Source organism: Diceros bicornis, chromosome 5 (assembly GCF_020826845.1).
Source record: "Diceros bicornis minor isolate mBicDic1 chromosome 5, mDicBic1.mat.cur, whole genome shotgun sequence".
In the NCBI taxonomy this organism is placed as follows: domain Eukaryota; kingdom Metazoa; phylum Chordata; class Mammalia; order Perissodactyla; family Rhinocerotidae; genus Diceros; species Diceros bicornis.
In genome coordinates, this window is record NC_080744.1 from 10988412 (window position 1) to 11132590 (window position 144179).

At 38.7% G+C, this 144179-nt stretch overlaps 2 protein-coding genes across 4 annotated transcripts; one reads left to right on the plus strand and one right to left on the minus strand.

The window, feature by feature from the left end:
• Positions 1 to 8758: 8758 nt before the first annotated feature.
• On the minus strand, positions 8759 to 28692 carry GEMIN2 (gem nuclear organelle associated protein 2). 2 transcript variants are annotated; one of them, XM_058540685.1, is made up of 10 exons: positions 28523 to 28692; positions 28040 to 28124; positions 26573 to 26662; positions 26233 to 26292; positions 22980 to 23093; positions 21254 to 21298; positions 20033 to 20101; positions 14921 to 15031; positions 13108 to 13166; positions 8759 to 9180 (listed from the first exon to the last, which is right to left on the minus strand). In XM_058540685.1, the coding sequence occupies exons 1-10, from the start codon at positions 28690 to 28692 to the stop codon at positions 9141 to 9143; spliced, it is 843 nt and encodes a 280-aa protein (XP_058396668.1). In that variant the 3' UTR covers positions 8759 to 9140. The 2 variants fall into 2 exon arrangements, with proteins under 2 accessions (XP_058396668.1, XP_058396670.1); XM_058540687.1 differs by lacking the exon at positions 14921 to 15031 and having other exon boundaries at positions 28523 to 28682.
• A 1206-nt stretch (positions 28693 to 29898) lies between these two features.
• SEC23A (SEC23 homolog A, COPII coat complex component) lies at positions 29899 to 97378 on the plus strand. Of its 2 annotated transcripts, none has more exons than XM_058540684.1 (20): positions 29899 to 29919; positions 45037 to 45278; positions 46733 to 46790; positions 47006 to 47092; positions 48026 to 48262; positions 50974 to 51053; positions 51840 to 51984; positions 58154 to 58312; positions 59436 to 59551; positions 63008 to 63131; positions 64670 to 64750; positions 65720 to 65809; positions 66941 to 67047; positions 72127 to 72280; positions 78487 to 78564; positions 80784 to 80945; positions 82880 to 82966; positions 84794 to 84949; positions 87455 to 87520; positions 95966 to 97378. In XM_058540684.1, the coding sequence occupies exons 2-20, from the start codon at positions 45058 to 45060 to the stop codon at positions 96053 to 96055; spliced, it is 2298 nt and encodes a 765-aa protein (XP_058396667.1). In that variant the 5' UTR covers positions 29899 to 29919; positions 45037 to 45057; the 3' UTR covers positions 96056 to 97378. The 2 variants fall into 2 exon arrangements, with proteins under 2 accessions (XP_058396667.1, XP_058396666.1); XM_058540683.1 differs by lacking the exon at positions 29899 to 29919 and adding an exon at positions 39517 to 39612.
• Positions 97379 to 144179: the final 46801 nt, after the last annotated feature.

Consider the following 144179-nt stretch of genomic DNA (forward strand, 5'->3'; position numbering starts at 1 on the left):
AAGTGTGCGCACTCCACTGCAGCGGCCCAGGGATCGCTGGTTCGGATCCTGGACACGCATGTGCGCACTGCTTATCGAGCCATGCTGTGGCGGCATCCCATATAAAGTAGAGGAAGACGGGCACGGGTGCTAGTGCAGGGCCAATCTTCCTCAGCAAAAAGAGGAGCATTGGCATCAGATGTTAGCTCAGGGCTGATCTTCCTCACACACACAAAAAAAAATGGGCAGAGGATGCGAACAGACATTTTTCCAAAGAAGATATACAGATGGCCAATAGGCACATGACAAGACTTTCAATCTCACTAATCATTAGGGAAATGCAAATCAAAACTACATTGAGATATCACCTTACACCTATTAGAATTGCTCTAATCACCAAGACAAAAAATAACAAAAGTTGGAGAGGATGTGAAGAAAAGTGAACCCTCAGACACTGCTGGTGGGAATGCAAACTGGTGCAGCCACTATGGAAAACAGTATGGAGATTTCTCAAAAAATTAAAAATAGAAATACCATATGATCCAGCTATCCCACTACTGGGTATTTATCCAAAGAACTTGAAACTAATAATTCAAAGAGACTTATGCGCCCCTATGTTCATTGCAGCATTATTCACAATAGCCAAGACCTGGAAGCAACCCAAGTGCCCATCAACTGATGAATGGCTAAAGAAGACGTGTTATGTATATACAATGGAATACTCCTCAACCGTTAAAAAAGGCAAAATCAGGCCATTGGCAACAACATGGGTGGACCTTGAGGGTATGATGTTAAGCAAAATTAGCCAGACAGAGAAAGATAAACACTGCATGATTTCACTCACATGTGGAAGATAAATAAACACATGGACAAAGAGAACAGATTAGTGGTTACCAGATGGGAAGAGGGTTGGAGGGTCAGCATAAGGGGTAAAGGGGCACATATATATGGGGACTGACAAATAATAATGTACAACTGAAATTTCACAATGTTATAAAATAGTGTGATTCAATAAAATAATTTTTTTTTATAAATTTATTTATTTATTTTTTCCCCCAAAGCCCCAGTAGATAGTTGGATGTCATAGCTGCACATCCTTCTAGTTGCTGTATGTGGGACGTGGCCTCAGCATGGCCAGAGAAGCAGTGCGTCAGTGCGCGCCCGGGATCCGAACCCAGGCGGCCAGCAGCGGAGCGCGCGCACTTAACCGCTAAGCCATGGGGCCGGCCCATCAATAAGATAATTTTTAAAAAATGGACAAAGGACTTGGATATTTCTCCAAAGAAGATATACAAATTTTCAACAGGTATATGAAAAGATGCTCAATATCACTAATCCTCAGGTAAATGCAAATCAAAACCACAATGAAATATAACCTCACACCTGTTAGGATAGCTATTACTAAAAAACACAAATAAAATAACAAATGGCAGGCATGTGGAGAAACTGGAACCCTTGTGCACTGTTAGTGGGAATGTAAAATGATACAGCTGCTATAGAAAGTAGTGTGGAGGTTCCGTAAAAACTAGAACTACCATGTGATCCAGCAATCCCACTTGTGAGTATTTATTCCAAAGAATTGAAATGAGGATCTTAAAGAGATATTTGCACTCCCATGGCATTATTCACAATAGCCAAGAGGTGGAAACCACCTAAATGTTCATTGACAGTTTCGAATAGATAAAGAAAATACGGAATGTACATTGACTGGAATATTATTCAGCCTTAAAAAAGAAGGAAGTCCTGTCATACGTGACAGCATGGATGACCCTTGAGGACATTATGCTAAGTGAAATAAGCCAGTCTCAGAAGGACAAACAGCATGATTTTACTTGTGTGAGGTATCTAAAGTAGTCAAATTCATAGAAGCAGCAAGCAGAATGTTGTTGCCAGGACCTGGGGAGAGAGAAATGGAGAGTTGTTCAATGAGTTTAGAGGCTCAGTTACACAAGATGAAAAAGTTCTTGTGATCTGCTGTGCAACATGGTTAACAATACTGTATGGTACACTTAAAAATTTGAGAGAGTAGATTTCATATTATGTGTTTTTTTGCCACACACACGAAAAAGCTAATGACAAAAATTTTAAAAACTGTTTGCATGGCAGAAAATACTATGAAAATGTTAAAATAGGGAAAAATATTTGTACTGTAAACCATGGAGATAAGTAAATATCTGTGCTTTAAAAAAAGCACTTATTAATTTAAAAAATACGCATTCTTCAACTCACCAATTCCATTTATGAATTTAACCTAAGAAAATAAATGGGGGGGAATGTGGTCAAAGGGTAAAAGCTTCTGGTTATAAGATGAATAAGTTCTAGGGATGTAATGTACAGCATGGCGACTATAGTCAATAATACTGTACTGTGTTTTTGAAAGTTGCTAAGAGAGTCGATCTTAAAAGTTCTCACCACACACATGAAATTGTAACTATGTGAGGTGGTGGTTATGTTCACTAATCTTATGGTGGTAATCATTTCACCATATATACATATATCAAATCATCACGTTGTACACCTTAAACTTACACAATGTTATATGTCAATTATATCTCAAGCTGGAAAGAAAATAAATGAGTATGCAAACTTGTATGCATAAGGATTTTCACTATTTGGTTAAGTGATCATTGATGGCACTTGATTCAATTATGGTACTGGCATACAAGGATATATTGTGCAGCTGGTGAAAGATGAAATAGATCTACAAGCATTTACTTACATGGAATGATATTAATTGGTATCAAGAGAAAAAAGTCTGTTACAGGATACCGCAAATGCAATACACAAATATACATTATGAAAGTAAAGATACATGATTATGAGTATCAAAAAGACTGGCAAGTTACAGGTAAATTGTACAGTAGATCTGAAAAATAATCATTCCCACAATAAAGATATATCTATTGGGGGTGACAACACCTGATAAACCAGAGATTTTCAAACTGTTTTTTTGAGTCCTAGGGCTCCACAGAGTGACCTCGGGCGGGAGTTGGGTGGGGCCAGGGCACAGCCCTGAAGGTAGGGGAAGTCAATAGGGCCACCCAGGAGAGGCCCTGGGGTAGGGAGAAAGGCACTAGGGGAGGCGCCACCTGGAAAGAGAGGATTGTACATCAAGAAGCCCAGTGCCACGCGGGAGGTTGTTTACTGCATGGAAGGCAAGCCAGTGATACAGTATCCCAAGCTGATTGTGCTGGATATATAATCCATGTAAGCCATTCTTTTCTCTTTCAAAAAGGGCATCTGTGGGTCATCAGCTATAGATCTCACAGCAGAGGGAATACTTCTCCACCCTCATCCAAAGTTGTATGGAGCCTCAGATCCAAACTGCCCCTTTTGGATGATAACTCCTTTTCTGAAGCAGGAGTTCTTGGGAGGAATGTTGAAGGAGAAAACTCTCAGGACCCATACTTGGGATGGGGCTAGGCAGTGGTCAAAACTCATTTCCTCATGGTGTTGGGTTTCTTAACCTTTCTGGGGCTATGGACTTCTATTTGGCAGTCTGTTGATATTTATGAACCCCTTCTCACAATAATGTTGTTAATGTGTAAATAAAATATGTAAAGCTAGAAAGGAAACAGTTGTACTAAGTTTATCAAAATATTTTTAAAACATATGAGATATATATATGCTTAATATATTAAACAAGGCAATATATTAAAATATAGGTAAGTTGGGGCCAGCCTGGTGGCAGGGTGATTAAGTTCGCGCACTTCACTTTGGCAGCCCAGGGTTTGAGGGTTTGGATCCTGGGCGCCGACTGACACGCTGGTCATCAAGCCATGATGTGGTGGCGTCCCACATACAAAATAGAGGAAGATTGGCACAGATGTTAGCTCAGGGCCAATCTTCCTCACCAAAAAAAAACCCCCCAAAAAAAGTAAGTTAAAATTTGTATTTTGTGAAACCGTTAGTATAACAGCTGTTGTTAAGCTGGCTTTGCTAAGAACGTTAAACTGTGGGTGGTCTTGTGACAAAGTTTCTTCCATGTATAGATCAATCACGTATAGGGAATGCCAGAAAGTAACGCAGGTGGCTGCCAGAGTCACTAGTGTGAGAACACACAACTACAATGTTTGGAGTTGGCTTCCAGGCCTAGTTAGTTGGCCACCTACATCACACCAGCAGCTATAAACAGGAAGTCTGCAATCACACATGATCTACAGGTAGGTTTAATTTAATAACTACTATATTTTGAAGTACAGTGTGAATATTTTGAAATATCTGCCACTACAATTTGATATGAAGACTTTGTGACTTCTGATGCTAAGTCACAGGTATCGATGAATACTATGGTTTGTTGCCTTTGTTCATAATTGAAGGAAACGATAAGTAACAGGACAGTAAATAGACAGATGTAATTTTTTTCCCATTCAATTTCATGGACTCCGGGTTAAAAACTCCTGTGAAAAGGGATAATCACAAGATTGGCATAAACATAGAGATAATCTATAGAAATATCACAGCGTGTGTTGTGTGTACACATGAAAAGAAAGAATAAAATATTCTAGTTTATAACTGTATTGCAGTGAGAAAGTATCCTAGATTTCAGCATCTTTTGCATGACTTCATCTTAATTATAGTCATCAAGGGCCCTAAATGAATAGCAAACTTGTTTTCAAGAGCAGAGGGTATGTTTCAAAAGTAGAAAACTGCACCGTATTGTTGACCAGCTATGAGGACAGCTTACTTACACTGGTTAGTCGGTGGTTTAATTAATTAATTTATTTAGGTGAGGAAGATTGGCCCTGAGCTAACATCTGTGCCAGTCTTCCTCTATTTTGTATGTGGGACACTGCCACATCGTGGCTTGATGAGCAGTGTGTAGGTCCACACCCATGATCCAAACCCGTGAACCCCGGGCCTCGAAAGCAGAGCACGCAATCTTAAGCACTACTCCACCGGGCCGGCCCCCTAGTCAGTCTTTATGCTAACCATAATGACACAGCTCAATCCCTCGTGTCTAGCAGTCAAACCTCATTAAGGGGATTTAGGACTAGAGATGTCATCAGAACCTGTCTTAGTCCCTTTGGGCTGCTATCACAGAATACCATAGACTGGGTGGCTTATAAAAAACACGATATTTATTTCTCACAGTTCTAGAGGCTGGAAGTCTAAGAACAAGGCACCAGTAGATTTGGTATCTGGTTGAGGGCCTGCTTCCTGGTTCATAGACGGATGGCTGTTTTTTGATTATGTCCTCATTTGGTGGAAGGGGACTAGCTAAGTCTCTGAGGTGTCTTCTATAAGGGCACCAATCCCACCCACGAGGGCTCTGCCCTCACGCCCTAATAATCACTTCCAAAGGCCCTGCCTCCTAATACTATCACCTTAAGAGGTCTGAACATATGCATTTTGGGGGGATGCAAATATTCAGTCCATAGCAGAGCCCAACATGCAGTGACTAAAGGGTTGCAAAATCCTAGAGCTAAGGTTACCTAGTGAATTGTTTCCAAGTCCCAGTAGAATACAGCTGTAGGATGGGAGCTCAACTCAGGCCTGGGAAAGCATCAAACAGATTAGCACAAATTTTGGAGTCATCAGAGTTAAGAAAGAAACTGGACAGAACCTACAAGTTTTTCAAAGTGCTCTTTGAAAAATGACTACAGTGATCTAATACATTTTAGAAATCCATTTTCTTTTGTAGATTTTTAATGCACATTAATGGCATGTTACAGGTTCTGAAAAATCGAACAATAATCAGCATTTTTATTTAACCTAATATTTGATCACAGTACCATTTTTTCAAGAAACACTAATAACTCACATAAATCAATATTCTAGGGCACATTACCAGGGAAACATTTTTTTTTTTTTAAGAATAATTTGGTGGGAATTTGGTAACATGAATAGCAAAATATAATCTTGGTATGGACACAGGTCAACTTGATCTTTCTCAATAATTTCTAAAACACTTTTCTATCTTTGTCCCCAGACGGTAGAACAGATAACCTGAACCACTTTTAACCTAATTCAGCCTCCAGTCGTCTTTCCTGCTGAGACACAGATAAAATAATCTTATTTTAAAAAATTAATAAAAATGAATACAATTTGAATAACAGCATTATCACAATTTAATAAATGTATAATGTTCTCCTGACCGAAAGATGTAACGAAACTTTTATGTGGAAAAAAGAAAAAGTAATCTAATTTACTTTGTCATTGCTCCCACAGACCTGATTAAACTACCATTTGGTAGCTATTATTTTCAAAATAACTACCCCTAAATTCTATATTTAAAATGTGTAATTTCTCAACGAACTTAAGGCTTTCTACCTGTGTTAAGAGTTGGGGAAATTCTTCGCTTCAATCTCTCATTAAAATCAGAAAATACTTTTAATTGTGAGAAGCTTGATAAACCCTAAGGCTATATTGGTAGTCTGACTACTTTATTTTTTTTAAAGCTAATTTTTTTTTTTTTAAAGATTTTATTTATTTTCCCCCCAAAGCCCCAGTAGGTAATTGTATGTCATAGCTGCACATCCTTCTAGTTGCTGTATGTGGGACGTGGCCTCAGCATGGCCAGAGAAGCAGTGCGTCGGTGCAAGCCCGGGCCCGGGATCTGAACCCAGGCCGCCAGCATCGGAGCACGTGCAGTTAACCGCTAAGCCACGGGGCCGGCCCTGACTACTTTATTTTTATTACATTAGTGGTTTAAAATGTCTTTTACTTTTATTTGTCTTTACATTCCTGAAAAATATCCTTATGCCAAGTTGTCATTATAAAAATGAGTTCTTAGTTAACTATTAGAGATCCTATGGCTTGCTGGAAAATAGAGGTGTAACTGCATTAAAATAATTTTTTTTATTTTTTATTTTTTCCCCCAAAGCCCCAGTAGATAGTTGTACGTCATAGCTGCACATCCTTCTAGTTGCTGTATGTGGGACGCGGCCTCAGCATGGCTGGAGAAGCAGTGCGTCGGTGGGCGCCCAGGATCCGAACCCGGGCCGCCAGCAGCTGAGCGCGCACACTTAACCGCTAAGCCACGGGGCCGGCCCTAAAATAATTTCTTATACCACTTGTCTTCTGCACATGCAAAATTGCCTTCTTTTATGTCACCTAGTCCTCAGGAATTTAATTCTTCCCTGTGAGTCGTGTGCATAACTACATGTTCAGCCACTAGCTATGGAGGAAGTGTAAATTAAAACAGGAATTGACACTTTACCTTTATTAAATCAGCCCCTACACCTGCCCCCTCCCACCCTCCCCCCCGCCAAGCATCAAATCAACAAAACAATGTGAGGCTATAACACAGCTAGTTGTGGTGTAGGTTGGAAATCTAAACTCTTTATGGTAGACACTGCTGGCTGCCTCCCCAATGCGCACTCTCTTTTCTAACAGAACCCCATTTTTGGTTGAGTGGCAATGTGCTCAGCTAAAAAATTACATTTTCCAGCTTTCTTTATAATTAGAAAATGTCTTAACTCTGTTAAATGATATGTAAGTTGAGGGTTTCACGTAACACTTTGCTCCCCTGATATAGGGGAGTCTTCAACAAGAAGGGGTAGTGCTTTCTAATCCTTCCTGGAATTTCGACATGAAGCAAGAGATAAAGCAACCATATCATGACTAAAAAAGATGAAAGCTACACAATGAAACCGATGAAAGAGAAATCTGGATGCAGCCCAGGACATTTAAGATATTGTAGAGCTGCTGCACCAGCCCTACCTTCTTACAGCAGAATTATTACATGAGAAACAAAAATCAATCCCTAATTTTTAAAACCTCAGTTAAGCCAAGTTTTCAAATGCAATATTAACTGAGAGACTCTTGTGAATTGCAGCCCTACTCTTGGGAACTTTTGGTCAAAGAAAGGAAAGCCATGAACTCGAAGGTATTCACGGCAGCGTTTCCTATGCTGGATCAACGCTGAAAACAGATTAGATATCCAATAGTGGGAGAATGTTTAAATTATGGTAAAATACAGCTTGAACTATTAAGCTTCCATTTAAAAATTAGCTTTATGATGACATAACAGAAAAGATTCAAATATGAAATTACATCTGCTCCATTTATAACCAGCGGCAAAACTACTGGCTGCCTGATCCACAGTTATTCCCAACCCCTTTTTCCTTTTCCACCTTCCATTAGAAAGACTGGAAAGGCTTACAATTGCATTTCCCCACCTTTCTTGGAGCTAGAGGTGACCATCTTACATGCTTGTGGCCAACAGATGAACACACATCTGCTGCGGATATCTGCGGAATGTTTTGCTTTTAACAGAAAAGGATCAGATGTGGAATGCTCTGCCTCCTTCTCCGCTTTTCCTGTCTTGAATACAGACACGTTGCCTTGAACTGCAGTGGCCAGCTTGTTACCAGGAGGGAAGGGCCAAGAGGCCAAGGGCTCTCAGAGGTCTTGGCATCATGGAGTCACTGAACCAGTGCCAGCAGCCAGCTCCTCTAGACCTCTTGTTACGTGAGAAAAAAAAAATCCCTGTTTGAAAAACCACTGCTACTTGGATCTTCTGTTAAAGTAGAAAACATTCCTACCTGATATAGAAATAGATAAACTATAAGTGATAGAACAAAAGATCTGACAGAAAAATTAAAACAGTTGACTTATTAAGGTATTAAAAATTATTTGTAAAGAAAAAGTTTTGTTTGCACAATAAAGTATTTAAAAATAAAAGTATTGAGCTTAAAGGGAAAATGTTTGATTAATTTTGTTGCTGACTACGAACACAGTTGCCATTTAATCTACATTACCTTGATTCTAACACTAAGGACATTTATCCATTGTCTTTTGTTCAAGCGTCAAAACAAAATTTTAGTAACGAAAACACATTTTCAATAAAATTTTATATGTATATATGTAAATAACAATGAAACAGCACCAAGGGCCTCTGTAAAATGTCATCATACAGTTTCTGTGCAGGATGCTTCACCAATAAATGACACTCAATTTGTTTTAAAAGCATGTGATTACAGAAAACTGTCTAAATTGTTCATCAACATCTGGGTGGGATTTTCCAAAGATACTTCAGACACTCAAAACGATACAGTCTGTCTTCTGGATAGCAAGTGGAGGTGCACAGGTGAAGATGAGGCCCTTCACACGGTGTTGCAGCTGTGATGCAATCTGCACTTGAATTGGCGCTGCGCCTCCTCAGACGCAGGCTGCCTTCATCACCAGTATCTTCTATCCCCGAGAGACCAGCTACATCAAGACGGCTCATCAGCTAAATCGCGCTGGTCAAAATACCTAGTGAGAAAAGAATTTAAGTATGCTTAAAAATACTAATTGCAGCACTACTTGTAATAGCAAACGACCACAAACAACTCAAATGTCCACCAATAACGGGGCTGGCTGAACAAACTACAGGCCATCTACACAGTGGAAGACTACGAGGCTGTCGCAAAAAACGAGCGAGGAAAATATCGACACTGCTACAGCGTGATTTCCAGGATTTATGAAGTGAATGAAACAAGGTACACAACAGTATTTTAGTATGCTGCCTTTTGTGAGCATGTGTAGGAATGCAGATATATTTATATATATTTACTTATACTTTTAAAAAGAAACAATGACTTTAAGGATAAACCAAAAATTAATAATAAAATAGATAACTACAGAAGGGAGAAAAGAGGCTAGAGAGGATAAAGGTAGATTCTAAAATATTCCAAATGTACCTTGAATTATAATTTTAACTTTGGAACAATGTAAATATTTTATGTAATTGTGAAACAAGCAAAAAAAGAAATCACTAATCAAACTCCACCAAATGAATCTTATCTATCAACTTGGTGGCATAACCACACAGAGGAAAATAATTTCAAGCGACCTTAAATATGATGTTCTGATACATGTCGCTAGTGAGATACAACAGAGACAAAAAGAACTACCAAGAATTCTTAAAGTGATTTCAATGGTTTTACTATCAGTAACATTATTAGTATTGCTTTTCTGAAACTATGATGTGCATATTGCAGGATAAAGCCAACAATTATGTTAATGTCATCAGAAACCCAAATTTTCAGCATACGAGAAAAGAAATATAACATTAAAGAAAACTCATGTAAACTTAAATTACAACTTAAACATCAATTTGAACACAATTTTATATTTCTCTTTCTAAAAAATACATACTTCCTAGCTCTGTTCACTGAAAAGGCCTAAATGCAATGACCAACCTAATAACAACTAGCTTCCCTAATGTCCAAATTGTGGACTCTAAATACCATTTTCTACTTTAAGAGGAACGAGCACTCCTGGGAGAAAAGACTGATTCCAGAGCTGGAGCCAGGAATATCCAAAACACCTTTGGATCATCTTGGTAGCCCAGAAAGCAGGAAAGCTACAGAAGACCACTAGGGTTATGTAACAGAAAGCACAGGACTCGACCTGCAGGGCTCCCTCTGGCCAGAGATGGGACAATGTGAGCATCAAAAAGAATAACGACTATAATATCCCTTTACCTGAATGCAGTGACCAACTTTGTCACCACTAACAGAGGGTCAACTCGACACTGTGTGCCTCCTGACGTGACACCACAGCACCATGGAGTCTTGTCAAACAAACAAGAAACACTCTCTAACCAACCCTCTAGACCTACCTTCCGGTTTACAGAAAACAACACGTTAAACACCACTATGAAGATATAGTCGTCAAAACCAAAATGTGGGAAATTTTACAAGTCAAAGGACCCAGTTTCTTCAACAAATAAATGGCAGAGAAAAAAAGCCAGGGGGTTAATGGAGAGGCGTAAGAGACTTCAAACAAATGCAACGAGCCCACCTTACTTGGAGCCCGATTTGAGCAATTCAAGTGTGAAGAGACATTTGTGGGCCAATTACGGAATATGAAACATGGACTGGACATCAGATGATACTGTGGAGTTGTTATTAAATTTACTAGGGGTGATACCAGTATTGCAGTCATGTTTTTTTAACAAGTCCTTATCAGCTAGATACATTAAAACAGAAGCAATGACACGTCTGAGATTCGTTTAAAATACACTGACAAAAAAGATGGGATAAATGAAACATCCTGGTGAAGAGTTAACAATTGCTGAGCCTGGTGATGCATTGGTCTGGGGGGTTTATTCTACTACATTCGTATGTGTTTGAAAATCTCCATAATAAGAAGCTTAAAAAAATTATCCTTGGTAAAATAATGAAGGTGGCTAACATACAGCTATTGGATCCTGTCTGAATGGGATTCCACTCATTTGAGTAGGTATTTCTATGAATTAGCAGTTACGTCTTAAAGCTACCACCAACCAAAACCAACAATAGAAAACATGAGACTTATAACAATATCCGGCACTTGTATTGAAGCTGCTACTGCAAAGAGAGTCAAGGCCTACGTTACTTTTTTCAAATTTACTATAATCATCTATAAGTATTCCTAACTGAAGCCTGTAGTCTCAGAAACTTTTCTTTTTTTTTTAAAGATTTTATTTATTTATTTATTTTTCCCCCCAAAGCCCCAGTAGATAGTTTTATGTCATAGCTGCACATCCCTCTAGTTGTTGTATGTGGGACACGGCCTCAGCATGGCCAGAGAAGCGGTGCATCGATGCGCGCCCGGGACCGGGCCACCAGCAGCAGAGCACGCGCACTTAACCGCTAAGCCATGGGGCCGGCCCTCAGAAACTTTTCTACTCTAGAATTTTTTTCCATTTTTACCTAACTTTTTCAGGGAAAAAAAATGACCAATACACTTGGATATTTCTTCTCTCATAATTGCATAATATTATAAAATATCAGTGGACTAACAGTCAGATGATATGTTTAAGTCTCTGGTTCCATTAAGTACTAGCTTACTGAACCTTAATTACTTAATCTTTCCGAAACTGTGTCCTCATCTGCAAAGGAAATAAGAACCCCTTGAGTTGTGGGAAGGATTAGAGATACTGTATACACAGTGCTCAGGGCAATGCTGTATCCTCTCATTTAATCCTACCACCTGCAGATGAGGTAGGTACTGACTTGGTGATCAGCATAGAAAGAGCTTAGTCTGCAGTAAAGCTGCCTGGGTTTGGACCGTACCTCTGCCATTTACTAGCTTTGTGATGGCAGGAAAGTTCTTTAACCTCTCTCTGCCCAGTGTTAACTATCAGCAGCAGCATAACTATTGTAGATCAAGAAACTACATGTTGAATGTGTGTGTATTCTGAAAAAGTGTCCTATTTGGGGGAGGGAAAAACAGACAGAGGATTACTTACCTTCTCAATATTTAAATATAAATAAAGCCTTAAAAAGGTATTGGCACTGGAGTAAAAACACTGACCAATGAACAAAAATATCAAGTCCAAAAAGAGACCTAAAAGCAATAGTTGTGTGTATACATATAAGTACATATACACACGTACTAACATGCAAGAATTGAGAATATGAAAAAGTTTTCAATTAAATCCAGGTGAATTTCAAGAAACGAAATCAAACACATACTGAATAAAAATATGTCCCAACTGAAAATGAACACAGCACACAGGCAATTAAACAAAAATACAACCTCAATAAAATGAAACATGTTCTCCCCTCACTGGTAATCAAACAAATGCAAATAAAAATAATTTGTATCTTTTTATTATTAGAATGGAAATATTTATATCAACTGAAAATGCCCAGTGTTGAATAGAAGATGGGAACTCTCACTGACACGTTAGTGGGAACACAGAATGGTATGAGCTTTCTGGAAGGCAAACTGGCAAGAAATACCTCAGTTTTAAAGTGCATGCATGGGGCCAGCCCCGTGGCTTAACGGTTAAGTGCGCGCGCTCCACTGCTGGCGGCCCGGGTTCAGATCCTGGGCGCGCACCGACGCACCGCTTCTCCGGCCATGCTGAGGCCGCGTCCCACATACAGCAACTAGAAGGATGTGCAACTGTGACATACAACTATCTACTGGTGCTTTGGGGGGAAAATAAATAAATAAATAAAATCTTAAAGTGCATGCATGCCCTTAACTTGTTTCTAGGAATTGACCCTTAGGAAGTAATAGAGCTGTAGGTATAAGGATGTTCAGTGCAGCACTACTTATAGAAAAAAGCTAGAAACAAAGGGAACTGTGACACATATAATACTGTTTCCTCACCCCTCAATTTCCTCCACTGTAAAATGGAAACAGTACTCTCTACCACCATTAATAATCCTATTATAAAGCAAGAAGCCAACGATTACTTACCTGCTCACCAAGCAAATTAATAAATTCAAAGCAGGAACCCTCTCATCATCTTTGCTGTCCTGAAAAAAAAAAAACAAAGTAAGTTTAAAGTGTAGTCTCTTCTCTCCTAATATTTTTGAAATAAATTTCCTTTTAAGATGCAAAACATGAAAATTTTATTAGAGGATAGTAATAATCACAGGGAAATCTTAGAAAACCTCACAGAAAAAGGAGAAAACTGTAGAATTAATGATCCTTTGAGAAACATCTAAGATCATCTTTTAAAGAAAGGTCCTAAACAGGGAAAAGAAGCAAGAGCTGACGGCTCTGAGGACGATGACTTGGGGGAGAGATACTTCCTGGTTCCAAGTTCCAAGTAGAGCAGAAAAAGCCTATGTCCTAACTGGACAGTAATGAAAAAAAAATATACAAATATTTTTTAAAGAACTTAAAATTGACAAGAGGTGAAATCGTGGCTTCCAGTGTAAGACATACCAGAAAATATTCTAGATCAGGGTTCTCAATTACTATGGACGTTGTTCCTGAACTATATATTTTACAAAGGTCACTTTAAATATTTCTTAAAATAACAGCTCAAAGACACATGGGAAGTAGTCTTACAGAGTACGAAATTTATTTTTATACATTCTAAAGAATAGAATAATAAACCTATTGAGGAATGTTATAACAGATATTAATTCAAACTCAGGACACACTTTCATATTAGTGTATTCAATTCTTCTATGTGCCAAGCACTATATGGAACCAAGCTGAATAAAACATATTACCTGCTAATAGTACAGAAGATAAAATATCCATATTAGGTTTAATGAAAGGAAAAATGTGTCAAGTGCCACAGAAAAGATACAAAGTATACTGGGAAAACAGAGGATGGAGAGGTTCTTTTTAGTTGTTAGGATGAGGGAAAGTATCATAGAAAGTGGTGACATAAGAGCTGGATTGTGAAAAGTAAATGGTACTCAGATGCAGATCGGAAGAGAGTGAAAAGGCACTTCTGGAGAGGGAATAAGGTCTAGGAACAAAGCTGGGGGAGTACTTAGTGGGTAGCAAGTACACTTGCTTGGAATACAGGCCAGGTAAGTTAGTTTGGGCCATATCATGGATGTTTAATGAAAATATTTTGGAGCAGTCAATGGAGAACAAGTATACATTTTATGGAGGAGAAAGAAGGGCTGAAAGAAAAAAAATCAGAAGTGGCTTAATCAGGCATCAAATTAATTTATATTGTAATGCTGTAGGCATGAGTTAGAGGAAGGGTCTGATGGAGAAATTCAAAACAATTGAGCCAGACTGTTAGCTGACCACTCGAGCTTCTTGTCTCCCCTTACTATTTAGCAAGTGAGGCTCATTTTTAGCTAGGCACACTGCCACCCAGCTAAAAGTAAACATCTCCTATAGTTCCTTATGGCCACCTGACTAAATTCTGGCCAACGAGCCACGTAGATGTGCTTGTGGAACCTCTGGGAAGTCTCTTTAGAGGGGATGACTTTCCTCTCTTCTTCTTTCCAGCTTCCTGTAGTGAAATATAACGGCCGAGCTCCAGCAGCCACCTGGCATTATGAGGTGAGCTTGAGGATGGAAGCCACATGTGGCCGAGCTCAAAGGCCTGGGTACTGCCTACCTTCAGACCTCCTTTATCTGAGAAAAACACTGCCATTTTATTTAAGCTACTGTTATTTTGGGCCTTTCTATTATGTGGACAAATCGAATCCCAGCTAATAAAATATTACACATTTTCCTATTTCATTGGAATCCTTCTTTATCACCACATAAACTAGTGAGTGCTTTCAACTTGTAGTAAGCTGTAACTTACCACTAAGAGCCTCACTTCAGAGCACCTTCTTGCAAGTTGACGAATCAGCGAATGAGCCTCAGGTAATAAAGGTTTTTCAAGACAAGCCAATAAAGCATAAAGCCATCTTCCCTAAATAGAATTTAAAAAAGTAGTAAGGAGGCAAATACTGCATCATAAGTTTAACTTATTTTAAAAAATGTCCAATGTTGTGTCTGGTAATTTGCTATGAATAAACTCATAGAACATTTAACTGTATTGTGTTTAGATACAGACAACAAAGGGTCATCCAGAGAGCCAGGTGATTGCTTTTGTATCTCTGAACTATAGACACAGAACATTAGATGCTTCAAAATATCCTAACCCCCAAAGAGTTTGTTTCAGAGATTCTTACTACAGTTGAAATCCTAATTCAAAGGTAGAAAACTACATTAAGATGTGTATTAATCTTTGCAAAAATTAAGACACATTTTTTTTTCTTTGTCCTCTATAGACAGATATACAAACCACTTTACAACTTAATCCGCTGGGTCTACACATAGGAACTATACTCTAGATGAAATAATGTTGTGATACTTCTATAAATACCATGGCAAGCTACATTTATCCCATCCCCCCCTTTTTTTTTTAAATTATTTTATTTATTTATTTTTCCCCCAAAGCACCACTAGATAGTTGTATGTCATAGTTTCACATCCTTCTAGTTGCTGTATGTGGGACACGGCCCCAGCATGGCCAGAAAAGCGGTGCGTCGGTGCACGCCCGGGATCTGAACCCGGGCCACCAGCAGCAAAGTGCTCGCACCTAACTGCTAAGCCACGGGGCCAGCCCTCCCATCCCCTTTTAAAATGAGTTTTTCTTTTCAATTACAAAAGGAATATATACTCAATGCAGAAAAACTGAAGAATACAAAAAGCACAAAGGAAACAACAAACCTACAATCTCATCATCCAGATAAAATTTCTGCTAATTTTTTTTTTTTTATTTATTTATTGTTTTTGTGAGGAAGATCAGCCCTGAGCTAACATCCATGCTAATCCTCCCTTTTTTGCTGAGGAAGACCGGCTCTGAGCTAACATCTATTGCCAATCCTTTTTTTTTTTTTTTCCTCCCCAAAGCCCTAGTAGATAGGTGTATGCCATAGTTGCACATCCTTCCAGTTGCTGTATGTGGGACGCGGCCTCAGCATGGCCGGAGAAGTGGTGCGTTGGTGCGCACCCAGGATCTGAACCCGGGCTGCCGGTAGTGGAGCACGCGCACTTAACCGCTAAGCCACGGGGCCGGCTCTCTGCTAATTTTTAAAATGTTCATCTTTTTCCTATGTATATGTAGGAACTTTAAAAAAACACAGTTCCATCATTGTAATAACACTAATAATGCAGCCATCTTTTTCACTTGCAATACATAATAAACATTTCCCGAGTGGTTAAATGGGATTAACAAGAGAATATTATTAGTCTCAACATGGCACTAATATACTCTTTAACCAAGCACTTATCATACTTTCCTGTCACTGCTAATTTATTCTTTCTTTCCCCAAACTGGGTGAGACTGTAATGATAGATATTATACCCTTAGAACTTAGTCTAGAGTTGGAACATAATAGGAGCTTAATTAAAATATTTGTGAAATGAGTATTCCATGGATGCACCATAATTTACTTAACCGATTTCCTATTGGTTAAGCACTTCGGATGTTTGTTACTGTTATACAAAAAAATACTGTGATAAATATCTTTGAACGTAAGTTTTAGAGCATCTCTGATTGATTTCTTGGGCTAAACTCCTAGAAATGAAATGGTGGTGTCAAAAGGTACATATGTTCATAAAAGTTTCTGATACACAATCACTAAATTGCACCCTGGAAAGGTTATAACAAATTATATTTCCACCAGCAGCGTATATGACTGAGTTTATGCTGAGCAACACATCACTGTGGGGAAACCTGAAAAATATCAGAACAAAGTTTAAATAGCAATTTATGCAACACTAAGCTAGCTCCTCACGCAACCCCAAATCAATATGACTTCTTCTTAAAAAGATTCACACCCAGGTTTCTTTTACAAACAGTGAGCGGAATTCTCTTCTACATTAAAAAAGCTATTATACATTTCAGCTTGACTCAAATTTTCAGGGACACATTCACTACAGAAAACTGGCTTTCAGGTATTCAAATGGCCTCTACACTTAGAAGGAGCTGATTGTCTAAGATGTATCTATACTGAAAGGGTCCTGTTCTCAAAGTCAGCGAGCAACTGTGACAACATGCCAAAAACTAAAAGCAAAACACAAAACTGAACAGCTGAAAACCTTCCTTAATAGCTTCACACTTGGATGATAAAATAAGGCTGTATTTCTCAAAAGAATATTAGACAAGTAATCCTAAGTAAACAAATAAAAAAAAAGGTTCCTTTTTCCTTCTGCTGGTTTATGATAAGCAAACTTCCTGTGACACAGGTTTTACTCTAAACACTGATATTCTCAATATTAGAATTCTGATGGTATGGTTATTTGGATACAGGAATTAAACACTGTTGATTTAAGATACAGAATACTCAAAATAAGACTCAAAGGATTAATCAGGTTAAAATTGAGCACATCAGTTGTCAGTGGTTCAGAAACACTTTAATGATTCCTCTAGCAAATACCGCTACTGTCTGGTAATATGTTTCCACTAATTAGCAGGAAAAGTCAAACTTATCACCTTGTTGAGCAGGTAATCTTTAGAAGTTAAAAAAAATAATCCAAAGAAAAAATGAAGATTAACAAAAGAGAAGGAAAACAGGTCAGCTAAATAATACTGATAAAAGGTCACTATCAAACAGAAAGAACCGACATAGAATTTAAAGTTCAATATCTAGATTCCAATGAATAAACAGCCTAAGAATATAAACAAAGTTATCTACTGAAGGTGTAGCTAATACATGGGAATATAATACCAATGCATGGGAAAAATACTGTTTCACTGACACCAAAAGAAATGTAAATTACATTTACTTTGAAGTACTACTATAAATTCATTAAATGTGAAAAACAAACACAAATTATAAAATGTTAGATTGAACCATATGGAATTGCTGATAATCAAATGTTTTTAACCTACAAAAAAGGCAATTTCACATGGTTCAACTTATAGGGTTGCAGGGAAGAGAAATATTAAGAATCCCTTGCTGATGGCATTATAAACTGGTTTATGTCTTCTGGAAAGCAATCTGGCAGAATGTAACAAAGGCTTATAGAACCTTGATCCAATAATTCTATTCTAGAAATATCCTGAGAAATGAATAAAAAAAGAAATTAGCATAAATGTTTATAATTTAGTCATGATTGTAAAATATAAGGAAGAACTCAAATGGTCAATAATGAGAGAATCAAAGTAAAATGTGAGACATTAAGACAATGGCAATTCTGTAAATTACATTGATATAGAAATATACATATGAAACATGAGCTAAAAAAGCCAGAATATATACATTAATTACAACTATGTAAAAGACACGCATGACCACTGAATCAGAAACAGTGATCTTAAACATAAATTTTTTCCCCTTAAAAAGTACGTTATAGGGGCCGGCCGCGTGGCGCAAGCGGTCAAGCGCACGCTCTGCTGCGGCGGCCCAGGGTTCGCTGGTTCGGATCCAGGCGTGTACTGACGCACCGCTTAGCAAGCCATGCTGTGGCAGCGTCCCATATAAAGTGGAGGAAGATGGGCACGGAGGTTAGCTCAGGGCCAGTCTTCCTCAGCAAAAAGAGGAGGATTGGCAGATGTTAGCTCAGGGCTGGTCTTCCTCACACACACACAAAAAAAGTACGTTATATAGCAGAGATTTAAAAGAATGAAAATATAAAAATCAAAAATGAAAATCTAGTGATATAGAATAGGGTCATTATACATATGGAAGAAACTTAGCCACTTGGCTGCATGGCAGGCTGGGAAACTTACACACTATACTGCAGTGTGGGTGTGTCTGTCTCTCCCAGCACATGTAAGCTTCTGAGGGCAAAGGTCATATTGTATGTTTTGACAGGGAGCACTGGAGCCTCAGATACACTCTCACTAATATCCTCAATTGTGAAAAATATTTGTCTCTAAAAATTAAATCTAACTTCATGGGGCTGGCCCCAAGGCCGAGTGGTTAAAGTTCCACGTGCTCTGCTTCAGTGGCCTGTGTTTGTGGTTCAGATCCCGGGTGTGGACCTACTCTGCTCATCAGCCATGCTGTGGAGGCATCCCACATACAAAATACAGGAAGATGGGCACAGATGTTAGCTCAGGGCTAATCTTCCTTAAGAAAAAAAAAAAAAAGAGGAAGACTGCTAATGGATGTTAGCTCAGGGTAAATCTTCCTCACCAAACGAAAAAAAGAAATCTAACTTCAAAGGATGATAAAACCTCTTCTTATAGAATTAGGCAGATAATTCATTTATATAACACCCAACAAATTTACCCAATTTTGGAGATGAAAATGAGCTATGAATATACAGCAATAAAATAGACAGGCAGTACAGCACAGCTGTTAAGAGTAGAGCCAGACTGCCCGGGCCTGAGTCTCAGTTCTGCCCGTTATGACCTGTGTGACCCTCAGCAAGTCCCTGATCCCTGTTTGCTCCAGTCTCCTTATTCGTAAAGAGGAAATAACAGCTCACAGCTTATTGGAGGATTCGAGGAGTTATTACGTACAAAGTCCTCAGAACAATGCCTGGTACACAGTGCATACCATTATTGTTGGTATTTCTGATATTCTTTCGTGGACTGGATTTCAAGGCCATTTTAGAAAATGCATTTCAAACTTCTTTAAGCCAGTGCTACAAAATGGGGTCTGCAGACTGGTTGCCAGTCTGTGACCTGTTTATTACTGGTCTGCCACGATAAGCAGCTTCTCCCAGGATATAAATCAACTCTTTAGTTGAGTTTTTTTTCCACAGCAAGACTTTCTCAATGAAGCTAGTATGTTGATTTACATTCTAGTGTAAGCTCCTTATTTCACAACAAGCACTGTTTGCATTATATATAGTTATACATGTATGTATAATACACACACACATATAGAAATACTGTAGAGTCATAGCTCACACATAAGATAAGCATATATAATTTTGTTTGCATTATGAAAACAAAAAGATGCAATACTACCAATTCTGGAGTAAAGTCTCTTTCTCCAAACCAATTACTCAGATACTCCAAGACACTAGTTACTGTTGCCTAAAAAAAAGCAGGAAGGAGATGGAAGAATTGTATTAGTAATAAAAAATTGACAAGTTCAACATGAGTTTCATTAAGTTTAGTTAGAAAGCAACTCTGATATTTAAAATGGCCCCATTCTTTAGACTTCCAGAGAAAACTGTGACTCTAGTAATTTGATTAGATGGCTCACTCAGTGAGAAGAGGCTTTTTAGACAAATATTCTTATACATTTTCAAGTATAATACCTTGGTTTCAACTCCAGGATTTAGTTTGTAACCACAAAATTAGTTTGTAACTATTTGAAAAATTTCATGTGCTCTTAAAAAAAATCGTTGCATAAATATCTTCAGATAATTTTCATTTAATCAAAGGACAAATCTAAAAAGCTAGAGAAAGATCTGTTGTAAAAATATTACAGATAGAATTTATCAAACTGTTGAAAATATTCTCTGGCTCATTAAACAGAGTTAGACACTTACAAAAATCACTCTCATCGAATTTAGTATGACTACTACAGTATCTTCACACAAATGATCCAGTAAGCGACACTGTCAGCCAGTATATGATATATAACAGCGTATACCCTTAAATAAACTGATCTTCCAAGGGTCCCCAATGCTATGTGAAGGCGAAACAATCAAAGTTTTCATTTGCTCTTTAAATGGGTCACAGAGTTCCTAGTCTTAAAGACTGAAGAATCAAAGTCCGTATTTCTCCCCTTTTGACCCAAGAAATTAGGTATTTCATTCTTAATGGAATGTGTAGGACATCTGGAACTAGAGATAGCAATCTAATCTTAGTATTTACCTCAAACCCCAGAACCTAAGACTTATAACTGAAATGTACACAACTGAATAGTTCAGCACCACGACTAAGAGCATGAGTTCTGGAATTAGATCACCCTGGACTGAATCCCCTTGCTGCCATTAAAACTTGCAGGAAAACCACCTACAAGTTACTTAACTTCCAATTTTGTTTCCTCATCTATAAAAAACGGATATTAATAACTCCCCATATAAAGTTGTAGTAAGGATTGAATAAGAACTGTTAAAGGGTTTAGGACAGGGTCTTGCATACTGTAGTATTCAGTAAATGTTTCAAATACTTTCTCACACACTGCAACCAAAAGAATGCATACATATATATATATCCTTATTAGATGGATTTTACCTGATTCATTCTGCTTACAATACTAAGCAAAGGAGGAAAACCAATCTGAAAGAAAAATGAGACTGAAATTTACTAAATGATATTATAAGGGGGGCTTCGTTATTTTTTCAAACTGGTGAATTTCTCACCACACTGTTATTTAAAAACAAAGAATGGATAAAAGAAAATTCCTTCATTGCTCATTACCTTAAAATATTCCATAAACTATTATGCTGGTAATGCCCAAGAAAATAATGTCTTGAAATCTGAATATGTAAATTTAAAAATAAAGAATAATTTTAGTAACGAAAGTGTTAAAGTATGACATTTAAAAAAATGATACTATACTATTGATACTGACATTCACATGTCAACTTTTTCAAAATCTTCAGCTAAAGCCAACATTTTCAGGAATTAAGGGCCCTTGAATTAGAATGATTTTTTTCAAACCTAATCTGATACAATTAAAAAAACTACTTGGAGTTTAATGCTGAGAGCCTTGATTATGAAAACAACACCAACTTGAGAGAAACTTAAGAGGATATGCATTAAACTCTTGCATCCTTAAATGATTCTTTCACACGGTGTATTTTACTTGTATATATTTTGTAAAAACAATCTAAATAAATAAATTTTAATTCTTTGTCAAGTTGAAACACATTTTGAAATGTAATATACATTAGGGATATTATCCAAAAGAACAACAGGTTGCATACGAAACTGCTGAATTAGCTCCTTAGAGATCTGAATCTGTTTACACTCTCACCACCATGTGCAAGAGGGCCTGTTTTCCCAGCTCTGTCAACACAGTTTATCAAAGTTTCTCAGCCAACGTTACCTGAAAGATTGCAGCTCAGTGGAGTTATGAGTTACATTTCTATTACAAGAGAGTTTGGGCATCTTCTCACATAAGAACAATCCACATTTTCTTTCTGTGAGATGTCTTTTTATATCCTTTGCCTGTTGTTTCTATTGGGTTCTTGGTCTTTTTAGTGATTTTCAGAGCTTTTATATTTTTGGGATAACTTCATTTTAAATGGGAAAACCACATAGCAAACAATACATGTCTACTGAAGAGAACAGATAACACGGCGCAGGGAGGCAGCAGTAACGCAGACGTATGCAGTGGGGCCACAGGAACATCTGCAAAGTTGATGGCAGGTGAATCCTCAAGGACAAGCAGCAGCTGGCCAGATAATTTATGATGAAAATAAAGCCATGTGAAATTGAAAGATACCCTCAACATTCCATCTCCAGAATAGGCAGTTTGCTAAGCATTTTAAGCACTTAACTGTATCAGATACTTTCCTTTCTTTCCTTAATTACTCATAACTCACTGTTAGACCCATGCCTAATCATTAAAAAAAAAAACCTGAATCCTATCTAACTCACAAAATTATCACACAGCTATAACATAAGAGATACGAAGCCAACTTAAAAAAAAGTCACAGTACATTATTTTAGAAACTGGGCTGCCAATTTTTAAAGAGCCAAGAAACGAAGTCAGGGGTTGGCAAACATTTTCTGTAAAAAGTCTGACAGTAAATATTTTAGGCTTTTTTCTAATATTTAGTCTCAGTCATATAGTATTTGTTTGTTTTTTTTTACAACCCTTTAAAAACACAAAAACGTACAAAAATAGACTGCAGACTGGATTTGGCCAAGACTGTAGTTTGCTGAGTTTTTATACTAAATGATGCACCAAAATTAGAATCCTTTCTGATCTGTGTATCCACATGTCACCTACTTGTACATAATCGATTCCAGGACTTTCACTTGTAGCTGGTCCAACAGCCCCTTCAGCACATAACCTCTCACCCAGACAAAATTTTTTCCAGCCTTCTTCATCTTCAGATTTTGGCTAAAAGAAAAAAATGAATTTACTTATTTCTATGTATTTTTTTAGTACTGAACAGTGAAAAAAGAAGCGAGGATTTCTCCATATTCACACTACCTCAACACAAACATATGGTGCCTGTTATGGGCTGAACTGTGTCCCCCAAAATTCATGTGTCAAAGCCCTAACCTCTAGTAACTTAGAATGTGACCGTATTTGGAGAAAGGGCCTTTTTAGAGGAGATTAAGTTAAAATGATGCTCTTAGGATGGGCCCTAATCCAATCTGACAGGTGTCCTTATAGGAAGAGGAAATTTGGACACACAGAGAGACACCAGGGATGCATGTGCACATATGAAAGACCACGTGAGGACACAGTGAGAAGACGGCCATCTGGAAGCCAGAGAGAGAGGCCTCGAAAGAAACCAAGCCTACTGACACCCTGATCTGAGGCTTCTAGCCTACGGAACTGTGAGAAAATAAATTAGCTTGTTAGGCCACCCCATCTGTGGTGTTTTGTTAGGATAGCCCTAGCAAACTAACACAGTGCCCAAGGGTCACACCATACGTGGGATGTAGACAGTCTGGATCACACTTTAATGGACACTGACAAGCAAGGGTGTGTTCAAAAGAGGGTGATGCAGATGGAAGCGGGTATGGGACAAAAATGCACTAAGAATGCCTACAATGAAGGACCTCTATCCCAGGGAAGCAGACGTGGTTACATACGTCACTCACTTGAACGGCTGGATAAAGAAGATGTGGTGTATATACACAACGGAATACCACTCAGCCATAAGAAACGATGAAATCCAGCCATTTGTGACAACATGGATGGACATTGAGGGTATTATGCGAAGTGAAATAAGTCAGAGGGAGAAGGTCAAATACCTACGATCTTACTCATTAAGTAGTCAGTGAGATCAACAAACAACAACAAACACACACAGAGACAGAGATTGGATTTGTGGTCACCAGAGGGGAAGGGGAGAGGAGGAGGGCAAAAGGGTTGATTAGGCACCTGTGTGTGGTGATGGATTATAATTAGTATTTGGGTGGTGAACATGATGTAATCCATGCAGAAATAGAAGTATAATGATGTACACCTGAAATTTACACAATGTTATAAACCAATGTTACTGCAATAAACAAACAAAAAAATAAATAAATGAAGGGCTGTCCAGACAAAGAAGGAATAGATTTATTCTACATTGCCAGGTGGAAAAAGCAGGACCAGAGGGGAGAAGCATTCAGCTTAATATAACTACCTTAACCAAACAATTTTTACCTGTACACAACACTTTGCACTTTACTTTGCACAGGTGCAGTTTTTCCCCCTGATGATTAATAGCTTTCCTTAGATCCTCAGGACAAATAGGAGACCCCCAAAAAGTTAACACCTATTGCCCTGGAACAATGTATCCACCTTTCCCCATTATTCCCTTACGTCACAGACTGTTTCTGCTTCAGGTGGCAATGAATACCGTGATTATTAAATATAGCAAGTGCTTGATAAATGACTGAATAAATCACTAAATGAACGTTTATGTTCACATAGTTGCCATCAAAGCATGCTTTAAAAATTTTTCATTTTATTATTTACATAATGTTTAGATTCGCCATGTGAACATATAATATTGCTACATAATTTCCAGTTTTGAAGGACCACAATTTATTGAATCATGTTAGATTATTTCCATTTTTTATAAAATTATATTGTCATAACGTTATCGATACGGCTTCTTCTTAAATTAGTAAGCATGTACCCAAAAATCCTTACGCTGAGCAATAAAAAAAGATATCTACCTACCTACCCGGCCCTGCCGAAAGGCTTTTGCTCTTAGTGCCGTCAAGCGGATTCTGACTCCTAGTGACCCTGTGGACAGTGGAGTGGATCCCTGCCCGGTCTTTGCGTGCCATCGTCTCACCTTCTGGCGCTCTATGAGACAATGCTGCGCTGCTACTTAGGGTTTTCATGGCCAATCTTTTGGAAGTGAGTTGCCAGGTCCTTCCTCCTAGTCTGTCTTAGTCTGGAAGCTCCACTGAAACCTGTCCACTGTGAGTGACCCTGCTGGTATTTGAAATCCCAGTGGCACAGCTTTCAGCATCATAGCAACACACAGCCACCACAGTATGACAACTGACAGATGGGTGGTGTGGGTCCCTCAATGCGAAACAAACCTGGGCTGAGGTGGTGGGAGCGAATCTTAACCACTGACCTCCAGGGCTGGCTGTGAAAGGCTTGAGTCAGACAAACTTCGGTTTGAATCTCAGCTACACCTTTTATGAGTTAAATGATCTTGGGCAAGTGCTGTTAGTTTCTTTCATACTTTTCCTAGAGCAGAGCTTCCATCTGGTATGAAGAAGCATAGAGAGGCCATATACTGAATCTCGCAGCTTTCAGCTGGTGGGCTTAGACTATATGAACAGCCTCCTCCATTATCCCAACGTGCTACCATGTATAAGATGTTAGGAAGCACTGCCTAGAGGATGCTTCTAAAATCTGAAATCTATGAACCACCTGAAACTATGAGCAAAACTGTGTGCATAGATGCATTTTTTTCCTCTGAAGATAAATAGCTTTCATTTGATTCTCAGGATGAATATGAGACTCCCTAAAACGTTAAAAGTATTGTCCCGGAACAATGTATTTATCTCTTCCCCAACTCTCTTTTTTTATTCAGTAGTCCAGACAGAAAATATCTACTGAAGAGCTTAAAATTATATCCAACGTGATAAAACATGGGAAATACTACTTTCCGGCGTGTGTGACAGGCACTGTTACTGGTATTGGCGTCACTTCCTCATCAGGAAAATCCAATAAGCCTTTATTCAGTCTTTTTGTAAATATGAAAATGTATTTATTTCCTAAAAAGCAAATGTCTAGAAGAACCCTTAGAAACTTGTAGAGGCCTAACAATTACCCATCCAAAGTCTCTCAAGATGCTGTGGATTAAAACTGTCATGAAAATAACTTGCATTGTTGTATACTGACTCTATACTTTTCAGGCTACTAATATAATGGAATTGCTACCGTTAATGGTAGATGGAACAGAATGAAAATAACATGGACTAAGAAAGTGAATCTTTAAAAGACTGGAAGTACATATGGCCTATTTCAAATAGGTACACACTGGACAACTTAAACAGAGAAACTTACATACCATGGTCACGTTACTATCCAACTGTTGCGATTTCCAGTGACTTCTATGTCTGTTCACACTCTAGAGGAAGAAAAGTTAGACAAGTGATCTTCAGAGAAGGGATAACTGAAAAGAAATCAATTTCTATACAACATTCTAACAACCCTAAAACTTGGAAAATAACGTTTCAAACTGTGTTATGTCTAATATTACGATAATAATTTGGTAATTCATCCATAAATATTATCTTTATACTTCAGAATCAGGAATCTTATTTTTCCAACTACAGTCTAAGAACAGAAATAAATCTGAAGGAGGGAGGGAGGAGTTTAATTTAATTAAATGATTAAAGTACACTTACCTGTCGAACAGTTGAAAACTGTGCCACTTGTTGCTGTTGCCACTGAAGTGTGGGGGAATATCCTTCAGGAGCAGGCTGGCATCCTGACAGCTAGAGATCAGTTCACAAACATTAGAATCAATGTTAGTGGTATAACTAGAATCTCATGCCTCTACAGAGTAAAAGTAGAACCAAGAAGGAGAGTCAATAATAAGGGAAATGATTAAAATTATATAAGAAAGATTGTGTACTTTTTGCAGATGCAAAAAAGTAGGCATTTCACTTTACTATTTATGTCTGAGTTTAAAACATTAGGAAAAGATCCTTATATAGTCACTTTAACAAGAGCAATCTCAAATGGTTTATAGTTGGAGTTCCTAAGAAACCTAAATGATCTGAGCCCTGAAGATACAATCTAGGACTATCCTTCTATAATAGCAAAACAGTTTGAAACAAAAAGAGAAATAAAGAATTTTGGTATGGGCAGAATGTAGATAAATAATTTAAGACACTTGACTTTACAAGGGCTACTTATGTTTCCTAAAACAGCACACAGTTCACAACTGATCACATTTTGCCTTGAAATAAAACTTACTGTGGTCACTTTTTAAAAGCTAGGTATATAAGACATCATCTTCCACCATCTAAAAACTTCCGAAAGGAATTATATGACATATTATGGTGACTGAATTAAAATTTCGCGATTATAAACATCAGATTTCGAACATAAAAGGAAAAGGACTTATCACAATTTAAAAACCGCAGCTCTCCTCTGACCTTAGGTTACATAGCACCTTCTCAGAGACCTTCTGTGATTGCTCTATGTAAAGTAGTTCTCCCTGTTATTTATTAGTCATTATATATGTTAATCTTCTTCATAGTAATAGTCACAAACGTGTAATTAGTTAGTTTGTTTATTTGTTTACTCTGTCTTCCTCAGGAGAATGTAAACTCTACAAGAGTAAGGACTTTTCCTGTCTCATCCTCTGTTGTATTCCCAGTGCCTGGCACAACCTAGATGCTTAATAAAAATGTGCTGGATAAATAAAAGAATGAAAACGTTCACAGTGTGCAAGTAGCTGGAAAAGTGTAAAATATTTGGGTTTCCAAAAAGAAAACCTAGTCAAATTTAGAACATGCAAACTACACTAAATAAAACACCAGTCCAATAATTATGAAGAACTGGAAAAAGGTTCCTTAAAAACAAAACATAGCATAAATAACCTATTTAAAGACTCCTTTAGGATTGGATCATGTCCCTCAAGAATGAGCAAATCTCCAAGAACGCCAGGGTTACTGAAAGCCTCTTCGGAGGCAGTAAATGCCAACCATCCTTCTGAGGGAAAAAGTACAAGCAAACGTCTAACCTTGCAGGGTGCAGTCAAATCTTATCTACTTCATAATTGATACTGTCAGATATTATAGAAAGAGCCTTGGTCTTTTAATTTGTGGGGGTAAAAATATCCCCTGACAGGTAATAAAACTCACAGAAACATTCACACTTTGCTTCCTCTTCAACTTCTTTGGGTCAATTTGAGCTACCACAACATCTGGACACTGCGCTGCTTCGATCCTACAAATAAATGATAAATGCAAGAAATGTGATTACTATCGTGCTTTGTTCATGTGCAGTAAAACGAGTGATGCATTTCTACAGTTCATTACGAAATCAGAAGAAAAGTTCAGAACCGCAGTTGAGGTACTAAACAACACATTTCTGAAATTATCTGGGTTGAAACCAAGGAAATCTAAGAGCACACATCTTGACACAGGTAATCAGGTTTTACAGAATTAAGTTCATAGAAACGCGCCCACGTCAAGATGCAATCAGGGGATCTTGATCAGACCCCAACAGGCGGGAGACGAGGGCCGGCAAAAGAGGCGGGGCTTTATCACGTGAACACTGGGGTCGAGCGGGGCCCCGCGGGCAGGGGGACGACCAGCCCACCCGCTCCGGGCCGAATCACTCACTGGACCCGCCTCAAGTACTCCTGAGGCGTCCTCGGGGGTACGGAGGGATCGAAGCCTTCTGTCAGGTCACAGGGCTCCACTGGCAGCAGCCGGGGCATCAACTCTTCTACTGCCGACTCCACTGGTACCCACGCCATGGCTTTCAATCCAGCCAGTCCCACCCAGCGCATGCGCCAAGTCTAGGTTACAGCGCAGGCGCACAAGTAGGCACCTTTGGCGCGGAGTTGAGCGAGAGGCCGGGCGTAGGGGGCGTAATTGCGCATAAGCAAACATGCTGATTGTCTCAAGGTTAAGGCTCCGGTGGTGTAATGGAGACCGCGAATTTAGGTCCTGGCAGAAGGGGTTCTGAAGTACGCCTGCGTGGTATCCTCCGTTCTCTCTGCTAAGGTTCGGGTGAAGACTGCGGATTACCAACCTTTATGGGTCCGTAGTAGTGAGGGATCCTTAAATGTTTTTTGAATTAATGAGCGATATTACTGTAATGATCATTTATTGAGCTCTCAAGTTTTAAGCCCCCGGTAGACAGGTCACATACATTTCGTAGTGTAATGTTACTGCCACCTTTTGAAGTAGGTGGTATTACCCCGGTTTTGTAGGGGAAGAAAGCGACCGAAAGGGGGTAAGTCCTACAACTGTGCCTTTCTCCCAAAGGGGCGGAGCCACTTCCACCGGATTCATCTGACGCCAAATGAATGAAAAATTAATTTTCCAGAGGAATTTCTTGTACTTGGTTATTTCAAAGATCGCTTTATCTTTATCATTTCAGGTTTATCTGAAATGAATGTTACTCCTAGAGTAGCCGTCACTTTTTTCTTTTTTCAGAAAGGTCTCTTTGCTTAAATATAAATAGTGCAAAGGATAAAGCTAATGCCAACACCCGGGAGTTAGCATTATTAACCTTAGGGCGAATCTTGTGAGGTGGGTACTATTATCTCCGCTTGACAGGTGAGGAAACAGGGCAGAAATGGAGTAAGTAGCTTGTGCTGGGTCATAAATTGCAAGAAACAATGCAAGTGTTATGTCTCATTCTAAACAAACTCTGAGTGAATGCAATTGACTTATTTTCTAAGGTTTATGTTTATTTTTAAGGTCTTTTCTTTTTTTGAAGCACTGCCTTCAGCTTGCAAGCAATTGATTTCGAAACCAGAATGTCACTTTCTTGGTTGAAGATAAAGGGAGGACAGTCCTTAGGTTAAGAGCTGAAGAATTAGTGCTCATGAACGGTAACTAAGCAACTGGGAGACTTGGAGAGACACTGCCTGGCTGCAGTCAAACTGGGAAGTTACTTGGTTATAAATTTTACTGATTTTGGAAGAAACAGACTTAAAGAGAAGAAATATGGGAAGATACTCTCGTCCCCAAACTTTTTGGTTATAATCAAGAACAAATTAGAAAAGGTAAGCAGAGACTTCAGTTCTGGATTTCCTTACAAATATATATATATATATATTTTCCCTTATTAGCAATTTCTCCCCATTTTTCTGGAGAAAAGAACAGGTGATTACCTAGTAGACCAACCACCAATGGAACAATGCTTAACACCGGACTTTATGTATAAGTATGTGGCAGAACTACGCATGGATGAAGGAAGAAAGGAGAGGACTAGCAGAATGGAACAAAGGTTGTCCAGGAAAGAATAATAGATTATTCTCCAAAAGAAGAGGTGAGTAATAAAGTACACGAATGATTCTGAAATGGTTCTAAAATTTTAGATACACAAGAATGAATTCATTCAGGGGAGAGGAAGGTAAATTAAAAATTTATAAAGGTTGTTTTCTGCTACTTCAAACTAATCAGACAAAAGAATTAGTAGTGAGTTTTGGAGCAGATTTTTAATATGGTTATAAATTGGAAATTGCACTAAGTTTTTTTTAATGTTTCAGTGAGATATGGGACAGCTGAGAATAAGTTTATTTTGTTGATGAAGTTATTCTGAAAAAAAAAAGCTTAATTTTTGGAAAGCTGAACTTCTAAAACTATAAATACCATTTCATCTAACCTCCTCCCAGGAAGACTATTCCTAAGGTACTCAACTCCCTCTGGTGCCCCATTTTCAAGGATTTGCAGTCACTTCTCAGCTTATAAGGGAGAGATTTTTGTATTTCAGTATTTCTTACATTGGTGGTTGGCTGTTGGAGTTATATGAGCGTTGTGAGAACAGAACACTCAACAGCTGTTTATTGATGATGGTGGCTTCTGTTGTCAACCTTACAGAGCTAAATGCAAAAGTTGTCCCTGTGATTTATATCCCCTTAAGCAGCTCAGTTATTCTCAAATGTTAGTGTGTATAAGAATTATCTGGAGGAAATTATTTAAAATAGAGACTCTGGGGTCCTGTAACTCTCTCCTCCAGAGTTTCTGATTCTGTTGATTGGTTGTGGGGCCCTGAAGTGGACATTTTAAGAAGCATTTCAAGTGAGAAACAAAGCTTAGCCTATCCATTTTATCCTTTCCCTCCCTATTCTTTAAGATCTACTACACTAGAATTTCTTCTGTCTTATCCTACTTTCTCAGTTCTTTTTTCCTTGGCCACAATCTAAAATTTCACTTGCCTCTTTATGCCGTTAAACTTTAATGAATTTAGTCATCCAGTTGTTATTTATCGGTTTTCTGTTACGTGCCAGGCACTGTGGTGGGCAGGCATTGGGAGTGACAGTGGTGAGCTGCTTTTCTTGTGGTGCTTACAGTCCAGTGGACAGAGAGATGTTAACCAAACGGTGACACAGATGAATTTTAAAGGTTAACTGTGATAAGTTCTATTAAGGAACATTTCAAGGGAGGGGAAGAGCCTTGCAGTGTGGAGATAAATGAAGACTGACCAAATGAGAACAAGCAAATACTATTTATTCAGAGTTGGCTATAAGAAGGGAGTCAGCCTCCACTACTTGCATTTTGGCAAAGACTCAAAGGCAGGCAGAGAAGTAGGAAAGCTTATACTGGAAAAAAGGGGAGGCTGTTAGCATGAGAAAGCTGTAGGTGGCCTACTGTAGGGGAGGTAAAATTTCTCCTCTACTCTCTTAGGGTCTCTGGTTGGGCCTAAGAATTAAACTGACCTAAGACCGATTAACAGGAGAAAAGGATACAAATTTTATTTAGTATTTTTTACATGTACATGGGAACCTTGACAAGAAAAATCAAGACCCAAAGAGATTGGCGCCCAAAGTTTACATACTAGGTTGGACAAAAAATAGTAAATTGTGAAAATAGTAAATTGTGACAAGACGAAGGAATTTGGGCTAGGGCAGATAATTGTGGAAAAGTAAATGGGAAGATAAAGGTTACTTTAACAAGGTTTGTTTGTACAGATGTATCTTGGCCTTAACTCCCCATGTCAGGTGATAAGAAGGTCTTCCTTTCTCCTGGTTTAGAGAGGGCGCCTTTCACATGAGAGTTTTATCTCTTCTTTTCAAGAAGAAAAAAGATCAGAGCAGCTTTCTTGCATCTGCTGTTTTTCAAGTGCCTTTAACTCAAAATAATTAGTGTTCCAAAGTGGCATATTTTGGGGTGGTATGCCCTGAAACCCTATTCTGCCTAGAAGTGGGACATCCTATGAAATTGGTTAGGGGGTGCATGTTTTGCTTTCTCTGGTTGGTTCTAAATTGGAAGCAGGGGAAAAAAATTAGGAAAGCTGTCAATTATTAATGAAGTTCTGGCTATTTTGGGACAGTCATTACAGGGGTTATTGTTTGGCTTCTTGGATTGTTGCCAGCCTGGTTACTGTAGAATAATAGGTTGGTTTCCTGGGGTGATTGCTGCAGATTGTGGGTCAGAGTCCTTTTTTTATGTGTATGGTCTGGCCATTGTCTGTTTGTATATTCAGTCTCAGCAGGTAAAGGGAAGAGTTTGTTCAAGGCCTTATTGCTGGAGGAAGTAGGTCATGGTGGAAAAATTGGAAGGAGGTCAGTGTGGCTAATGCATAGAAGGTAGGGAGTGAATGGTGCTGGACAGGGTTGTGAGAAATGTAGCTGTATATAGTTAATATTTACGGAGTATCTTCCTACTGTGTGCTGGGGGCTGTCAATGCCCTTCAACCAGAGACCACCAGAATACTCCTGTAGTCACGTGGTTACTGAAACCAGGCAATGTCTCAGTAAGATGGGGTTAGAACTAACTTATATATTGTAGGATTTGGGCTTTGTTAGGTGATTTGGGGACAGTGGCGCTTTGCTGTCAGGAAACAGGGATAATTCTGAAGAGTCCAGCTCCTGGTTAAAAATCTATTTGTGGTTTTTCAGGCCCGACCAAAAGTAATTACAAAGACTTTACCCGGCAGGCTTCACAGGGGAAAACTGTCCTCCCCACGTTAGACTTGGTGCACCCAGCCAGTGCGTTGCAGTCTCTGAAGGAACTTGCAGTCAAGGACTCAGGCCCCCTGGCCGGCCATGCTGTTATGCACAGCTGCATTCCTAGCCCAGGGGTCTCCATTTGGAGGTCTCCTTTCCAGGAAACTTTCCCACTCTAACTCAGTACCCAGGACTTCTCCACTCCTAGTGCCGCTCTGCTCCCCCCCCACCCCCCACGCACCTGGTTTGATAAATCTGCAGGAGCCTCTTGTTCGGGGCTCCCTCAACAGTGAGATGACCCCCACATTTGTCCTGCTCCACCTGACCCTCAACCAGCACGCCCTTCCATGAGGGTAATGGAGCAGGGGGAGGCACTGATCACCAGGTTTAAACTCTTGCTTATACAATCACAGTAAGTGATGAGAGGCTTCACTGGACAATCTTCTTGATTTTTTTTTTTGAGGTAACACTGATGTATAACATTGTATAAATTTCAGGTGTACATCATATTTCGTCTTCTGTGTAGACTACATCTTATTCCCCACTAAAAGTCTAGTTGCTGTCTATCACCGTACATCCGTACATCCATCACCTTGTTACCACTTTTGCCCTCCCCTCACAACTGTCTTGATTTTGTCTGACTTCAGACACGATTACAGAGTGGTCTTAATTTTGTCTTGATCCTTCAGGGTGAAGAGGCTGCTTTTCTCTTTCTTAGGGCTGTTTTGTATCGATTATCTCATTTAATCATCACAATATATTGTTATCTTAAGTGGTAGGTATTATTGTTATTTTTGTTTTCAGATGAAATTGTGGCTCAGAAAAAGTTACGTAACACGCCTAGTTCACATAACTAGGAAGTGGATGGAGTCGAGATTCTTTCCTGGGTTGTCAGACTTACGAGCCATTGCTCTGCATCACTGTGATCCACCAGATGCAGCTCAGTTAAGATAAGTAGCTAAATAAGAGCCTTTGTGAGCTGCTGGTCATGGATTAGAGAGAGGAAGTGAGGACAGATGCAAGGAGATCCGTGTCTTAGTACACGCCCTCTGGGCACGAGCCGTCTTCACCTCTCTAAGAATGCTGTCCTCAAGTTCTGGGTCCAGATCCACAGAGGACTAGAGAGCTGGCTTGATGTCAGAGAGTCCAGGCAAGGTCTAGTTTCATCATAGAACACAACCCCAACCAAAACTTTACACCTCTGTTAAAGTAAATATACAAATCTAGCTCCTTCCTTTTAAAGTAGGAGTTCTCTTCTTCACCATATAGGTTTTAATAATTCTTATGTTCTTTACAAATCAAATAAACATTAGATAAAAAGAAAAAAAAACCTGTCAGTAGATCACCGTGTTTTGTTTCTTTGGGCCACTATAAATGGTTTAAGAGCAGCTCAAAGGATTTCATTTGTTGGGTTGGATTGCATGAACTCTTAGTAATGATTCTGGAGTTGGTCGGAGTGACAGAATGAAGTGGTATTGGAGTATACTCCTGAGGGGTTACTCTGTGGAATACAAACACTTGCTATTTGAACAAGGGCTAGAAATTATAATGCCAAGTCATGTCAGCATTTAAAGGGGAAAAGACAGGTATGAAATGAAAACTCAGTGTTGTCAGCACCCTTACCTTGGATATGCTACTTAACCTCTCTTATCCTCATAGTCATTTGTTATGTACAGGAATTGGACTAAATGATCACTAAGGTCTATTTGAATTTAGAATTCCATAACTCTCATGTGTGGTTTATTAATTAGCCTTATTTATTATTATTATATCTAATATGAATGTAGTCATTTGTGTGCAGACTAGAACACCAGACATATTTTCCTGTATATATGGACTTGACACACTATTGATGCTGAAAATGCAAAGTTAGAAGAATCTGAGTATTGCTTTTTTCTAGTGAGTACTGCAAAAATAGTTGGCCACTGCCTTATAATATCACCATCTGAACAAATGGAAGAGAATCCATGTTAGAAAAAATTGCACGTGCTTCATTTATCCTAGAGAAAGAATTAAACCAACAAGAAAAAGCAGAGGTGGAAGCCATCTGGTGGTGACCATATAAAATTCCAGGAAATTTGCATTATCATACCTCACCAACTGTGTAGTACTGGAATCTCCAGTGTAGAAACATCTGTGGGTTCAGAAGTAGGAAGGAAAGTACTGGCTCTTACACATTAACTAATATTCAAGGTAATTAATGACTGAAGACAAGGTCATCGGTGTTTAGAATACCTGCCTGCAGATAGTCCTTGGAAAAAAAGCTCCAAGGTCAATATCTTTGGGAAATATACTTAGATCCCACTCTTAAAGATTCATAATGAATATTAGCATATTAAAACCCCTGACAAGTCAAGAGACCTATTTCACATAATTTAACTGTTGTTTCCTGACTTTATTTGACCATAAATATAACCTCTCTGTCTCTCTCTCTGTCTTTTTAATATTCTCTGGCATTTTGAAAAATGCCAGTTTGAGGAAGTAATGATCTTAGGAGTATTTGCTTTTAAAAAAGACTTTTGGGGGGGGCTTATGTCAGATTTTATATTTTTACAGTTTAAAGATGATGATGATGATGATGATGATATTTTATAATTGTTTAGGTTTTCATGCTCATTCACGAATATTTAGGGGACAGTCATTTTGTGCCAGGACCTGCACAAGGTGGGTTTGTAGCAAACCCAAATCTTTATTCCATATTTTCCTGGTTTTGAAGATATATCCAAAACGGGCACTGTCCTCTGAATGCACTTACCTGCTCATTACCTGTCATGCGTGAGTCTGGAACATTCCCATCTTGTAAACAGCGATTGCAGATTTCAAATACATCACTACTGCACCCTAGCTCATTGTTCCTTCTGGATCTTCTTGCACTTGCATCATCAAAATACAAGACTTGATGAATTTTTTGAAACCTTTAAAGGGTCATAGTTTTGTTGAAGAGAGGATAGCCATCTTCTTGCTGCCTGATTGCAAAACATTTGTATTTTTAGTTTTATAAATGATCAACCCAAAGAAATTTTAATTTCTAGATTATCTGTTTCTTTCCTATCATCTTGGTATACACAACTGCCATTAGTATTTGTGCACTTAAGAATCATATCAAGTACATTTATCCATATAAAACATCATAAAAGATGAAATACTGTAATATGTGCTCTTAGCAAAATGAGATCGCCCAGATTCTTGTTGCAAAATATTGTGTTGAAGTTATTCCTTTTGAATGAATAACTAGATGAGAATACCATATTTCCTTTTTGTCCTTAGAAATATATTGTTAAGTCATTGATTCTTGAGTTTGAGAAATTCATCTAGGAGATGGTCCACTAAAGATTCATAGTGTTGGGCCGGCCCCATGGCTTAGCGGTTAAGTGCGCACGCTCTGCTGCTGGCGCCCGGGTTCGGATCCTGGGCGCGCAGCGATGCATCACTTGTCCGGCCATGCTGAGGCCATGTCCCACATACAGCAACTAGAAGGATGTGAAACTATGATGTACAACTATCTACTGGGGCTTTGGGGGAAAAAATAAATAAATAAAATTAAAAAAAAAAAAGATTCATAGTGTAAGATTTCACCAGCATTCTTAGGGTCTGGCATGTCGTTCTCTGTCTTGCTGCATTCATCTTCTGATTTCTGAATTCTCAACCATATTCAATGAAAACTAAAAGCATAGTACAAAGATCTTGAAAGATGCTGTAGTACTTGGGCACTGCAAAAATAAAACTGAAGAATGATGCAGTAGTGATGACATTTCACTATTGTATGATCTTAGGTAATTCCATCATTCTTCCATTTTCTTAAGACTAAAATAGTCTTTTTTTTTTGGTGAGGAAGATTAGCCCTGAGCTAACATCTGTTGCCAATCCTCCTCTTTTTGCTGAGGAAGATTGGACCCGAGCTAACATCCTTCCTCTACTTTATATGTGGGACACCTGCCACAGCATGGCTTGATAAGCGGTGTGTAGGTCTGCACCTGGGATCTGAACCTGTGAACCCCAGGCTGCTGAAGCAGAGAGTCCAAACTTGACCACTACGCCACTGGGCCGGCCCCTTTTGTAGTCTTTTTTTAAGCATAGTTTGGAATAATTGATGAGTGATGAAATAATTCCATGGATGATGAAGCAGCAGAATCTGTCAAGATATAGGAAAAATAAGATCACTAGGATCCCATGATGTATCCTAGATTTACAAGAGTCCAATGGACCCATATGGCAATTACAAATAGAAAAAGTTTTATTCTTTTTTAAAAAAATAAATTTTCTCTTTGTTCTTTGGAAGACAAAAGAATAAAAGACATGAGATATCAAGCCTTACAAATAGAACTCCAAAAAAAGAAAACCCCAGAGAACTAAAGTTGGGTCCAGTAGATCCTGATGATATATCTGAGGGTTAAATTCTTAAAGTCATTCACCTTGAAGTACATAAAGACAGATATAAATGAATTACCCATCCTAACATTTATTTCATTGTAATAGGGAATAAAAGTGTTTGTTCAGCCAAAAAGAAAGAAATTATGACGACTTACACTTCACTGAGCTGAATGGCAAAGATACCTTTCTGGGGACCATGAAATTACGAAAGGTGCTATACTTTGGTTTATTCCTCACTGAATTCTAGCATACCCACGGATCCTCTCATGTGTGTCTATTTGAGATTGGTAGCTAGGTAGACATGAGTGGGGGATCATAGCTGGAGACCTTGCTGCATCAATGGAGCATCTTACTGGCATCCAGGCGTGAGGGGGGCGGGAATCACAGCTGGAGAACTTACTACATCAAAGAAGCATCTTGCAGGCATCCTACAAGATATAAAGGGGAACTAAGACCCACCTGGCGCCGGCCACCGCCACCGGAGTCTGAGACCTTCAACCGCGAAGATAAAGATAACAAGTGCACAAACAATGCATACAAAGCCTTCTGCTATATACCTCTAGAGGACATTGACCTTCCTTTAATTTACACATGAATTCTGTATGCATTAGCTCACCTTCCTCTGGGGATGACTGCCATGACAGTTCTGGAGATTCCCTTAAAAAGTCAAGAACTCCCCCTTCTGACCTGTGGTGGAGGAAAAACCATTGTTGGCAGATAACCAAATAATGCTAATTCCCTTCTAAACAGCCCGGACAAAAAGAAAGCTAACCCAAGACACAGGGCAGATGCGTTCTCTGGCCTGCCCTCTCCTCGCTTGGGAGTGTATCAGACCTTTCCTCTAATACATCTTTGCTTGCTTGCTGTTGCCGTTGTGTCAGTGTCTGAATTCCTCTCTTACACTGACCAGGAACCTGGGCGATCAATCTCTTCAGTCTGTTTACATCTTTACCCTACTCATTCTTGGATCTTGTTTCTTTTTTGTGAATGTTCTAATTCCACCTTTATACCATTGTCCATGCTCTTTATTTGCTGTGCTTTCAGTCTGGGATCCTCATTAAGATGGCACCCTGACCCACTTTATTTGCAGGCCTGCATTGAATTTTGGCTTTTAATTCTCATTTCTTCTTCAGGATTGTATTAAAATTTGACAAGCAAACTCATCCTCTTCTATCTTACCAAACAACCTTAGCATACACATTATAGAAAGAAAAATATATGTTTGGCGCGCATGTTATTTCGCATGAACATAAGCTTTGAAGAACAAGGATTTGATCTTTTTTCCAATTCTGTAAGCCTATAGGACTAAGCTTTGCAGGATTTTAGGTGTTGTCATAACTAATTAATTCCGTGAGCAAGCCCACTGAAGGATGGGGTTGCCTGAGACCGCCAAGCTCGACTGTCTTGACATCTTGTTTCTGTCTCATTTTGCTCAGCTCTTTTCTTGAAAGAGAAGCAGAAAACGCATCAGTCAGCCAAGATTGGAGGGCGGTTAGGAGGGGTGGCGGAGGCAGTGCAGGAGGAAAGACGTAGACTATGACTGCATAAATCATATCTAAATTCTTCCAGGCCAGGGGGTTTGGCTTGCTTTGCCTTCGTTATAACACCAGCATCGCTACTGTGCCTGGCACATGGTAGATGTTTAGCAAGTACTTGTTGCACTAAGTGAAAGAACGGCCTTCTCACTTTGATTTTTCAGGGGAGATTTGGTTTGTGGTTCTAGGAACGGAGACCATGTCCTCGAGGACGCCTCCATTCCTCTCTGAGCGGAGCCGCAGAAGCAGCTCCCACCCTCCCCGTCGCCCGCAGCGAGGATCCGCCGCGGCTCGGGGAGAGGGGGCGACGCTGCGCCCCGCTGCCCCCACGTCGCGCTCCAGCGCCGCCCGGGCCCCTGGCCCCTCCCCCGTCCTTCTGCGGGGTTAGTCTCGGGCGCCCCGCCCCCGCCCCGGCCCCTCCTTCCCCGCCTCTCCCCTCGCCCCCTGACCCGGGGGCCGCTCCGCCAGGGTCCCACCCTCCCCTCAGTTCGCGGGCCGGGGCGCCCGGCTCCCGGCTCTGGCCCCTCCTTGCCCGTCTCTGGCCCCTCCTTCTCCGCCTCTCTCCCCTCGCCCCCTGCCCCGGGCCGCTCCGCCAGGGTCCCACCCCCGCCTCAGTTCGCAGGCCAGGTCGCCCCGCCCCGCCCCGCCCTGCCCCTGCCCTAACCCTAACCCTAACCCTAACCCTAACCCTAACCCTAACCCTCGCCCCGGCCCCGCCCCTCACCCCGCCCCCTGACGTGGCAGGGGCGGCTCGGCCATGTTGGCCGGGCGGCGTCCTGCGCGGCGGCCGGGGGTGGGGCGCGGCTTGACTGCGGTGCCACGGCTGCTCCGGCTCGGCGGGGAGGGCTGCTCTTGCAGGGCGGAGGCAGCCACAGGAGCGGATCTCGTAGCGGGCACTGTGGTGAGGACGACCTCGGCCGCCTCCTCTCGGCTCCCGGGAGCCGCGGGCGCGCGACGGGCAGGGTAGGGGCGGCGGGCGGGCCGGGGTCTCCGGGTGGTGCCGGCGGGCGGCGTGGCGCGCCGGGGCGGCGGCTGGGCCCGGCGGGGCAGCGGTGAGCCCTGAGCCCGTCAGGCTCAGCCACCGCGCTCTGCCCCGCCCGGCCCCTGACCCCGCTCCCCGGATCGGGCGCTGGGAGTCGGTGAAAAGCGGCGGTTGGAGCGTCTCGCCGCCCCCGGCGCCGCTTCTGGGGCGCCCTGCCTCCCCCGCGCGGCCCTCGTCGCCCGGGCTCTCGGGCTCCTGGGTTCATGCCTTGCCTGTGAGGTGCCCTAGACTTTGAACCGAGGCGACGCCGTCACCTGTAGTTCGGCCTTGGGAGCTAAGGGGATGGGGGAAGAGTGCCGGGTAAAGCGAGCGCCGTGGGCCCCGACTCCCGGAGCGATTAGTGTTCAGGCCCGGCCAGTCCTACCTGCTCCCGTTCGGCCCTGGGTTTTCCCGTTTTGATGGGAAAGGTCATAGTAAATCGACGTGTAATTCACTGGAGTATGTTGAGTGCACGTTTTCACGTGAACTTCAACCTCCACCCCTCAAAGCCGTGGATAACTAGCCAAATTAACTCGGTTAAAAAATGTCTTAGATTTAAATATAAATGCATGTTAAGTCTTCCTTCTCTCCCTTCTCCGGTAGTCTAATTAACATCATTTTGGAAGTTCAACCATTTTTAATTGTCTTGTAGAATTTTAGTTAGAAGGAACCTTGTAGTTTTCTAGCCCAAACCCCTCGTTTTACTGATGAGAAATTGAGGATCAGAGAGGTTAAGCTGTTTGTCCAAGATCATAAACCGAGGCATGGGGAGTAGTGGAAGACGCTTTATTGAGGATCCTGGGACTGAAAATTAGGAGAGGCACATTTAACTGTCTGTTAACAAATAGGTCTGATTGGAAGGAACTCAGATTTTCCTTGCAATTTAGAATGTTTTTCCCTTAGGTGTCTATAAAAGGGCTAAAGTGGGAATATTGAAAAACCATATCATAGGTAAAGCCTTTTAAAATGCTGTGGGCACGTATTTGATATGCTTGGTTAAAGTGACATAATGCTTTGCTTCTTATACCGTAAGAAATTATTTAACTAAAGTAACTCCCACTGATTATAACTTGTGCTGAAAAATAAGACATTTCTTTAGAATGGTCTTTTGTGGGTTTTTTTTTTTTGTGAGGAAGATCAGCCCTGAGCTAACACCCATGCCAATCCTCTTTTTGCTGAGGAAGACTGGCTCTGAGCTAACATCTATTGCCAATCCTCCTCCTCCTTTTTTTCCCCAAAGCCCCAGTAGATAGTTGTATGTCGTAGTTGCACATTCTTCTAGTTGCCGTATGTGGGATGCTGCCTCAGCATGGCTGGAGAAGTGGTGCGTCGGTGCCCTGGTGCGCGCCCGGGATCCAAACCCGGGCCACCAGTAGCGGACCGCAGACTTAACCGCTAAGCCACGTGGCTGGCCCCTCTTTTGTGTTTTGTACTGCTTTCTTTTTTCTGTAATGACTAGTATGTTAAGTCTGCATCCTAATACTTTGTCTGAATCATATTTATTTGGTTTTATGGTTTTATGCAAACATAATGTTAGGGGAGAGTGCTTATCAAATAATGTCATTTTGTAAAAAGCTAGCTTGTAAAAGAACTTTGTTTCAGATATGCCATTGTTGGATGTGGGACCAAGCGTGGCAAATTTTGTACTAGAAGTAGTGATGTTAAGATTGAGCAATTCCTACTTTGGAAAGGCGAGGGAAGTTGGACAGGTGTTGTGCATAGCCATGTAATTGGACCAGTTAAGAAGAAACAAGTGGGACATTTTTGAAATAAAATAGATGTGATTTAGTGAGCAAATCCCATCTTAGAGCAGAGAGATTGAGAGGAAACAGTGAGGAAGGGGAGGGGAATTGTGCTCAAGTATCACTCAGGTGATATTTAGTATGTCTTAATAAAAAGTAAGTTCGTGGAGGGGCTGGCCCAGTGGCCTAGTGGTTAAGTTCTGCATGCTCTGCTTCAGCAGCCCTGGTTCGTGGGTTTAGATCCCAGGCATAGACCTACACCACTTGTCAGCCATGCTGTGGCAGTGACCAACATACAAAATAGAGGAGGATTGGCACAGGTGTTAGTTCAGGGCTAATCTTTGTCAGCAAAAAAAAAAAAAGCGCAAGGATATGGAGTTACTGGTGGCCTTGTTACCTATTGTAGAAACTTAAACCTGGCCATTGCCTGTGTGGAAATGTCTTCATGCTTAGTCTCACAGAGCCTTTCTCTACTAGGTTCCCTGATTGAATTAAGCCCTAATGTCCTAAGGCTGTGGTTCTCAGGACCCGTTTATGCTCTTCTTTTTTTGTGAGGAAGATTAGCCCTGAGCTAACGTCTGTTGCCAGTCTTGCTCTTTTTTGCTGAGGAAGATTGGCCCTGGGCTAGCGTCCGTGCCCATCTTCCTCTACTTTATATGGGACACTGCCACAGCATGGCCTGACGAGAGGTGCGTTGGTCTGTGCCCGGGATCTGAACCTGTGAACCCTAGGCGACCGAAGCGGAGCACTCTAACTTAACCGCTATGCCACTGGGCCAGCCCCCCTTTATACTCTTAAACATTATTGAGCATACAAAAAAAAAAAAACTGGCTTAATAGAAGACAGGTCGATTTTCATATCTACTTCTGCATTCAGACTATTGTGATACATTGTTTTGGTTGAAATGTGTGAGGAAATCTGACCTCACAGAGATATGCAGTTGGAAAAAGGAGGGATATTTTAATAAGTTTTTCAGGTAATTGTGTATATTCTTTGATACTACACCCAAACTCAGCGGTTTTAATTAAGAAATCAAGGGTTAATTGCAGTGTGGAGTCTGAAACTTTAGAAGTGAACTTTTTGTACTCTGTTGCCTTAAAACCTATTGGTCTATTCTGCATTTTGAATGGATCATTTACCCATGCATGATTTTGTAGCATCATGAATTGATCATTTGGGAGATATTGCTTCACTAAATAATGTGTATCTTCTAAATGTTGACATATTTCATTATACCATATTTTAAAAAATCACATTAAAATCACCACTGATCTTTTCAGAAAAGCCTTTACATATTCGGAAGCTGTGAAGCTCGTGGTAGTGGATGTCAGTTTTCAGAAATTTTAATATTTGCTTGAAAGCTTAAATTTTATCATTGGCGACAAATACTGTCAGTTGTTTTCCAGGTGACAGGCTCACTTCATCCATTTTTGAGAAAATGTGTGGCAAATACCTAAGTACTAGTTATGTACCATTCTTGGAGAATTGAGAAAATAGTCACTAGAAACATTTTTTTGTGTTTTGTGGTTCAGATGAACAACACTCGTTGGTCTGGAATATTTTAGTTGGTATTTTAATGCTTTTTGGTGATGCATTTTAGATTATAGATGCAATAAAGTAATAAACAGAAAACCTCATTTGCTTTATTTTCTGTAGAAGTAATGGAAGGGATTGTATAGTCTTAGGATTTATATTCACATCTGTAGCATAGAAGCTCTTGCTAAAAACTGGATTTCTCTCCCAGAGGAGGTTGTTTCTCCTCTTACTGTCACCTGGGTTAAAACTGAGGCTGGTGTCTTCTGACTCCCCTCTGTTGTCTTTCAACAGCCGCTTTTTCTTGAAAGCTCTTACCATCCTTCTCAAAGCTGTCTCCTATATTTATCTTCAAGATAATCTTTTCTAAACAAATTTAGTTATCTTAGGATTCCTCTTTACCCTTTATCAATCTTTGAAAAAAATCCATATTGCTTTTGATTAGCATAAAATTCTCTAGTTGTCTCTGAGATTCTGATAGGAGGAGATGTAGTGTTTCATTTTTATTTTTTTATCTTTTATTTATTTTTTATAATTTTATTTATTTATTTAATTTCCCCCGCCAAAGCCCCAGTAGATAGTTGTATGCCCTAGCTGCACATCCTTCTAGTTGCTGTATGTGGAACGCGAGGCCTTAGCATGGCCAGAGAAGCGGTGCATCCGTGCGGTGCATCCGTGCGCTGCCGGGATCGGAACCTGGGCCGCCAGCAGCGGAGCGTGCGCACTTAACTGCCAAGCCACGGGGCCTACCCTATTTTTTTATTTTTTAAATTGAGATGTAATTGACATATAACATTCTTATTTCTTTTAAAGAAGAGAAAGTTCTTAGCTGCTTAAGATACTTAAATTTGTTAAGCTTCATTTTATGTAATTTATATGATCAAAATCTATTTGGAAGTTTTTCCAAAATTAAAATTATTGTTATATGTAATATGGTTTTTTCAAATAATACCTTCCCTTCCCTCGCTTACATTTTATCGTTTCCTCTTTCCATCGTCGTTCTTAGCAACTTCATCATCCATGTTGGCTCTTTTGGTACTCTCCCTTCATAATTCTGTAGTTCTTGATGTCCTTCATCTCTGCCACAAATCTTTTGGCCTGCCACATAGCACTTGAAACTCTTTGTCCTCTCAGACCTTTAAATTTTACAGTTTTCTTCCATCACTAACCACGGTTGCAGTTTGAGAGCAGGAGAGAGAACTGTTGGTAGGTAGGAAAGCTGGCATCTTAGATAGGCATTAGCGAGTAACAAGATGGAGCTGTCTCTTGAAACAGGGCCCTAACTAGAGCGGCGTCCTCCTCCTCCTGGTAGTAAATTTAAATGATTATGTTGAAATTATATATATCAAATTCGAGTTTAAAATACTCTCATGAATTAGAATGTTATCTGAATTAAATTTCTGCAAAAGAGGTTCAATGATGCATAAATCATAGGCAACACCACTTATCAAGCATTTTATTTATTGTGCCAAAATATCCTCTATATGCACAATAAAAAAATTAGCTGTCTAAAACAGAAGTAGCCAGTTTTAGAAAAATCTTTTTGTTATGCCCTGTTAAACATTCTCTTCTAGCAGTTTTAGTGAAAACTTGTCATTGTCTGGAATGAAAACTGTATGAGTTTTAGAATTTAATGCTTTTGATAATCTGTTTATTAGAATAATGTAACTTGCAAGGCTGATATGGAAAACATAAGATCTAGATTTTCCATTTTTGCCTTTCTTTCCTATAGACTTTTACATAAATAAGACACTTGTTTTATTATTTATCATTTTTGCTATAGTTTTTTCAAGAGTGAATAAAAAAGGATAAAATACCTCTTCTTGGGCCTAATAGGCATTGGGTTTCGTAGGGTCATTCATTATTTTGTTATAAATGAGGTTATTGTTGCTTGCTAATATTTTTTCTGAGATAAATATTTTCATTTGGTCACAATTTCTAATGGATTAATATTGTTGAAAGTGGGAAAAACATACTTATTTTGAATTTTCTTAAGAGAATTTGAAAATAGCTTTTAATTTTGTTACAGAAATAAATATCAAGCTGTACAATGACAACCTATTTGGAATTCATTCAACAAAATGAAGAACGAGATGGAGTCCGATTTAGTTGGAATGTTTGGCCATCAAGTCGACTAGAAGCTACAAGAATGGTGGTTCCGGTAGCAGCCTTGTTTACACCACTGAAGGAGAGGCCTGATTTACCACCTATTCAATATGAGCCCGTTCTGTGTAGTAGGACCACTTGCCGGGCAGTTTTGAATCCTTTATGGTAATTAAAATATATGGAAAAAACTAAGGTGGCAATATGATTAAAAAATGTAGTTATTTTCTTGTTTATATATAAATGTCTTTATTTTTGTTGTTACTTTTTCAAATTAGGGTCGTCAAACCCAAAGAGCTTTAAGATTTTAAGATCATTCTAGTTGTAGTGACTTGATAAGAGACCAAATGTAAAATTGTCCCTGAATAATCCATTAGATCCTATCAGTATTCTCTAGATACTGGTGCTAGCTGCGTATCAACCCATATTGTGTCATTAGAAGAGTCTAATTGTGTGGCATGCTGTTTGAAAAATGTGGTTTCTTGTTGCATAAGCCAGAATCTCAATCATCTTTTATTCCTCTTTCCAATCCCTCTCCCCACCCAATCCGCTAGCAAATCTGGTCAATTCTACTTGCAGAGCATTACTGCAGTCTGTTGTACTCAGTCTCTGCGAGTACACTCTACTTCAAGATATGCGGTCTTTTTCCTGGACAGTTTCATTCTCCTCCTAACTGGTCTCCCTGTTTCTGTTCTTAACTTTATCAGTCTATTCTCCACCCAGAAGCTAGATTTTATAAATGGATATCAGACAATTAAAGTTCTCCAATAGCTGCTTCTTATACTTGGAATGAAAAGTGTAAATCCCCTGTTAAGATCTGTGAAGCCCTATGTGAGCTAGCCTCTAATATCTCTGCCTTCATCTTGTATCATCCATTTTCCTTATTCTCATCTACATTATACCTTACCCTCTTTCTGATCTTTGAATATACCCAACTTATTCCTACCTTGGAACTTGTGCAGTAACTATATGTTCTGCCTCGATTGCTCTGTCCCCAGATTTTCTTGTGACTGGTTCCTTTTCATTTAGGTCATATTTCAGTTTATTTAAGGAGACCTTCCTTTAAAGTAGCCCTCCAAAACACATTCTCACATCCTGCTTTGTTTTCTTTAATCTTTGTTATCACTATGTGAAAGTATCTTCTGTGTTTATGCATCTACTTCTATGTTGTCTGTCTTTCCCTTCTAGAATATAAGCTCCATGAAAGCAGGAAACTTAGCTATCTTGTTTACTGATATATCACCAGCACATAGAATGATATCTGGTACATATTAAGCATTCAATAAATAGATTTTTGAATTGAATAAATGTTTTCTAGGTCTGAGTATAGAAGTATAGAAGTTATAGAAATGACAGAAGTCTGACATTTGAAGAGAAAAATAGAATAATCTTAATTTTATTGATATTTTCTATAAGAAGTTACAATATTTTCATTTAGGTGAACTTGTATATGTTAAACATATGGATTAGATATTGGCAGCGTCTCAAAATACATGGCTTTTAAAGATCACTTTGATTATCAATTTGAATGCATTCATGTTTTAGAAAGAAATTAGTTTTAATATTAAGATCATGGCAAAATTGAACTGAAACATGAGCTATTATTTCTTTTCTTAAAACAGTCAAGTGGATTATCGAGCAAAACTCTGGGCTTGCAACTTTTGTTATCAAAGGAATCAGGTAAGAAAAGCCTCATTGCAGGTGTTAATGCTACAATACTGGTCTAAATTTGCAGGAAAATGCATATTTAAAAAGAAAGATGGAATAGTTTTTCATATGATGAAAATATATTTGTTAGTAATTAAATGATCAGGAAATAATTATTTTCTGTTTAAAGTTTCATTATTCTTTCTGCAAATAATTTGTTAAAAATTTTTGTTTTTTTCTGTCTGTAGTTTCCGCCTACTTATGCTGGTATATCTGAGCTGAATCAACCTGCTGAACTTTTACCTCAGTTTTCTAGCATTGAATATGTGGTTCTGGTAAGAACATAAGAGTAAATCTTTAACAAAGTTTTAAATATCCAATAATTTACTTTATATCAAAATAATAGTTGAATGAAATGACTTAAAAGACCTCATTCTTGATTCTTACATTGAATTGATGGAGCATTTCAAAGGTAAGAACTACCAAGGTCAATTTGAGCAAGGTAATTTGTCTATTGTAGTTATTTGCTGGGTGGCCAGACTGTTGGGTGGGGTGGTGTGATTTGCTATACGGAGTAGATCAGTAAACAGTAAAGTATCAATCTTGCTTTGTGGTTGGAAGGTCAGTTCCCAGATACTTAGTCAATATGATGCTGGAGCCTGATGATATATCCCCAAGTCTAATTAATGAAATTATTCCTGCGTTGGTCACTGTTAGGAAGATCATTTTTCTTCCTTTTCTGAACAGCTTTACATAGTTGTTTCCATATTTAACTGTGAAAGTAATATCCTTTATGAATGTTGTAAAGAAAGCAGAACCAAAGTTCACGGGAGCCTGTCAGTAATTTGTCCAGCCTGGCTGGTTTGCATTTCTCTTACAGTCCAATTCAGGTTTAGATAATTATTTTATAAAAATCACCTCATTTTGTTTCTAAGCTGTATAGTTACTGTTTTCTTATTTTAAAAGAAATAAATACTTGTTATAAGAAATGAAAGCTCATGCAGTTAAGTAAAATTGAAAGTGAATGTCTCCTCTATGTAACTATAAATAATGTTTTTAAACTTGGTTTTTCACTTGATGACACGTCTTGGATGTCTTTCCATGCATGTATAGACCATTTCATTTCTGAAATGGCTTTATTAGGATTCTATTGTATGAATGTACTGTAAATTATTAAATCAGTGCTCTATTGATTATCCTTGTATATTGTGCTGAAGTGTTAATACTTTTAAACAATATTTTTTTCTTATTGCAACATTTTTTAAAAGCGTGGTCCTCAGATGCCCTTGATATTCCTCTATGTGGTTGATACTTGCATGGAAGATGAAGATTTACAAGCCCTGAAAGAATCTATGCAGATGTCATTAAGTCTTTTACCACCTACAGCTTTGGTTGGACTTATTACTTTTGGGAGAATGGTGCAGGTTCATGAGCTTGGATGTGAGGGCATTTCAAAGAGCTATGTCTTCAGAGGAACAAAAGATCTGTCTGCCAAACAACTGCAGGTAAACAAGAACAGTGGTGGTTTCAGTGATGCTCTGTGAGCATCACTCTAGATATGTCTATAAATACCTTCTGGATATAAGTGTCTAGAAAATATGTTTATTATGAATGACTAATATATTTATATTATAACAAAGTCTTTAAATTTAGTGTTGGCATCGGTTTTCTTTCATTTGCCTTAAATTGTTATCATACAGATTGAAGCCCCTTCACTTTTAATGCTATCTTTAAAATTTAGGGTAAAACTGAAGGTATTTTACTAGAGATTTGAAGGGCTTATAGAAGAGTCATGCTGAAAACTGAGAGAAAGCAACCAGAGAATATTAGCTTTTGTTTCTTGACATCTCATTTAGGAACTAAACACTTTCATTGTGTTTGGCAGAGAGTGATAGTTTAAGGCTTCAGAGTTCTTAATATATGAACTATGAATATATATTTTTATTGTACACTAGGACAACATTTTTTATCTTTGGGGCGAATGGAAGCTTTGTCTTCCAACGCAGGGGAGTTATGTGTAGCATGCTACGATCATCTGGGGATGGTTTTCAAAATCTTTTTCTGCCCAGAGAATTTGATAGACCATGAGAGAGTGAGTGAGTATGTGCTTATATTGGGAGGTGGTTGGGATGGTAGGATTGTGCATGTAAGTGTTTTGAAAAATTTTCTAAATGGTTCTGATACAACCCCCAGATTAGAACAGTTACCCTAGAAGGTGATAGATAAGCCTGGCATAGATAGACATGAAATGAGACTTGGGAGGTATCCAGATAGCCTAAAAATGAAAACGAAAAGAAGATTTTGCAGGTGGCTAATTTGAAGCTTGGCAGACTGGGATAGTGGTGCTACAGGTAACTGAGATAGGAAACACTGGAGGAATTTGCAGATTCGACTGGGGAGGACAATGAAAGTGAATGAGTAGTGAATAAGATATGAGGAAGTGGAGAAAGTCAGAGTCTGTGTTCTTTCCAGAAGTTTATTGTTACTTTTATTTATTTATTTTCCCCCCCAAAGCCCCAGTAGATAGTTGTATGTCATAGCTGCACATCCTTCTAGTTGCTGTATGTGGGACGCGGCCTCAGCATGGCCGGACAAGTGGTGCGTCGGTGCGCGCCCGGGATCCCAACCCGGGCCGCCAGCAGCAGAGCGGGCGCACTCAACCGCTAAGCCACGGGGCCGGCCCTCAAGAGGTTTATTGTTGAAAGGAAGGCGATAATGTGGGAGTTTGAGAGAGAGAGAGAGAGAGATCTGAGTTAAAGAGGTTTTCCTTAGGAGGGACACTTGAATGTGTTTATACACAGAAGGGAAAGAGACTATAGGGGGTGAGTGAAAAGCAAGGGTGAGCTGAGGAGAGGGAGGTTTCAGAAGATGTGGTGGGGTTCCTTCAGGAGTACAGGAAGCAGGTGCCGTGGAGAGGAGGGTCATCTGCTTCCATGAGACAGGAGAGAAAATGGGCAGCTTTCAACCTTTGTATGCCTTAGTTTTTTCATCTGTAGAAGGGAGGTAATAATAGTATTTACATTACAGGGTGGTCATGAGAATTAAATGGATTATGCCTTTAAGTATTTACTATTATTTTTATTTTTTATTTTTTTTGTGAGGGAGATCAGCCCTGAGCTAACATACATGCTAATCCTCCTCTTTTTGCTGAGGAAGACTAGCTCTGAGCTAACATCTATTGCCAATCCTCCTCCTTTTTTCTCCCCAAAGCCCCAGTAGATAGTTGTATGTCATAGCTGCACATCCTTCTAGTTGCTGTTTGTGGGACGCGGCCTCAGCATGGCCGGAGAAGCGGTGCATTGGTGCGTGCCCAGGATCCAAACCTAGGCCGCCAGCAGCGGAGCGCGCGCACTTAACCGCTAAACCACTAGACCAGCCCAGTATTTACTATTATTAATGTTGTTTTTAAATTACAAATTTATTTAAAGTGGTTTAATGTTGTGATTGTAGAGCACATTTTACCTAAATTATATAATACATACATAACACACAAAACGTCTGTCTTTTTGCAACAGGCAATGAATGCCTGCAGACTACAGTTTTTTTCTCCATTAAAATATTTTTATCTTCCTTCTCTATCCATCCGGTTGAAAAGGGCCTGGTCTTTGCTGCCCAAATAGCCCTGGATTCAAATCTTAAACTTTCTGGGGACGGCCTGGTGGTGTAGCGGCTAAGTGCCCATGCTCCGCTTAGGTGGCCCAGGGTTCACGGGTTCGGATCCCTGGCACGCACTGATGCACCGCTTGTCAAGCCATGCTGTGGCGGCGTCCCATATAAAGTAAGGAAGATGGGCACAGATGTTAGCTGAGGGTCAGTCTTCCTCAGCAAAAAAAAAGAGGAGGATTGGCATCAGATGTTAGCTCAGGGCTAATCTTCCTCACCAAACAAAAAAAAAAAGAAATATAGAGGTGTAAGTGACACAGTTAACTTAATTTGACTATTAATTGGGAATACAGTATTTCTGAGCTAGTGGTATTCCTCTTCTTTGCTCACATAGCACCTTGTATTTTGTTCTCTCACGGTGATTATTTCATTGTGTTGTTATTGTTTACCTGGCAGTTTCCCCAACTGGACCCTTTGCTTTCTGAGGAAAGAGCGTGTGTGTTCTTTATTTTTGTGTTCCTAATGCCTAGCACAGCTCCTTGCATCTGGTACATAGTTGTTGCATCTTTGTAGGAGTAAGTAAATGGATATCACAGAAATACTCTCTTTACAGGAAATGCTGGGGCTCTCTAAAGTACCTGTTACTCAAGCAACACGTGGACCACAGGTACAGCAGCCACCTCCTTCCAATAGGTAATAATTAAATACGGCAAAGAGGATTTTACAGTTCATGCAGCTATTTTAAGCATCCAATACCCTTAACTTGAACATAGACATTCAGTGATACTATATTATAAAATATTTTTAGGAATATAAATAGATTACATTAGTATACTTTTTAAAGAGTTAAGGCAGAATCACGTCACTGAAATGGCTAGTTTCTTATCACTACGATGTAAGGAGTTACTTTAGTTTTGATATATTCCTGATTTTCTATTTTTAGGTTCAAAATAACTTTTGTGGTTGAGGGCAGCCCACAAAAATAGAGCCTCAGAAGCTTTTCATTTTGCCTTCTTAGCCTTAGAGGTAGCTTTTCCCCCTTATCTTTCTAATCAGAGGTGGTATTGCTAAAATTGAGTTGATGTATCTTCTCATAATTATTTCAGTAACCTTAAAACTTACTAGATTGGCCAATGAAAGATGCGGTCCTGAAGAACTGCTTGGTTTGAGTGTTTCATTTACAGCAGTTGTACTCAGTGTGGTTCCTGGACCTATAGAGACAGCCACACCTGGGAACTTGTTTGAAATGCAAATTCTTGGGCCCCACCCCAGACCTACTGAAACAAAACTCTGGAACCAGCAGTCTGTCTTAAAACAAGCTCTTCCACTGATTCTGATGTACACAAAAGTTTGAGAACCGTTGGTCTATTGTGTATTCAAATTATTTTTCTCTATTTTTAAGAAAGTGGACAGTTTGTTCCTTAAACCCTCACCCACAAAACATTTGTAAATGGCTCTTTATTTTATTTTGTTTTGCAGATTCTTGCAGCCAGTACAGAAAATAGACATGAATCTCACAGATCTTCTGGGAGAGCTGCAGCGAGACCCTTGGCCTGTTCCACAGGGAAAAAGACCTTTGCGTTCCTCTGGGGTGGCCCTTTCCATAGCTGTAGGACTCCTTGAGGTAGTGACAACAGTTCTGTTTTGGAATGTCAATGTATATGTGTGTGTGGGATGATATGTATAAGATAATGTTGAGTGAAAAACTCAGGTCCTAGGAAGCAGGTAGATTTTATTTATTTAAAGTTTGATCTGCAGTATATCCTTTTGTGTATAGAGAAGCTTCTGGAAGGATATTCACCCAAATATTAACAATGGTAGCATAATGGGAATTTTACTTTTAAGTAGAATTTGAAAATTTTACACTATGCGTATCTTAGCTTTATGATTAGAAAAGAGACTTTTTTTAAAAAATGTTTTTTAAAAATTTGAAATTCTATCAAATTTACAGAAAAGTTGAAAAGAATTTTTTTTTTCCTGAGCTATTTGAGATTAAGTTGCTGACATGATGTTCCTGATCCCTTGAGTACTTTAGTTGTGTTTCCTCTAAACCAGGGTATTCTCCTGTGTAACCACAATACGACTAGTAAAATCAGAATATTAACACTGGTACGTTATTACCATGTAGTTGTCAGACTTCATTCAAGTTTGCTGATTATCGCAATAATTACTTTTACTAGAAGGATTTAGTTCAGAGGCATGCATTTAGTGGTTGTGTCTGTTTAGTCTCCTTCAGTCTGGAGCAGGTCCTCAGCCTTCCCTTTACTTTTATGACCTCCACACTTGGGAAGATTTAGGCCAGTTATTTTAGAGAATGTCTCTCAATTTAGGTTTGTCTTGATGTAGCCTCACAGTTAGATTCAGGTTTTGCTTCATTGGCAGGAATATCACAGAAGTGATGCTGTGTTCTTACATCCTGTCTAGTGGCACATGATTTTCATTTGCTCCATCGCTGATAATAATCACATGGCTCACTCATTAAGGTTGTGTCTGCTAGGTTTCTCCACTGTAAAATTATTCTTATTTCCCCCCGCTTTGTAGTTAATTAACATTAGGTGGTGAGGATCTTTGAGACCATGCAAATATCCCATTCCTTATCAAACTTTCAATTTATTCATTTATTAATATCATGATGGACTCATGGTTTCCTATTTTATACAGTGAATTATAATCTGTTATTATCATCATTCTTTTTAACTTTCTACTTTGACGTAATTCCAAACATACAGAAAAGTTACAAGAATGGTTCAAAAAGTTCCCTTGTCTGTTTCACCCAGATTCCTCAAATGTTAACATTTTATTCCATTTGCTTTATCCTCTCTCTCTCTATATGTATATTTATATATCACCACATATAAATTTTAAAAGACCATTTGAAAGTCAGTTATAAATATGATGTCCCTTTACTTCTAAATACTTCAGTGTGCATTTCTTAATTAAAAAAATATTCCCTTGCATAACTGCAGTTCAGTTAACAAAATCAGGTAATTAACATTGATATACCATTTTCTAGTCTGTGAACTTTATTCAGATTTCACCAGTTACCCCAATGATAGCCTTTATAGCAAAAGAAAATCCTGGATCATGCACTGTGTTCGGTTGTCATGTCTCTTCAGTGTCCTTTAGTCTGGAATAGTTCTTCAATTTTTCTTTGTGTTTCATGATAGTGATATTTTTTTCAGAGTATAGGCTAGTTATTTTGTAGAATGACTTCAAATTTGAGTTTATCTGATCTTTCCTCATGAGTAGATTTAGGTTATGCACTTCTGGCAGGAATATTACAGAACTGATATGTGTTCTGCTCAGTGCAGCATATCAGGAAGCCCATGATATCGATTTATTACTGCTGATGTTAGTTAGCTTTGATCACTTGGTTAAGGTGGTTTCTGCCAGATTTCTTCACTCTAAAGTTATGTTTTTCCTATTATAATTGTATCTTATGGGGCGATACACTGGGTACTTGTCAAACTTTTATCCACTAGTTATAGCATCCATTCATGATTCCTGCCTCATCAGTTATTATTATGATGGGTGCCAAATAGTGACTTTCCAATTCCATTATTTCTTCTGCATTTATTAGTTGGCTTTCTACTTAAGGAAGAGCTTTCCCTTCTCCCCCATTTATATGTTTATATCAGTGTGGATTCTTGGATTCTTATTTTATGCAGTGGGTTATACAGTCATGGTCGCTTAACGATGGGGATACGTTTTGAGAAGTGTATTGTTAGATGATTTCATTGTCATGCGAACGTAATAGAGTCTACTTAAACAAGCTTGGATGGTATAGCCAACTGCCCACCTCGGCTATATGGTACTAATCTTATGGCATCACCGTTGTATTTGTGGTCTGTTGTTGACGGAAATGTTGTTATGCGGCACATGACTGTATTCCTTTACTATCATTATTTCGATACTCAGATTGTCCCACATTTGGCCAGTGGGAGCCCCTTCAGGCTGGCTGCTGGTTCCTTACTATATATCCCCATCATTGTTTGAACATTTCCTTGCTTTCTAGTACAATAAGATGTTCAAGGCTCGTCTTATACATTCCCTGCTCTGGACCTGAAATCAGCCATTTAGAAGCCGTGGTTCCTTTTAGCTTTGATTCCAAGCAGATCTAGATGCTTTGTGTGCTCATTGTTACTAGAATGACATTGCTTCTAGGTCCTAGTGGATGAAGCTAAGAAATAGATGTATGTGCGTATGTATATGTATGTACATTTCTATTAGTGTATATATACACACATAAATATATGTGTGTGCATACATACATATATATCTACACACTCTGACATACATCTGTGTATGTATGTCTATCTCTATTAAAACCACAGAACATTATATATGTTAAAAACCAAGAGTTCTTTCAGATACATCCACTTCCAACTCAATACCACAGAATTTATTCTGCCCTTCCCACTTTCCTTATTTGTAACTCCCTCTATGACCGTGAGAAAGTGGCTCCCATTATTCAACATATATTTACTTAATTTGCTCAGTCCTAGCATACATGTAGAAATAGTTTCAGAATTTCTAGTTCATACCTCTGTGAAAAAGAAACCTAAGAGTTAGAGCTCCGTATTTATTTAATGTTCTGAAGATATATAGGACAAAATATTCTGTATTCAAAAGTGAACTGGATTAGTTATCCACACCTTCCTCCCCTTAGTGTGGTTATGTTATTCATTTGCTGTATGTTCTGTTCATTTCTTTTTTTAAAAGTCCCCTTCTTGTTTTGCGTGCCTGTGGATGTGTAGTGAAATATTAAAATGATTCCAAATCAGAGTTGTACAAAAAAGATACACTCAGCAGTGTCATTCCCACCCCATCCCTTGGTTGGATGAAATTCATCTTCTAGTAAAATTCTTAAGACTCAAGAGTATAGAATTTCCTAAGCTGTTGAATGTTTATACTGTTTTTCTATGGCCTTGATTCTTGAAGGACAACTTGATTGGATCTTAATAGCCTTGGTTCTCACTTTCTTTCCTGGAGTTTTTTGAAAATGCTGTTCTGTTGTTTTTTTTGCTTTGACGTTGTTTTTGAGAAGGCAGATACCAGTCTGATTCTCTTGCTCTTGTAAATTATTTGATCATTTTGCTTAGAGGTCTTGAGGAATTTTTCTTTATCTTTATAATCTAATAGTATTAGTGGGAAATGTCTTGTGGGTTGATTTTCTCTAGTGCATGGTGATCCCTGCTTATATGTCTATTCAGGTTTTTATTTTCATAAAGTTTTCTTGGATTATAGTTTTAAGTATTAATTTTGTTTCGTTGTTTTGTTTATCTTCTTTAAGAATTCCAGTTTATATACAAATTGGATCTTTGCTTGTTTTCCATTCAACTCCTTGATCGCTGACCCTTTTCACTTCTTTATTCCATTTTCATTCTCTTGGTTACTTTCTGGCTTTTCCTCAGTGTCCCTTATTAAGTTTTCGTTTGAATCTGGCAGTTGTTCTATGCTGGCTGCTAGCTTCCCTCTTCTTTCTTCCGTGTACTTCCCCCCACATTCTCCTTGCTCTGTGTGAAGGCTTGCATGGGGGATAGCTCACTAGGATTTAGTGTTTGTTGTTTTACTTAAAGTTATTTGAAGTTTGGATATTCTTTGTGTTCTAGTTATGAAGGTGTGTGTTTTGTATACTTTTATTTGTTCTTGTTCTTCATTGATGTTTCAGTTTTACATGACTGCTGTTATCTTAGATACCCAGAATGAAAAGACTATTTTTATTTGTTTATTAAACTAGTTTAAGAAAGTTATAGAAGTAATAAGTATACCTCATAAAAACATTCAAATGATGCAAGGGTATATAAAAATAAAGTAAAAGGCAGCCTTCCTTGTTTTCTCCCAGATTTGTTAATCATGTGATTTCTGAAATTATTATCCAAGTTTATATCATTTACATTCTTTTCTGAAGCTGTAATGTAGCTTGAAAAATGCACTCCGCATTTTTATCCAATCACTGCCTGTAGAAATTGCAAATAAGAGCACTTCTCTTATGATTAAATAAATATTCTTAGTTGTGGGACAAAGTAGAGTGATTACACAGAGAACAGGAGCTGTCATTGTTTGTTGTTGCAGTTCTGCTGCTTGATGGAGAAACTTTCACGTGGCAGTCTTAGGATACCTTTTCAAGTTTTTTTAGATTCCCTTATTTTGTTTGGATTGTACTCAGTAGCTCTTTTGTTTCTTATAAATTTTCAGAGTTCTTGCATATCTAAGAATGTTTTTTTATTTTGTCCTCTCATTTCATTTGTACTTTGAGTGGCTATAGAATTGTAGGTTCAAAATAATCTTCAGTAGGATCTTGGAGACATTCCTGTCTAGTACTCCAACATACAGTACATTGATGATAATTTGAGGGAGTCTCCATCTTGTTCCTGTTTAGGAGACTTATTTTTCCCACTAAACATTTTTAGAATGTTCTCTTTAATTTTATAGTTCTGAAATTTCATTAGACTGTGTTTAGGTCTGATTCTTTTTTCATTAATTATGTTTGGTTCTTGTTGGCCCTTTCCTTCTGAAGACTGTCATCAGCTTGCTTTTTTTCTTTTATTCTAAACTCATTAGATTGATGGTAGACCTCTGTATTTCTTTATATCTCTATTCTTTTTTTTCCTCGTGTTTTCCTTCTTTGCTCTTATTTTTGGGAGATTTCCTCAGCTTTATTTTCTATATCTCTGACTTAGTCTTCAGACATGCTTTTCAGCCCATCCACTGAGGTATTTTTATTTTTGCAATAATTTGAATTTCAGAATCTCTTAAGAGTTGTCTTCTTTGTCGTGATATCCATTGTAACATGTGCTTTGTTCTGTGTCTCTTAACCCTCCATTTCCATGCTAAGAACTTTCTTTGGGCGGATTGCCTGCTTTCCTACTTTTCTCAGGAACTGCTGATGGCAAAATCTGTTGTCATTAGCTGCTGTTTCTGGAGCTGACTGTCCTTCTTTGGTCCATTGCTGCTTTTGTTTTTTTCAACTGTAAATGTAGAGCTTTTAAGGCATTGCGTTGGGAAGATCTGGCTTCCTTTGATATCTGGGGTGTGTTTTTTTTTTTTCCCCCCTTGATCTCAGGGAACTTTTATTCCAGGCTAACGATAGTAATAAAAGCTCCCTACACTGAATGCTTACTCTACACCAAGGTGTTTTCACACATTTTCTCTTACTCTTTTTTTTTTTTTTTTTAATTGTGGTAACATTGGTTAATAACATTGTATAAATTTCAGGTGTATGTGTTTTTTTGATTCTTTTGTCAATCTAATCTGTTGTTTGACTTCCTCAAAATTTCTGGGCAACTGATAGTACTCTTTCTTATTTTTTATTTATTTATTTTTTAAACAATACCTTTTCTCTCATTTCCCTGGCATCTTAGGAGGAAAGGGAGATAGATTGGAGTACTCAGTCCATTAACTTGAAGTAGAAATATAAGTCTTGCTTATGTTTTAAACACAGGAAACGAAAATACAACAACAACGACAACAAAGCAAAAGAAGATGCCCTCCTTTCTTCTTTCTCTACTCTTCCCAGTGTAGGACTAGTTAAGCAGGAAGAACATTCTTGTTTATAGATTATTTTAAAATTAGGTAGGCACTATTGTTTGGAATAGGATTTCAAAAGAAAGGTATTCAAATACCTTGTTTTTGAATTTTGTTTTAAACGTTTGATTCTTTTATTTCTTGGAAAATGTATGCTTTTCTGTTTTCTAGAAAGAGTGTATCAGAATTCATTATCAGAATTGTCCATATGTTTTCTTTTAAAATCTTTTGATGAGTTCCTTTTGACGAGTTCCTTTCTCCGATAGTGTACTTTTCCCAACACTGGTGCTCGTATCATGATGTTCATTGGCGGTCCAGCCACTCAGGGACCTGGGATGGTGGTTGGAGATGAATTGAAGACACCTATCAGATCATGGCACGACATTGAAAAGGATAATGCCAAATATGTTAAAAAGGGAACTAAGGTAATTTTGGTTTTAAGTCTTTTTGCCTTATTAGAAAAATTCATTTGATGAAAGAGGAAGAATATAAATATTTTATGATAAATCTGATATTGTGGAGTCTGATACTATTACTGCTGTTTAGAATTGGAGAAATATTCTCTTTTTTTCCTTGATAATTTAAGTTACAATTTTTCTGGTTTTAAATATTTAAAAGCTTAAATAGTAATATTTAAAAATTTAAATACCAATAGGTATCTCTTTAAAGCTTGCTCCTGAAAGAAACCCTGTGTGCCTTTTTTAATATTTGTGTTAGAGAATGTCTTTCCCATCAGGAAAAATTTCTTGCGTTTTCCAATTTTTCATTTCCAAGAGGCTGTCCTAGTTATTGTTCCTAGCTACAGTAGTCTGTCACTTTCTCGTGGGTTGTTTTCTGTTCATGTAACTTCACTTTTACTTGGGTTTGTGATAGTACATTTTCACTAATATTGATTCTTGACCCTTTGTATTGGTTCTGCTTGTTAATGTCCCTGTTTGTTTTTTTAAAATTCTCTAGAGTTCACAGTTTTAGTTTAGTTGTGCTCTATCAACTCATATTTCTTTTTGGTAGTCATTATTTATTATATTTTTTAAAGTAATTAGTAACAGATAATTTTGTCACTATTAGTGAATATTTTTTTCCTGCCACCTAATTTTCCTTTTGAGCTTGGAATTTTTCTTAGCTAGAGCTTCAAAAAATGTTTTAGATTTATCTTACTGCTTTTGTGATTGTCTCTATTTTTGATGTTTTTGTTATATGGGTGTGGATTTAAGCAGGGAAAAGAGTTCTGTGTTGTTCTTCTACTGTGTTTATGTACAAAGAGCAAGATATTCAGTATGCCTTTCTTTAAGTTTAGCTTAATTTAGGAGTTCATCTGGAAAGAATGGCTTTTAAAGAAAAGAATGTGAAAGTGTCAGACTTATAGAAGTTAATGTATCATTTTATGAGACTTTATAGAAAATTAAATTAGAACAAATCACATTTAAATTATTATGATTGTTCTTTTAGTATTTCTTAGATCATTTTGATCTATTAATGGGAAAAAAGATTTATAGGATGATTAAGTTTGTACATTGATTTGATTTGATTTAAAAAAATCTTTTGTAGCATTTTGAAGCATTGGCTAATCGCGCTGCCACAACTGGTCATGTCATTGATATCTATGCATGTGCGTTAGATCAGACAGGTCTCCTGGAGATGAAATGCTGTCCCAACCTTACTGGGTATGTATTTAAATTTTTACACATTTTGTAATTATAAACTGATTATGACAGTTTACAAATATGAACCAATAATGACATTTTAGAAAAGTAAACCAGTCATCATCCTACTACTTCAGGGCAACAGCTGTTAACAGTGTTTTGTTTGTTTGTTTGTTTGTTTTTCTTTTTGAGGAAGTTTGGCCCTGAGCTAACACCTATTGCCAATCCTCCTCTTTTTTGCTGAAGAAGATTGTTCCTGGGCTAACATCTGTGCCCATCTTCCTCTACTTTGTGTGGGACGCCTGCCAGAGCATGGCTTGATGAGCGGTGCGTAGGTCTGCACCAGGGATCCGAACCCACAAACCCCAGGCCACCAGAAGAGGAGCGTGTGAACCTAACCACTACGCCACCTGGCTAGCCCCTAGTTGTTAACAGTTTTTGATACTCCTTTCAGTAAAGCTCACTTTAGATTTTTTTCTAATATATAGTTATAAAGGCATCTGTTTGAAAATCTCATCTTGATGTCTTGCAGTCATTTTATTATTTTAGCAGCTTTTTTGAGATATAATTCACATACCATAAAATTTACCTGTTTAAAATGTACAATTTAATGGTTTTTGGGGTATATTCACAGGTTGAGCAACTATCATCATAATTTAATTTTAGAATATTTACATCACCCCAGAAAGAAACTCTGTACCCATTAGCACTCACTCCCCGTTTCTCCTTCTTTCCCTTCCTCAGCCTAGACAACCAGTAATCTACTTTCTGTCTCTATAGATTTGCCTATTCTTGATCTTAGGGGGAAACCATTTCATCTTTCACCATTAAGTGTGATAGTAGCTGTGTGTTTTTGTAGGTGCCTTTATCACATTGAAGAAGTTCTTATCCATTCCTAGTTGTTGGGTTTTTTTTGTTCATGAAAGGGTGTTGGATTTTGTTAAATGCTTTGTCTACATCTGTTGAGATGATCAAATGAATTTTGTCTTTTATTCTATTATATATGATATATTACATTGATTTTTGTATGTTATACCAACCTTGCATTCCTGGGATGAATCTTACTTGTGAACAGTCCTTTTTATGTATTGCTGAGTTTGATTTGCTAGTGTTTTGTTGAGGATTTTTGCATGTGTCTTCGTAAGGCATCTTGATCTGTAGTTTCGTTCTCCTGTGTTGTGTTTGTTGTTGGTATCAGGGTAGTGCTAACCTCATAGAATGGGTTGGGAAGTGTTCCTCTTCCATTGGCAGTCATTATTTTTGGGATAATTTAATTAGGCTTTAAAAAACTCAGGTATGCCAACTTATTTCTCAGGTTTTTTAATTTAATGTATTCGTCTAATATTAATGAGTGCCTCCTGTGTGTCCAACTGTTCAAGGTACTGGAGATACAACAGTGAAACAAAACATAGAAATCTGCCCTCATGGAGCTAAATCTTCTAGTGCAGGACTGTTCTGTGTAATTTTCTATTGGGCATATTCTCTATGTTATCCCATGGAAATGTGGCAAGTGTGACTGAGGAACTGAAGTTTTAATTTTATTTAATGTTAATTGATTTACATTTAAATTTAAATAGCCACATGTTGGATGCACAGTTCTAGTGAGAGGAGATGAGACAAGTAAATTAGATAGTATGTCAGATGGTGATAAATGTAGTATGTCAGATGGTGATAAATGTTAGGGAGAAAAATAAGTCAAGAAATGAGGATAGGTGTTTGTAGTTCTAAATAGGATAAAATGGTAAGGCCTCATTGAAGGTCACATTTTTAGTGACTTAAGGAAGTAAGAGAGTGCGTATATGAAGGAAGAGTGTGCCAAGCAGAGGGAACAGCAGGTGGGAAGTTGAGAACATACCTGGGGTGTTAGAGAAATAGTAAGGATGCCATAGTAGCTGGACTGGGATAAGGAAGGGGGATGGATTGTGAGGGTCTTTTGACTTTTGGAAGGGCTTTGGATTTTACTTTGAGTGAGGTGGGAAGTCTTTGGAGAGTTTTGAGCAGAGGAGGGATATGATCTGATTTAATGTTTTCAATTTTAGTGTCTATAGCAGTATATTATTCCATTGTGTAGATGTGCCATATTTTAATCCACTAGTGTCTAATGTATGGTCATTTGGATTGTTTCCAATCTTTTATTATTATAAATAGTGCTTCAGTGAATAGGCTTGTCGCATATATTTGTTTTTGTATTGCCAGAATATCTTTGGAATAGATTACTAATGGTAGGGTGGCTGGCTTAAAGAAAAAATACATATGTAATTTTGTTAGATGTTGTCAAGTCCTCCTGCATTGGGGTTACACCATTTTGTATTATCATCAGCAATGTATGAGAGTGCCTGTCTTTCCACAGTCTCATCAATGGAATATGTTGTCAAACTGTGATTTTTGTTGATCAATTAGAGAAGAAATGGTATCTCAGAATAGTTTTTATTTGATGGTTAATGTTTTTTGAAACTTTTAAAAAATTAAAATAGGGGGCCAGCCTGATGGCATGTAGTGGTTGGGTTTACGCGCTTTACTTCCGCAGGGCGGGATTTGGTTCCTGGGTGCGCCCCTATACACTGCTTGTCCGACCGTGCTGTGGTGGCGTCCCATATACAAAGTAGAGAAAGATTGGCACCGATGTTAGCTCAGGGACAGTCTTCTTCAAGCAAAAAGAGGAAGATTGGCAACAGATGTTAGCTCAGGGCCACTCTTCCTCACCAAAAAAAAAAAAAAAAAAGATATATGCTTACTGAAAAAAAAATTAAACAGTACATAAGTGCATAAAGTGAATATACTCCCTCAATATCCCTGTATTCTCATTCACTGGGTGTAACACTGGTGAGTTTGATGTGATGCTCACAGAGAAAATATAGTCACATGCTGTATAATGATGTTTTGGTCGATAACAGGCCACGTATATAACGGTGGTCCTGTAAGATTAGTCCAAATAGCCTCGGTTTCTAGTAGGCTGTGCCATCTAGGTTTGTGTAAGTACACTCTATGATGTTCGCACAATGACGAAATCTGTCTAATGCCACGTTTCTCAGAACGTATGCCCGTCGTTAAGCAACACATGACTGTATATGCATATGTACACATATCACACGTATGTATTTGTTTTTAAGGTTTAGAATGCATGCCGTCAACTGTCAGGGATCTTCACCAGTGTGGAGAACTGGGTGGCTGGGATGGGAGAGACACATTTGTTATCATGTACCCTTTTGTACCTTTTGAATTTTTAGCATGTGGTTGTAAATTACTGAGGACAAATGTAAGTGTTAGGGGCACTCAGGTACCCTCAGGATTGGGATTATTTGTGGGGTGAGAATATTCTCCTGTGTTTGAGTTTTTAAAATTAGTGGTTATACAGCATATTTTGGGACATACCTTTAAAATTTGTTTGTAGTATTGAGAGGTAATTTACTTTTCTGGTTTTAGCACATGGATCCAGTACTCGTGTCACATACATTGTTTTTTGTTCTTTCCATGCAGAGGATACATGGTAATGGGCGACTCTTTCAACACTTCCTTATTCAAGCAAACTTTTCAAAGAGTCTTTACCAAAGATATGCATGGACAGTTTAAAATGGGCTTTGGTGGTACATTAGAAATCAAGGTAAGAACCAAGATGTGTGGTGTATTATCAACAGAGAAATTTGTAGGCTTGACCATCGTTTTAAAATATCATTAATAAAATTCAATATATGCTTTAAAAATAGTGGTTATTTTATATCGAAACCCAGAATTAGAGATTTTGTTCACTAGACAAATGTGTCATCGTTAAATGTACAATAAAATTTTACTTGAGCTTTTCTAAATAATTGTTAGAAAAGAAGATATTACATAGCTAAAATTTCCTTTAACTCTTTATCTTTTCTTTATGTAGGGTTTAACTTTTTAAGTATGTTTTATCTTTTTTAGTACTAAATTTGCTTATATTAGTGCTAGATTTTTATAATTGCAGGAATTGGTATCTAAAAGAGAAACTTTTTCTATTCTATGTGGATAATCAGTAGTTGTTTTATTGTTGGTAGGTTGTTGATATTATTTAATTCTATCATTCATTTCAAATTTGAATTTAAAAAATCCAAAGGCTTATTATTAGTTACAGCTATATTACAAGCACATTGATTTTGAATTTTTATTAAATATTTCTTGTTAGTCTTGCTTTTTTATTGAATGCTTCCTATATGTCTAGCATTAAGCTGGGGAATCATAGAGATCTCAAGGGATATCTAGGGCAGAGGTCTTCTTATAAAGAAATTTAGTCCTGATAGAATGACAGGATTAACACATGATAGGATGAAATAACAGTAGAAAAAGTGGTATAAAGGTTTAGAGAAGAAAAATGAATATATGCAGGACACAATTTATCTTAGAAGATAAATGGTTTTATAGTGACTTACATTGGTTTTTGAAAGATGGCAGAATTTAAGCTGGTTGAGGAGAATACACTTTAGTCAGGGGCCCAGCGTGAGGGGAGACCCAGAGGTGATGTCAGCATGGTACGTTTGGGAAAACTGCCCAGTGAGGGTGGATGGGTCATTTTGGAATGTGACGGAAATAGTTGTAATTATGTGGGTGGTAGTTTGGAGATGCATGTGTAGGCAGAAGAAACCATTATAGGTTAGTGAAGAACAGTGTTTTGGGTAAAATTTGTCTGATAGTCATATTTAGGATTTGTCAGGAGAAAGAATCTCAAGTAGGAAAACTGAGTTAGGCTTTCTAATTTTTTTAGATAGAAGGTAATGGTAGCTTATATTTTAGTGTCACTGGAAATTGGAAAGAAACCAATCTTGGTGACAGATTTTCTATGGGAGGAAAAATAATAGATTGTGACTAAGGTTTCAGATTAGGATGCATGAATTTTGGGTATGGTCTAATTTTGAATTGAAGCTGAGGTTTCCAAATGGAGACCCCCTGTGGGCAGCTGGTAATAGAGGATTAGGATTCAGGTTAGGTCAGGGCTAGATTTTAAATTTGGGAATTATCAACACAGAAGTGCTCACTGATTGATTATTTTTAACATTAGTAAATTTTCATTGACTTTTGAACTTTAAATATGGAAGAATATTTTTATTCTTATATACTTATAGTTGAATGTTTGAGCTTATCTTTGAGCACACCAAAGTGTACTGTGTTTTTGTTTTGCAGACCTCAAGAGAAATAAAGATTTCAGGAGCTATTGGACCCTGTGTGTCTCTCAATTCTAAAGGACCCTGTGTGTCTGAAAACGTTAAGTCACCTTTATTCTAAAAAGAAAATATAGTTAATTCTCAGGATAGAATTCACCACAGAGATCTGGGGTGGCAGTCTATAGCATTCCTTTCAAAATTATTGCGTGGGCTGAGTTGTCCAGTAGATGCGGGTCACCTTCCACCAGGATAGCTCTATGTGTGGTTGCTCCTTCCGCATACTCCTTTTCCCATCCACCCCTAAGTTACAACTTCTGTACTGTCACCAGTCTTCTGTTTTTTAAGCCTAAGTGATTCCTTGCCCCAGTGTGTGTAAAAAAGCAACTGATTTGGAAATTTGGAGACTTCTGAAAGTCAAAATTCATTCTGAAATTTATTTTTTTAGTAGAATTTCCAAGAAAGTAACCAAATTAGCCAGACTTAAATGTCAGTTCCCTTCTTTTTCATTATCCCATCTAGTGGACGTATAACATGCTTTAAAATGGTAGAAGCATGTAGCTGTAGAGAGGATGATGGGACAAATAACACAAAGTGGGTAATTATCTTTAAAATGAGAGTTTAAAAATTAATTTTTAGCAGTTTGCATGGTAAAGATTTATATCTAAGAAATTTTCTTGGTAATCAGACTGCTTAAATTATGCAGTTCTGATCCAGAGAACATGTCTTCATATGTGCATATATTATGTGTTAAATCAGTATCTCTTTACACTGATCAAATAGTTGGATAGAAGGATAATGTTAGTTTTAATTACTTCATTACATGGTGTATACTTTTAAAGTCTGCAATATGAAGAACTTGTATCAATACTTTTGTAATTTACTTAGCAAGAATTTGAATTATTTTATAATTTTATTGTGTAAAGATTGCTTAATTTTGTTTCATGATAGATTTATGTGATCTTAAAAAATCTTAAGCTTTTAACATTCATTGAATTAGAAACCTGAAATAGATTTTTCCTCATGAATTATATTCTCTAGCTTTCAGACATACTGTGTTTCATTTTTACAGGAGATAGGAACAGGTGGCACTTGTCAATGGAAGATATGTGGACTCAGTCCCACTACAACCTTAGCTATATATTTTGAGGTTGTCAATCAGGTATGACTTTTTATATTTGAACGTTGAAACGTATATTTGAAGAAGTACTTAATTTAGGTTATGAATGTTTCGTATTTTTTTCCCAATAGTAAATCTGACCCAAAGCTTATTCTGTTTTGGAGTTTTTGTTTGTCATTTTCTATTTCTCAGGGCTAAACTCCTTGGTGAGAGGACATACTGTAATAGAAAGAGATGTCAGGGAAACCTGCAAATGCCCAACCTTGGGCAACCCAACTTTCAGTCTCAGTTTTCTCTTTTTTTTAAATATAAAATTGAAGCTTAAACAAAATCGTAAATCCCATTCTAGCTATACATTTTTGTAATTAAGTATTTTGCTTTTCCTAGTTGTCACAAGATATATAATGATATTTGAGTCTTCCTACAAAGAAGTTTAGTATGTCAAAATCCATAGAAAAAGGTTGAAAGGTAAAGATTCCAGTGTTTGGAAAGATCTTTTTGTCTGCTACAGAAGGAAGTTATCATATTAAAGAATGATATAATGTATAAATTACTGATTTAAATGCCAGTATTTATTAGGCATAAAATGAATCACAGGGTTTTAATAGCCTTCATAAGACAGGTGCAGGAATTTTTTTTTTTAACCCTTAAAATTTGTGATAAAGTTAGTGGTTCTTATTGACGGAAAAAAACAAAGCAAGAATGTCTGTTGTCAAAGGGCATGAAGAAAGTTTCCCTATGACCACTTGCTATTTCTTTCTGAGGGTCATTATTTTATATTACTATTGGTCTCTTCTCGTTAATGGTCATCTATTGGTCATCTATTCATCATGTGATTATCTTCCTAAAAGTTATCCAAGTACCATTAGGTAAAATTGTCTCGGCCTTTCCTTATCTGTTAATTTCTTTACACTTCTCTGTTCATTTTCTTCTTTCATGTCCCTCTGAATTATATATTACGTGAAATTGATTTACTCCTCTTATTTTTACCCCTTTCCCAAATCCACTTCTCTTTTATGTGGCAAATCACAACTGCTTTGTATACACTGGAATCAAGCATCCTTCTGATCACTTTTAGAATAAATTTTTTTAGTGCTAAGAGAGCCAGTCAATGTCTACATGACAACAATGTGATAAATTTTGCTTAGTTTTTACTCTTTTATTTTTACACAGCATAATGCTCCAATTCCTCAAGGAGGGCGTGGTGCAATCCAGTTTGTGACTCAGTATCAGCATTCAAGTGGACAGAGACGTATCCGAGTGACCACCATCGCCAGGAAGTAAGTTGTATTTGTTAGAGAGTTAATTTACGTGTCAGACTCTTCTGGGTCGTGCTCCCACACTGGGTTCCTATTTTGAGTGACATTCATGACTAGAAAATGAACATGTATGACTAATATCATTTTATTTATTTCTAACACAGCTTATTTTCTAAAATATTCATTGTTAAAAATGGTAAAGCAATTAAAAAAAAACTACTCCTAAAACACATTCTTCAAAATATTTTTTTATTTACCTTATTCCCCTGAGAAGAAAAACTAGTAAACGTTACCTGTAATAGGCAATAATAATATATATATGATCCATTATATATACATATATAATAATAATAGAGCACAACAATTAATAGCAATACTTTTCAATTGATGATAAAGATCTTAGCTACTTTTATCATTATGTATTTTTTCAAGTGTTACTAGTTATTTAGTTCATTTACCAAACTGTTATTCAGTATCTGCTTTGTGGACTAGATACTTTTAGGGGGAGGATGTGGAATGCAAAAGACTTGAATATACTTGGTCTGCTGCGTGTGAGAAGACCAGTCCTCAGACTATCTGTGTTGAAGGGCCATTTGTTTCCCCCTCCCCCAAATCCTTTGGAGACTAATACTTTTATTTTTTTTATAATTTTATTTATTTATTTATTTCCCCCCAAAGCCCCAGTAGATAGTTGTATGTCATAGCTGCATGTCCTTCTAGTTGCTGTACGTGGGACGCAGCCTCAGCATGGCTGGAGAAGCGGTGTATCGGTGCACACCTGGGATCTGAACCCGGGCCGCCAGCAGCAGAGCACGCGCACTAGCCACGAGGCCGGCCCAGAGACTAATACTTTTATTAAATATAATAAGAATGAATTACTAGGAAAATGAAATTTTAAAAAACCATTCAAAATACAAGTTCCTATTTTTATTGTTAGATTCGTCAGACATAAAATTATTTTGTTAAATCCCTCAGAAGTTTCTGAGCATTTCTTCTCAGTTTCTGTACTTAGCTCACGGTGAACTGGCACTGGGTTCGCATACCACACTTTGACTAGCACCGGTTGAGACCGCAAAAGGTCAAGTGTCTTAACAGAGACTTAGTGTTATAGGGTATTATTTTGTGTAACATAGTCATGTCCTGCATTTGTTGATGTAGTTACAGTTTCCAAAAGGGAATACTTAGGCAGAACAGAAGTCTTTTCTTGTTCCTGTCTATATGATGGAGTCTCTGAATAAGGCATGTGTGTGGTCGTGTGTTTTTGCACAGCATTTGTGGAGAGGGCAAGTTGAACTGAACTTAGCACCTCTGTTTTAGTAAGAATAAATTATTTCTCGGCTACTTTGATACCCTTCTGTATGTAAGTATTTGGGGTGCATAATGCAAAGGGCAGGTAATGTTGGGTTGAAGTTAGGAAAGGATTCTTAAATGAGGTGAGTCTAGAAGTGAACAGGCTCTTTGTCCATTTCTGTTTGTCATGGACTTGACTGTCTGGGTAGGGAAAGTGTTGATTAGTATAAACTTACCTGATTTAGGCATGGCCTAGAAAATGGCCACTGCAGACATCTGTAGCTCTCTCTCTCTTTTTAGTGAACTGTATTTAAGCTCTAGCTTCACTCCTGAAAACCATGAGACTGTTTTGGTGAGTGATAGGCAGGAGCCTGACGTTTGAACTGAATGTTGTGTTGGATGGTCTATCACTTAGCAGAGGGTTGTATGTAGAGAGATGTGTTGTTCTGCTCTGTTAGCTTGCTTTGACTTCAAATCCTGGACCAATGTCAAGGGAATACATTATTCATTTAAAAAAATATACCAACTGAGCATTCACTTAGATTTGTTCAGATTTCAGATCGGGAACTTGGAAGCAATTGATTCTTGGCAAACATCAATTGATTTATGCTCCCTCAACACACACAGACACACACAGGCACGCTACTTAAAGTGGACATTCAGAACGTTCACTTAAGGAAACAGCGGGACATTCCAGATTGGGGATATTTTACAAAGCCACTGGCTTAGACTCTTCAAAAATGTCTTGCAAGGCAAAGAAAGCTAGTAATCAGTCCAGATTAAAGGAGACCTCAGAGACATTACAACTAAAGCCAATATGTGATCCTGGATAAAATGCTATGTCAGGAAAAATTTTGCTATAGAGGACATTGTTAAGACAATTGGGGGAATTTGAATATGGTCTATATATAGGATAATATTATGTCAGTGTTTAATTTCATGAATTTGATAATTACTTGGGGCTGTGTAAGAATATGAGAGAATTTTCTTGATCTTCGGAGATATACACTGAAGTATTTACGGGAGAGAGTCGTAATATCTGTAACTTACTCTTGAAAAGTTTGGCAAAAGAAAAAGTGTGTATGAAGGAAAAGAGAATGATAAAACAAGTATGTTAAAATGCTAACAGTCAATAAATCTAGGTGATGGGTATATAGAAATTTATTCTACTCATAGCTTTTATGTTTAAATATTCTTAAAGTGGAAAGTTTAAAAAGTTAATCTTTCAAGAGAAAGGGAGCTTTCTTGTGAGAAATTTTTTGGGTTTATATATTTTCAATCTGTTTGCACAGAATTTATGAGACTATTTGTAGAGGTATATTATGTGTATTATGGTGCCATTTTATATCATTGTGTCTCACCAAAGCACCCGTCTTTTTAATTAACATATCCTGACCATTTTCGGTAGTCAGGGCTTATTTCTTTCTTTATTTATGAAGAATATGATTTTAGGGGCCTAGGCAAGTGTATATGTTAAGCCAATAAGCCATGTGAAAATAAAGGACTCAGGGTCCTGAGAGGCAAGTCAGAATTACCCTATTTTTCATATGGAAAATAACTTTGATCCGGAAAGTTTGGTTCGAGACTAGTTGTAAGAACCACAGTGAGGGAGAGGTTATTGGAAATGCAGAAGGCAGGTTTTGCAATGTGAGCAAGCCCTTTAAACTTGACTTTAAGAGCATAATTTTTAATTTATGGCTAAGTTTTAATTAATAAATTTGCACATGCTTACTTGCTAATGTATGTTCACTACTGAACCATCGTATTTTCAGAAGAAAAATGTCACTTTATGTTTCAGTTTGAAACAGGTGGGTATCGTGGTCATCCAAGTTGGGAAAATACTGATTTAAACTATTTTGTTTTTAGTTATTTGATTTTTTTAATTAAAAAATTAGAAAATAACTATTAGTATAATTCCTGTTTAAATTGCATTAAAAAATAACTTTCAAAATTACCAGTCCTTATTCTTTTACCCATTCTCATTCTTTTCTGCCTCTTGCTGTTTCACTAGACTAAGATGATTCACAGTTGTCAGTCATCTGGAAAATATTAAAAATTTTTTTGTCTATTTGGAAAAAATTAAAAATAGAGGAAGAAGGGAGAAGAATTTTGCACATTACTGCCTGAGTTCCCTGGGAATCACTTCCTACATCTTTTTTTTTTTTTCTTTTTTTTAATTGATGTCGTGATAGTTTATAACATTGTGAGATTCCAGTTGTACATTATTATTGTCAGTCACCATATAAATGTGCCCCTTCACCCCTTGTGCCCACCCCGCACCTCCCTTCCCCCTGGTGACCACTGAACTGTTCTCTCTGTCTGTGTGTTAGTTTATCTTCCACATATGAGAGAGGTCATACAGTTTATCTTTCTCTGTCTGGACTATTTCACTTAACATAATACCCTCCAGGACCATCCATGTTGTTGCAAATGGGAAGATTTTGTCTTTTTTTATGGCTGAGTCACTTGTTACATCTTTGAGTCATGTAAAAGTGGTCTAGCTTTTCCAGAAGTCTACAACTATTGCGAGACTTGCTTAAAGTGAGGTACTTTAGAACGAGGATCAGCTGGAGTATTACAAAACTCTGGCTATGAAATATTAAACAAATAAGTAAAAACTGTTGCTGAGTCTACCTGGGATCAGTTTGAGTGGATTGGATTTATAGAACATGTGGATTTAATGAGTTACTGCTATTTTATACGTAATATCAAATTAAATCCTTAGACTAAAATTTTCACTTATTAACTTTTGATTGGTTTTAGTCAGTGCATTGACATGGAGAGAAAAAATACATAATAATTTTAATTATCACTGATAATTGAATTAAAGACCAATTAGAAAAAAAAGTCTGATATTTATTTTCCAGTTTAGTAAATGAGAATTACTTGGGCTGGGAGAAAATCTTTATTTTTGTATTTCCATATTTCTGCTTTTACAAAATTAAAGAAATAAGTTTTTAAAGTCTGATACAGAAACTTGTGTATCTGTGTGCACATGCACACACACATGTATGCTATTCTTTTTACTTGTAGAAGTCTTAATGTTTTGAGGAATGCGTTTGGAGATCTACCTTTATAGTTACTTTAGAGGATTTTATTAGGTTTGGATATTATTTTTCTGAGAAGTAACGAATGCTATACTGAAACGGCTATTAATGATTTTTTTTTTTTAATTAATTATTTTTTTCCCCCAAAGCCCCAGTAGATAGTTGTATGTCATAGCTGCACATCCTTCTAGTTGCTGTATGTGGGACGCGGTTTCAGCATGGCCAGAGAAGCGGTGCATTGGTGCGCGCCCAGAGTCCAAACCCGGGCCGCCAGCAGCGGAGCGCGTGCACTTAACCGCTAAGCCACGGGGCCGGCCCATGATCTTTTTTTAAAAAGTGCTCATTTTTCTAGGTAATAGTAGAATTTTTAAATATTGAAGTAATTTTCTGTATCTTTTTAATTAATTAATTAATTATTTTTGAGAAAGATTGGCCCTGAGCTAACATCTGTTGCCAATCTTCTGCTTTTTTTTTCCTTTTTTCTCCCCCAAAGCCCAGTACATAGTTGTATAGCCTAGTTGTAGGTCCTTCTCATTCTTTATGTGGGACGCCGCCTCCTCATGGCTTGATGAGTGGTGTGTAGGTCTGTGCCCAGGATCTGAACCAACGAACCCCGGGCCACTGAAGCGGAGTGTGCAAACTTAACCGCTATGCCACCGGGCCGGCCCTTGTATCTTTTTCATGTAAATCTGTGCGATAGCCAGCTGTGATACTGTGACTGTTATAATTCAGTAGCGTTTCTGTGCTTCCTTCTTGTCTTTAGCTGGGCAGATGCTCAAACTCAAATCCAGAACATTGCTGCATCTTTTGACCAGGAGGCAGCTGCCATTCTTATGGCCCGGCTGGCGATCTACAGAGCCGAAACAGAGGAAGGGCCAGATGTGCTTAGATGGCTAGACAGACAGCTCATCCGACTGGTAAGAAGTAAACATCGTGGTTTTCTAAATCCCTATGCTTTTATTTCTAGTAAATATTTGTTGCTGATAACCTCTTTCACAGTACCTAGCAGTGTAGTACTTAGCAGTACTTTAACAGCGTGACTGAAAGACTATATGAGGGACTCCTATGCAAGTTGCTGAGAAAGGCGTAGTAATGAACAGTAGAATTCATTTATCTTTTCCAGTAAACTAAAATGCTTTTTTTCCTTAAAATGAAAGAGTGACAATTATTGTAACCTATTATTTTTCTTTTTTTTGGGGGGGCTAGTATCAAATTAGTTCTAAATTTAATCCTAAATTACTGTAACCGTTTTTACTGCTTTTTTGCGTATTTTTCTTCATTGCTATGGTTTTAGTTTTCTATTTTCATTTTAATGGAAATTTTTAAGACAAATTAATTGGGATATTAAAATTATACATACTAACATACAAAAATATAGACGAGTCTTGATTATCTGGATCTGGATTACCAAAGTTTGTGTTGGTAAAGTTATTGATAATGATGATTTACTTGGGTTTTTAACATGTCAGGAACCCATTACTTACTTAAATTGTAGCTTAGAGTGCTTAATTAAGTTCTGCTCTTAATGCTTTGTTTTTACTTGGTCAACTAGTGTGTTATTACCTTGAAAGTACGTCTTCAGTTCACCCTTCAGCTCAGATGCCCTGTTGAGAACTCTCTTTGCTAAGCTAGTGGATTTCTCTTTGTAACAGGAGGTTTTTGTGCTCTTTGTCTAGACTTTTGTGTAGTTTTTAAAATATTCTTGAGTGAACTAGTCTCTGTTTAATAAAGTTAGCCATTTTTCTAGCATCATCCAGAACATTTTTTCATTTCATCTCCAAGAGTGTTTTTTCACTAGTGCCTTTCTGTGAAGAAAGCAGTGTTATGACAACATCAGCATGTCTGCTTTTAACAAGAGACATAAAACCTCTCATAGAGTCTGCCATTGGTTGGACCCCATCAGTAGAAGTGCCAGCATAGTTGCTCCAAGATGGGCCTTTTGTTTCCAGATAGAAGTGAAAACATTAAATATATTTTGACCTTTGCTTGTTTAGGGCAGCAGAAAAGTCTTCTTGACTTTCATTATCATTTAGCAGTTTGACACAACATTGGTGAAATCTGCTGACTCATCAACCTGAATAGAGAAGCTGTTATTTTCAGCTAATTACACAAACCTCTTCAGCATCATGTGACACGTCATCAGTGCAGTCCTTATTATATTGTTGTTAAATGGAACCTTTTTAGTTACTCAGACTACATCATCTTGTCCTAGCATTTTACTTATTGTAATTTTACATGTTGGTATTATTAGGTTCTCACCAACTGTAATTATCCTTTTCTGGGTAATAAGTTGGGCTCTGAAATAGCTTGCTTCCTGAGCCTTTCACTGAATGTGACTTTGTTTTGACAAATGCTTTGTTTTGAGATTCTAAAAGCTGTTTGAAGTAATCAGCATTTATTTGTCAGATGGCTGTGATTTGTAGTGAAGTGCTTTTTTCATTTTGCTGGAGCTGTTACTGCATTTCTAGGTTATCACATGTGACACAAAATTGAATAGTACTGCTTGGGTTATCAGCCCATGTAAAATACACTGATAAGTAGCTTTCGTAAAGATGGACTTTTTCTGTGTCCTTAGGTGCATGAGTGTAGTGAAATGACTCTGAAGATTGTAATTCTTCAGAATTCGCTGTAGGTTTATGTCTAGAATCTTTCTCTCCTATCTCACACCTCACCTTCAAAAATTGCCATATCACTTGACATGCTTGTGAAACACAAACACTAATAAAATATGATGCAGAATGGCCTTGTAGATAACTAAATGAGACAGTTGCAAAAAAAGTACAAAATTACAAAACCTTGCAATATAATTCAAGTCTTGTCTACACATTCTGCGGTTTGCAGCATGTACAGCAGCAGCATGCTGTTGAGGCTGGAGGACGGCCAGGTCACGGCACCACGGGCACTGTACTCTGATCTTCTCTCACGGCCGCATAGCTTGTCTGTTCCCATAAGTCAGCTGGCCACTGTGTGTCAGAGGGGCTTGGTGGAGGTACTTTGGGAAGGAGAAGCTGATGTCAGATGATTTTCTGTGCACAACAGTTTTCCCTGGTTATCCGTGGTCTTCCTTGTTCTATGTTGAAAACTGAGAATGGAGTTATCCAAATGAACGTAGTCCGACTGCAGACTGCCACATGGGACTGAGGAAATTGCAAACAGGATAACTTGGAAACTGTCCATCCCTGTGGCTGGCGTTGTATGGTGTGCAAAGGTCAAAAAACAATTTTTTAAAAATCACAGTCTCTTATAGAACCCCTAGTGACTGAGAACCCTTCATGTATAGTAAAAGTGGTGAGGTTGTGATCTGTTACATTCTGTTCTTTAATTGGTTGAATCAAATTAGTGTACAATTGAAGTGAAGCTTTAGGTGATGACAAATGAACCTTAGTTACAGAAGCTATTCTGAGTAGCTAATATAGTGTAGCCTCATTTTTGGTACTGATTCTGCACTGCTGAATTTTCAGCTGTAACAATGATAGCAACACAAATAGAGAACGGGTCAATACCTTTTAGGTATTACACTTTTCTAAGTTTTGTCCTAATGAAAAACCTATAAAATTATATTAACAAACTTTTTTGCCTCAATTTGGCATAGTGAATATAATTGTTTTCTCTTTTTTTGATGACTCAGAGTAATTTTAATTAAAAATAAACATCTTTTTAAAAATGTTTTTTATTTTTTTGTGAGGAAGATCAGCCCTGAGCTAACATCCGATGCCAATCCTCCTCCTTTTGCTGAGGAAGATTGGCTCTGGGCTAACATCCGTGCCCATCTTCCTCTACTTTATATGGGACGCCGCCACAGCATGGCTTGACAAACGGTGCGTCGGTGCGCGCCCAGGATCCGAACCTGTGAACCCCGGGCCGCTGCAGTGGAGCGCACGCACTTCACCACCTCGCCACCGGGCCGGCCCAAGAAAATAAACATCTTTTTAAAAACTGTTGTGTAGATAATAGGCATTGTGTGGTTAAATTGGTGCTGGTACCACGTTTGCCTTTGATACCTTTAATATAAGCCCTTGCTCCGCTTGGGGAGAATCACTTAAGATACTGGTATCCACCCACAATTGGCTGCCTCCATTCTCAGTCTCTTGTTTGGGTCCATCTTGTGTGCAGCTTCATGGATCTGTTCCTTACTTTTTTGACTCCTGATCTTTTCTCTTGAATGACATCCTCTTACAACTTAAAGGTGATATTTGATTTTTTTTTCATCTTTGACCTTTGATTTACTCACTAACTGCTAATTGTATCCTCCCTTTAGCTGTGCTGCTAGCCACGATGGATAAACACTTCATCTGATTAGGCTCGGCCCGGGAAATCTCTCTTGTTTAAGACTCTTGGGGCTTTCCTTGCAAATTTGACCCTAGCCAGGTTTTTTCTTTCTACACCAAGTGGGACCAAGCTCTTTAGTTGTGCTGTTTTTAAAGATGACTGCTTTTGTCATGACCATTTTCTTATAGAGGTTAGGCTTTGACCCTTAGGGCCCTTTTCGATGGCTGCCATGATGCATAAATAGTGACTGAATTAAAGACTGGACTAGGCCTCTTGCAAGTGTTGTTATTTTCCTCAAGAAAACTGTATTACTGTTGCTTTATCTGCCCAATTGTACTACTTCTGAAGAACTCAAACAGTGGATCTTTGATATACCTCCTTTGTGCTTCAGTCTTTTTTCTCATTTGCATTAGTGTTTTCGTTGGGTTGTAAATAAAGACTACTCCTCTTCATGATTAATTAATTAATACTAGGTCATTTGATAAGTGTTCAAAGATTTTTTTTAAGAAGTAACCCAAAGGTTAGAAATTTATGTATATACATTATGAAAATTTTATATTATTATCTATGGTATAGACTATATAAAAAATAGGTTAATATATATTTAACCTTTAGATGCAGAAGGATTTTTTAACATGAAAGCAAAAGCAGAAGCCATTAAAGAAAAATATTAAAATTTGATTTTATTACATTAAAATGAAGCAAAAAATCTTTGTGGTAAAAATACTGTTAGAATTTAATGCCAACGTTTGTTATGTGTATGACAGAATGTGAACATTTTCATATATAAGAGCTCTTACAAATCAGTAAGATTTGGGCAAAAAAATGAGCAAAGATCATGAACAAGGAATTAGCAAAAGAAGGAATGCAAGTGACCAGTAAACCTATGAAAAAGTTGTCAATCTTACAAAGTTGCAAAATAGAACAGGACAACAATTTTTATCTGTCAAACTAGTAAGAATTAGAAAACAGATAATACTTAGAGTTGGTTAGTATTCAGGGAAATGGACAGCTTCAGAGCTGGTAGGTTTGGTGCATGAATCTGTACAACCTTTATAAACATCTGTGTAACCTTATAGATAGAAGGCAGTTGGTGACATATATCAAAAGCTTAAAAACTACCTTTTACTCAAAAATTCTACCTCTAAGAATTTATCCTAAAGATCTAACAGGACAAATGTAAATGCTAATAATGAGGGGTTGGTTAAGACAGTTATGGTGTATATATGTCAGTATAGTGGAGTGCTAGTCAGCCATCAAAAATGAAGTAATAGGGTATTTAATGATGTGGAAACAAAGTTCACAGTAAAAGCAAAAATTGAGGACGTAAGTATCAGATATGTCCCACTCTGGAAATTAGGCTTTTGGACATCTCCAGTTACCCAAGCATAAAAGTCAGCAATCTTCTTGTTACCTTCATTAACCATAATATCAGATTTGCCTAACGCTTTATTTTTAACAGATTTCTGGGCACAATTTAAAATGTGTATATTTAGTATAATGTGATTGATAGTTCTGAATAATGTGTGACACACTGGCTTTTTCACAAAACGTTTTCAGTGTATTTGATATTCTAGATCAGCACTGTCCAGGAGAAATTTCTGCAGTGGTGGAAATGTCTGGAAATGTCCTATAATCTGCACTGTCCATTATGGAACTGCTACGCACATGTGGCTGTTGAGCACTTGAAATATGGCTAGTGCAACTGAGGAACTGGATTTTTATTTACTTTTAATTAATTTAAATTGCCACGTGTAGTTAGTGCTATCATACAGGACAGTGAGGTATTATCTTAACCTGTAAATTTGATCAGCGAGGTATTATTAGGGGGCATTGAAGATGGCCAGACTCTTATTCCCAGATTACCAAGATCTGTTTTCTGAGGATTAGCTCTGCAACTATAGTGTTTCTATTCTTTGGATAACTGTGATTCTGAAGTTATTTTTACTGGAAGCAACACATATGATCAAACCAATTATACCTTTTTATGTTCCCTATAAGGCACAGATAAATACATAAATGATACAGTTGAACATTCCAGGCAGCAAGAGTCCTGCACTACTTGTAGCAGTGAACCCTTTGTTATTTTTTGCTTGTTGTTTTTGCCCTTGATAACATACAACTACTATGATAAACATTGCCAGGAAATAGAGTAGTTGCATAAGTACTGTGAAAACTTTTCAGGGCAGAGACGTTGCTCAAGAACCAGGAGAAGCAGCTACCATTTCCTGAGTGCTTAGTGTCAGTCACTGTGCTAAGCACTTTCTCATGCGACCATCTCAGTTGTTTAGATGCCTTTGGTCACATTATCATGGAGGGCTGACTTCCTTGCCTTTCCTTCTTGCCTTCTAATTTCTGCCTTTGTGTTTCTTTGTTCACCAGTCTGCCTGTTGGTCTCTGATTTTCTTTTCCTCAGTTCTTCCTTTTTCGTATTGTTTCTAGCGTGCCACATTTTATACTAGCAACTTGCTTTTGTAGCTACTGTGATATTTGGATGGTGCATCTTTCTGTCAGTTGGCTGTTGTCTTTTCTTAGGTAGGGTCTTAGAAGACGTGTTGAGCTCTTTTGGTCTTTATTGAAGAGCTATCAGAGACACTCAGTTTAAAAAAAATCCAGACATTTTAAGATGAGTTGTTATTGTATTGGAGCAATGTATTATTAGTTTCTGAAATTCAGTTGTATTTCTTTGGTTCTAATCAGTTTCTTGGTAAGTCTATAAGTAATATTCTAATTTTATCCTATATCAAGTATTTGTCTCCTAAAGATAATAACTTTTTAAAAATAGAATATGTATAGGCAACAGTTTTAGCTCCATGATAGGAAATATATTGCTAACACGTTGTATTTTATTTAGTGTCAGAAATTTGGAGAGTATCACAAAGATGATCCAAGTTCCTTCAGATTTTCGGAAACTTTCTCCCTTTATCCACAGGTGAGTAGATAAAAGGTCTCTGTTCTTTGTGTTGATAATACCATCGGGTCTCACTTTTCCTGTTAGTTATCTTTTATTACTCATCTTAGAGAGCCTATTGTATTGAGTTATTCCTTTGGGTAGGTAAGTTTTGGAATAGCTAAGAAATTAATATTGTGCTGTGAGTAATTGGTGAAAAGTATATAGTATTTTTATGTTGGCCTTGCAAATAGTCATTTCTTTGTGATGAATAGAAATTTACACTGGAACCCTACTGTGGTGGAGTAGATTTAGGTGTAGGGTGGGTTGGCTTTCCATCTGATTTAAGGGATCTAATTGCAGTGCTACCAGAAGAACTTCATCTGAAGTAATTTCGCCAATCAGCTAGTCTTACAGCATGAGAACAGTTTTATGGGGACATGCTAGATAAATAGAAAAGAAGCTAATTTGATTTATCTTGCAGAACCTTTTTCACTTGGGCAGTGAAATCTATCCCTCTATGTGTTATTTTGATAGATGTTTTAAGAAGTCTAGGATGTTTATATAATGAATAACAAAGATAACATTTATTCAGCTAAGTACTATGTGCAAGGAACTTTAGGGGCATAAGGATGACTGACATGGATCCCAGTTTCAAGGAGCTTTCAGTTTTAAGGGTGAGATCTGACATAGACATAAACAAGAGAGAGCAGAAGGTAAGAAATGCTATGAGAGATGGACAATATTTGAAGGAAACTTAAAGGAATCCTTCCAAATGGATGGTTTGATACGTCTTTATAGAAGAGATAGCATTTTAGCTCAGACTGGAAGAATGATTAATATTGAGACGTGGAAATTCTGATTTTTGCCCACGAAAACTTTAAGGCTTCAACTTTCTTTTCACAGCTACTCTTTTTTTTTTTTTTTTGTAAAATCTTTTATGGCTCTGTAATCTAGAAACTCCATGTTTATAGAAGGAGAGTTCGTAAACTTACTCTGGTGAGGATTTGGAGAACTAGGCAAAGGTGGAGTCTCCTTGTCGTAAGGCAGGCAAAACCCTTTCTGTTTTGGGAATTCTCAGGCCTCATCTGCATAGGAGAAACTAATGGGAAAGGGAATGAAGGCGCTAGCCTATTTGACTACATTCTCCACACTTCTTTCTTTCTCTTCTCTCCCTACTCCAAACCTTCTTTAGGCTTTTAGATTCTGAGAGATCTAGGCATCCCATCTTTTCTCCTCTACTGGAAATAAAGAGCAGAGGACCCAGAAATGCTGTTTTCTTTGGGTTTTCGAAGTCTAGTAATCTAAAGGATGACATAGACTAAATTTAAGGGAGGTCTTCATCTCCAAAATATTTACCCCAAAATTTACCAATTGCACCTTCCCGTGAATAAACAGGAGAGGCTGAAGTAGTATATTATGAATCACTGAAAAAAGTAAAGGAATGAGAGTTGGAGTGAGTGGTGTGTGTTGGGTGAGAGCTGTGGAGCGAGTCCCAGGCAGGAGCAACATGTAGGCTTGTAGGCACGTGACACCGAGGGCTGAGGGAAGTTGAGAGAAGTGACTGAAAGGCAAACGGGAGTCCTTGGAGCTGATCCTGTTGACTGTAGTCGTCAAAGGACAGGAGAGCTGTCTTCCCTTCAGGCCTAACTCTCCCCCTTTTTGATCTTTCGGATGAGGAGTGGGTGGAAGAGGAGAAAGTGACAGGAGAAAGAAGTAATGAAACAAAGTCTAGAGAATGTTTCTTAGAGATAGGGAAGACCTTAAATATTAAGAAACAAGGGGGTATAAGTCCTTTTTAAAAAAACCAATGCAGACCCTTCCCAGTGCAATTTTTGGGAGCTATACAAAAAGTAGAAAATCTGTTAACCTATTTTTATGTTCTCTAAACAATCTTTTGGTGGTGGTAATGAGTAGTAATAAAGCCTAGAAATGTGGCCAGGGAGATGAGGAATAAAAACAGAGAATGCTGATGATGTGCTACCTGGATCAGCCTCTGAATAACTTAGATCTGAGCCATTCTTGTGTTCCTTTTGAGTCACCTCTTTTACTTTAATTTTTTTATTGTTGTTGAATTACATTTTCAAGTAACTGATAACTATCATGAATAAGATTCTTTCTGAGAAATACAATTTAGAATGTTATTATAACTTGTTTATCTTATTAATAGTTGTAATCAAATGCTTTTATAATAGTAAACTTTTGTGATATCATTGAAATATTAAATCAATGAAATCTGTCTTATATGTTTTATCTTGTAGTTTATGTTTCATTTAAGAAGATCTCCTTTCTTGCAAGTTTTTAACAATAGTCCTGATGAGAGTTCATATTATCGTCACCATTTTATGCGTCAAGATCTGACCCAGTCTCTCATCATGATTCAGCCTATTCTGTATGCATATTCTTTTAGTGGGCCCCCAGAGGTAAGAGGGGCAGGAAAAAAAATGCATTTTGTTACTGTGATGTGTGCCATCAAAAAAGTTAAAACAACTAAGTTTTTCTTGAAATATAGTTGCTAAATATAAGAATTTAATTCGAGAATAGTTAAATTATTCATATATTCACTTAAAAATATTTGAGTGCTTACTGTATGCTAGATACCATGCTAGGCATATTAGGAAATTATTAAAAATAATAATAAAACAATGAGGGAAAAAAACTTTTAAGATAATTTTGTCCAGACATTTGGTTGATCAAATCCTCTAGGGCTTATGATTCTTATGTCTTTAATAGTGTCCAGAGGTGATGATGATTCTAGAACCTGTAGCTTATTCCAGAGTGTAGTGTTTGAACAAAGCCTCTTGCTTTAATATAATCTCATTTTCCTCTAGTCGTTTTTGAACATAAAATCCAGTTGATTATAAAGACGTATACTTAGAAAAGGGATAAAGTCATCCATTTAGACTTCTAGCACACTGTCCCACTTATTTTAACCTATTATCAAATAAACAGTTTTTCCATTCTGAGTTAAAATTGCCTGTTTTACCACTTAAAAGTATGTAATGACTATATTTGAAAATAATACTTTAGGAAAGGTCAATATAAAGAGATATAATATCTATTGACTAATGATCCCTCATGATGCCTTTAATCACTATTGTGTAAAAAATAGTGGGTAAAATGTTTCATTTTGTTACTACAATTTTTTTTAGTAATTTGTCTCAGTTTTTACTTTTCTGGAAAATATATTTTTTTAATATGTTGGTCTAGCTATATATTTGGTCTTGTAGTTCTTTGAATCAGGAAAGAAAGTTTTAGAAATAATTTTTTTTTGTTATTTCAGAGTAATATATGTAAATTGTAGACATCTGGAAAATGTAGAATAGTGTTTAGAAGAAAATTGGACTCTCACCATCGCTAGTGCCTGCTCCCCTCAAGTTCCAACCTTTCCGTTTAACCTATGAATCCCATTCGCTTCTTTTTCTTAAGGCTTCGATTTTGGAGAATCCTCTTTCTTTCCTGCATCATCACTCTTTCTCCCTCTGGATCATTCTCATTAACATAGAACTCTTAACAGCACTCATGTTAAAACAAACAAAAAACCCCTCGACCTCACGTTTTTCTCTAATTGCCACCCCATTTCTCTGGTCCTGTTCACAGCTAAACTCAAAAGTTACTTGTTGTCTGTACTTTCTCATCTCGCATTCTCATCTCAGCCTATACCAGTCAGACTCTTGTCCCCGATGTTATAGGGAAACAACTCTTATCAGGGCCACCAGCATCCTACATCTTGCCAGAATTCTCAACACTATTTACCTAGTGAGGCCTCTCCTTGAAAACCTGTTCCCTAGGCTTCTCTGACACCTGCAGTACCTACTGCTTGTCCTCCTACTCCCTGTCTCTTCCTTCTCAGTCTCCTTTGCTGGCTTCTCCCTTTCAGATTGCCAAGTGCTGGCACGCTCCAGGGCTCAGGCTCTGGCTGCACCTCTGTCTTCCCTCTCTCCAGGTGATGCAGTCTAATCCTGTAGCTTTAATTACCATCTTCATGCGTGTGATGCACAAATTTATGTCATTAGTTCAGGCATTCTCTTTCATTTCATATTCCCTATTTTTCCATCTGCTCCAAATTTGCCCTGTCCCAAGCCTTTCCCTTCTCACTCAGTGGTGTCACCATCAGGCTTAGGAGTCATCCCTGATTTTCTCTTGACTCTATTTTTCAATTGTTACCTCAGTTTAGAGATTTCTCAGAAAATTAAAATATACTGTGAGAATTCATAATAGCAAGAGGATTTAAGTAATATGATATAAATTTAAAACTTAAAAGATTCAAATTAATAGATTCTGGAAAGATCTATTTTGTGTCTTCAAGTAATTATTTTGCTTTCTTCCTCTTTTCTTATTTTCTTCTTCACGTTAGCCGGTTCTTCTTGATAGCAGCAGCATTCTTGCAGATCGCATTCTGCTCATGGACACATTCTTCCAAATTTTGATTTATCATGGTGAGGTAAGATTCCGTAGCATTTAAAGCTATGCATGTTGGTGCAATAAAATCTTTTTAATCATGGAAACTTTTTCCCCTTTTGCTACATGGCTAGTGTTTCCTCTGTGATAAACTTTTATTTCCATTTTTATGAAATATGTATAAAATGTGATTCTTCCTACTACAGGTTTTTAGACTTCAATCGCAATTGACTCACCTGTGGTTATTTAGTCCGTTTGTCCACACTCGATTGGGCACATGGATTTTACACAAAGCATAGTGTTGTGAAAGTAACAGGCTTGATGTACGTTGGCATATCATACTTTTGGGTTTTACCTGAAGTCATTGAGAGGGGAAGAGTCAGCCTTTGTCAGTGGCCAGGGTTTCCTTTTCATTATTTCCTGTAATCATTTTAAAGGTATTCAACTTGAAGTATTTTAAAAAAATATTCCATGTGATCTTGAAAACTCATTTAAAGCCTAAGTAAATTAAAATTTGTAACTTCACTCTGTTGGTATGGTAAATGATTGAAAAAGAAGATTTGATTGCCGTTAAGCTTTAATCCAGGTGTTTAGCAGAACTTGGTTCATTCCTGCGTTTATTCATTCAGCCAACATGTATGAAAAAGCACCGAACTCTGGGTGCTGTGAAAGGTGCAGAGGTTCTTTATTCACAGCCCCACACTCAAGCTTATAGTCTAGTATTCTGGTAACTTTGCAGATTTATTTTCCCAATTGTTTTAATTGTAAATGATTTTAGATTTGCACTACTAATAATAAAGGCATTCCTCAAAATATTCTTTTAAGTATTTTATCCAGGACTTTTAAAAGATTTATTGATTATTATTTTTAATTGATACCAGTTACCAATGTCCTTTACTTGTTAAGAGTAATGCCTATACTGGACCGGCCCCGTGGCTTAGTGGTTAAGTGTGCGCGCTCCACTGCTGGCGACCCGGGTCCGGATCCCGGGTGTGCACCGACGCACTGCTTCTCCGGCCATGCTGAGGCTGTGTCCTACATACAACAACTAGAAGGAAGTGCAGCTATGACATACAACTATTTACTGGGGCTTTGGGGGAAAAAATAAATAAAATTAAAAAAAAAAAAAAAGAGTAATGCCTATAATATGACAGAGCTAGTTTTTTTGCTTTTTTTTTTTTTTTTGGTAATTTTTTCCTTCAGATAGCTTATTAATGTGCTTAAAGGAGAAATCAGAAGTGCAGATGACTGTTCCTCTATTAAATGCAGAGATAAAAAGTGAGATAGAGTATAAGCTGACTGATTCAGTTAACTTAGAAACCAAGCCAGGTTTAGATTTTTGATGATTTAATTACATGGTTTTTGGAGCCTTTTACCTTAATAAAAGAATTGATTGAGATGTTCTTCTATAGGTATATTATCTTTATAATATTATTGATATTATTATTAAAGTTTTTGTGTTTACATATCTTCCAGAATGTAACTCCATTGGTAAAGACGTCATAATAGTAGGTCGTTAATTTTGAAGTCTCTGGGAAACCTTCTGTAACAAAAATTCCCCTCATTTATCATAAGCTTAGGTAGATAGCTTTTAGCTAACATTAATTTAATAAGCATAGTGTTTTAAAAATTTTCTAGCTTAATTATTTTTTATTTTGACTTTTAAAGGAGAAGAAATATCCTAGTTTTGTATCTTTTTACTCAAGAATACCAAAATTAGTATTAACTTAAAAATTTGAGATAAATGGAATAATATTCTGTAATTTTCTTATTTTCTGAAGATTATTGACTTTGATAAAAATCTTCTCCTAAAATTTTTGGATAGGCAAGAAGTTAAAAATAATAATTCCTTTAATTGTTTTAAAATTAGACCATAGCACAGTGGCGGAAGTCAGGATACCAGGACATGCCAGAATATGAAAATTTCCGCCACCTTCTGCAAGCCCCAGTGGATGACGCACAGGAGATTCTTCACTCCAGGTTTCCAATGCCGAGATACATCGACACTGAACATGGGGGCAGCCAGGTGAGGACTGGTAGTGTGTGTGTGTGTGAGTGTGTGCGCGTGTTTGTTACTAGTTTTGCAGTGAGTTGTTCCTGCTGGCCCTCTGACTTTAATTTGAATAGTCTGCTTCACCAGGCAAGTGAAGAAGGAAGGAGATGGGCAGGAGAAGGTATCTAGGGAAGATGTGCTTGTTTTTTGTGTTAGCCTTAAGAGCAGAGCAATAAGATTATTGACTAGTTGCCTGAAGCTGGCAGTTTCTCCCGTTTTCTGCCTTCAGTCCAGCTCTAATAACAGAGCCAAGACGGTGTTAAGGTGGTAAGCCAGCTTCAGTTGAGGAAGAAGACATGAACAGCTTGGGACATAATTTAGTGTACTTTTTCTTAAAGCTGTTTATTTACTGATAAAGTCTAGTAATTTGAAGTTTGTAGTAACATAATTTTTTTTTTTTTTAAAGATTTTATTTATTTATTTTCCCCGCAAAGCCCCAGTAGATAGTTGTATGTCATAGCTGCACATCCTTCTAGTTGCTGTATGTGGGACACGGCCTCAGCATGGCCGGAGAAGCAGTGCGTCGGTGCGCGCCCGGGATCCGAACCTGGGCCGCCAGCAGCGGAACGCGCACACTTAACCGCTAAGCCACGGGGCCGGCCCGTAACATAATTTTTTGTTTTCCTCATTATATTATTCCAGCTTTCTAGAAAATGTCATGCAATAGGATACCATTATGGTATTATAAAAGGCTTTGTGGTTTTTAGAATTATGAAAATTAAATAAGATACATGTATATATACACACGTGGCCCTTTTGGGTGTTTCAGAAGTCTACATTAGGACTCCTTAACATACACTCTTAAAACACTTTTTGCTTCTCTCTCGTAATTCATATTAGAGTTAAAATAAATTAATTATAAATTGTTATAAATTTGTTTCACTTGCTCCTTAAAGGCAGGGACCGTGCTTTGTTTGTTGCTGTATCCCGTGTGCCTGGCACAGTATTACACAGTAGTAGATAGTAAATATCAGTAACTGTTATTCGGAAATGATGGCAATTATTATTAGCGTTTTACTATATTTATAATAAGAGCTACCATGTATTGAGAATTTGCAAAGCTGATAGCACTTTCCATACCTTATCTCATTTGATCCTCATAATAGTCCTATTGTTATCTCCGTTTTAGATAATAAAACTGAGACTTAGGTTACTTGTGTCCAAGGAAACAGTAAATGAGGAGCTGGGATTTGAATCCAGATGTTCTGACTCGAGAGCCAGTGCTTTTGTGTTAAACTGTTTACTTACAGAGTAGAAAAGATTTTGTGGGGCACTAAATTTCAGAAGATGTGACTACCTGTGTTATTCCAATATGAAATAAGAATTTATGACTGGTTCTCTCATTGATTTCTCACCATGTGTAGTGCTATTTTCCTTTTTTATTCTGGTTATTATTTTCATGATGATAAGGTGTAGTGGATAGATGGGTAGAATGTTGGGTAAGTTGTGTCATAGAATAGCCTATAGTTTAAAACGGTTCGAGAGTCATTGTTTAAAGTAACAGAATATATAGGTTTTCCTGATTTTTATTTTTATCATTTTTTTGAACTTCAAACCTGATGATGTTTCAGACCAAGTGTTTAAATTTCACATTAACCTTATCATAATTGTTGTACACGTAATTTTTTTTTTTTTTTTTTTTTGTGAGGAAGATCAGCCTTGAGCTAACATCCATGCCAATCCTCCTCTTTTTGCCGAGGAAGACTGGCCTTGAGCTAACATCCATGCCTATCTTCCTCCACTTTGTGTGAGACGCCGCCACAGCATGGCCTGACAATCAGTGCGTCAGTGTGCCCCGGGATCTGAACCCGGGCCACCAGCAGCGGAACGTGCGCACTTAACTGTTGTACGTGCGCATGGGGCCGTCCCTGTTGTACACATAATTTTTATGTGCTGAGTTTTGGGCTCAACAAATTATTATTTGTTATTAATGTTATGAATGTATGAATTGCAGAGAAGAGGGTGCGTTTATTATTTATTTATAATATATAATGGCCTAAGTATTTCAAAATTTCCTTTATTTTTTAAGAAGTTACATTTTAATAAAATTAATTTTACCAAAACATATTAAATAAAGTTGATTTTACCTGGCATAGGGCCGGCCCCGTGACTTAGTGGTTAAGTGCCCGCGTTCCGCTACTGGCCGCCTGGGTTCAGATCCCAGGCGCACACCGACGCACCACTTCTCCGGCTGTGCTGAGGCCGCGTCCCACATACAGCAGCTAGAAGGTTGTGCAACTACGACATACAACTGTCTGCTGAGGCTTTGGGGAAAAAAAGGAGGAGGATTGGCAATAGATGTTAGCTCAGAGCGGGTCTTCCTCAGCAAAAGGAGGAGGATTAGCATGGATGTTAGCTCAGGGCTAATCTTCCTCACAAAAAAAAAAATAAATAAATAGGTGGCATAATGTATTTGTTCAGCTTATGTTGACTAAATCTGTTTTTGATGGGTAATATTATTTCTTCTTTGCTTTTAAGGCCCGTTTCCTGCTTTCAAAAGTGAACCCTTCGCAGACTCATAATAATATGTATGCCTGGGGACAGGTAAGTGTAAATAGTAGATCTTGGAAATTATTTCTTTGTGTATTTGTAGTTTGTTGTTTTAGTGAGAGCTGCATTTTTTCCTATGCATTTGATAACAATTTCTGTTGGAAAAATAATGAAAAAATAAGGGTAGAAAATAGAATTAGTATTTGGTGGCACGATAGGAAATAAAAAAGCAATCATATCAAATAGACAGAACCCTTTCATGTTTCATATGTAGCCCCACACCCTTGAGAAAAAAGCAATAAAATGTATAAGATAGGAAGTGATGATTTAAGCTTAATGCTAGACCATGAATCACAAAAGGTCACGATAAGCCAGAAGAGGTCAGGGATTGTAGTTGAGCAGGAGAGGCTGGAGGCCTGGAAATCATTATTAATATATTTTAATTTGTTAGAAGTCCTATCAGCAATTATTGAGTGTACAATGTGCAGGACTCTATATTGGTACTAGAGTACACAACGATCATCCTGCTTTTGAAGAACTTGTAGTCTAGGATTAGAGATAAGATACGTTTCTAAGTATTTAAAATACAAAGCAGAATGGAACATGTGCTTTTAGAAAGATGTCAAGTTTTACAGAGGTTAGAAGAGGAAGAGGGGAAGAGGTCACATGGGGGCAGCAGGAGATGGTGTGTGATCAGAAAAGAGCTCAGAAAAGGGACATTTCCTTTTAGAATGGTTATTATTTCAATAAGAGGAAATTACATGAGGGAGGGAATTCTAGGTAGAGGATAGTATGGGCTAAGGGACAGAGTACATGTAGGGATGAATAGTAGAATGTAAAACTGGAAATGCATTGTGCAGCCAGATTGTGGAGGGTCCTAAATGCCCTATTGAAGACTGAGGAGCTGAGTCTTTGTTTGGTAAGTAATGGAATGTTATTGAAGGTTTTTGGACAGAGGGGTGAATTTATGTCTTAGATAATATAGTTGAATCTTAAGATTAATTGGGAGCAGCCTGTAGTTGAAACTGTATCTATTGAAGTAATCCAAGTGAGGGGGAGTGAAGGCAGGACAGTGAAAAGGAATAGATTTGGGTGATATTTCAAAAGTAGACTCAGGGGGGCAGCCTGGTGGCGTAGTGGTTAAATGCGCACGTTCTGCTTCGGCAGCCCGGGGTTCGAAGTTTCGGATCTCGGGCACGCACTGACGCACCACTCATCAAGCCATGCTGTGGCGGCGTCCCATATAAAGTAGAGGAAGATGGGCATGGATGTTAGCCCAGGGCCAATCTTCCTCAGCAGAAAGAGGAGGATTGGCAGATGTTAGCTCAGGGCCAATCTTCCTCAGCAAAAAGAGGAGGATTGACATCAGGTGTTAGCTCAGGGCTGATCTTCCTCATACACACACAAAGAAAGGAGACTCAGTATGACTTGGTTAGAAGTTGCAGGAAAGTACAAGTTACTCCAGAGCAAGAGAGCTATACACAAAATCTGAGTTCTTATTGGATCCTGGATTACAGGGAGAGAACAGCCATAGAGAACATAATTGGGATGTTTATAAAATGTGAATATGGACTTTGTCAGATAGTACAATGTTATCAGATTTCTTGAGTGTGATAGTAGTGTTGTGGTTGTGTAGGAGATTGTGCTTGAGCTTAGGAGATCTATCCTGAAGTGTTTGGGGGTAAAATGGCATGATGTCTTCAACTTGCAGAAATGATTCAACAATGAGAAGAAAAAGAGAAAGATAAATATATAGAAACATAAAGTAAATATGACAAAATGTTACTCAGTAATTTAGGTATAGAGCATGTGTCTTTTATTGTACTTCTCTCTCAACTTTTCTCTAGGTTTTAATTTTTAAAAAATAAATAGGTAAGGGGCTTGCCCAGTGGAGTAGTGGTTAAATTCATGTGCTTTGCTTCAGCGGCACAGGGTTCACAGGTTCAGATCCTGGGCGCGGACCTATGCATTGCTCATCAAGCCATGCTGTGGCGGAATCCCAGATACAAAATAGAGGAAGATGGGCACAGATTGTTAGCTCAGGGCTGATCTTCCACACCAAAAAAATAAAATAAAATAAATAAATAAATAAATAAATAGTTAAGGGAGGACAAGGTAATTTGGGGTTTTGAACTTGGGTAACCAGGAGAGTGTGTGCCAGTAAGTGGGAGGGCAGAGAGGAAATGTTTGATTTTAGACACCATCTAGATGTCCATGTTGAGCAGGCTATTGGAAATTTGAGTTTGGTAATCGGGGCAGGGAAGGGAAGGTTGATGTACAAAGGTGACACTTATAGTCATCACAGTGGATGCTGGTGCAGAAGAGAGTAGAGAGGCAAAAGAGGGGTGAGCTGAAACCTTGAGGAAGTACAAGTGGTAGGGATATTTTATAAAGAAGTAGAGAAGTGGAAGGAAAATGAAAAGAATGCCATGTCACAATAGGTGAGGGAGAACTTTCTAGAAGGAAGAAGATGGGGTAACACACACTGAGGTGCTACAGACACTTGAAAGAGGATGAAGACTGAAACAAGGTGGATGGATGTGATGACTTGGAGGACATTTGTGGCCTTTGGTAAGCAGTTTTTAATATAGTGGTGAATAGAAGATAGATTGTGGGGAATTAGCAGGTGGTAAAGAAATGGAGATTGTAAGTATAAATGATTTTTTTGCAAAAATAACCTGAGTTTGAAGAGTAGGATAGAAGGATGATTGTTATTAGGGTAAGGACACAGAACTTATTTGTAGACCAAGTGTAAGGTGCTAATATGGGGGAGACACAAAAGAACAGCTTATAGAAGTTTAAGATCCTCAAAAGGAAACAGTGTGTTCACAAGCACTGTGGTATATAGTGTGTTGGTATAGTGTTTGAGAGTCAAGTGTTGGTAAGGAGGCAGGACATTTCTTTCTATACAAGCAAAGGGTGAGAAGAAGGCTGAAGACAGAGAGGGATTTTGAGGTGGAGAGAAAGCTCACATTGGATAATTGCCTGTTTCTTTTCAGTAATAGAAGATTGTTTGCTGAGAGTGAGAAATGCTGCAGTTAAAGACTAGAAAATAGAAAAGGTTCAAAACAGCTATAAGGAATATAAGAAGCGAAGAGAGGATGAATAAAAAGCTTTTACAGCAGTGGTGAGGGCCCGTTTTATTTACTAACAATTTCCAGAGCATGCTTCCATAATGTTCTTTGACCATGCTTTGTAGTTCAGGCATTGCATCAGAGATGAAAGACTTTGGGGTAATTGAGGACTGGAGATAAGAGATGCACACATTCAAAGAAGTAGAATAATTTAGAGCAATGTTAAACAGCTGATTTGGGGGGCCAGGCGAGTAGAACATAAATGAAACAATAATTGGGATTAAGGCCCCTTCCCTTTGATTAGAGAGGTGCCTCGAAATTTTGCCCTGATTTCTGTACATTCAGTTTCTCTGGGTGATTGCATCCACTCCTACGGCTTCAACTTTCATCTGAGGCTGGCTTGCAAATCTCCATCTTTGGTTTGGCGTCACATCGAACCAGACTGGGATTTCTGTAACTGCCTGCTGCACATCACTTGAGTTTCGTATAGACGTTTCATAAGCAGCGTGCCCCAACTTGAACGTAACTCTCTTGCCCTATCTTGTTCTTCCTGACTTGCCTATTCTTACGGAGGCCCTCGCCGTGCTCTCAGCTCCCAGGCCTTGGAACTTGAGTGATTTGCATTGCATCCCTTCTGCCCTTATTTATTCACCAATGGTTTGATCTGTTTCCCTGTCCACTCCCCCCTTCCCTGTCACTAAGCGAGGTCGAGCCCTGGTTATCATTCACATGGATGGTTGGAATTACTTGCTAACTGGTCTCAGGGCTTCAGCCTTGTCCTGCATTTTGGCACTGGCCAGACTGGTCTCCCTAAAGCAGTTTTAATTCAGAGCACTGCCGAGAAATCCTTAAAAGCCCCTATTGAATTACATGAAAACTCTTTATATTGCTGTTGAGGGTCCCTTATGGTATGATTCAAATAACTTTTTCTACTTTTAGCTACTATTTAGTCTTTTTAGCCAAGCGGAACTTCTTGCTCAACTTTGAATACACTGAGCACGTTGCCATCTCTGTGACTTTGTCACCTCTTGGAGGCATCCCTCAAGGCTGAGTTCAAAGTTCACTCACTCCATGAAACCTTTCTTATGATTGCATGACTGGATATGTATAATATTTCTGCTCCTTCATCCCCTCTTTTCAGCCATTTCTGATGGCACTTATTTCTCTTGTTAGACTATAAATTACTTGAGGGCAAGAACTGTGTTCTTCGCATTTTTGTTTCCACAGTACCTTAAACAGAACATATATTGAATATAACAGATGTGGACAAGAGAACAGAGCTTAGAGTATGTGGGAGGTCTGTAGAGGTGGTTAGGAGTTAAGGAGGTTTCGTATTATAGATAAATAAATTGAATCCAAGGTGTACAAGTCCTGAGAGGTGAGGAGGTTTTTATAGCAAGGAAAGGGGCTTCATCTTAGAAGGTGTGGAAAGGGTATGTAGCATATGTGAGAGAAAGAATTTATGCCCGTGTAATGCATATACATGTACATCCTCAATATCACCCCACCCTCTTCCACTTGCTGAGGGGACAAAAAGCCAAGTATAGTCCTCTGATGTGGGAGTACAGAATGGTACAGAATGTACCATGAATCAGCCTTTCCCTTATACTTAACTCTATCAACTGAGTAGTGGTTTTAGTTCTGGATGCCACAACTTAAGAGAAATTTAGACTTAGGTAAGAAAAGAACAAAATTGCAAGAAGATAGAAAAGTAGCACCAATAAATAAAGTTCATGGAAATGGCAATTAGTCACTATGGAGAAGGGGAGGTTAAAGGAGACTTGAAGATAGTATTTGTCAGGGCCAGGTGTCAGATGGCCTGAGGGACCCGGGGAGTAACAGGGGTGAAGCTGGCTGAGTGTAAGAAAAGCTGAAGTTCTCAGTGTCAAGAAGCAACACCTGGAGGCAGGGCTCTGGTGGACGAGGGTGTGTGAGGGGAGGAAGCAAATCCTTTTCTACAGGAGGTGGCTGTTCCTCCCCTCCAGCAGACTGTTGCCCTTCATGTAATTCCATTGACAAAATTCTGTGAGCCCACAGGAGGCACCCCAGATAAAACGTATCTCTTTATGGCTGAATTTCTGCATTAAAATAGTGTGGTTTAGTTCCTGGAAATAATGACTTGTTCCTCGTTTTTCTGGGCTTAAATTGCAGTCTGGAGGTGTAGTTGGTAGGCTTATCCAGTGAAGACCTTGTTGAGTTGTTGAATATGGAGAGGCATCTTTCTGGGTTGGTGATTGAAAATGCAGACCCTGCAAGTTACTTGACTTCTCTTGGCCTTCGCGTCCTTGTCTATTAGAGAGTTTAATAATACATGCTTGATGTGCACAGTAATACTTGGTAAATGTTAGCTGTTAGTTTTCCTTGTTATCAATGGACAAAAAGTCTCTCCCTACAGATATTTCAAATAGAGAAAAAATCCTATTTTAAACTTTGAAGTTTAATTATTACTGCCTGGAAGTAGGGGCATTAGAGGCACAGACAAGAGCCCCAAGTTCTTTCTTGACCTATGATTTTTGTAAGAGAAATTATGTTAATATTTTCGTAGATAATCTTAATAACTAATAAACTGAATCCGTACTATGTTTTGGTCACCCTGCTAAGCTTTTTATGCATTCCTATTTAATTATTAAAACACTCCTATGAGGTGGGTACTATTAACCCAGTTTTTCAGAAGAGGAAGTAACTTACCCAAGATCACATGGTAAACTGTGACAGGGTCCAGATTTGAACCTAGGCCAGTCTACTCCAGAATCTGAATTTTTAATCATTAAGCTAAATTGATGGTTGCAATTTAGGGAGTTAACTTGGTAGCCAAGCATTTTACTAAAAATTATGGAATCTAATGCCTTAGTTTTCTTCCTGTTGGCAGTCAGGTTCCTGGTGATGTGTTATCCGTGGATGGCCTGCAGAGGGCACCACTGCAGCACTGCTCTGTGCTAGGGCCGGGGCTTCTTGCTGTAGCTTCAGATACTGAGTGATAGAGAACTCTGACTCTTCTGCCTAATCCTGCATATGTTTTAAAGAGAAAAAGGGTACAGTTGAAAAATTGAGATCAATCAACTACAAATTTTTGATAAGATTGAATTGAGCTTTAGTATTTGTAATTTCAAATGAGATCTCTGCAGTATATAAATTAAAATCCATATATATTTTGTCTTGATTAGGAGAAATAGATCTAGGATTGGGTGAATTGAGGTGAAAAATGTGTAAAATGAAAAAAAAATCAGGAATAGTTACAGGAAGAAAAAAAGCAAGAACTACTAGGTTATTAGTTTGTCACATTTTTTTTTTTTTGTGAGGAAGATCAGCCCTGAGCTAACATCTGCCAATCCTCCTCTTTTGCTGAGGGAGACTGGCCCTGGGCTAACATCCATGCCCATCTTCCTCCACTTTATATGGGACGCCGCCACAGCATGGCTTGACAAGTGGTGCGTCGGTGCACGCCCAGGATCCGAACCCTGGGCCGCGGCAGCGGAGCGCACGCAGTTAACTGCTACGCCACCGGGCCGGCCCCAGTTTGTCACATTTTTGAGACCTTTGCTTCTCTGTGTTAACTGTGAATGTGTAAGGAAAAGTATTTCATTATTATAAAATAATAGATTTTTCAGGAGAGGTTAATAATAATAATAATAATGATAACTAAAACGTATTGTGTGCCTACTGTGTGTGCCAAGTATTGTTCTGTTTTTGTTTTACACAGTTTACCTCATTTAGTCATTATAATAACCATGTGAAATAGGTCCTGTTGTTATCCTTATTATACAGATGAGGAGACTAAGCCACAGACAGATAAGGTAACTTGCTCAGAGTCACACAGGCAGTAAGTGGCAGAGCCAGGATTTGAGCCCAGGCAGTCTGGCTCCAAACTCTGAGCTCTTAATCCTACTGCTGTCGTCTCCCTTCATTATCACGTTTTTCAAGTTCTTATGAATTAACATATGAAATCAAGTGATAAAATTGACTTTCCTTTACTTAGGAGAGGTCATGGCATATCTTTGGCTTTGCTAGACTGGAACCACAAGCGTATACATTCTCATCCCACATTTGCCACTAACTTGTTGATCTTTTCTGAAAATTACTTAATTTCCATGTTTTATGCTTTTTATATTTACTGATAAATGAGAACTTGAGAATCTAAGAACTTGAGAATCAGGTGAAAAATTTTTAAATCTGAATATACAATCTTCTAGAAAAACTTTTTCTTGCTATAATAAGATTTCATTATTAGTGAATGGGGATTACCAGGGTCGTTCTGTCAACATAGGTTTTATCACAATAGAAGTTAGGAATTTTTCCTAACTTTTGTTAATTATTAGAACCTACAGAAATCAACTAAAATGCCTTGAATGAAAACTTATAAGCATAGTGTATTTAAAAAATGATATAAATTTGGTTCCTTCCAACTAGTATTTCTGGTAAAATATGTGCAATTAGAATTTTATTTTAGTAATAAACAGGCGGCAATAATCACCCCAAGGGAGACTTATTCCTTAGGAGTGATGAACGCACCAGCACATTCCAGACAGATGAGCACTTTACTACTTTAGGGATTAAGTTGGGTATGGAGCTATTCTAACACCAGTTGGTGAACGCTGGCCACTTGGGGTTAGTGCAGACCCCCCAAGCTAAAGGACATGGTCCACAGCAAGATTGCCCACACTTCAGGTGCCAGCGGTAGGTGGGATCCCGGACCACCCACACTTCTGACCAGCTAGCTGCAAATCCGCGTGTGTGCGTGTGTGTGTGGTTCCTGTCGCCCCCCTCAGGTTTGCTAATTCGCTAGAACAACTCACAGAATTCAGAAAAGCATTATATTTATGATTACAGTTTTGTTATAAAGGTTACAAATCAGGACCAGCTGAATGAAGAGACAGGCAGAGCAAGGTCTTGGAAGGTCCCAGATGCAGAGCTTCTGTGCCCTTTCCCCATGGAATCAGGGTGTGTCACCCTCCCAGCACGTTGATGTATTTGTCACACAGGAAGCTCCACTGAGCTTTGGTGTCTGGAGCCGTTTTTTTCCTTTTGGTTTCTTTATGTAAGCATGATTGATTGACTCTCCAGCTCCCCTCCACCCTCCCTGGAGGTCAGGCTGTCTTAAAGCTCCAACCCTCTATCACATGGATGATCTTCCTGGTGACTGGCCCCCATCCTGAGTCATGTCATCTTATAGCGTAAACCCCAGTGTGATCTGAGGGGCTCATGAATTACAAAGACACTGCTGTTAGGAAATTCCAAAAATAGAGAGTCTCTCTCAGGAACCAGGGACAAAGGCCAGTCAGATTCTTTACCGTACAGCAGGAGCATAGGCATTATTCTGCTTAAATGATTTCCTTGTCTGTTTTAAACGTTTGCTTACACGTTGCTTACACATTTTAAGGTCTCACCCTGTGATTTAATCATAGCAAATATCTGTCTTTTCCTGCAGGAGTCTGGAGCACCGATTCTCACAGATGACGTCAGTTTACAAGTGTTCATGGATCACTTGAAGAAACTTGCTGTGTCTAGTGCTGCTTGAAGTGCTCAGCATATTAAGGACACTTAAGAAGATGAAATAATATTTCATTTTTTTCCCTTTTCAATTCATCTGTGGAAACCAACAGAGATGTCTCTCTAGACTCTTTGTATTCGTATGGTTTGAGACAACATATGGAAAAATGTTCACAATTGTAGATTAAGCTGGAATATAAGAGCAATAAGAACAAATTTGTTTTGCTTTTCACAGTGTTATAACTGGTTTTAGAAATTTGAAGTCTTTATAACTTAATTGTATTAAAGAGTAAACAGCGATTCTGCCTGTACTACAGAGACATGCATTTGTGTATTGCAGACAGATCCACAATGGCACTGAACGTCCTTGCTGACTTTTTGAAAACTTGTTTCTTAATTTTAACCAGAAGTAAACAAAATCATCGACAGTAGTGATAAAGGTGAACATTTTTGCCTATTCATTGAATATTTTTCTCTGATCTTCAGCACTTAGGTATATACTTTTTCTGTACTTATTCTGTTAAGGCAGATTTATTTTTATGATGATTTGTTTAGGAATCATTTGACTTTGTGTGGTGATTTTCATGAAGATAATTTAATGTTTTCGGTCACTTGGAAAAATATTTTAGAGATGGAAAGTTTTTTTGGGTAACAATCCCACAACCGATAACAAATGTGAAATTCCCACAGAAGTACCCAACTTATGTGATTAAACTTGATAATTTTTTTAAAAAAGGACATAGAAAAGAAACCATTTTGTCAGAGTGGCTTTAGAAAGCCTTTACGGTAGAATGACTTGTAACAACTAAACCAGATTTGGTTTTCACCGCATGGTTTTGTTATTTCCCCTTGTTTTTCTGAGGTAAATTTTACCTTATATCTTTCAGTATTTTAACACTATTTTGGGAGTTTACACATCACTTTTTGTTTCTGATTCCATTTTGTGAAATTCATTAAGTTGTGGTTCGTATTGAAACAGTATTATATAATATTTTGTTGAATTATGTCGTGGTGATGCTCAGTTCTATTTTGGTTTATTCATTAGTATCATTCACTTTTACCTTTTAAAGTTTACTTGTAGCAAATGTTTACATTGCTAAAGCCAGATGTGTTTGACAATGAAATTTACATCAAGTACAGCACATAAAAGTTGGTGCTATGGTAGATGCTTAGAAGGGCAGGTTGATGATTGTACTTGCATGAACACAATCGTATGATGGTAAGACAGACAGAAACTTAAAAAAATTGTTTATATGTTATATTCAATTAGATTAAATAAGTTGCTCTGTTCCATTTTATTTGAATTGAACTGTGCTAAGCCTAATACCAATAAAATATACTTTTTCCTGTTTTCTTGCTTATTTTGAAATCTAGTAAAGCCTGAGAAGCCTAATATAAAATTAGAGCATTTATAAGATGTGCTGTTAGTGTATTAAAAAATTATTCCTTTTTTAAAATAGTTTTATTGAGAGTTTATCACATACCCATTTAAATGTACAGCTCAGTGGTTTTTAGAATATTCATGGAGTTGTGTAACCATCGCCACAATCAATTTTTAGAGCGCTTTCATCACCAAAAATAGTTACTTGTTTTTGCTATAAGGAAATTGTGTTTTGGAGTTCACAGGTTTTGAATTGAAAAAAGACCCTGTGGTGATGATACCTGTTTAATCTGCCTGACCCTTAACTTGTCATTTAAGAGTGCACTGGTACTTGTTCTCTTGAGCGATAAGTTGGTACTTACCCCTAGACTGTCCTCTCCTAAATCATTTACAGCTGAAGATGGTGAAGAACTTCTGTATTTAAGGGATCAGGATGAACAAATATATCACCATACCCTTTTAGCTTACCATTTGAAAGAAATCACCCTGGATCATTTTTGTGTGTAGTTTAGCTACTACTAAATTGCTAGCTATTGAAATAGATTGTTGAAGGAAGAAATGTTTAACCCTTTTAATGAACTTAGAGTGGATAAAGAATATTCTCTAAATCACTAGCAGCACTGAGAAGCTTTGTTATGTCCAGAACTAATTTGGAATTCATTCTTGAACCTACTACCCCTAGTGGCCTTATCTCTAAAAACGACTTTAGACCTCATCTCTGTACACATATATTTCGGTGTAACAGGATGAATTTATTCTTTTATTGGCTGATTCTGAAGGTGAGCCGACATTTTCTCTATCCAGTTCCCCACTTGATGAACTTCCTTCTCATGTTCCCCAGCCCAGGAACCGCATCTAATGAATGTGCTTGTTGTCCAGTCCAGACCAGAAACCAAAGGAGCATTTTCAACAGCTTACTCTCCTCAACATCTTTCGTAACAAATTCTACCAATCCTACCTCTCTAATTTCTCCCTAATCTGTTTACTGCTCCCCATCTTATTGCTGTTCTTCGTTCATCATCTCACACTTGGTTTGGTGAAACAGACTCCTAACCACTCTGTCTTCCCTACTGTCCTCCATTGCTCTCTTCAATTCACTGAAATACAGATTTGATTCTGTCATTCCTGTTGCCCTCATGATAAAATCCAAACACTTGGACTGGGAACATTGTGTATTATACATCAAATCAGGCCCTAGCCCTCCTGTAGAAAAAGAGCCAAAGGACACAGTTGAACAGTTAGGATTGGAGAGGGATCTCTAGTCCTGCCGAAGCACTAATCTTAGCGTGGTGTTTAGGATCTATATAGTGACAAAGCAAATGCATTCTTTCTTGGCTGTTACAAATTAAATGCTGTCGCTTACTGCACTTGGTTTTATTGTAAATGAACATTTTTTCAAACAATGCTGATAAATTAGGATTATTTGCTTTCTAATGCCCATCTCTACATTTTTATTTTCATTGTCCTGTTTCCAGTATACATGCATATATACTTTTTGTACTGTTATGTCTTGATTTGTGTTCATCTTGAGCATTTATCAGGTAAATCTACAGATATTTGTGTTTCTCTTGTTTGCTTTTTAATAGTTTACCTTATGAAATTAAAACATTCTCCTTTCTTGTGTTTATTCTTCCTCCTTTGTTTAATATATTGAAACAAAAGCTGATCTAGGTTTAATGTGTTATTATCTAGTGAATATAATAATAAGTATGCAGTACCAGGTGTGGAATAGTGAAGTGACATTACTAAATAAGTCCGGAGTTTTTTCTTCCCCATCTATGGATTATAGTGACATAAAGCCCAATTATTTGGGTTGAGGATGTAATATTGGGAAATTGGAAATTTTTTTCCCCTAAGGAAACTTAGAAAAAAATAAGTAAATGGTAATGTGTCTAAAGCATTTGGAAAGTGGATAGAAATATTAACTTTAGGTTTTGTTAGATCAACATAAAATTAGCTATATATTTTTAAAAGTTAAGGATGACAAAGACCAAACCAGGATACGTAACTTTCAAACCAGAATATGTAGCTTCCAAATCAGTAAAGGAAAAGAGGCAATGAATGTGCTTTGATCAAAGAGAAGGTAAGAAAGATTTATTTTTTATTTATTTATTTATTTTAATCCTCTTCTGCCCTTTCCCTTCAGGTTCTTTTTTATTTTTTTTGTGAGGGAGATCAGCCCTGAGCTAACATCCGTGCTAATCCTCCTCTCTCTGCTGAGGAAGACCGGCTCTGAGCTAACATCCATTGCCAATCCTCCTCCTTTTTTTCCCCAAAGTGCCCCAGTAGATAGTTGTACGTCATAGCTGCACATCCTTCTAGTTGCTGTATGTGGGACGCGGCCTCAGCATGGCCGGAGAAGCAGTGCGTCGGTGTGCGCCTGGGATCCGAACCCGGGCCGCCAGTAGCGGAGCGCGCACACTTAACTGCTAAGCCACCAGGCCGGCCCCAAGAAAGATTTAAAAGGCAGCAAAAGGAAAGTATGGTAAATCAGAAACAAAAAGGAACAAATGGATTAATACTTTTTAGTGTATTTTATGAAAATAGAAGAATACCTATTGCTCTTTCACTGTAATGAACAATAACATTACATGTACTACTTTTGAACCTTCTGCAAATTTGTCTTAAGACTTCATAAACATTGCGCTTTTCACATATCCGTGCTCTGCAGAGTATAGCCAGATTTGTCAGTCTTTGTTCATAGTTGATTGAAAAACACTTTTTGTTAATTTCGAAAGTTCTTTTTTCACTTGAAGCAACAGATAGACAAATAGGAAAACTCTTCAAGTTTGATAGAGATTCACAGAAATCCCATTTCACAAAAAATTCCTAAATTCTTAAAACTGTTTCTTCAAGATTGATTTGTAGTGGCTTTCAAAAAACTTGATCAAAAAATTTCCACTAAAATAGATAAACTAGAAAATTCAAGATAAATTCCTATTACATTTGGTAAAACCCTCCAAAGTTTTTCTTCTTTCACAAAAATGAGAGCAAATGGCTGAATGATGGTGAACATTGACAGTATTTGATCCATTGCCTTAGAACAGGTGTCCAGTTATAGTGAAAATGGTCAAGGCATTTGAAGATTGTTCTCTTAGTTAATCTGGCCATGTAAGAACATCTTTTGTTGCTTTCCTGGCGTTTTTTAAAATTTGATTCTTTCTTCAACGTAAATATCTGTTTGCTTACATTTTGTTATTGCATAATTAATAGTCTCTAAAATTTCAAGGAACAATTTTAAAGCCTTGGTGTTTTATTGTACATTGTTCAAGCCTGATTAAGACTGCAACCATTCTGAGCTCTGATTAACCTCATCTACTTCTTCACACCAAGAAAAATTTCTAAATCATGCCACTAATGTAGGGATTTATTTTCTTGTTTAGTCCTTTAAAGCAAACAATAGTTAAAAAAGACAAATTTTAATGATAAAGATATTAAAATTCAGTAAAAGATTCCATATACACGATGAAATTTGCACTTAGAAATTATACCTCAAAGTTCACACTCTGTTTTGCTATTTTAAAATTTAATCACAAACAAAAACTCCAAGTGGTCACATAGATTGAGAATTATTTCTTCATCTTTGTAATTACTGTGCTATATTGTTTATTTGAACCTACTGTTTAAAAACCAGAATATTTAAGATTTTTTATTTATTTATTTTTCCCCCCAAAGCCCCAGTAGATAGTTGTATGTCATAGCTGCACATCCTTCTAGTTGCTGTATGTGGGACGCGGCCTCAGCATGGCCGGAGAAGCGGTGCGTCGGTGTGCGCCCGGGATCCGAACCCGGGCCGCCAGCATTGGAGCGCACGCACTTAACCGCTAAGCCACGGGGCCGGCCCAAAAAACCAGAATATTTAATGCCATGGGTCTTGAAGACACAAACTCGCCCCAAGGGAGCTGAAATGATTTAAAAGATGTTACTAACTTAACCTTCCAAATTCAGGAGTGTCTGTGTATGTTGGGACTGGACTGTATAACTGGGAATTCTCTGGATTAAGTTCCATGTAGAACACAATGTTTATTAAAGGATAAGTAATAAAAATATACTAATCAGAAGGTTATACACATATTAAAACTCAGCCATAGCTATAGCAATTGTTTAGTTTTTAAACCAATAAAAGTTTTTTCAGGTTGGACTATTTTATCACTGATATTATTTGGAATTGCTGTCATAGGGTGATTCAAACCTACTGCTCTGTCCTTGTTATGTTACTGAACCAGATTCGTTTTGCTTGTCCCATGAAAAGCCCATCCCAGTGATTCTGAGATGGTGAGTTTGCAGCAGAGAAAGGGTTTATTCACAATGCAGCCAAACAAGGAGACTGGAGAACAAATCTCAAATCCACCTCCTTGAAAATGGGGACTAGCAGTATTTATGGGTAGAGGGTCAGGGTAGTCTGAAATGTGGGGAAGCAAGGAGGCAAGGAGGAGTGAGGTAATAGATGATTTTCGCAAGCATAGTCAAGCTTCATGAGTCTTCATAGGACACATCTTCACAAAATGTTTGTGTTAACATGATCTGAGGGTGGAGTTTTTGGCTCCTTGATGTCAGGTGTTTACTTAGAACACCTGTGCAGGCCCAGTTGGTGGATTGGTGATCTCGACTGGTCTGAACTGGACAGGGGTTGACTCTTAGTTCCTGAAAAACAACTCAAGCATCTGTTACCATGGCAACCCAAGAGTCAGGGATATCATCTATGAGGAACCTAGTGGGAGTCAGATAATATATTGCCTAAGCAGCACAGCTAACAATGGGCAGGGAAAAAACTAAAAGCTGCAATTGATAATTCCCAAAGATAACTTAAGTTACTAGCTACCCAATAATTAATGGCTAACTGTCCACCAGTTCCAGTTATACCACTGTGTTTGGAAACTAAACAATCAGGTTTGATTTACTCATGAATTAACTAAGAAATTTCAATGAAAATTACAAAATATTTAGAACAGAATAATAAAAAGTACTACATATCAAAACTTGTGGTTTGGGAAAAAGGGTTATTAGAGGGATATATGTTGTTTTAAATGCAACTGGAGAAAAAGGATTGAAAATAAATGAACTTTGCATTTAACTCAAGAAAATAAAAAAGAACAAATAAATTCTCCCAAGAGAGAAGGGTAAAGGAAATAATAATAGTAAAGTCAGAATTTTAATGAGACAGAAAACAACGAAAAAAATGGAAGTGTTCCATAAAACCAAAAAAACGATAGCCTCCCTAAAAGTCTTAAATAAATCCATTTCTACAGCTAAGAAGGAAATTGAGTATCAGCTCATTTTCTGAATAGTAAAATAAGTGTTTTTCTAAAAATGGAAGTCTTAAATGAATAATTATTCAAAATTTGTTGTCCAGGCCAATTAAGAAGCATAATTGTTTAGTTGTTGAATGACCAAGCCATCTAGAATTTTCCTCTAATGCATTTCGGGGAAGACTTGATGTTACAATCCTACATTTACTGCTCTTCAATGTAGAAATAGTTACAAAGTTGAGAAACTGTGGGATTTTGGAGTTAAAAAGGGCCCATTGAGATCATTAAGTCCTATCTCCTTACCCAATTCAAGAATTCCCTCACAATATCCCTGGTGGTTGGTCATCTGATCTCTGCAGAACGCTTTCAGTGACAAGTAAAAATAAGACAGCTGTAAATTACTGAATGCTCTAAAAGTGACTTACACTTTTAAAGGTAATGTTAGTGAATTGGGAAGGATTACTATGACATACCAAAATAAGCCTTGACTAGAATTTGATGCAGAACATTTAAATCTGCTTTACACAACACATTCTGAGGGACTATAACCATTGACCTACAAAGCCATCTGGCACTGACACTGTCATTAAAAGAGAGTAGGGCAGCCAGTAATGCTGGAGGTGTTTGCCAATTTAGAAACATGCTTCCAAGCAGGACGTCATGCCCCCACTTTCCAACAGAGAGCCATGCGTTTCCTAGTTGCAATAATTGGAGTATTTAGGCAGAGAAATGGGCATTGTAGAGGCTGTGGTGTGAATCTTTTTCCCATTGAAAAATGTGGCTTGCTCTTTGGGGAAGTTGTTGTTTTCCGATCTGTGTCAAGATCTTGCTCAGCTGCCTTAACAGGGCGAAGCAGCCACAGAATGATCCGATGTATCCATTTAATTTGCTCTGGGGACTGCATCGTTTGTTTTGGCAAAATAGGGAAATCCATAAAATCAACAATTTTTGTAGGGGTTGGAAATTGTTCTAAGAGTAACAAATCTGGAGATTACTTTTGAGTTACAGTAAAGAAGTCATCTTGAAGTGGTAAGTATACTGATGAAAGAACCTCCAATAAGGGAAGATTACACTCCACTTTATTTAGTGGTTTAGAGCAGATAGTTCTTGTCTCCGAGGCAATTTAAAAATAACTTAATCTGTGGAGGTTTAAAAATTAATCTTCATAAAATCCTTGTGAGATGCTGATAGGTCAAGTATTTTGCAGGTTTGAAAACATTTGTGAAGAAGTAAAATTCAACAAAGATGAGAGTATCATAGAGCTGTGCTTTTCAAACTTGAACATGCATGAGAATCACCTGGAGATAACCATAAAATGCAGATTTTGAAGTAGATTTGAAACTGAGTCTGAGATTTTGCATTCCTAACAAGCTCCCAGGTGATACCAGCTTGTTTTCTGGGCCACAATTTAAACAGCAAGTTCAGCTAAAAGCAACATTTTCACCATGTTTTGGGACTTCTGTAGGAGGAAGTCCAGCAGTCAGTTGGAAACGTGCATTCTGGAATCAGAAGAGTCAGGTTTGGGAACCACAAGCAAAGAACTGACAGCTGAAGCTATGAGATTACTATTAATTATTTACTCAGTGCTAACAAGGTAGGCGCGGAGCACAGAGCCAGACACAGCTTTCCTCTCTCAAGCGTGGATTATGCCATCATGTATGGTCTCTTACAATGTTTAATTCGAAAATTCTGTTTTTAATGAGAACATTAAGCCAACGGATTTATCAAATATATCTTTTTCAGCAAGGAAGTATTTCTATTAAAAAGGCTAGCAAGTTACTGAAATATTAATGGTAGTACAATATCATGTAACCAAAGAGAATATTTTCATTGAATCCTGGGTATTTTGATAATACCCAGAATAAGGTTCTGTGTTTTAATAGGGGTGTTGAGAAAATAAGATCCTGAGTAATACACCGTGAAATGGCTTAACAATTGTCTGTAATTGTTTTAAGGTAGATGCGTCCCATTTTTTAGGACCATGAAATAGATTGCCAAGGCATGTTATGAACTGTTCTTAATTAGGTATTGTTTATTAATTGGTTAGATAACCGTTATGCGCTAGGTAGACGTGGATCTTCCCGGAATTAGAAAATAGATTTGACAGTCTGAGCAGACTTGAGACCCACAGACTGCTGTTTTGTGTGTTGTCTTCTCATCTTATACATTCACGGTGGGCCTTTTCAGTTATGTTTACTTGTCGAGTGTTCATACGCGCTTTTGACACGGCTTGTTGTAAATGACACTAAAGATTAGCTTCCACTGGGGTCTACCGTCCACGTGGTTTCGGAAGCTGATGTTTCATTACTGCAGGGTCTCCGGCGGGAACGTTCAGCGGCGCCTGCTGTCCTCACTCAGCCCGTGGGGGTGACGGCTCGTCTGCCTCCCCGTCTGAACCTCTCCTTCCAAGTCCTACCATTAGCTGTCTGTGTGTCTAATGAAGGAAACTGACTGGGTTGAAAAAATCTCCGCCTTTCTGCAAGACCTTCCACGATGCAATAGTTCTGTGGAATGATGTGGAGATTTCTTATGATGAAGTAGATTAGAAAGGTATGATTGTCAAATCGAGAGATGTTTAAACGTGTCCAGAGCTAAATTTTATTTTTTAAGAATGTAATCACAGAATGTGTTAATAATGATGTAGCTAACGCTATATGTTAGATATGGCTCTGTTTCTGTCAAGTAAAATCTAAAGTTACCGTTACAGGGTAAGAAAACCAGATCCTTGACATAGTATACTAGACATGTCAATCATCGCGCCAACCACATCCTTAACGTAGTGTATTAGAATGTCAGGCGTCGCGCCCGCTACTCTCGGTCCGTCCTGCGGCTTGCAGCCCCCTGCTGCGCTAAGCAGCCAGCCCCAGCGTCTTCCTTAAGCAAAGGAGTGGGATCCAGTTTCCTAAAGGCGCCTTATCCGCAGACTGGCTGCTGACCTACGAAATGACTTGGCATGAAAACGTTTTCCCAGTAATGATAATGGTAATTAACTAGACTAATTACTGTACACTCTCCTCCTCTAAAAGTCGAATAGGAGAATTCAGAGAGCAGCAGCCATTCTGTGATGAGAGGAAAAATGATAAAGAAACAGGAGCGGAAAGGGCACATTGATGGGGGAACATTAATTAGGACGACGATTCATGAACTCCGGCTGGAGGATGGTTCCCAGATTGCCTTGAATCTTGAAGCACGGCTACTTCCGGAATCATTTCACCCCTACTCCCAAATGTGCCCTTACAACAAATCTCCATTATTTGAGAAGAGTTAAACTTACTGGTGAAACAAGGATCACAGTGACCGTGACGATTTACCTTTTGACCCGACTATTCCAAAGAAAAGGGATCAATATTCAGAAAAAGAATTAGAGGAAGTGAGATGTGTGGCACCTTTGGACAGAGCCCCAGAAGATGCACTGTTTTACCTTATCTGTTTGCTCAGGACAGATACGATCCACCTGGTCTAGGTGTCTTCCGAACACTATCCAGCAGGATTACTAATTTACAGCTTTCTCAGGACAAGAAAATCCTTAATACCTATGAGTGGTGGGAGTTACATATGATTCACTCCATGTCTTTGTAACTAGAGCATTGCATGAGCGGAGATCATGACCTGTCATTACGGAAGCTGGGGTATTTTTGTCTCTGTCCTTTTTACTTTGTTCCATGTGTGCAGTCTCCCGCCCCTCAACCACTTGATGGAGACTCTAGCAGGTTGGTAATCTTTGGGTCACTCTCACCTAATAGACTTGAAGATCACTCTAAGTCCTAGACATGGTCCCCCTTAACAACGGCCAAGTCCTGTGCTGGGTGGGACACATGTGTCATCTTATTTACATTTCTGCGTGGGGTCTGTGTTATCTTGACGTCTTAGTCCGAGCCACTCGGTACACATTTATCCACAAGAAGGGTGTAAATGACGCGCTCATAGAAAACCCCATTGTGAGTCTCTGGCTCTTCTCTCAGGGATGCGTCTCCATCAGCACGTCTTGGGAATAGTTCTGTTCCCGATGCATTCTTTGCCCGAGACCTGGGTCCCGCCCACTCAGCTCTTCCTCCACAATGTTTACCCCATGAAGTACAGTTCTTCTTTGAGGACCTTTATTCCTAGTCACAGGATTTGCTTATAAACTGCTCAAAGTAAACCTCAGGAGCCGAATCTTCAACTAAATCTATTGACAGGCAATGCTTGCCTCTAAAATGCTGGACAAGGCCATCTGTCTGCTTTTCTTGTTAATGAAAATGGGGACACCATGCAGCAGATTTCTGCAGAATGCTGGGTGGTTCTGTTCTCCTCTGCCTGCTGAGTCTGCTCTGTGGGTGAGGAGCCATAGAAGGGGGGTTTTGGTAAGGACAGTCCCTCCCTGCTTGGAGTCTGGGCTAAAAATGGACACTCCTTTGCACGACTCTGCAACACCTTGTGCAACATCAGTACGTGTTTCTTGGCAGTTGTAGCTAAAAAATAGCTCTGAGGTGTTATCGTTCAATCACTTTATATGCAATAGTGGGTTACGTTAAGTGCTGATAGCCTAGAGATAAAAATGATTTATAGAGCAGTGCCTTGTGCTAAAAATATCAGTTGCTGATGATTCTAGAAAGTTAGAAATGGAACTCACTTACCAGTCAGATATCCGCAGGGAGGGAGACATGAGGTATTTGATCATTTATCCTCCCTGGAAGGAAAATTATAATTTCATTTCAAGTAGTCAATGAAAGATTTTCTCTGTGTTAGATGACTCATACATTAGAGTACTTTCGTCCTTTATTTCTGAATCCTGTGATTTACCAAAATTTATATTACAATTTGATTTCTAGCCAAGGTCTTCTTTACTATTAAATTTTAGAAGGATTGTGAAATAAAACTTGTCAAGAGGCAAAAATTGTTCTGTGCTCTTTTCTTCCGTCGAGAGATGTGTCATTACATTTCTCTGTATGATTTTCACCTTGTACTTATTTGTAGAATTGCTGAACTAGTTCTTGAATTGAGTAAATATTTTAACTCACTTTGGTTTTTTATATTATCAAGACTTCAGTGAACAAAGTAGAGAATTACTAAAGGAAGAAAATAAAGAATAACGTAATAAAAATAACTACGAGAGCATTTCGGAGAAACATGTTAGAAATGGTCAGGATAAATTAAATTTCAATCAAGAGGTGAATACAGCTTGAAGGCACTAATACTTTTTTACCACAGGGAGGCAGTAGCTGCTACACAACTGGAAACAAGTTACATTTCAATCTTTCTCCTCCACTTTAAATTCTGAACTTTTCGAATTCTTTATGTGATTTTTTTTCTATCAACACCCATACTTTGGTGTGTGATTTTTGAAAACTAATCCCTACTCTTGTCTGAAATAATTGGACCCCAAATGCAAAAAATAGTCCACTTTAGCTCCACATTCATGCATGAAAAGCTTTTAAAATCTAAGTTCCTGGAAGAAAAGTATAAATACATGAAATTTTGTACTTGCCCAGTAAATCGATTCTTTGAAGAACAGCAATAGTGGACTCTCCAGCAGGATGCGAGAGGCTGGGGTGGGGTTTGAGGTCACACCTCATCCTAGTGTCTCCACATATTTGCCCCATAATTTCTTGTAGGATATTTAATATTTTGGCCACGTTTCCGTTTTGGTGACAACCTAAATACATATTTAAAGTATGATGATACTCTGTATTTAGCAAAAGCACGATAACTATAACCACGGGAATTTGTGTCAGAAAGTTATGTTTAGTGGAAGATTCTAAAACGTTAAAAATTCTTTCCCTCTTGTTCGGTTTCCATGCTTGAGTGAATTATTTATTCACCCTTCTTCTTCTGGGGGGATAGACAGCTTTGGTAAATGTTAGAAATAGTGGGTATTTCAGCTATTTTTAAGCATCAAGTTTTGAGTATTTGCTATTTCCAGTAGGGGTAATCCAACAGAGTTTAGATTCAGAGATGTTTTCGTTTCTTTTTTTTTTTTGTAAAATCAAATGTATTTTCATCTAGCAAGGAGGAGAAAACAGATATCGTCCATATCTTTTAAGGAAAAAACCCCACCGATGTTGACTTCAAGTGCAAATGCAGACGTCAGAGGACGGCAGAGCACCAGCTCTGGGACACCGCGGGAGCCAAGTCGCGGCTCTACCCCTCCCCAGCTGAGTCACTTCGGGCACATTTCCTAACCTCTCTGAGCCCGTGTCCTCAGCTGTAAGATGGGGACAATCATAGCACCTACCTCGTAGGGTTGTGTGAGGATTAAATGACCGAGTGCCTATAACATGCTTACAACGCTGCCTGCACTATTACATGCTCCGTAAGTGTTGGCTGTCATCATTGTCTGGGAGGCCTTCCTCCTCTCAGGCTCTTCATTGTCTATTAGGCACCCACACTATTATCTATCTGTTACAGAAGAAACTAGGCTCAAAGACCTTGTAACGGCTTACACAGCTGGTGAGTAGTAATGTCCACAGATTATTCTGTACAGATGGTATACAAATGCTTCGCGAAGTGCAAACGAATAGTGAATTTAATAGCGATTGATAACATGACTGAGCGCTCACTGTGGCAGCACTGTGCTTGTGCTGAGGATGACCTCTGAGATGGCACTGTTATTATTCCCATTTTGCCAATGAGGAAACTAAAACACAGAGTGGTCAAGTAACTTACGATCACACAGCTCCTTTGTGGCAGACCTGAGATGTCCACCCAGGTAGTCTGCTCCAGAATCCATGCCCCTTTTCTGCTCTTTTTCCTGAGGGTGATCAGAATTCCTATGGAGCTTGTACATGGTCCCGAGATCAGGGAAGGGTGTTGGAGGAGGTCATCGAGAGGACGTGACCGCTGGTTGACCCTCGAGCTGGACCCGGGCAATTGGAAGCTCCTCATCCCCTCATCTGTCTTTGGAATGTATGTTCTGGCCACCGTTCCCACCCTAGGAGCTGTTTCAAGGACACAGCCTTGAGAGGGCAATGTGTTGTTGAGACCACCTGGACGGGATATGTGACTGAGCCCAGTTAAGGCCTCTATATAAACTTGCAAGATTTGGTGGGTAGGTACAGAGATCTACTCATCTTGCAGCCACCCAAGACAAGACTTGGAAGTAAGTTCCCCTGCTTGTTATAGCTGCCACCTACCCATCTGGAGTGGTCTGCCTCTTTCTTTAGTCTCTTCCTGCCCTCTGTGTATGCGGGCCAGTTTACAAACCAACAAAGGGTCATTTGTTCATCACTGGTTTCTGGCTGGAAGGCTATTCCATTTGGTCTTTGGCCATCAGCCCTTCCCTCACTGTCTGTGGCTCCTGTAACTTTGGGGCTGTTTCTCTTTGTGATGGTCCGGGAGAGCCCAGCCATGACCCTTGCTGACCAGGCTCCCACACCTGCTCACACTGGTCCTGCTGATCTTCCCGAACTCAGCTGGCCCATACTCTGGCCACTGACTGTGGGCTGTCCATCACTGCCTCAAGCTGAGGTGACCTCTTGTTCAGTGTGCTGATTTTCAGGTACCTTCTGCATCCTCCTTCATTAAGGGTTTTGAAGGCTCTTTCTGGCGCCCTGCCTGCACCCAGGTACACCTGAGCTGGGGTGAGGTGCTGTTCTCTTATGCCCTCTCCCAACCACTATCTACTTTACAATAGTTTCCTGTTAGAATAGAACTCCAGGCAGGAACAAAGACTCAAGCTCCTTTTGATGGAGGACTTACACTGACCTGGGGTCTCTACTACTTATCTCCTCACCACGCATTTTAATGTGGAGTTGAGGCTCAAGGCCTCTCACTCATGTCTTAAATCTCCCTCCTTTATGACTGCCCATCTCCTGCTTTCCTTTCCCTCTCTTCTGAGCCTCCTGATTTCTTGATTTTAATGGAGACACAGTCTACTTCCAGCAACATCTCTGCCGTCAGCATCGTGACCATCCCTGAGAGTTTGGAGCACATTCCCACGCCCTAGTACTATACTAGGCATGTGTAGCAAAGAGACTGTTGGTACCTGCAAGAAAATCTAACAAGTAATTCATTTGCAAGAGACTAGGGGGCCATTTCAATTGGGTGATTAATGCTTCTCCCAATTACTACACTGGGAAAAGACAGTAGAGGAAATTGGTGAGCTAAACACGGTCGGATCTTGAAGGGCCGTGTAAGCCAGGTGAAGAAGTTTAGATTTTTTGAAGGCAGTGAGGCTCTAAGGCAGATTTTTTTTTTGTGTGTGTGAGGAAGATCAGCCCTGAGCTAACATCCGTGCCAATCTCCCTCTTTTTGCTGAGGAAGACGGGCTCTGAGCTAACATTTATTGCCAATCCTCCTCCTTTTTTGCCCCAAAGCCCCAGTAGATAGTTGGATGTCATAGCTGCACATCCTTCTAGTTGCTGTATGTGGGACGCGGCCTCAGCATGGCTGGAGAAGCGGTGCGTTGGTGCGCGCCTGGGATCCGAGCCCCGGCCGCCAGTAGTGGAGGGCGCGCACTTAACCGCTAAGCCACAGGGCCGGCCCTCTAAGGCAGATTTAAGCAGGGCATTGTATGAGCAAGGCAGAAAAGTCTGAAGCGTGGTAAGGCTGGATGTAATCAACAAGGAGGGCAGGTGGGAAGTACCTGTGGTCATTTAGCCAAGAGGGATGGTGCTTGGAGGAGGGTAGTGATGTGATAGGACCTGGAAGTTGGTTGTAGGAGGGAGAGGAGACAGGCCACCTCTGCTTGGAGTCACCTCCCTTTAGCTAGAAAATTCGTACTTGTTCTTTATTTTTTAAACAACTTGATTGAGATGTCTTTGACATATAAAAATTATATATATTTAAGGTGTACAACTTGATGTCTTGATATATGTATACATTGTGAAAAGATCGCCACAATCAGGCTAAATAACTTATCCATCACCTCTACATAGTTACCATTTTGTGTGTGTGTGTGTGTGTGTGTCTATGTGTCTGGTGAGAAGATTTAAACTGAGATCTATCTTCTTAGCAAATTTCAGGTATACAATACAGTATTGCTGCAAATGTGGTATATATATATAAAAATATATAGTATGTACAATATAATACACACACACAATGCAACATTATTCAGCCTTAAAAAAAGAAGGAAATCCTGCCATTTGCAACATGGATGAATCTGGAGGACGTTATGCTAAGTGAAATAAGTCAGACCCAGAAAAGTAAATACTGCATACTTATTCTTCAAGATACCTTCCCGGGGAAGTCTTCCCTGACTTCCCGTGCCTTGCCCCCATAGCTACCTGTACACAGTTGGTATGATAATTTTTTCACTATGTCTGTCTTTCCCACTACTATGTGCTGTCCCTATTGAAGGCAGTTATTTTTGCCCAAAGCTTTTGTATTCCCAGGGCTTATTACATTGCTTGGCACATAAAAGTCTGTCCAATATTTGTTGAATGCGTGAATGAATAGACAAATGAACAGACCTATCAGAGTAGTGGGTGTTACTCTGTGAAAGTAACAAGCCTTGGCCCAGAAATCCCCTGAGTGGACATAAATGGAAAACACCTGGGTCCCCCAGTGCAGACGAGGGTGTTGCCCCAGAGCTGGCACAATAAGAATGTCATTGTCAAAGCTTGGAACATTAGGCACCGGTAACTTAGCTTCTTGAGTAGCAAAAGTTGTTTCTGGATTTTTATGTGTCTGGAGGTATAAAAATCAGGGAGCCTTCCATTCTGTCTTCTCTGACCTGGTGGGCTAGAATTCTAGCGTGAAAAGTAAGGGAAGTAATGGGGAGCTGCATCCACCCGTCTGCATCTTAGATAGATGCCCTTTGCACTAACTACTGTAGTCCTCATTATCCACGGTTTCGCTTTCTGCAGTTTCAGTTACCTTTGGTCAACCGTGGTCTGGAAATACTAAATGGAAAATTCCAGAAATGAGCAATTCATAATAAATTGCTTGCCATTCTGACTAGTGTGATGAAATCTCACAAGGTCCTGCTGGGGGCTGTGTCACTCAGCAGCCATCTCGAATGTTGGGTACTGCAGTGCTTGTGTTCAAGTCGTCCTTGTTTTACTTAATAATGGAACGTATCTCCCGGGGATGAAGGGGGATGACTGTATTTGCTGTGTTGGGAGTAGACCAAAACAAAAGCAAGCTGGACTTCTTGAAATCTCCAGTCTTGCCCAACCTTAACCCTGAGGCAGCTCTGGGTAGTCTAGCCTGGTACACCCACCACCCCCGTGCAGCAATTGTGATTGTTAGATTTTTATGATTTTTGATAGACTAACTGGTATGAAACTGTATTTCATTGTTTGATCCAGATTTTCAAAACTTTTAATCTTTTATTTTAAAAAAGTTCTCACATCTGGGTTCCTGATTCTCTCTGAGTACTTTCTGTCTTTGCTTCCTGATACGATTCAACAGAAATTTGTCCATTTTATTGGTTCTTTCAAAGAACCGTCTTTAGGGTTATTTATCAATTCTAATATTTTTCTGGTTTCTTATTGATTACTTTCTTCTTTCATTAATTCCTTCGTTGTGTTTACCCTTGACTTGCTTTATTGCTTTTTTATAAGTGCTCAGTTTGTTTATTTTGGTACTTTCTTACTTAATATTTAAAGTTCGTGTGTATGTTTTCATTTGAGCGCCTCATTGGTGATACCAGATCCTTTTATACATGGTGTTCTCATTTTGGTTATTTCTAAATTGATCCTAATAATAGCTTCTATTTTTGTCTTTTACTTAGGAGGTTTTAGGAGGTAGTGTTTGGCTTGTGGGATAAGCAATTTGATGCACATATCCATTTAATTGATCTTCTTATGTATTTCTTGAAATACTGTACTTATGTTTTTGCCTACTTGCTTTGTCAAGATGGGGACTGTGTCAAAGTCCTCTACTACTATTGAGCTGCTGAAAGTGTATCCTTGCATTTCTAAGGACACGTTTCCTGTATGTGTTTCAGTACAGTCCCGGTCAGCATGTAAAGATGTGACTGTTGTGCCGGGACTAAGGACCACATTACTTCTTTTTTTTTTTTTTTTAAGCATTTTTCTTTTTGGAGAATGGTCCCTGAGCTAACATCTGTTGCCAATCTTCCTCCTTTTTTCTCTTTTCTCTCCCCAAAGACCCAGTAGATAGTTGTATGTCGCAGCTGTACATCCTTCTAGTTGCTGTATGTGGGACCCCGCCTCAGAACGGCTTGATGAGTGGTGCGTAGGATGGCGCCCAGGATCTGAACCGGCGAACCCTGGGCCACCGAAGCAGAGCACGTGAACTTAAATGCTATGCCACTGGGCTGGCCCCCCACATCACTTCTTAATATAAAACGACCTTATTTGCCCTGTGTAATGCTTTTTGGCCTTAAATTCCTCTTCATTGGATATTAGCATTTTCCTCGCTGCTGTTTTTTTTGTTTGCCTCTGTCTTTCATACATTTTCCTTTCTTTTTACTGATATCCCACTGATGTCGCTTTATATTAGATGGGGCTCTTAGACACAGTGGTTTTGGACTCAATTTGCAGCCTTTTGACTTTAATATGTTTGGTTTTACTTGTTATCTTGTTTCGTGTTTTGTTTTCCTGTGTCTTTGCGTTTCCATTGTTTTGAAATATAGATCTCATTTTCTTTGCTTGTCTTCCTTTGGAGATAGTGACACACTTGTTTAAATTCTGCTAGTGGCACCTAGTTTGCAAAGTTTTTCAAAAGCACCCTTTAACTTATGTTTGTCTAACCATTGCAGTGTAAAATCGCGTCTGATTCCCACGGCAGAGCAGTTTAACCTACCCTCCACCTTCTCGTTGCTCATTGTCCCTCCTTCGCTCAGTTTTTGTTGATAAAATCTGGGTTTTAAAATTTAGATTATTGTAAACATTAAGAAAATTGTCTCTATCAAGAATGTTTCGACATTGCTTTAGTTTAGTATTTCTTTTAAAACTATTCCTACAATATTTAGGATTTGTTTCAGTCATTTTTGGAGTTCTGGAGCAATCCTTCATGTTATTACTCCTTCATTTTAATTCTTTCTAGCCTTCCTCTCTTGGTCAACTGAAATTTGTCTTCAAATACATATGTCTAAAGATTTATACATGAGTGTGTATATTTTCTGAATATCTATTTGTTTCACTGCTTTCACAAGTGTGAGACAACTTGGCTCCATACAAAGTTCTTGGCTCAAAATGAGTTTCCCCTTCAATCAGCTTAAAGATTTTTTTCACTGTGCTTTGGCTTTCAATGTTGCAGTACATTATATTTTAGTCCAGAGCAGGAGAAAATAGGGGGTAGTGTGGTATAGGGGTTCAGAGGGCTGACTGGTACCTCACAGACAAAGGTTCAAGGCTTCTATCTACCTCTTTCCTGTTGCACTTACCGATCACTAGATCTTGGGAAAGTTAGGCCTTGGTTTACTGTGAGGAAGGAACCTGCTGACAATAAGGTAACCTCATAGGGTCACTGTAAGGATTCAGTGAGTTAATTTATATAAAGCACTTAGCCTAGTATCTGTGATGTTCCTCAATTATTATTTATTTGATTTCCCCTTCTATTTCATTTTGGTCTTTTTTCTGGGGATATCAGTTGTCTAAATTTCAATCTCTCCTTTCTTTTTTCCTCCATGGTCATCATATTTTTGTTGTTATTATCTTTTGTTCTTATCTTTAGTTCTCTTATTGTTTTCTCTTTAGTCTCTGCCTCTGCATTTTATGAGTATACAATTTTATTCTCATTTTTTTAAGTCATGAAATATAATGCATATACAGAAAAGTGTCTAAATCCTAAGTGTACAGCTTAAGAAATTATAAGAGAATAAACTGTGCATACCAGTGCGGATTAAGAAAGAGAACACTGGGGCAGGCCTGGTGGTATAGTGGTTAAGCTCACGCACTCTGCTTCGATGGCGCGGGGTTCACAGGTTTGGATCCCTGGCGCAGACCTACACACCGCTTTTCAAGCCATGCTGTGGCAGACGTCCCACATATAAAAAAAAAATAGTAGAGAAAGATGGGCATGGATGTTAGCCCAGGGCCAATCTTCCTCAGCAAAAAGAGGAGGATTGGCAACAGATGTTAGCTCAGGGCTAATCTTCCTCACCAAAAAAAAAAAAAAAAGAGAAAGAGAGAACACCGACACACCCAGAGGCTCCCCACGAGCCACCATAATGGGGGAACCACCATGAGCCACCATAATGCACAAATGCTTTGCTCCTCTCAAAGGTGACACTCTTCTGTCTTTGATGGGGATCACTGCCTTACTTTTTTCTTTTTTAATCCTTTGACAACCTAAGTATGCCTCCCTAAACATCATAGTTTAGCTTTTAAACTTTATGTATGTGAAATCAACCGATACGAAGTCTTTGGCTTCTTCCACAAGTCATTATAGTTGTGACACTCATCTGTGTCGTGGTGAGTAGCTGTAGGTTGCTCATTTTCGTTTTTGTACAATATTCCATTATTTGTGTATACCATCGTATCATCCTGTCTGCAGTTGGACAGTGGGTTGGCTATGATTTTTAGCTGCTACAAACAATGCTTCTATAAACATTCTTAAAATTTTTTAAATAGAAATTATATATATTTATGGTATCCAAAAGATTGTTTGATATACATATACATTGTGAAATGATCACTAAAGTCAAGCTAATTAACGTATCTTCTCCTTATATAGTTTCATGTTTTTTGTGATTAGAACATCTGAGATATACACTCTTAGCAAATTTCCAATATTCAATACAGTTATTATTAACTTGAAATTTGTATCTGGGTGCCCTCTGTGACATTTCTTAGGGTAAGTATTATACATATGAGAGTTTGTTGAGTAACAGAGCATCCATGTAATCAATGTTAGTAGATATTGTCAAACTACTCACCAAAACAGTGCTGTGTGCCACAGCGCTTTTAATTTCCTTAAAATCATTAATCATTTTTTACTGTCTGATTTCAGCCTGCTCCTTCCTTGCCTAGCTTCTTTTTGTTAGATCCTCTGTTTTTTAATACTGTTCTTAGAAGGCTAATCAGAGTTAGGAAATTTTCTTCTGGAATATAAAAAAAGTTTATTTTCAGAGCTTAGCTCTTTTTTCCTGTTGTCTTACGTTTTGTTCTCTTTTTCTGTATCCTGTATTTTTTGTCCATAGACTTGTGTTGGTTTTTCTTCTTTCTTTTCCTAAAACAAGGTGAGATGAATCCAGACTCCATTTGTCATCAGACAGGGTGAGTAGACATTTTCATATTCTCCCCTCACTCATTTCTTCCACAAATGTGTGTTGATGTATTGATGTGGTCCAAAGATGTTCTGATATGGTCTCTTTTTCAGAGAAGATGTGAGGGGCAAGTTGATGTGCTGGGCTTCAACCCAGTGTCCCATCTCTAAGTAGGCATTTGTTCTTGACATGCCATCTATCTTAATGCTTGATTCTGTGATATGTGAACCACCATAATGCACAGAAACTACCATCCCCAGCATTCATTGTTCCCATGGCAGAAGCCACCAGATGTCCAGTCCCTCCCTGCGTCTCCTCCCTACTCTGTACGCATACTATCGCCCCACTACTTTCTGGCATTTGCAGTCGCTGCCTGGATGTAGGGGTTTGGAGGAGTGGGTAGGGTAGGGAAGGGGCGTCTCGTGTGGTCTTGTGTCTGACACATAGGGAAGCAGCCGCAGAGGCAGCAGCATTAGTCTCTAGATGCTACATTCTTTTGGACTCTAAGTCAGGAGACTGAAGGTAGGAAATAGAAATACCTTTTTTGAATTTTAAATGCAGCTGCAAACTCTGGGGGGTAGTGGTTGGGAGGGAGCCTCAGGGCACCCTCTGGGTGGTGATAATATTCTCTCTGTTGATCTGGATGCTGGTTACACAGATGAGTTTGGTTTGTGAAAATTCAATGAGTTACACATTTAGGATACATGAGCTTTTCTATATCTACATTATACTTCAATAAAAAGTTTCTTAAAAAAAAGGTTAAAAAAAAAATCTCTCTTGATTGTGTATTGTTTTTTTCCCCAAGTGGCTTCTTTTTCATGATGCAAACCAGAGTATGTGGTGTGATGAGCAACCAATAGGTTTTTCTTAGTGCATTTTCAAATGCTTTGGGTTTTGTGTTGATTCCACTAAGATTCTGGCTTGAGGTTATTGATCACTTAGTTATATGTGTGGTAGGTTTTGTCTTATATTTTCATGGGTACTTTAGTGCAAACATAGGAACAGCTTTATGGGAGGATGTTGACCCAATTCCACTTTGACCTGGAAGTCATTACACATTACATTTAATTAGCAAAGTAGAGAAACGTGAAGGCAAGGTGTATATTCTTAAATCTCCTGTACTCTGCCAGCTGGAAACATTATAGTAAAGATGCATTAGTATCTGTTCAAAGAACCAAACCTAAATCTACCTTGTCATTTTATGGGGTAACGGTACCAGTTTTAGGATGACTACTGAGAATTTTTAAAACTCACCTTTTGAGGTATTAAACTGGTTTTATGTAAGTCAGCACTAAAGAAAATGGTTGATGACATCTAGTGAATTGAAGATGTCAAGATAGACAATCCACATAATTAAAAATGTATTATCTTTCACATACCATTAGTATGACACGTGCTCTCAGGAGTAAAAACTAAGAGTTTTTCCTGAATTAGTTATATTTTTAAATGGACAAGAATAGTAGTTTTCAAACCTGACAGTGCATCAAAATCAATTGGGGAGCTTGTAAAAAATGCATATTTATTCACTGTCACGCCCAGACTTACTAAGCCAGCATATCTATGGGTGTGCCAGGATATGGGTGTGCATTTTAACGCACTGGATGAGGGCACATTGCTTTTCGTCTTGCTTTCCTAAGCCTCTGGGATACTACCCTTAGATGTGCATCTGGCCCAGAGGGATCATTGGGTCTGGTCTCAGGTCTGGTCTCTGGTCCTAAGGGCCTTTTGCACCCAGACTGTTCTGAAGGGATAACCTACTGTTTTTCAAGAAGGAGTTGCTAGAATTTTATAACCTTCCAGGAGTTGGGATGGATTTTAGGGAAGAGGGGGCAGCGTCAGCTTGGTAGTGTCATGCCTAGGGAGCTGAGACTTGAGTGTATGGGTCATGGAAGAAGATCCAAATCCCATGGAAAACCACTGGTGAAGCCCGGGTTGATGGTTATACCTCACTGGCTGCAAGTGTCTATGGGTGCAGTATGATGGAGTGGAAACAACGTGGGCGTTGTAACACAAAGATTTATATTTGAACCCAGGTTTTTATACTTTATAACTGTTTGACCTTGACAAAGTTAATTTACTTATCAGTGTTTCAGTTTTCTCATCAATAAAAAAATGCAGGAAAATAATACTACCTCATTGGGTTATTGTTGAGGAAATGAAATGTGATTGTGAAAATGCCTGGGTATAGTGCCTGGGACATAGAAGGTTCTCAATAAATGTTATTGCGTCTTTTTTCACACATTCTCCTTTTTCTCAATCCACTGTTTGTGAGTTTTTAATGTCATGTTTGTTGCTATGGTAGTTTGTAGCAAAAGCAATAAAAATATCAAGAATTCCATTCATTCATTAGTTCATTTATTCAGTCAACAAATATTTTCCAAGTACCTTTTTCACTTATCCATTATTGTATAATAAACCCCCAAACTTAGTGGCTTAAAACAATAAAATTTTCTTTTCTTATAGTTCTGCAATATGGGCTTTGCTGGAGAGTCCTTCTGCTGATCTTACTGATGGTGACTCCTGTGGATCATTCAGCTTTGGGTCAGCTGGGGCTAAATTGGGACACTGGGAAGACTGGGCTTCTCTCTCTCCAGCAGAGTAGCCCAACATCTTATATAGTTAGCTCAGAATTCCCACAGGCTCAAAAGCAGAAGTTCCAGGTCTTCTCAAGGCTTAGTCTGGGAACTGGCATGGTGTCACTTCCACTGCATTCTATGATGAAAGCTGCTCGCACGGTGCACCCTAGTTAAATGGGGAGGGAAGCACACAGGCATGTGAACATTGAGAGTATTGGTTCATTGGGGGCCACTGATGTAACAGACTATTGCAGTGACTACTGCTGTGGTAGTTGTTGACAAAGGGGCGGGGATACAAGGAAGTGAAACTGATGTCAAAAGCTTACATTCTAGTTGGAGATGTGAGTATATAGGTACTGTTAAATAACACCGAATTCAAGCTATGAGGCTTATACAAGTGCAAATCTGTGCTCAGAGAAGAGTTCTGTATGGGGATGGAGAGCTGAGACGAGTCACGGATGCCTGGTGAATGAGGTAGATTCTGGAGAGACCGGTGGGAGCTTCCCTAGGAGGAAGGCAGTGGGCTGTGTTCCTCAGCAGGCATTAAGCCCTGTAATAGTTCATACTCCACATCTTTCTAGGCCACCACCATTCCTCAGATGCCTTCTCATTTGTTGGGCAGAGGTTAGCTCACGAGGGAAAGAAATGTGACCACGTGTTTGGTCAGAGCAAAGAGGATAAAGCTTGGCAGAGCAGGGGTAAGGATAAGACCATCTGTTATTTTAGGGCTGGTCTACCTTTAGGGGAACATGTATTTGTTTCTTCTGCAGGAACAATGCCTGCGTTTCCAGTGTTGGAGTTTTCTAGAGGCACCAGCACTAAGGTGATCTTCTGTTCTTGAAATCCTGTTTGCCTCTCAAGAGAGGATTTTCTATTTAAAATTTTGTTCTTGCAAAGAGACCAAGAGGCTCACTGTTCTGTAACTGTCTTTATGTGCGGCTTTTACATTTTCAGTCGTACCATAGACATTTGATGCTCATAAAGGGCCTGACTCTACACACAAAATCTCTATCTCTGACCAAGTATCATGGGAAGAACATCTTTTAAATCCAAAGGATCTAGGTTCAAGTTCAGATTCCTCAAGTCCCTTAACTTCCCTGGCTTTCTGTTTACTGGTGGTGAAGTGAGTTTTCGTAACAATATAACCTTTCCCACTAACTCACCAAGTTGGGAGGAGAATTAAATGACTTAATAACCCATAAATGACACAATCATTCTCAAAACAATTTGAAAATTTTAGAACACAATATAAATGTTACTTAGTGACCTCAGTTCCTTGTGGAATAAGTAAAATATTCATTGCTATTGTAATCCAATGTGTGGAGCAAGTAAGCGCTCAAACATTGACAGAATCAATACACGAATTTAGAAAAGCCCCCCTGGATTAACTGGATATTTGATCAATTTGGGCTGAATAAATGGTAACGTAAGTGTTAGCTAAATTAACCATATGCGCATTGGTAGCCTGGTATTCAGTACGCTAGAGATATGGATTTTAAATCTGCAGAAGATATTTTCCTGGTATCAAGCCTCTATGGCTTCAGTTCTAGAAAACCCCAGTGAACGTGGTGAAATGTTTTTTGTAGGCCCTCCAACCGAGACATGTTTGAAAGACTTCAGTACACTGAAGGACCATCACATTGAAACCTCAGCTGGATGTCACCTCTCAAAAAGTTAACCTTCCAGTGAAAGTGTTCAACTTGCCAAATTTGCTTTTATCTTATTCCAGTAAAGTCATAAGAAGGTCCTGCTAAAAAAAACCTGAAATACTCTAGGACAGGGGTTGGCAAACTATGGCCCATGAGCCAATTCTGGCTCCCTGCCTGTTTTTGTATGGCCTGCAAGCTAAGAATGTATTTCCCAGTTTTAAATTGTTGAAAGAAAATCAAAAGAAGGTAATATTTTATGATGCATAAAAATAATGTGAAATTCAAATTTCAGTGCCCATAAATAAAGTTTTATTGGAACTCAGCCATGTGCGTTCATTTATGTATTGTTACAGCAGCTTTCGTGCTACAGCGTTGAATAGCTGCACGGAGACCATAAAAGATGTATTCTCTAGCCCCTTACCGGAAATTTCACTGATGCCTGCTCTGGGCTCTTCGAAAAGGAAGCAGAGCATCTGGAATTTTCCCTACAGCATAAGGAGTGGCCAACATCTGGGATTTCCAGGCAGGGAATCAGGAGCAGCTGGGGCCTATCACCCTTGAACATGCTGTCTATTGGCCCCAGTGATGGGCATTTCCTCCACTGTCTGTGGAGGTGTCCAGCCCTACAGAGACTCTGAGGTTTACGGTGGGCTTCTCATTTTTTGGCAAAAGGAATTTTCTTATTTAGTGAATATATATAGAATATTCACAAATGATGTGTTTCATATTAGGCCGGATGCTGAAGGATAGTGAAAGTCTCTGATCTCTAGGAACTTACTGTGCAGGCAGGCAAAAGAAGACGTACACACATAAATCGGGGCCAGTAATGGGCTAAGTTAGGAGGACTACTTTTTTTTCTTTTGTCCGTGTAGCACTGTTTCTTTTGGTGTCAGAATCCCTCTTTTCTTTTTGGGATCCTCCCTTCCCCCTTCTCAAGGCATGGATTTTGGGTGGAGCTGATCTCGAAACCTGTTCTACAGGTGAGCATGTCACTCAGGGATGAACCTCTTACCAACAGCCCTGGGACTTCTGCTAGAGCTTTGGGAAAGAGGGTCCTCTTTTCCTGGGGTTTCCAGCTGCTGGGATTCTAGAAGCCACCTTGTAGGGAGAGCTTGCCTGAGAAAGAACCTGCACAGAGAGAAAGCCGAGCCAAAGAGATGGAGGAGGCAGAGATTCTGATGACTCTGATGGAACCTCTCGACACAGCTGGGCCTTAATTCCTTTTACTTCCTGTTATGGCAACCAGTGCAGTCCATTTAGTGAATTTCTTGCCAATGAAAGATAAGACAATATGGTCTTGAGTGCCAGGGTGAGTGGTGTAAACAGAAAGACGCAGGAAATCAGAGATCAGGATCAGAGGAGGCTGATGCAGCTGGGGAAGGTGCTGTTGAAGAGATGGATTTAGCCGGGCTCCAAGGATCAAGGTATAGACTGGAGGGGAGGGAGGGAAGAAGGGCAGAGGGACAGTGCGTGAAAAGAAAAGTCTCTTCCATTATTGAAACGCAAACAATAAAATGTGAGAAAGAGAAAAGTAGATTAAAGTGATCTCAAAGCCAAGTCAAGTCCTGCAGAAGTGGAAGTTAACTAGACCTCCTCTTGTCTCAGATCTTCACTCCTGAAACAGTTCCTTTTCTTAGTAAAGGCAGACTAAATTTCTCTTAAAATAGTATTTGGAAAGAAAAATGAAACAGAAAAGCAGAAAGACAGTAGTTATTTACTAATTCTTCCAAACAGTAGTTTGGATGATAACAAAAGGAAAATAAATGCTTTGGATGGTAACAAAAAGAAAATAAATGCTTTGGGTGATAACAAAAAGGAAAAAAAAAGTATCATCCATCTGGGTTGAACAAGGCCCTTTCTCTGGTTTCAGTGCAGCCAGCTGTCACAGACACAACAATATCAGATCTGGCCCTTAGCATTTGAAAGAAGAATTTGACCTTTAAGTTTTAAAGGAAATGAGAAATAAAGGGATTACATAATTAAAAATCTGTTTCTGTCTCTTAAAAGCAATTCAATTTAGGTCAGGAGCCAACAGTCTCCCTGGCCCTCTAATTGTTTTATCTTGGCTCCGGGTACCCTGTTCTTGTTCCTCCTGCGAATAGCTCATTAGTGTTGGGCAGATGTTTCCATTGGATGCACCATGTTGATCCAAGAGAAGTTAATATTGGATCCAAAATGGAACGATGAATGAGCACATGTGCCTCCTCCGCACCTCTTGGCAGCAAACTCTCAACTGTGGCTTATTTTCTATTTGACCTTCTCGGCAAACCTACCATTAAGAAGCATGGGGTGAAAATATTCAGTCCCATTCAGCTGCCAGGGTGCTGAGACTGTCCCCATCTACTCTAGTCATCTTCCTTTAACATATGAAAAGAAACCAAGTAGAAATGTGAAAAAAAAAAAAAAGCAGATGGATATTTGAATACAGTTAATATTCAATCAAGACTAAATCACTAAACCAGTGACTCAGGTACAATTCTGGGGAAACAAAATAAAAAAGATAAGTCACTGAGAAGTACAAAAGACTAATTAAAAATTTTGTTTTGGACTAGGTAATATATTTACAAGTTTCAAGCATCAAAATATATAAAGAGGTTTATCTCTGGCCCCCATCAGCTCAGTTGCTGTTCCCCAAAGGGAACCACTGTTATAAGTTTCTTATTTACCCTTCCGGATAATTTTTATGTACATATAAGCCAATCAGATATACCTTCTTTATTTTCCTTTCTTTTGTGAACAATTGGTTTCATACTCTACATGTTTTCTGCATCTTTATTTTGCTTTTTCACTTAATAATACATGTTGGAGATGCAAAGACTGATGATTTTAAAGAAGCGCTAGATGTGGGGTCTGGAGATTTGTGTACAGATCTTATCACTATATTTCTGGCATAATATTGCCTGCTGCTAAAAAAAGACATAGTAAAAAAAAAAAAGTAAATGCTGGGTAACTACTTGGATGATAATCTTCAGCCATAGTTACTTGGTTTTCTTTATGGCAGCATTCTTTACTTTTTACACACAAAAGACATATTTCTTGTCAAAAAATGAGAAAATAGAAATAAACAGAAAGAAATCATCCATAATTTTTGCTTCTCAAAAATATCCATTTACATCTTGGTGTTTAATGAGAATCCTTCCCTCCTTGTCTCTTTCTCTGTGCATACACACACACACACACATATTCACAGATACTTACAAACATATGTGTCTTAAAAATGAGATCACATTATACATGCAGTTCTGTAACTCGCTTTTCTCACCTAACAACTTTCCATGTCGATGAAAATAGGTCTACACAATAACTTTAAATCACAGCAAATTATTCCATGGTACGGATAGTCCATAAACTAACCAAACCCCTATGGTTGAACACTACATCCAATTCACATATTTACCATCATAAACAACTTCACACTCTGCAACATTCGCAAGTGCTTAATGTCTTATTGACAGGAAGTTTTCAGATACTTTGCCAAAAGATATTTATTTCTCCTTTATATTGTCTTTTCTTTTCTTTCTTCTCTTCCCTTCCCTCCCTCACTGTCCTTTGTGTGTTTCTTCCTTTTTTTGGAAACACTTCCATCAGTGGTGTATTTCATTCTGTCCTGGTAAGATAACGGGCTGAATCAGGGTAGGCAGCTGGGAAGGAGGCTGTGAGGAGCTTTAACAGCTGGTGGTGAAGAAGAGAGGTTCCTGCCTCTGTAACTCCTCGTGGTCATTAAAGCAGCGTCCAGCCCGGCCTTACAGACACCTCCCAAACTGATGTATGTCATCCCTTTCTGATGATGCCTCTTCTCTCTTTCAGAGTTTGTCTTCATGTAGCATCCTAATGAGCGTTCACTGGTATAAAAATGTAGCCATGTGGACTAAATATTTAGCCTCCCAAGGTGATTCTTTAGAAAGACAAGACTTATCTGGATGCAGAAGTTCTGATATGTTTGTTTGAAACAGGAAGCCTCACTATCTTATGGTAACAGGCATTTCCCCAGGGTACAGTCCCTAAGCTGCAAGAGGTAGGAGATAGGGCAGGATGCTGGAAAGTCAACAAAAGAAGGGCCGCTTACCTGAGCCTATTGGAGAAGAAAAAAAGATTTGAATAGGGTCAGAGCAGCCATAATTATATCATGTCTTAATTTGCATCTCATCTTCCAGGCAGGTCATGCAGGATAGCAAAAACAATTAGCATTTCATAATGTGGTCATCTTGCATTCTAGAGAAACAACGCATATGTGAAAGCCAAATTAACTCACAGAACGATGGTGCTGAAGGCGCAGTCACCATCTCTGGTTCAGTCTGTGCATGTTTTGAATGTTCTGAAGCAGGGGAAGAGGACGAAATTTTGGAGATAACGGCTTCCCTCCTTTGAGGAAAATCCACGCAGTCCTAGCTTCCCCTCTGTTCACGCAGGGGTGCGTGCATATGTGTGCACTTGCACCTGAGCTTTTGGGCTCAATTCTCCAGTCTTTCTCAATTAATTCAGTTTCTGTGAGCACATGTCACAGAGGCACGACACTTTGTCACTGACAATGAGAAACCAGTCCCATTGTGATAACGGACTCACCGAGATCTCCCACATCACCTGGTCTCAAGGTTTGAAACTCGGGGTGTTCTTTTCAAGCTGCAGGTTGTTAAAGTACAAATATCTTTCTCATTTCAAATGCAATTAATAAATGTCTTTTTAAGTAGTTCACATTCCTCCATATTTTTTTTTTTAACGAAGGGTACTAGGTTACGTGATTACGAGTCATTGATGCTCAAGACCCCTTCTTTCAAACCATTTAATGTGGTGTAACATTTCCTAAACTGCATCTGAGTACAAGAACTTTTCTGGAGTCTTATTTCAAAGGTTTTCAGGGCCTTCTGGCTGGATAGCTTGCACTTGCTCCTCTGGACCTGCTTTGGACTCTGCTCCATCCTGCTTCACATCCCAGGAGGATGACCTCTAGAAGCACTTCAATGGGCTCCCCTGCCTTCTGGCTTCTGGTTGGGTTCAGCCCTAGCGGGAGGTGGAATGGAGGGAAGTTGGGGTATCTACCTCCCCATATCGCTCCCTGCAGGCCATGGTGAATGGTGACGGGAAATTGCTGCTGCTAGCCTTGGGGTGCTGCACAGTCCCTTGTGCTTCCCCTGCCCACGTCTTTGTAAGTAACCCCTGTTATGGGCTGAATTGTGTCTCCCAAAAGGTTGTTGAAGTCTTAACCCCAGAATCTGAACGTGACCTTTGGAAATTTGGAAGATCTTTGGAAATAGGGTCTTTACAGATGATCACGTTAAGATGAAGTCATTTGGGTGGGCCTTATTCCAATATGACTGGTGTCCTTATAAGAAATGGGAAATTTGGACCCAGAGACACACATACATACAGGGGGAATGCCGTGTGAAGATGAGGGTGGAGATTCCAGGGACTCATCTATAAGCCAAGGAAGGTCAAAGGTTACCAGCAAACCACCAGAAGCTTGGAGAGAGGCAGAGAACAGATTCTGCCTCATAGTTCTCGGAAGGAACCTACCCCTCTCGTCTCCAGAACTGTGAGACAATAAACTTCTGTTGTTTAAGCCACCCAGTTTGTGGAACTTTGTTATGGAAGCCCCCGGAAACTAATACAGTTCTTTTATTAAGCTCTCCTCAAATAACCCAGTTTAAATGTACTGTCTCTCTCGGGAACTCTAACGGATCCTCCTTCTTATGGGATTCTGAAGTTTGGGGCTAGGGCCTAGGAATCTGTATGTTAACAAGTGCCTCAGGCTGCTCTTGAGATCAGAGGTCTGGGGGTCTGCTGGACTAGCTGGAGTATAGGCTTTGAGTCAAACTGGCCTGGTTCTGGAACTGACTCTCAGTTTCCAGTTGGGTAAGCTCCGGTATGTTACTCGCCTTCTCTGAGCTTCAGTTTCCTCATCTGCAAAATGAGGAACCTCATTCAACCTCATTTTGTGCCCTGTCCCCTTTGCTTGTTCTGAACTGGCCAACTGGCCTCTTATCTCTGGTCCTCAAGGGTGGCAAGCCCTGTTCTGCATACGCCATGCTCTCTGTCTGCAGATCTCTCTCTCCTGGCTTCCTTCAACTCATTCTTCAAGCTTTAGCTCAAATGTCACTCATTCAGAGGGCCTTCCTTCATTTTTATAATCTAAATTATGTCCCCCATCCCATCTGAACTATTCCCTTACATAGTTTCATTTCCTTCATCGTCTTCTCTTTTTCCTTTTCTTAAAACAATGATCTCTTTTCTAGACTGAAATGTAAGCTCCACGAAGGCAGAGGCCATGTCTCCTTCGTTCAGCACCATTGTCAGGGGTGAGGGGTGATTTGAGGAGGGGGCTTTGTTACATTCCTTACCCCTACCGCCAAGTCACTTCAAAAAAACTTTCCGTCTAAATAAATACAGTGCTCTTATGCAAATGTAGCTTCAAGATGAATCCCCTAGGCTCTGATTATTCCCCTTACCATCTTCTTAATAGCATTCTGGATTCTCTATGGTTGCTTCTACACACTCTGCACCAAGCACACTGCCTGGCCCAGAGCAGACACTCAAGAATATTTGTATGCAGATGACCCCTGCATATACAGTTCTAGACCTCCCTCACTTTCCAGCTCCAGCTCTGAATTCCTCATTGTTCCCTAATTAACTCATTGATATCTGGAAATGCCTATTTCCCTAACTATTTTAGTAGGCTTTTGTATTGCTGTCATTAAAAAACAAAACAAAACAGTTGTACCACATGCCATTTTGAATTTAATGACGTAGGTTCACTCTTTTTGAAAAAGGAGGCAGATTATAATTTCTATACACTGATAACAAGCTAGCAGAAAGAGAAGTCAAGAATACAATCCCATTTACAATCTCAATAAAAAGAATAACATATCTAGGAATAAATTTGACCAAGGAGGTGAAAGAGTTATACACTGAAAACTATAAAACATTATTGAAAGAAATTGAGGAAGACATAAAGAAATGGAAAGATATTCCATGCTCATGGATTGGAAGAATAAACAGTTCAATTATTACCTAAAGCAATCTACAGATTCAGTGCAATCCCAATCAGAATCCCAATGACATTCTTCATGGAAATAGAACAAAGAATCCTAAAATTTATATGGAACAATGAAAGACCCTGAATAGCCAAAGCAATCCTGAGAAAAAAGAGCAGAGCTGGAGGCATCACAATCCCTGACTTCAAAACATACTACAAAGCTATAGTAATCAAAACAGCATGGTATTGGCACAAAAACAGACACACAGATCAGTGGAACAGAATTGAAAGCCCAGAAGTAAAACCACACATCTATGGACAGCTAATCTTCAACAAAGGAGCCAAGAACATGCAATGGAGAAAGGAAAGTCTCTTCAATAAATGGTGTTGGGAAAACTAGACAGTCATCTGCAAAGAATGAAAGTAGACCATTATCTTACACCATACACAAAAATGAACTCAAAATGGATTAAAGGCTTGAGAAGAAAATATAGGCAGTACACTGTTTGACATTGGTCTTAGCAGTGTGTTTTCAAATACCATGTCTACTCATGCAAGGGAAACAAAAGAAAAAATAAACAAATGAGACTTTGTCAGACTAAAGTGCTTCTACAAGGCAAAGGAAACCATGAACAAAACGAAAAGACTAACTGGAGAAAATATTTGCAAATCATACATCTGAAAAGATGTGAATTTCCAAAATATATAAAGAACTCATACGACTCAAAAACGGAAAATCAAACAACCCAATCAGAAAATGGGCAGAGAATGTGAACAGACATTTTTCCAAAGAAGATATACAGATGGCCAAGAAGCACGTGAAAAGATGATCACATCACTAATTATTAGGGGAATGCAAATCAAAACTATGTTGAGATATCTCCTTACACCCGTTGGCATGGCTATAATTAACAAGACAAAAAATAACAAATGTTGGGGAGGATGTAGAGAAGATGGAACCCTCATACACTGCTGGTGGGAATGCAATCTGGTGCAGCCACTGTGGGAAAACAGTATAGAGATTCCTCAAAAAATTAAAAATAGAAATATCATATGATCCAGCTATCCCGCTACTGGGTATTTACCTAAAGAACATGAAATCAACAATACAAAGAGATTTATGCACCCCTATGTTCATTGCAGCATTAATCACAATAGCCAAGATGTGGAAGCAACCCAAGTGCCCATCAACTGATAAATGGATAAAGAAGATGTGATATATATGTACAATGGAATACTACTCAGCCATAAAAAAGACAAAAATCGTCCCATTTGCAACAACATGGATAGACTTTGAGGGTATTATCTTAAGACAGAGAAAGACAAACACCGTATGATTTCACTCATATGTGGAAGATAAACATGGATAAGGAGAACAGATTAATGGTTACCAGAGGGGAAGGGGGTGGAGGGGTGAGTGAAAGGGGTAAAGGGGCACATACGTATCGTGATGGATAAAAACTAGACTATTGGGGGTGAGAGAGATGTAGTCTTTACAGAAACTGATGTAGAATAATGTACACCTGAAATTACATAATGTTATAAACCGATATGATCTCAATGAAATAATTTTTTAAAAAAGGAGGAAGATTATAAATTCCAAATAAATAAAAAACTGTTGATTGAATATTTTCATTTACATCTTCAGTGTCACCTCAAACTCAACATGTTTAAAAACATTCTTCAACCTTCAAATTAACTCCCTTCCTGATTTCCTTTTGTTAGTGGTATTACTATTCTTTCAGTCAAAGGAGTAGGAACTTGGAGTCATCTTTGAATCCCTCTCCTTCCTCAGATTCCTTCCTCCTGTTAATTATTGTGACCCCAATACCATTGTACTCCTGGCCCTCATCCCTTTCCACTTTCTTTTTTTTTTTTTTTTTTTGTGAGGAGATCAGCCCTGAGCTAACATCCGCCAATCCTCCTCTTTTTTTGCTGAGGAAGACGGCCCTGGGCTAACATCGGTGCCCATCTTCCTCCACTTTATATGGGACGCCGCCACAGCATGGCTTACCAAGCAGTACTTCGGTGCGCGCCCGGGATCCGAACCAGCGAACCCCGGGCCGCCGCAGCGGAGCGCGCGCACTTAACCGCTTGCGCCACCGGGCCGGCCCCTCCACTTTCTTTAATTACATCCTGACAGTTTTCTTAAATTCTCTCTCTCTCCCTCCTAAACTCCTGTAGCTTCCTTCTAGTGTAAGGAAGAGAAATGCATCTGGAATTCTTTTTAATGCCTTTTTGTTTTCTACAGAGTTCCAGCTCTCTGATCTGGTTTTCCAGGCCTTCCTCAGGCTGCCCCCAATCCACAATTCTAATCTCCTCTCTCTCACTTTCTCACATGCATGTTTTTCTCAGTCAGATTTATCTATTCACTGTTTCACCATGTCATGTTTACTTTTAGTCAAAATAACTACTGAATACTTTAATATCTTCTCTTCATTCAAGGGCGCCTGGAAGGGCTCCCTTTGTGGACAGCCCTATCCTAGGCCTGATGAAGATTTACAGAATAAAGCAGACACATTCCCTGACCTTGAGGATCTGTTGGGAAAATGAGGAAAAATGGACAGAGCTGATCTCTTTGCTTTTGCCGTCTCCGTGATGGATGTCTGTCTCCACTGAATCAATTTTTTGGAGCCTGGAACTGGTGGTTAAAAGACCAGATTGAATACTGCAACCATGCTACATGTGTCTATTCATATTTTCCCTGTTGGCCGGGCCAAGGGCCACATATTCTGTGTGGTACCATCACTGAGCTTAAATATATATAGAAGCCATCCTTGAAATGGATTATTATTCTTCATAATTTTTTTTCAATATGAAGTAAACATTATGGCTTCATTATGACTTAAGAAAAAAGGAATCGGGAACTATAGCCCAGAGACAATGATTATAAGACCTAGGTAAGTGTTCTTAAGCTTTCATAAGGTCATTTATTTTTGTCACTCTCCGTAGTACTTAACAATAAAAACATTAAAATAAACAACAAGAAGGCTCTGTGTGTTTATCGTTGAGAACTCGAGGTGAGTAGGTCCCCATCAACAGCAGGCACTTGGTTGTTTCGTCACGGTTTGTAACGCTGTATTTTCTTAGTTCTCCTCTGTCTCTCACGCAAATTCCATGAGGGCAGGGAACATACCTGTTTTGTTCCCTACTGTGTCCCCAGAGCCCACCACGCTGCCTGCATGGGGCAGGTCCTCTGGAAGGGCTCTCTTCCCTTCTCCTTTTCAGCTGCTTTTAGAAAACTGCCGTAAGAAGACCTAAACTCTGCACACATTTTTGTTTCCATCTAAATTAAGGTAGCGTTCTTTATTTTTCCATCAGGATGCTCATAATCTTGCTTGGTATCACCTTCATCTGGTTATTATATTTTTCTTTTTAAATTTACCCTTAAGGGAATGTGGTTGAGGTAGTTTTCCATTTAATTTCTATATTTCAGTTCTAATATTAAATATTGTACTCATAATGCCATTTTGTGGTGTAATGTAAAGACTCATTTTTAAATAAGGGAATAAATTAATTTACTATTTTTAAAGCTTAAGACATTACATTTTTGTATTAATAAAACATTATGTACACACGTATGTATCAGTGTCTTGAGGCAGACTCCCAGAGGATTATTTCTGAAGTAAAACACTCAGGGACATATTGCGTATTAAAAATATAATTATAGTGCTGAACTACAAGCAAATGTGTTCTTTTCCAATCTAACCAAGTAGGGCTCCCGGCTCCCAGCTCATATTTTTCATTTTGTTTCAAGATGTATTAGTTCAATAAAGAACTCAGGAAACTATGATACATAAAAACAGATTTTTGTTTTGTTACTAAAGCTTCATGAGGCCAAAAATTACATGTATCTTAGTGCTGCCAATTTATATGTTTAGGCATTTTAGTCAGAGGGTATTAGAGTTTCTGAAGAAAATAATATAAAGTATGATTCATCTTAAAAACCATATTATACCTCTCTTCTTACCTGTCATTCACACTTTACTTACCTGTCATTTACACTAGTAACCCCACTGAGGCATGTACGCCAAAATGCATTTTTTCTTTTTTTATTGAGGTATAATTGACACATAACATTATATTACAAAAATGCATTTTCCATGTGAAAATCTGGTACTATCACGCTGACAATCACTTACTTAATTGCTACCATAATACACGGTTGGCACATTTTCTTCTTGAAAATTAGCTGGATGGGGGGCCAACCCAGTGGCGTAGTGGTTAAGTTCACGTGCTCCACTTTGGCAGCCTGGGGTTCGCAGGTTCGGATCCCGGGCGTAGACCTATACACTGCTCATTAAGCCATGCTGTTGAGGGAGGGGTCCCAGATACAAAATAGAGGAAGATTGGCACAAACGTTAGCTCAAAGACAATCTTCCTCAAGCAAAAAGAGGAAAATTGGCAACAGATGTTAGCTCAGGGCCAATCTTCCTCACCAGAAAAGTAAAAAAGCTTGATGGGTTAATTTTCAAGAATTAGCAATAACTTGGGCTGAATTACAAGCTACCACTGAAGTAAGTCCTATACAATGGAATCTATTTTTCTTGTTACAAAGTCTCTATTTAATATGTGGGGATTAACAGAGGTAAGGCCACCCAAGACCCCAGATAGATCAGCATTGCTCAGTGGTTAGAGGTGACTGAGCAGCCAAAGATGCTCTTGGTCGGCAGAGGAGAACTATGCACACGTCTTCCTCTGCCTGGAATGCCTGTCTGCTTTTTTGTGGAGTGCGGTCCTGCTTTTCTCTGTTGCCTGACACCTAGCAGGCACCTGAATATTTGTTCATGGAACAAGCGCCTTTAATAATCAGTGAGAGAGGAGGTTTCTAAGTTAGCCTTAGGACAGTAACAACAAAAAAGAAGTTAGTATAAGTGTGTCCATTAATATCGCACACCAATTATATTCAGAGAGGATAAAGTTGTCTGGAGGATTAATGGAGCTGGCCTTATTTACTTTCTCCAGGCTGTTGAGGGTAGAGTCCAGTAACCGCCAGGGACATGGCGAGAAAACATTTAGCGAAGAGTCAAAGAGTGGTTGTGAAAGTGTGAAAAGGATGTCTCTGTTACCTCCCCTTCCTGCTCTGGCTCACTGGTGCTGCTCACTGATGTCGGTAACGGCCTTGCACGGTCTCTCGATGGCAGTGTCTGAGAAATGTTCTCTCACAGCCTACTGGGAGTTTGCTCTTATTGATTTTGTAAATTTGCTCAATCAGATACCATTTATTCTGTAGTATATTTGCATGGGCAGTTGTTGAGAAATAATGAATAATTCATCTTATGTTTAAAAATGATCCAGGTCCAGTGTCTTATTTATATTTGAATTCTGATTACATACTGTGGAAGTCACCAGGCTTGTCACTGCAACCAACAGCAGTAAACCGGGACTGGAGAAAATATTCTTAGTGAAAATTTTAATATTAAACCCAAAAATCTTAAAAATAAAAAAAGATCCCTAGGCTATTAGAAGAGGCCCTAGAGGCCCAGTGGGTTAGGCAGAACATGCCTTCTGCTCTTGGGGCACTTAGTAGTTGCTTAACAAATGGCTGCCGCTGTTGTTATTTCCAAGTGCTAAATTTTAAATTATCTTTGGGCTGTACAATTACAGCTTCAAAAATAATATGGTGAATATTTGTAGATTTTAAAAGAATATTAACATTTCTATTTTTTACTTAAGGGAAGGAAATCAAAACAAGCCCCTTTACTTACATTTATTCTCCCTCAAAGCTAGGTGACTCTTCGATTACATTGGACACTTTGGGGCTATTTGTTAAATTATTATTTGGGCTCTTATCGATTGGCAGGAGGGCAGAGGGACATGGTGTATTGTTTTAAAAGAAACCATAGCAGCTCTTGACCTTGAGTTTACCCTCAGTGGTTTACTCTGCCTTAACTTGGCCACTGCTGTCACTAGAAGCACGTACTGTCTGTTGAGTAAAAAGACAATTATACTCATCTTGACGTGTATTGATTTGTCCAGAAGATGTTAACTTTTGTTATAACCCAAATATTGAGAGGAGGGGATAAACCTGTGGAAATAGAAGCAGTATTTGAAATAAAATTTCTTAAATTCACTGATTTCAGCTTGTCATTCCTATTTGAAATGACAAAAAGGTACCTTAGGGAAGAATGCAGATTCTGACTAATGATTAAATCTGAAGGCAGCATGGGACAAGGGAGTTTGAAACTCATATCATTTTATTATTGTCAATAGCAGTCACACAGACAGACAGGAACATCTAATAGATACCTCCTTCAATAAATTTATGAGCTAATCTGAATTAATCTTTGTAAAATCCCGTGAGCCGTCTATACCTGGACACTGCATCAAGCAATCCATGAGAGGCCACATGGCTTTATCATAATTAGAAAAGAGAGCTGGACCCTGGTGTATTCTACGCAATCATAAAAAACCTTCAATTCATTCTGCTGTGATTAAAACTGCAAGATATACAGAGAAAGAACAAAAAGCTTTATATTAAAATTCTCTGGCATGTTTAAGAACGAATTGAGTGACTCAGACCTAAAGCTGTCATACACAGCATTGATTAGTCAAAACACAAATGTGAACAGGCCCCAGGCTGCTGTTAGAAAGAGTATGATAGCACCACCACTGTGCTCAGGAGAGTGGGCACCTTGACTAAATTATGAGGGAGGCAAAGCGTGAGACTATTTTCCTGTCTCCAAAATAAGCCTTTTGGATTTAGATGATCTGATAAGTATCTTTTAGGTTTAAAATGCGTGAAGCTGTAATTCTAAAATTTAAGGATTCTCCACTTTCTCGGGCTCTTAGCTGTCCTTGGAGCATCTCCTTCATCTGTTAGCTGTCAGCCTTTTCTCACCATCTCACACCTCGTGAAGGGGCATCACCCAGAGCTCGCTGTCTCTCAGCTCTAGATGTTTCTATCTTCTCTGTACTTTCCCTTCTTATGGATCCTTCTCCTTCAAGGCCTCCTAGACCAGCAACCTGATTTGTCCAAATGATGACTTTAATGTGTTACTTCTTCCACAATATATGTGTATATACAGAGGGATATTTTGAAATATTTATCTATGCATTTTTTCCCTTTCTCATTTCCTTTAGGCCTTTCAGCATTGAAATGAGACAGTGAGGTTGAATCTTATGGCCCCAGGGAAGGAAGGATAAAAAGAGGCACAGAAAGAAGGTAAGATTTCATTGTTTCTGTCTAGATTAAAACAACAACAACACTAGAGGCAATAGATACAAAATTCCTGGATGTTAATGGAAAGTGCTAGTTTCTGCTTCTGATAATGGCATAGTAGCTTCTATCAGAATAACGCTTCCACAAATAACTATTAACTCCGCATAAGATAGAAAACACAACCATCTGAAGGCATTAGGGAGTAAACCAAAATAGGCATGTATGTATGTATTTTATATGAACATTTGGAGGCAGGGAGTAGCCCAAAGTGGGTTTCCAATTTCTTATAGATTTTAGCCTGAAGATAAGTTCTAGTCGCCACACTAGGAAACTAAAACATGGATAGACAACACACAGCCTTACGAAGGACAGAGTTCGAGGCAACCGTAACAGCTGAAAAGTAAGGGAGGAACCCTAGAAAAGAGAGAAACACAGAGATAGAGCCCAAATTCATTGTATCAATTGGCCAAATATCTGGACAAACCCTGAATGACACATATGCAGGAAGACTCCAAGCTTCCCAGCCAAGGCTAAAAAAACTGAACTGAGAGTTCAGAGTTTTGAGTTTGAGTTCAGCCTAGTTGACCTTTTGCCAAACAAACAAAAATAAAACTCTTTGGAGAAACATAACAGAATCCAGAGTCTGTATAATATATCATTCATAATGTCCAGGATACAATCCAAAATTCCTGGACATGAAGAAACAAGAAAATGTGACCCATACTGAAGAGAAAACACTGACTCAAAGATAACCAGATGTTGGATTTAGCAAACAAGAATTTTAAAGCAGCGATTATAACTATGTTAAAGGGTGTAAAGGAAAATACTTCCATAATGAATAAATAGCTAAGATATCTCAGCAAATAAATTGAAACTATAAAAAAGAACCAAATGTAAATTTTAGAAAGAACAAATATAATACCTGATATAAAAATTTACTGAAAGGGCTTTACAGTAGATTGAAGCTGATAGAAGTAAGAGTCGATGAACCTTAAGATAGATCAATAGAAATTATCCAATCTGAAGGACAGAGTGAGAAAAGATGAAAAAAAAAATGAGCAGAGAGCCTCAGAGACTTGTAGGGCAATATCAAAATAGGTTGAAAATAAAGGAATGGAAAAAGATATACCATGTAAACCATAAGCACAAGAAAGTTGAGTAAGCTGTATCAATATCACATAAAATAGGCTTTAAGACAAAGGTTGTTACAAGAAATAAAGGAGATTTCATAGTGTTAAAAATAATCAATACTGGGGCTGGCCCAGTGGTGTAGTGGTGAAGTTTGCGCACTCTGCTTTGGCGGCCCAGGGTTTGTGGGTTTGCATCCTGGGTGCGGACCCACACACTTCTCACCAATCCATGCTGTCGCTGCGTTCCACATACAAAATAGAGGAAGATTGGCAACAGATGTTAGCTCAGGGCCAATCTTCCTCACACACACACACACACACACACACACACACACACACACACACAGAAGATCAATACATAAGGAAGACATAACAATCATAAATAAGTATCTGCCTAATAATAGAGCTTCAAAGTACATGAAGCAAAACTGGACAGAATTAAAGGTAATGGCAAACACTGGACACTTGAGAATTTTCCAGATCCCCAAAGCATTTTAAAAATATTAAAAGTCAGAGCCTGATGGACTAAGAGCAAAGATTATACGATGAACCTGAAAATAAAAGGGATGTAGGATGTAGATATTTGCAGAGGAATGGATTTGAAGGGGATGACATCAGAGAAACATGCCAGATTTGGGAGACGCCCAGAACATGAAGATTTGTACCTTGCGTCCCACAGCATGGTGCGGGAAGATGGAAAGCAGAAGATGAGGACGTGGGTAAGCCTGGGGCAACCTCACTTAGTCTTCACGTTCAGCAGGGCGGGACGGAGAGAGCAGCTGAAGTTTCCTGAGCTTGCAGGGCCCTCTCAAAGTGCTGGGAGGGGTGGTAGGCTGAAAGAGGGCCTAGGTCTGAATGAGGAGGATCTAGAGTGCACTGCCTTCTAGAGTGGCATGCAGTTGAGGCAGGAACTGAGCACATGTGTGTCAGACACCAGTGCATGATGTGCTGTGACCAGGTGGGGTGAGCTACACCTTAACAGATGCTAGTGAGTACCGATAACTCCATGTGGACCAGACGCCTTTCTCCAGCTGCCAGGATTTCTTGTAACCCCTTTGGGAAATTGTTCCCTCCTGTTTGGGAGAAGGAAGATGGAGGGGAGTGGGAGAATCTTGAATTGACATAATATTTACCCAATGAGACAGTTCTAAATCAAAAGTGACTGGGCTAACTTTAAATGGTAAGACTAAGGGATTAAAAACATTTATTTTAATGTTGAACAGTACATAAAAGTGCATAAAGCATAAATGTAGAGTTTAAGAAACCATCCAGGTTAAGAAATAGGACATTGCTAGTACTTGAGAATCTTTCAGTATCTTAATTCACGATCACAACCCCCTTCCTTGCTCCTAATGGTAACCACTATCTTGATAATAGGTTATTTTTTTTAAATAATTAAAAAGAAAAGAGCAATCATGCCATAATTATTCTTGCACAGGGGCCACGATCACATGCACACACATTTCCACAGGATAAATACCTGTGAATGGCATTACTGGGTCGTAGGATATGCTCATCTTTGCCTTTGCTGAATAATGTCACACTATTTTCCAAGCAGTCCTGCCAATTTTCATGCCCACCAGTAGTGTATGAAAGTTTCTGTTGCTTCATATTCTTGACAACTCTTTATTTGGTATCACACTTTAATTTTTGCGCAATAGTGCTTACAGTATCTTGCAGTCCTCATGCTTGGGTGATGACTTGCCTTCCCATTTCTCTGAGAAAATAGAACAATCAGAATAGACATGCCACAATTCCCTTCACTACCTCTACCTGCCTACCTGCATCAGCACCCTGCACTCTGCCTCTTCTCCTATTATTGTGGAGGAACGGTCCGTGCTCTTGGCTGCGGTAATTATACCACTTGTGCCCTAGATCCCCTCCTTTATTATCTCCTCAAGGACACTGCTCCATTCATTCTGTCCTCTTTCTTCTGCATCATCATTTCCCCTCTGTCTACTGGATAGTTTCCATTAGCATACAGACTTGCAACTATTTCTCCCAACTTAAAACAAACAAACAAGATGGTAGTTAACACAACTGCCAGCAACTGCTCCATTTTTCTGCCTTCCATTACAGCAAAACTTTTAAAGCGTTGGCTTCAATTCCTCACAGAGTTGTCTTCAATTCCTCACTTCCCAGTCTCTTTTAAGCTCAGTCCAATCAGGCTTTCTTCCTTACCATTCCACCGGAACTGCTCTTGTCAAAGTCACCAATGACCACCGTATTGCTAACTCCAGTGGTCACTTATCAGTCCCTCTCTTACTTGATCTATTTGGCATCACTCTAATTTTCCAGGACACCCCCCGAGTTTCCTCGTACTTCATTGGTTATTCTTCTTGGTCTCCTTTGCTGGTCCCTCCTCAGCACTCTGATCTCCTAACACTGGATACTCCAGACCTCAGTCCTTGGATCGCTCCCAAATATTTTCCCTCTCATGGTTTTGAATAGTACAATTAAGCTTGCAACTCCCAAATCCTATTTCCTTTCGGGACCTGTTCAGGGAACTGCAGACTTGTTTATTCAACTGCTTACTTGACAAATTCACTTGGATGTCTGATAAATCCCTTAACGTGCCTAAAACTAAACTCCTGATTTTTCTCAGAGTTGCCATAACATTTGCTTTATGCCAGTTAGAAGAAGCCTTATCTTCCTCTAGACAGATGCTGCCTGTGTGGGGCACACAGCTTTGGCTTCCTTTTTCTTGCAGCCTCCTTGTCTTCCTCTGCAAACTGCTCCACCATCTTCCATTTCAATTAACAGCAGCTCCATCCTTCCTGCTGTTCCAGTCAAATATTTTGGAGTCGTCCTTGACTTTCTTCTTCTTTCCAACCGTGTCCAATTAACCAATAAGCCCTGATGGATATATTAGGTTGGATAAGAGGGACTAGAATCCTGGCTAAAGGAACAGCACAAGGACAGGGAGGCCAAAGAGCATGTAATTTATCCAAGGAGGCAGCGTAGATCTTCAGCTTTGCTAACTTTTCTCTTGCTATGCCTTTTGCCCAGAAATGTCTTTCTTTTCCACCTTTCATAGCCCAGTTTTTTTTCTCAGCTCAGCTCAAATAGGATCTAGTCTGTTGAAATTTCTGTAACACTGTCTCAGCACCAAACTGTTCTTTTTACTACTTATCACTCTTTGTATCACTTTGGTTTGCCTTAGTTTTCCTATCCGTACAATGGGGATATTAATATCACTTAACTCATAGAGTTTCTATGAGATTAAATTAAGACTTGTGAAGTGCTTAGAACAGTGCCTGGCACATGGTAAATACTAATGAAAGTTAGCCCTTTTGATAATGCTGATGATGTTACTGTCTTCCCAGTAGATTGTGTGCTCCTGAGGGGTCAGTGAGGTTATCTGATTCATCTTTGAATACCCAGCATTTGACATAGTGCTAGGCATATAGTAGATGATCAATAAATTTTCATTGAAGAAGTGGATTTATAGGATCAGGCATGCAGATGTCGGTGGATAGACATAAATCTATGGAGGCAGCAGTGGTGCATTGGAAATAGTGCTGGAATTAGAAGATTTCATGGCAAAGCTCTGGCTCAGACTTTACCAGTTGCATGACCTTGGGCAGGCCACTTAACCTTTCTGAATCTTAGTTTCTTCAGCTGAAATTAGAGATAATAATATCTCAGGGTAATGTTTTAAGGATCACTTTAGATAATGTATATGAAAGTACTCGGTAATCTATGGCTTATGATGCAAATTAAGGTTGTTTGGTGTTAAGGTTTGTTATTCAAGGTATATCTACTTTATTTACAAAGCAATGAGACTTACAGTAAGCTGTATAAGAAAATCAGTCCTGTCATTTTATACTTATCTTTGTATATATGTATACAGATCTCTTTACTCTTTGTGTGGGAAGGTGATGGATGGCTTATGATTACTTTTTGCATGTATAATGGAGGCTGCAAGAACATTCCCACACTCTGTTCCCAAAACGTTATTTCTTGCTTGCTTGAGTCATCACAATTGAAGTCTGTTGCTCTTTGCAACACAACTTTTTAGTCCTCTTCTGCCTTAGAAAATCAGCTTGTGAAAGATAATGTAGGTTAAATGCAATCAAGCATTATTTTGAAAGTAATTTGAAGAATTAGAATTTTAAAAACTCAATTATTAGGCAGTTAGTAAATAGGTTTTTTTTTCAAAATAAATTGCTAGGTGATTAAATCCACAGTAACCCCCTGACAATTGAATATTTTTCTCTCAGGTGCATTTTTATTAAGCAGTTTGTGTACAGGGATGAGTGGTCAGCTTGAAATCTTAGTCAAAGGGACCCACATCTACCACATTCCTCACTACTGTGGGCTGGTCGGCCTGTGCTGATATTTTTCAGCAGATCTCAGCTCTCAGGTCTAGTGCAGTCCTAGAGCTGAGAAAGGCTGCTCAATCAAAATTTGTTCTTGCTGGTGAAGCTGCATTTTACCTCATTTGTCAAGGGTTTCTTCTGTGTCCCCCCATAAAAGTACCTAAAGAACTGCTTTTGTATTCTGCTGTTATCCATTTAAACCTAGCCATGTTGAGACGTAATACACCCCGTTTCTATGTTGTGCTGTTGATTACACTTCAGGTCCTGGGTACTGGTGATCTGTCTCATCATTTAGTGTTGAGCAACAGTGATGAGACTGGTCAAGGAGCCCTGTGTGTCATCAGTGATAGCTGCAGGTCTCACAATCATACTGAAGCTTGTCCATAATTGGTTTGATCTGAAGGATGTGACCCAAACCTGACTACCTTGCAACTCTCTAAGATATTTTATTGCTTTTAAACTTATTTTGAGACTAACTGTAGCTATGGCAGTCTCAAGAACATCTCTGCTGTTAGAATGACTCTCAGTTCATTCATTCATTTCTTCATTTTACCCAGAAAGAGTCACAGAGAAGGGTTTCTGCTCATTCTATATTAGTAAGAAAATGATATCCAGTATGACTGAATGTGTAGTTTTATATATATATGTATATATATATATATATATATTTTTTTTTTTTGTGAGGAAGATCAGACCTGCGCTAACATCTGCCAAGCCTCCTCTTTTTTTTTTGCTGAGGAAGACTGGCCCTCGGCTAGCATCCATGCCCATCTTCCTCTACTTTATATGGGACGCCGCCACAGCATGGCTTGACAAGTGGTGCGTTGGTGTGCGCCCAGGATCCAAACTGGCGAACCCCAGACTGCTGCAGCGAAGCACGTGCACTTAACCACTTGCACCACCGGGCCGGCCCCCTGTAGTTTTATATTTTTAAAATTGAGCCCAAGTTCTCTCGTACTCTGAATAATTCAAATTTGTGATTGGGGAAGGGAACATGATATCCAGATTCTATTTATAAAGTCAAGTGACTCCTTGGTTCCTATTTGTGGGTGTGTGTGTGGGGGTGGGGTGGGGCGGGGTGTGTATGTTCCTTTTCCAGTGAAGACTACTGACTTGGAAGAGGAAAGTTGAGAAAGTCAGCAAGGAAAACCTTTATTTGTCTTTCTAAATTTTAACCCAATACAAGTGTGATGGTAGAGGTATGCTTGCAGTGCAGTTGGAATACAATGGATATCCTTGAAGTCTTCATCCAGGAGGTGCTGGCTTAACCTAAGTTTTGAAGGATGGGTGAGAATGAACTGTATGCAGAAGGTGGAGAATGATACTACTGGCTAAGGGAGCAGTGTATAGAAAGATACAGCAGGAAACATCACATGTAATTGGGGAATTGTTTTTGGTCTGGTGGGATCAAAAAGACAATGCAGGGGCATAGGGGGAATGAGCCTAGACCTACAATTCAGCAAAATAATTAAGTTGTTGCTGTTGTTATCATTACCATTATCATCACCAGTACAACCTCAATATCATGCCCACCCTCATTGTTATCATCATCCTGGCAAGAAGCATATCAGGCTCTCAAGGAATGAAGGGAGTGGCAGAAAGGGAAATGTCGAGGCAGTCTAATCTATAGGATTCAGAGACCGATTTGATGTGCGGTGATTTATGCTTACACAGTTTATTGTGTTTGGCCTGCTCGTGGGACATCCAAAGGAGACATCAAGCAGGGATCCGGGCACACAGGACTGAAGCTCAGCAGGGAAGACTGGGCTCAGACAGACTTTGGGAGCTGTTGGAACGTAGGTATAACTTCATACTTGAAGACTTTAGTGTTTGTTTGCAAAGAGTACAGGAGAGGGAGTAAGGGGGGATTGAGCAAGCTATACTTTTAGAGGGGCTTGAAAGAATATTAACTGATGTTGTGGAAAAGGGAAAAAGGAAAGGAAGAGAGTTCAGAAAGAGGACAAAAGGATTAAAGGGGAATCAGAAAATGTCAGTAGCAGAAAGAGAAAATTCATTTATTTTTATTCATTGAGTGCCTACTGTGTATAGTCACGTGCTAGACACTGCAGATGCAGAAAGAGTGAATGACTGTGACACACAAGACTGTGCTCGGTGCTACAGGCAATGTAGGATGAGTCTGACAGAGTCCTTGTTTCCAAGGAACTCATAGTGTATCAGGAGAAAGAGACACATAAGCAACTAACAAGAAATACTATGAGGGAGAATGAAATAAGTACCACATCAGGAATGGACTATTTCTGACTGGAATTGGAGACAGCTTCTTGGGGAAGATAACACTTAGGTGGAATCAGGAAGCTTGAGTGGAATGTCTCTCAGTGGACAAGAGAGGGAAGAGCTTTCTGAGCTGGTGATGGTGCATGAACGTTGTTGACGGAATTGTGTTCCTCCTAAATTCATATGTTGAAGCTCTAACTCCCAATATGAGTGTATTGGAGACAGGGCCTTTAAAGAGGTAATTAAGATTAAATGAGGTCATAAGGGTGGGGATCTAGTCTGATGGGACTGGTGTCCTTAAAAGAAGAGGAGGAGACACCAGAGCTCTCATTCTCTCTGTGTGCACACAGAAAAAAGTTCACGTGAGGACAGAGTCTGACACGGTGTGTTTAGAGAAGGATGAGCAGCTCCATGAGGCTAGAGACAAGCAGATGTGAGGGGATACAGTGGGAGATAAGAGAGGTAAGTGCATTCTTTGAGTAACTGGATAACCATGAGGAAATGGCCACTTGGCTTAATACCTCTTGGATTATAAATACTGATCATGGAGTCTTGTAAGCAAAAGGAGCAGAAAGGAGAAAGTCTTTGGACTCCTTAAGGAGAGTCAGCTAATAATCAAAATAGATTTGCATCACAAAGGCAGTTGGGGTAGCCAACCCCTTTTAGTGAAGACTGGAAAAATTAAGATTCAAGTAGAACATGAAGCATTTCCCACATTCCCTAATAGACAAGATCTGTTGCTATATAGACATCAGCTATGATTTGTTTCATTATGTGATTTTTGGCTCCTTGTTTAGCAATATTTGAAAATCAGCTTGAGGGTGATTTCAAAATCAAAGCACCACCGAGGTGGCTGTATTCATTGATCTTGTTATTGTCAGTGAATGACATGCTCCCACAGGCAGCTTCACTGAACCATTGTGAAAATGTTCCTTTTCCATCTTGTTGAAGCTGCAGTCTTCAGTGTTGATGCATTGGCTGATTAATGCTGGTCTGGGCCAAGCCAAAGTCATGTACTATGCAGCCAGCAATCCCTTGAATAATCAACTCTCATTTAGAAGAAAATAGAAAGTCATTTCAAATTAAACACTGAAGAGCAAGTTGTGACAGATGTTGAGTTGGTTTCTTTCTTGTCCCTTCCTAATGTGTGTGATGCCCTCATGAGAAAGGTTAAAGTAGAAAGGCAACAGCCACTTAATCATCCCCTGCTCTCACCCTCATGGTAATATTCATTCCTCATTTTCCTTTCAATATCTTCTCTATTTCTTATCATTTTTCAGTATCTGATTATAGACAAGAAGTTACTGCTCCCGTATATTTGTCATTGGTTGGAAAGACAGTTTTGAGTGCATTTTCTACTCATCACATAGGAAATGT

Coding starts and splice junctions, on each gene's coding strand:
- GEMIN2 (XM_058540685.1), bottom strand. CDS start 28,692: ATGCGCTGGGTGGGACTGGCTGGATTGAAAGCCATGGCGTGGGTACCA. Junction 28,125..28,522: donor GAGTACTTGAGGCGGGTCCA/GTGAGTGATTCG, acceptor ATTTATTTGTAG/GATCGAAGCAGCGCAGTGTC. Junction 9,181..13,107: donor TTAATTTGCTTGGTGAGCAG/GTAAGTAATCGT, acceptor TTTTCTCACTAG/GTATTTTGACCAGCGCGATT.
- SEC23A (XM_058540684.1), top strand. CDS start 45,058: ATGACAACCTATTTGGAATTCATTCAACAAAATGAAGAACGAGATGGA. Junction 51,054..51,839: donor CAGCCACCTCCTTCCAATAG/GTAATAATTAAA, acceptor TTTGTTTTGCAG/ATTCTTGCAGCCAGTACAGA. Junction 63,132..64,669: donor GTGGTACATTAGAAATCAAG/GTAAGAACCAAG, acceptor TTTGTTTTGCAG/ACCTCAAGAGAAATAAAGAT.